Source organism: Alligator mississippiensis, chromosome 2, assembly GCF_030867095.1.
Source record: "Alligator mississippiensis isolate rAllMis1 chromosome 2, rAllMis1, whole genome shotgun sequence".
Lineage (NCBI taxonomy): Eukaryota > Metazoa > Chordata > Crocodylia > Alligatoridae > Alligator > Alligator mississippiensis.
In genome coordinates, this window is record NC_081825.1 from 86,298,601 (window position 1) to 86,442,779 (window position 144,179).

Genomic DNA, 144,179 nt, shown 5'->3' on the forward strand with positions numbered 1-144,179 from the left:
ATTTGCTTCTGTCTGTATTAGCATGGTCTCAGAAAACACACAGCCTGGTTTGGAGGGTTTCCCAACAGGACTTGGAAAAGAGGTAGGCCAGAGACTTCCAGCCTAGGTCCCACCCCTATATTTGCTCCTATCGGATCAGCATCATTCTGGGGGGAGGTCTAATGCCCTGGAAGCCCTCTTCTCCTACCAATTGATCGAGGGGGGCAGGGCAAGTTGTTAGAGGGGTCACAACCCCTCACTACCTGATAGCCCATGCCTGTGTCTCGCAGCCTAGGAGGCTGAACTTCTGCAGCTTGAGGAGGTGGTGTTTCCCAGTCAAGAAGCGGACCTTCTGATGTCACAGGGGCATGTGATGGGGCAGCAGGGGTTTCTGGGACCAAGATGGTGTCCAACATGGTAGCCAGGAGGGTCGGACTTCTGATGTCATGGGCATGTGATGAGGCAGTGGATTTGAGGGCCAACATGGGGGGCTGGGACTTCTGATGTCACGGGGCTCAACATGGTGATTTTTGATGTCACTAGGATCAGCATGGTGGCCAACACAGCAGCCAACATCGTGGCCTGGAAGTGGGACTTCTGATGTCACAGACCATGTCATGCGGTGGCAGGAAATTATGGGACCATCCTGGCAGCCAACATGGTAGCCCGGAGGTGGGGCTTAGTAAGTCTAATTCTGCAGTTTGTCCACAAAATGGGGGAAAAAAATCCTGAAATTCAACCACCAACAAAAAAAAGATGCAGGCTCTTTATTCCATGTGCCAAAGTCCCAAAAGAATAAATTCATTGTAATAAATGAGGTAATGTAAAAATTAATGTAGTGTGGTAAGTGTTGGAAGACACAGTCCTTACGGCAAAAGAAAGGGAGATGGGCCTAGAAAAGAGTCACACGGTCTCAGCTTCCAGAATGCATGATTTCATGAGATAAGGGCTAGATAAGATGTCGTAGATGAGAATAGGTTGTAACTTGTTATTACATATACACTCTTTTTCTTTCCTTTGTAATCTAAATTTTCTGCTAATTTTGCTAGAATATGAATTTGGTAAACATTCCTTTGTTTTGTATTCATGTGTTTCTTCTACTGTATTGGGTCTTATTGCATCCTTATAAATAATGTAAAATAAATGCAAATATTTTTATTTGATTGTGTTTCAAGGGTGTTCACTTTTGGCACAGTTCTTGAAGGCTTGTTACCAAGCACATTTGATGTAGGCGGGTCTGTTTGTTCTCACTACTTGGAGTAAGCAAGAGATTTTTGAAATGCAGATCCAAGATGAAATCCTGGCCTCTTTAAGGTCACTGAAAAATTCACATGGACAGGCTATCATTTGCCCTTATCATCACCCTGTTAACTAGAATATTTTTCAAATGAAAAACTGAGGTGCAAAGAAATCTAGTGATTTGCTCAAGATCACACAGTACATGTGTGGAAGAGCCAGGAATTTAAGCTAATTTCTTAGTCCCAATTCAATATGTGAAGTATTATTTGCCTCTTAATAATAAACACCATTAATAAGCACATGTACCAGGGCAATGAGTATAGTATAGGAAATTACTATTACCAACTCAATACCAGAATTTCTGGACCCAGCTCTCAAACACTAAAAACTTACATAATGTTGTAACTCTATCATTCTCCTTTAGCCTTAACCTCCTGTAGCAGGCTTGCCTTCTGTAGCTTGGGTTGAGTCCCAGGCTTGATATCTTGCTGTTTTGATTGGTGGAGCTCATTCCCCAGTCAGGAGGCAGCAAGAGGAGTTCAGTCACACCCCTTTCCTGAGGGGAGGGGGAGAGGAGTTCCCCCTCCCCCGCCCGTGGACCTCATTGAAGACTGCAACACCCAGGTCTGGAAGAGTTCAGGGGTGGAGCCCTGAAGCATATAAAAGAATCTGCATGCCCAGCATGAGGGAAGCACATCTGGGAGTGAAAAAAGAGAAGAGCGGGGCTTAGAAGAGCTGCTCAGCAGGGCGAAGCTGTAGTCCAGAAGTGCCCCTGGAGACTTCCATCAGTGAGGAACAGCGGACGGCTCCAGTGGCTAGGCTCTCGGTGTGCAGCACGGCACACGACGTCCAGACCCTGGGAGCTGCGTGAGGTGGCTCAGGTCTGCAACCTCTGGTGTGCAGCCAGAGACATGGTGCACAGGACAGTGCACAGAGTAGGACCTTTGGAGTGCTTGGGCAGCTCAGGTCCTCAACCTCCGGAACAAGGCTGGGAGCTCGGTGCAGGAGGCGCTGCATGGAGGGTCCAGAAGCGGACTGAGCCTGGTGCTACACAAGGCAGCCCAGGCCTCCAACCCATAGCAAAAGATTGAGTCCAGAGAGCCAGATGGTGATCGGGCTGCTGAGCCAGCTGACAGGGCCAAGCCAGAGGCCCCAGAAGCCCTGCATAGTAGAGACCTGTTCCAGGGGACAGCAACTCCCCAAAGCACACTGCAGGTGAGAGAGCAGCCTGGCGCAGAGGACAAGAACCACCCTCCAGGCCTGGGAGCCATGAGTTGCAGGGGAAAGAGGATTCCCACAGGGGAGGGGAGTCCCCACCCTGGTTAGTTAAGGGCTTCTGAAAGGGGAGATCCCACTGAGAGGGCCCCTCTAAAGTTACCAGCTTCTTTGTAGGGCTTGAGAAAAGCCCAAGGGCATTGGGGTTTCCCCTCAGGATTGAGTTTATCTGTTTCAGATCAGATACTTACCTGTATCTGGAGCACTGGTATAAGGTTTTATGTCCTCTACCCAGAAGGTATTGTTTATGTTACTAGTTTAGATATCTTATAAATATATATATATATTGTACATATGGTTTGTATCCATGTTCCTTTCTCTTGTGATAAGTTAATGTAAATAAATGTGCAAATAGTTAAGTCCCCTGACTGTCCTGGCCTGGATCTATAGGGACGGAGGGAAACTGAGCGGTCTGCAGTTCCCCCCACACCACACCTGCCAGCTAACAATCCCCTTCAATTGGAGAAGAAGAGTATATGCCCAAGTTACCTGGGCTACACTCCATTTAAACTTTTTTATTTTAACTTCTAAATGCCCAACTAACTTTGACTGAAAACTATTCATGTGTTTTTTGTTTTCTGTTTTTTTGTTTTTTGATGTGTTTTTTTTTGGGGGGGGAGAGGGGTTACAGTATATTCAAATAATATTTTAACTTCATACTTTTCTGTTGGAATAAAATATCTTTAAAAACACAATAAAAATTTGATGCAACCAGATCACTAGCAAAATATCCATTAAAATATCTTAAAGAAGACAGAAGCTGAGAAACAAGACAGAAGAAACTGGTATTTGAATATTTCTATGAATGACTGTATGACTAGTCCATCACAGTTCATTATTTATAGGTCATTTTCCTGTCAGCTATAGGATTTCTGGCCTTAATCATGTGCGTCAACAACACACACTTCCAAATAAAAACTTCCAACGTGATACAGATAATTCTGAATGAGACAATTTCACCATGCTTTCCCCACCTTTTTTCTTTGATTAGGCCAAGCTATTTCCTGTTATCTCCTTGGCATTAAGAGTACCCCTTGTTAGACTCAAAGTACCCCTCAGAAAATTCCAGCTCCTTGCTTTCATTCATTTACAGAAAAATAATAGAGCAATTCTTCTGTTGCAAAGAACTCAGTAAAACTACAAGATGTTAGATTGATTTTAACACTGTCTACTCCTATTTGAAATTTCTAGGTTTATCTTGTGAATTATGAGTAGGTGTTTCTATACTTAACAGTGCTAATATTGCATAGCATCTTTAAAAGAATTTCAAGGCATCCCTGGGTGCTGTGGCACCCTGGTTGAGAATCACTTAAGTATAGGTAAGGAGAACTGGTAGAATAAAACTATGTGAAAAAGAAGACTAACTCTTCTATCAAAGAAAAGAATGTACATTTTTAACATGAGGTCCAGACTTACAGCCTATGCATTTTCCTCTTCCATCAGTGCTGCAAGAGACAGCAAATGTACAAGAATCACACCAGTATCGCTGGATTATACAAATGCACTCTCAGAGAGAGATCCAGGGGATGTGCAGCAATGCAATTACATCCTTCAACCCTTTGACTGCTCCTCCACAAAGTTTAAAATCAACAGCCTTGGAAGGGCAGTAGTATTTCTACACACTGATGAGAGATTCAATTGACTTCATGGCTCATAATCATTTCCCTGATTCCTGCTAATGTCTCTCCACCCTCTAGGTATCAACAACTCTCTTATCTTTTTTAGTGGTCCTGATGTCCCACTATTCAAACTGTCCTTTATTCTGCAATTGTGCTGTCTGTTAGCCATTCCAGGTAATGTCTCTCTTCCATTTCATAACCCTGCAGACTGTTTCTAGACCTAGCCAAAAACTTTAACTCAGGTTGTAGCAAAACCCCCAGTTTTTCTTTTTGTTTCTTTTTAAATGCATTCCCTCCCCTTCCCCAACAGTTTCTGACTTTTTCTCTCCCTCTCTATTCTCTATAGATAAGTATAAGTGAGCTAAGACATAGGATAAGCCTCAGCATTTTATTTTGGTAGCAAGTTGTATTTGTTTTGTTTTTTCTCCATCTTTATATTGTATAATTATTATGTTTATATATTACTGTTTTACTGGTACTATATGATTTAGGCGTACATATGTAAGTTAGCATAAGTCATGTCAAGTTTCCATTTTGTTTGTCAAGTCTCCATCTTGTTCCCCATACCCTGTTGTATAACCTATGACTCATACCTACCCCTCCAATGTAAATTGGTTCCTGAATGAATGGGGATGAATGAGGGTGCTAGAGAGACAATGGCAGTAGGTCTAACAATAGCTCCCTCTGAATGACCGAACCATCAACACCAATACCTGGACCAATGACCCAGCCCTTGGAACCACCCTCAGCATTCAAGAAAAAAGATGAGGCCAGGCTGCACATGCTCAGTAAGAATACCTGGGACATGACTGACATTGCCTGGACAGGCCCTCCCCATAGGAGATCAGAGGTAGTCTGCCCCATAAAAGGGGTAGTGAAGACTGACTCCTTGGGACACCCTCTCCATCTGGACCAGCACCATGCCACACCACCTATCCACCCAGAGGCCCTGCCGGCGACCCCCCTCTGGACAATACCTACTGACCCCTTTCCAGCCTGGATAGGTAGCTATCACCCCCCACCCCTTCTTCAACCAAGGACTTGGACTCTGCTTCTCTTCCCCACCTCGACTCCAACCCTTCCACTGAGTCCCTCTCTCCTGCTGCCAGTGTGTGTGTGTGTGTGTGTGTGTGTGTGTGTGTGTGTGTGTGTGTGTGTGAACCAATAACCTAATGGGACTGTGTAGTGAGTTTGTTTAATAAAACTGTTATTTGGACCCTTACATTGGGTTTTGCTTTACTATGGTTTGGCCCTGCTCTAAACTCTGCTCCTCACCCCTCTAACTTCTGTCTCATTTCTCCCTCTCCTGCTTCTGGTTCACCGCCACCTCCAACACCTGTCCTGAGCTCCTCTCTGCCTCCAAACCCCCCTGTTTCTTTGCCACTGTCTTATCCCCACTGCCTTTTCCCCTGATCTCTGCCACCATTATTGCCTTTTCCCTGGATCTCTACCACTGCTATTGCTTTGTCCCCACTGCCATTTCCCCATAGCTCCCAGGTTTCTGCTTCAATTTCTTTCCTGGCCATCTCCTCTTCTTTCCTGGCCATCTCCTTCTTGCCACCACTTACCTGTCCCTGCTCCCCCCACCCCCATCTCTCAGCTGTCTGCCTCAGTTTCCAACCCCAATCCCTCAGCTGACTGCCTCAGTTTCCAACCCCAAGCTCCCAGGTTTCTGCCTCTCTCTCTTTCCTGACTGTCTTCTCCTTGCCACTGGGCTTTTCCCCTTGCACCAGTGACCTCAAGTAACCCTGGGGCCACTTGACCTTAAGCAACCCCAACCCTCAGTTCCTCAGCCAGTTTCTCTCTAGTCCACCAGTTCTAATCCTGGTTCTGGCAACTTTCACTCCCTACACTAACTCTTTCTCTCTCACCTGAACCTTCCTCCAAGTATCCCAGGTACCCCAAGCACACACATACATACTGTAGCATCCAAGTTAGGAACTTACCTGTGTGTATGTGTAGGTGGATTGTATGTGTGTGAACTGGTGGTGTGCATGTGTGTGTATATACATATATATGTCATTGTGTACATGATATATGAATTAGTGATCTGTGTATGTGCACTGAGTGTGCGGGTATGGACAATTGATTTTTGTCTAACTTTTGGAGTGTGTAGTGTATGTGCTTGAATTGGTGATAGGTATGCATGTGCCTAGGCTGGTTTAGATGTGTATGTGCCTGAGTGTGGGTGTGTGTGTATGCACCTAATTGATTTGTGTGTTTGTATATGTGCAATTATGTCACACCCTCCTGTCTAAAAGTGCAATATTGAGATCCTGAGAGTTGGCCTGACTCCACAGGATGACAAGGTGTGGTAATATTAACTTAGGTGTAGAAATGACTGACAGTGACATTGGGGGGACTGTCAAGATGCTCAAAAAGACTAGATTTTGTTTTATGAATCTGAATAAGAGATGTACATATAACTGTAATGACTACAGGACTAAGGAAACAATATCTTTTGACTATTTTTGTCTAGTTGGTTGCTTTTTTCAAACTGTATATGCAGTCTAGCAGATTAGTGCCCATTCCAATGCCCACTCCAATAGTTTTTGTCTTTGATCTTAAACTGAATACTATAGTGCTAGCTCCTTGGTATATTGGAAAAGCTTCTAGTTTCTGTTTACCTGGAGAAAATTGTGTTGCATTTGTAATCCTCTCCAATCAAAGTGATGTCAGTGGGTGCAGGTATGCTGTGGGAGTGTGGCTGCCTAGTAGGGGTGTGCAAAATGGTCTCTATTCAATTTGTATTCAGCCTGAATTGGGGACAATGATTTGATTAGTTGATTTGGATCACTGTCCCCAATTTGGCCAAATCCAAATCTGAAGGTTCGATGCTGATTTGGAGAATCAATGATTTGGCCATATAAGCAGCTTTAAATGTTTTTTCTACATACCTCTAGGTACCAGGCATCTCATGAACACTGTGATAGTGGGGTGGATGGAGCATCCCACGGGGGGGGGGGGGAAGGGCCTCGTGCGCTTGGCAGCAAACCCAGAAGTAGACCGGAAGTACTTCTGGTCCACTTCAGGTCTGCTGCCGAGCACACTGGGGGGCACCCCTGTGCCCCCCCAGCTCAGTGATTGGCCATGGGGGGATCCCAGGTGCCCCCTCCAGACCCAGGAAGCACCAGTCACTGAGCCAGGAGGGTACAGGGGGCCCCCCGCATGCTCCCCAGAAGACCCGGAAGTGGACCGGAAGTGCTTCTGGTCCACTTCCAGGTCTTCTGCCAAGCACACTGGGGATCCCTCCCATGCTCGTGTGGGATGCTCTATCTGCCCCAGTATCTCAGCATTCACAAGCTACCTGGTACCTTGAGGTATGCAGAAAAAATATTTTAAGCTATGTCTATGTCCGAATTGTCAAATCTTTCTGAATTCCTCTGAATTGATTTGGAGGGTTCCGATTCAATTTGGAGAGATTAAAGTGTCTCCTGATTAGATTCAGATTTGGAGATTTGACCACCAAATCAGGCCAAATATCTGCCAAATTGAATCAGCGACCGAAGTTTCACACAGCCCTACTGCCTAACTGTAAGCCAGCTCACCTCCTTTCTCAACAGAGCAGAGAGCCAAAACACCCAGTGATAGTTAACTATGTATATTTTTAATGATAAAAAATACTATAAAATTTATAACAATAAACTTGCATACATATATCTATATATCTAGAGATAGATAGATAGATAGATAGATAGATAGATAGATAGATAGATAGATAGATAGATAGATAGATAGATAGATAGATACACACAGGTTATTTACAAATATAGGTTTACACCGGCAACAGCTCTTTCAACCCTGAACTCTGGCACAGGTCTATCCCCTGTGGCCTTCTGATTAGACTGCAGTCACTGCCCCTCAACAGAGCCCTCTAGCAGCAGGCAAAGGAGCACTTAAGGATAAAATACAGGTTAATTAACAATTCAAAAAAAGGAATAGCTAGCAGTGATGGGGCAATAATTGAACATACACATTCAGATGACATCAGTAGAGTCACCAACACATATATAGATAACCAATACAATCAATTCAAATATAAACAGCTTACAATCCTCTCATATAGCAACAACAGGGATACAATACAGCAAAAGCTCTGTTATCCAGCATCCCCTGAGAATGGATGCTGGTTAATCAAATATGGACTATCCGGTGCACTCCCTGGCATCAGTGTGCCAGGGGACAAGGAGGGGGGCCCCATACAGGCTGCTCTGCCCTGGGTTGTGGGCTGAAGAAGTGAAGAAGTGAAGAAAAAGAATTTGGCTCGTGGCAGCGAAACTGGAAGTGGGTCTTCCAGTTTTGCTTTTACCACATCCCTCGGATGCCAGTTAGTGGAGATTTCTGGTTGATAAAGTGCCAGATAACACGGCTTGTGCTGTAGTACAATCAGAACCCCAATGGCATAAATAACCAGACCACAACTATTGGCACAGCAGCTGTGCCCTAAGAAGAAATGGCAACCCAGGGAAAGATCCCATTACCTAATAGACCATCATTACCCTCTCCCAGGTTGCTCAACTAGGAGGGGCCCCTAACCATGACATCACCCTTAAAAACAGGGGCCCTAAACTCCCCTCTGTGCTCAGGTATGGATCATTCCTACTCCTCAGGGGCTTTTCCTTGATCCCCCACAATGAGAAAGGCCCCTCCTCACCTGTGGAAATCCCCTTTCTGGGTAACTGACAACTCCCAGCATCCTCCCTTGTGGAGGTGGTCAACCCATTGAGTCACTGCTTGCGGCAGGAAGACCCGAGCTGCCTGGAGCAGCCACCAGGGCCTATCAGCCTTCTCTTAGCCCGCCGTGCACTGTAATGTGTTCTGGGACCCATGCTGCCTCCTGCAGCTGCTGTGAGCTGTCAGCTTTACAGGCCTGTGCATCGATCCATGGACCAATGGCCCACCTCCTGCCTCATGCAGGGTTGGGGACCCATTCTGCCTCATGCAGCCACAGCAACCTGTCAGCTCTAGGGCCCTGTGCAATGATCTGTGCATTGATGGCCTAGATCCCGCCTTGTGCAGGGTTGTGGACCTGCACTGCCTCATCTAGCCGCAGCAACCCATTAGCTCTAGGGCCCTGTGCACTGATCCGTGCACCAATGGCCTAGGTCCTGCCTTATACAGTGTTGGAGATCTGTGCTCCCTTGTGCAGCTGTAGCAATCCCTTCCAGATCTCCACCAGCCCCGTGCACCACTCTGTGCACCAAGGAGGCTGGGCTCCTGGCTCATGCAGGGTTGGAGACCCACGCTGCCTTGTGCAGGCACTGGGGTCCCATCCATTCCCATTTCCTCTGTGCACCAAGCTGTGCACTGTCGCTCCTGTCTCATGCAGGGTTGGAGACCCACACTGCCTTGTGCAGCCACTGAGGTCCCATCCACTTCTGGACCTGCCATGTACTGAACTGTACACCGTCACCACAGCTCCCTCGATGGTGGGGCAGGGATGCAGCTGCTTGCTGCTCCCCATTTGGCAAAGGCATCTTCAGGGCATTTCTGGGGCAACTGCTCCGCCACGCTGGTCAGCTCCACCAGCTCTTCTCAGCCCTTTTTCATTGTCCCTTGTTGAAGCCACACAGGTGCTCAGCACACAGGCTTTTATTTCCTCTGGAGGCTCCACCCCCAAGATTGGGAATGGACCAATCAGGAAGCTTGAGCAGTTAATAGCCTTTCAGGTCCTCTCTCTCACTGTGTCTCTGGGTCAGGACAGGGCTACCTTATTTCTGCCTTTCCCTGATTGGTGGAGAAAGGAAACTGCCTTCATCTATGGGAGCCTGAGTCCTTCAGGCTCAAGGTAACAATCCGGGCTGCTGGTGAGACCAACAGCCAGCCTGCCACACATTATATGTGATGATGTGCCACAAGATCTGTACCACCTTTTTCAAAATCCTGGATCTGCCAATGTGTACATGTGATTAGCACATTTCTGAAAGGGTCTGCAGGATCAAGCTCTTTCTGTGCATGTGAATCTATTGGTTGCCAATATGCATTTACATATATATTTCCCTTTCCTTACAAATGACTAACAGCTTCCATCATTTCATTTAAAACCCCAGCGGTTACAAGAGTATAAACATTGCGAACTGCCTAAGAAACAGGTGTCTGTTTAAACCAAATGCTACCATCAGAAAGAATTACATTTCTTGAATTTAATTTCTATGCGAAAGTTTAGCCAACAAGATATCTAGGCATTATGGCCATTAAAAGCAGGGGCCAAGGGGCCATAGTGAAACTGTTGGCAGGCCTTTAACACCCTATAGACCAGTAACTGTCTATAACAATCTTAGAATAATGCTTAACTTGCTGGTTGTCTAAGAGTGTTGCAACATGCCTTAGAATATGTATCTACAGTACAGACTTTTGCTGACATACAGCTGTGATATCTAACTGAATAGCTTTGCCATCAGAAGCCCCTACTGCAGACACAGTTATACTGGCAAAACTGAACCTTTAACTAGAAAGGCGTTTTTTTGTTTGTTTTTGTTTTGTTTTGTTTTTACTTGTGGGCACCGGTAAAAAAAAAAAAAAGTTTATGTTATACCAGTAGGAGTGCTGTACTGGTATAACATACCAAGATTTCCATCTGCAAAGTGCTCCTAGTGAAGACACCTCCCCAGTCTCTTTGGCTAGGCACAGGCATAATATTTTTACTGAGCTAAGTGATTGAAAACCAGTCTAAACCTGTAACAGAACAGAAGTTCAGTGCACATAGACTGGTCTAAAAATGGCGGAACCCAGTCTATAGACCTGAATGGATGTGCCCTCATTACCAGGTCTTCCCTCAGTTCAAGTTAGGTCACTGTTCGCCAGCATCCTAGGCTCCCTTGTGGCTCCTTGCTAGCCCCCTAACGAATTAGCACTGGTCCCATGCTTAGCTGCTCCTGCCTAGCACGCAGCAGGCTCTGCCCCCAAGCTGTCACAGAACTGAGTCAGCACAGACCCTTTCTGGCTAGCTGTCAGCTACAGGCAGGCAGTGCAGAGACAGGGGTGGGGGGTTAAGGATGCATCTGTGTCCCTGATGAACCCCATCATGAAAAACCCCAGATAGAACTGATATTGAGGCCAAAAGAAACCCTGCAAGTGGGCACAGTACCAAGGAGCCTGACTGGGCTGCCAGGCATAGGCAAACATTCCCCCTTCCTCTGTCACATCAGCTGTCAGCCCAGGGAGCCTATGGGGCCTGCTGGGCAGCCTGCAGGAGTGCCCCTAAACTGCTGGCCTCAGCCCGTGTGGGCAGCCTGCATGCTCCACACAACAGGCAAGCATGTGTTCTGCTTGCTACCAATCTAACCTATGCCACTTATAGAAAACTACATAACCTAGATTGATTCTGCCTTGGGCTTTTGAGTGTCTGTACTTAGCCTTTGTCAGAATGGATAGGTCAGTTTGTGCTGAAAAGAATCTGTTCTGTAAGGCAGGTCTAAAAGCTGCTTGTGATTTTCCTTTTTCAAGCCTTCCCCTCCAAAGAAGCAAATGATTACTTTGTTATACTACCTTGATATTGAACATCAGAAATGCTGATAAGAAACTTGAACTTATGTGCATTTATCTGGCTCCCTGCACACATCAGCTTTATTTGTAAGCACATATATATGTGGTAAGCTTTGAAAGCTTAGTAACTGTTGAACTCCAACAGGCCTGAAGGAAACTTCATAGTCAAATACTCAAACAGAATAGTTTTACATAAATAAAGGACAGAAATTTAAACACAGTTTATTCAGGAGAAGGGTTTGACCACACAAGCACTTAAACATAACAATAGATAAATGTTTATTTTAAAAGATTTATTTGGCTTCAGTAATCATTGAAAGAAATCTTGATAGCCATCAAAGAGCTTTGAGATAAATGATCGTGTAGATGTTGTATTAACCATTTCCGTTGGAAAAAACATATTAGCTATAGAAAGTCTTTAAGTGAAAAGGAAGACTTGTACAATGTTGATTTCAGCTTTATTAATTTATTAAGTTGCAATTTAAGACCAGGCTTTTTTCCTTTATCCTTTTATCAAATTGTAAATGGTTTAAAGATAGGAAGTGGTGATTCAGAATAACAGCAGATTTACCTGCCAAGTATAGGACTGAACTGATGCAGCTCTGTAACTGCTTACAAACACACTACAAAATTCAAACATGGATACGTGTTAAGAAAAAGCAATAAATCATAATCAAGAAAAGTAGTTTAAATGATTAAACAGTTTTCCCTTTGGAGCTGTATGATTAGAACTCATTCTAAACCCTGATCAACTTGGTGAATAATGCCAATTACTTTTCACTCTAAGATAATAAATTGTTTCCAATTGATGTCAAATTAAGGTCTTAAAGTTAGAGAGGACATCTCCAGTTCCTGAATACAGTGTTAATCCTCAAAGCAAGCAAGAAAGAATAACAGGATGTAGTATGCTGCTCATAAAGTGAGCTTTCCATCTAATTCTTCTGCTGTATTTCCCCACTATTCTGGAGTGCTGGCAGAGGAAAGCACTGTTTATTCACTGACTTCCATACTAAGGCCCTGCTTCAGGAAAGTATTCACATTCTGAAATTCACTTAAAAGCATGCGCTTAACTCTAAGCATATGATCAAATCCCATTTGGTTTAAGTGTATATTTAAATGCTTACTTGAATCAGACCTAAGAGAATAAAACTTGTCCAACCTGCCCTTCTCTAGTCACAAATGAGAACCCTCCCCTTTGTCTACCAGAATAGTCAATACCAACAGTGCTAATGTTCCATTTCTATGTTCCCTACTATCTGCCCTAGTGTGGGCATTAAAAACTAAAACTATGGACTTGTGAGGACACATACACACCAGTGGTTATCGTTACAAGAATGTAGTTCTGGGATTCATAAAACTAAAGAGGAATAACTCTAGAGAAATACTCACATTTTTATGGAGTTCTCTACTACATTTAACAAAATAAATATTTGCACTCATAGGTTGTTTAATACTAAATTTTAGGTTTAAACTAAGTTGATAATTTTCCTTTAAATATGAAGGAAACAGAAAATAAAAACGTTCACAGGATCTCATGGAATAGAACTGTTACTGATTCTTAATTTGGGTATTTAAAAAAATATTAATTTAGAAGAGATAAACCTAATTTATAATATTTAACTCACATTTAGAAAGGTTTAAAACTCCAGCTCAAGCCAAGTGCTAATGTTTTGATCTAGTCACAATTGAAAGGTTTACAGCCTACTTGGATTTACTAATGGTGATAGTGAGTCTGTTATATTCTGGATCAAAGCCAGATTATATATTTTTTTTAACTGACTTGTTCATAACAAAGATTTTCTCCATCTGGGGGGAGAAAAAGTATTGTATACATTAGTGTCACTTTCAAGGACATATATACAAGGTTATATTGTTGTAGAGAAAAGTAATAACATAAGTAAAGCCATCAAAGTTAAACAGTAGTAGAGATCCAGTAATGAATGACTTCATACAATTTCCTGAAGTCCTTGCTACCACACATAAAGCAAACTACAAATATGGACCATGGCTATAACATAGACAAACACTTCCAGTGGGCAAGTCTACATGAGACTTTCACTGTGAAGCTGCCTAATTAGCTCTGCAGTAAAGTCTCTATGTCTACATGTGCAGCTCTATTAGACTGTAGTAAACTGATTAGATCCACTTTAGGTTAGTACTTGAAAATACAAATACTATCCTGCAGTGGAGTTCTTTGCTGTGCATAGGGCTGATGGGACTGCCTGTTAGCCCTGCACTGAAACACCTTTGTGCCCCAGCCAGCCCCTCTTAAGCTGAAGTTTATTGTTTTACATTAATTTCACATATAGACATGCCTAGTTATACTAATTGGACTTAACTGGCCTCATTAAAGTTTATGAGCAAAACTCAACCCTAACGTAAGTGGTAAGTTGCATGAATTTCAAATGGAAATGCATCTTTTCACACCAAAATGGAGTTATACAGATGCAAAAAAAGATTTGTGCCTATAAATCAAAATGGTCACAATGGGACTTTGGCTAAGGTAGGCAGAAAGGGACTTGGACCTATGAATGGCCCTGAGCTGAGAGCATTTTCCAAAAATATTAACACTGCTACATTCTTCAGTGATAATCCTGATATAAATAAAAAAGACAAGGCTGCTTCTTACTTCAGTGTTTCCCCAGTTTTTCACAATGAAAATTTGCTACTTGGTAGCTGCTGACTACATTTTATTTTGTTAAACAATAATTTTCTTCTAATAAAATACATACCATATTTTAAAATTAAATTCAGGGTCCTGGTCTGTGTCAAATTGTATTTTGTAACAGAAGCACCATCACAATTCCTGGCAATTTCTAGAAACAGCAATAAGATTTCTTCTTCTTGAAGAAGGATAGGAAACACATCCTATCACTACTGAAAAACTGACATTTTAAGTCCTTCATTCAGTACTTAAGGTAGGCAAGGAGAGTTAAATCGGGCATTTGGGTTGTGAGCTACATGCAGATAAATAATTCACTCTCATATAATAATTCAAGGATGCTATAGGGAGAATAAGATGGTACCGATACTGCCTGGGAGCAGGCAGGAGCCGGGAAAGGGAAAAAGAGCTTCCTGGGAGCCACATTTCCAGAGTTACTACTCCGTGAAGTTAGAGTGGCTCTGGAAGGAGGAAGAGACAGTGAAGGACCTGGATTAAGAAAAGAAGAGTGACACCACATGGCAAGGAACCGAGGAAGATGGGTGGGATAGCTGCAGCGGCGGTGAGCCTGCATCCAGCTGGTTAAGGGTCTCAGAAGAATTATTCTTAGAGAAGAAGCTGAAGATGCGCCGCTGAAAACGTGGTGCCAGATCAGGGACAACTTCAAAGAGAGTGGAGGCTAGTTGGGAGAAGTCAGCTGAGCCCCTTCAGAAACAAGTAAACACGTTTCCTTTTAATTACTATGGTTTAAAGGTTGAGCCAAGCTGATGACTACAGGGAACTACAGGTTCTAGACAGTGAAACTCCGACGCAGTTAGTCAGGTTAAAAGTGGAAGAATTTCCTTTGCATGATTTGTATATCCCTAAGAGAGGGTTGGATTAAGCAACCACAGCCCAGAAGAGGCTTCTACTCATTTTGTTGGGTATACTTATTTATTTTTCCTATTTTATTCCTATTTATTTATTTCATTTTCCTATTTTTGATAAAGACTGGACATTGTACTTACCTGAGGCTGATCAAGCTGTCTGTTAGTATTTGGAGATATACGTCCATCGCTCTAAGCAGGGAGAGATCCAAGGTACCTAGAGAGCAAAAGAAAAATTATTTAATCAATAAAAGAGAATTAATAAAGACAGCGAGCACTGTGAGTTTTAATAATAAGAGCTGCAGAATTTTCAGTGTCATTGAGTTGTTACAAGAGAGTTTGAAGCTAGAAGAGAAAACAACCTTGGTCCTGTTGTCTAGTGGTGTTTAAAATTCAACCTTTCCAATATAAATCCTTTTACATCAAGACGTGGCAGGAAGAGTCAGTATCACCACTAAAATAACCCTGTAATTGAATGTTTTTTGTTACTTGAAACCTAATCTTGAAGGCTGTGGCTAGCTATACCTTTGAAAAATTAGTCTGACAACCTCATAGATGCTTTATTGAGTTGGTCTAATAAAAGATATCAGATTTACCCAAAGAACCTTGTCTGCCTGTGTCCTTAGACCAACATGACTACAACTTATACCCCTGTCACTCTCATATAAGTAGTTCTATCCATTTCAGGAGATTATTTTAATAGAGATGGCATAATCAGACTTAAAGACATCAAACCTGCAGGCACAATGGGATTGCTTTCCTGTGTAAAACATGTTGGCAGTATTGGAGTCTATGACTGTAAATATTCATTCTAACTTCCTTATCACTCTTGCCTTGCTTTTCTCCAATTATGCGTCCCTCTGATCTTCTATATGCTGGAATGCAGGGAGCAAGGTATCAAGGGATATCAAGGTTGCATGGGATAAATACAGGCAAAATTGATACAGAAATTAAAAGACTGAAATATAAGCAAAGCCATAAACTCGATGAAGCAAGCTATGGCAACATTCTGTTCTACCCTATATCCATTGTCGAGCTGATAGCTGGAATCAAAGAAAAAGAAAAATGTCTGATTTTCTACATTAGTTCCAGTGTAGGTCTCTGCCTAACTTTCCAACAAATAAATTTATATAGGTTTACTAGCTACAGATTCACATTTGAACATTTATATAAAACTGGCTTTCTCTTTTCCTCAGAGGAAATAGCGTTTGAGCCATCAGTCAAACTCATATGAAAATGGTATTTCAATAACACTTCTATTAATGAGCTTTGATCCTACAAGTTGTAGTATGGCATAGCACAAAAACACAAATACCGCCTTGGTCCAGAGCAGGTCAATACAATGATAATCATGCAATTTTTTAATCACCTACTGTGTAAAGTAGATTTTTTATTAAATTATGATACATAAAATTGGTGACCTTAGCACATTTTTATTGCTCCCTTCCAACATCACCTTTCATGGAAGAAATTAATACAATTTGTGTAAAATATTAACTCTAATATACAAGAAAGGGTACTTACAGGGTTGCAATCCAATAAAAATACATTACTGTCTAAGCAGTGGTATATTTGGGCAGCAGCACAATGCATTAGGGTGTGTTTGATCATGGACTTTTACAATGCTAATGGCAAAACATCAGTGAAGAAAAGTGACTTCATCCCACCCTCTGCCAATATATCACTTCCACACCTTTTTAAAGAGGATATTTGTGAATTTACATCTGCTAACTACAGTAGTTACAATACCGCAGCCAAGGTAACTCAATGTCATTGCCCTAAAATTGTATGCAGAAAACTCTTCAATCCTTCATCATGAAGGATTAAACAGAGAACACCTAGGACAAACAAAAATCATCAAAAAAATAGTAATTTGACAAACGCTTAGGAAAAATAATACGCTAATTATAAGGAAGAACTCAGGAAACTGATACAATCAAACTCTCAGTATCTTAATGGATAGACATATCATTAAACAACTGAAAATGTGTTTTACAGCTTGGTCTACCATATCCCCAATGTACTTTTTCCTAGATAAAAAATGAGTAGGCAGATTTAATGAAAAGACTAAAATAAAAACTGTATAAAGCTACTCATTCCCCCCAGCAGACATGGTATTCACTGCTAAGTTTTTAAAAGTCTGCTGGTAAGCAATTCAATTGCCAGCTTGCAGTTTTGTAAAAGGTATAAAAATGAATTCTTCTACCTGGCTGTGTCTACATGTTCATTAATGCACCTTAGATACTGCACATTTAGTTTAATACTTCCTTAATAAAGTACTAACTAAACGTGTAGTACCTAGAGTTACTGCACAGTAGTGCCGATGCATAGTTATTTAGTGACACTTACTGAGTATTAGCCTAATAAAACTGTGCAGTAAGCTATTAATATGGTTTTTGCTGTGACATGCTACTGCACAGTGTTATTAAGCCAATGTGCAGTAAGTGTCTCATGTAGATGCACCACCTAATACCTAGTTGTTGATCTCAGTCCTCTTGGGACTGATATTCATATTGTGGAACAATATTTGGCAATTGCTTTGTACTCTTTTTGGCCTAATTATCAGTGTCCAAGGATGAAATGGGTAAGTCAAAGAGACTGAAACATTTTCCGACAATTAGGATTGTCATCCTTCATATCAGCTTTTGTGTAGGTGATCAAGTGTGTGGGGTCACAAATGCCCTGATGGAAAATACATAGGAGAGACCAAACAACAACTGTGCACCAGAATGAATGCACACCAGAAATCTATCAAATACAAGAATACCCAACTACCTGTAGGGGCACATTTCTCACAAGAAAACCAGTACTCCAATCTCTCAGATCTAATCCTCAAAGGAAACTTATAAAACACTTCCCAGAGACGAGCCTATGAACTTCACTTCATCAACCTCCTGGATACTTAAAATCACAGACTAAATATAGACATTGGATTTTTGACACATTATAACCTGTCTAACATCTGACTCCCCAGGTACCTCTCCACTATTTAACTGCTACATTCATCCCTCTTCTCCCCCTCTACGCAGCCTGTCTCTCACCCACTGACTCCTCAATTTACATCTTCACTGACTTCCTAAGTTGAATGCATACCAGCCCAGCTTCTGGCTTCTTTACTTTTCATTCCATCCAGGAAGAGCACACACCAACTGCAGAAAGTTCCGAAGCCTGATGAAGGGTTTTTAAACCCAAAAGCTTGCTTAAATATATATATTTTTCCAAGTATTTATGTTGGTCTAAAAAAAGATATTGGATTCACTCAAAGAACCTTGTCTGCCTGGGGTCACAAACAGTGCCACAGTCAATATATGCAACTAAGACAACAAAATCATGAATGTCTTGCAATTTTAAAGCACTTTTCATCAAACCACCTAAAAGCAGTTCATCAAACCACCTAAAAGCAGTTTATAAACATTAATGAATTTGAAGCATCATAACAGTACTGAGAGAAAAGCCAATACTTATTATATATACACTAACATTATTTATTGTAAAAGCCTATAGCAGAGCTGAGGTTAGAACACAGATCTCAGTAGCATGTCTTTCCCATAAAAATCCCCTTAATAATAACACAATAATAATATTTCACTCTTCAAGGTTATCATTCTGGTACGTTCAGTAAATTAGCTCTAACCATGATAATGCCTTTTCTTCCTAAATATTAACAATATATATACCAGGAGCCTCTCTTGTTTTCAGTTGAAATTTGGTGGTTTATAATTAATACCCATCCTTCGGAAGCAGAATAATGCAAATCTGCAGAAAGTTACAATAGCTGGTGACTCTCAATCCACCTCTGTTGCTAAGGCAAAACTGTCACTTTAAAGCAAAGTCCCCAAAATTTCATTCTACAAATTCAGAAACTCTTATTTTAATATCCTCATGGTTTGGAGCTCAACAATTCATTGACTGGGCTTTAAGCCAGCCACTAAACAAGGTTAAGGAAAGTATCTTATCCATAAAATGTGCAAAGATATATGTGTATTATACAAACTGGGGAACAGCTGGCAATGCTATAGAAGTGCAGAAAAGAAGCTGGTGACTGTAGTGTACTGAAAGCTGAATATGAGTCAACAGTGTACTCTCTTAAAGCAAAAAACACCAATAGCATACTGGGATATATTAACAGCAGTGTTGCCCATAAGTCAAAGAAAGTGATTCTTCCACTCTATTCAGCAGTCATAAGGACTCACCTGGGGTACTATGTCCACTTTGAGCATCACACTTCAAGAAACATATGGACAAATTGGGGGAAAAATAGAATCTAGTGGAGAGCAACAAAAATGATCAGAGGTTTAGACAACATCTAATAAGGAAAGCTTGGAAAAACTGTCATGGTGTCATAGAGAAGTAGGTCTGGAAGGGACTTCTAGTCCAACCCCCTGCCTGAGGCAGGATCATCCCTATCCAAACCATCACATACAACCATAATCTAAACTCTACATAAGACTACCCTCAACTCTGACACAAAATAGACCTAACACTGTAACATGCCACAGGTAAAGCAGGGGAACCACAGCAGCCAATAGCCTGACCCTATGAAATGTTGTCAATATATGCTTACGAAGTCCTGGGTAGAGGTCCATGCCCCCTGCTACAGAGGAAGGTAACTCCCCTCCCCACCCACCCACCCACCCACACATTCCATACCAATCTGACCATGGGGTAAAATTCCTTCCTGACCCCAAAATGGGCAAACAGTCTGACCTGGAGCAGAGGGGCAAGACCCTCTAGCCAGGAACCTCTAGTTTTGTTCCTAGCAGAAGAATCAGCAGACATCAGTCGAAGTCCCCAGCCTTATCTGCAGGTAGCACCCAATACCTCTGGGAAGGCTTAGAAACACCCTGACACCCTGGCAGAAAAAAAGGAAGGGGCCAAGGGTGAGCAAACAAAGAAGTCCAGAAGCATGGGAAATACAAATAGTATGATATAGGCATAGCTACTCCTAGATCATCCCTGACCAGTGGCTGCCCAACTTCTTCTTGAATACCTCCAGTGTTGGAGACTCTACAACTTCCCTAGGCAGTTTATTACAGTAAAGTGAAGTTTTTCCAGATATCCAGTCTAAACTGGCTTTGCTCCAACTTCAAGCCAACTGGGATTGTTTAACTTTGACAAGGAAAGATGGAGGAGGGATTTGATAGCGGTCTTCAAATGCACTGTTCTCCTTGTACGGAAGGACCCAGACCAGAAGCAATTGTCTTAAATTGCAGCCAATTGTCTTAAATTGCATCAAGTAAAATTTAGTTTGGCTATTAGGAAGAACTTTCTCCCTATGAGAACGGTTAAGCACTGGGGTAGACTATCCACAGAAATTATGGCATCTCCATTGAAGGGAGTAATTAAGTGAAAATTAGATAAACCTTTGGCTGGGAGGTTTAGACAGGAATGATCCTGAGAAATAGGGAAAGACTGTCTTCTAAGCTCCCTTCCAGCCCTATTTTTCTACAGTTGGTTTATCTACCAATATTTCAATCTCAGCCCTTCAGGTTCTATACTGTGTTTCAATCCGTAACCAGATGGCATTCTACTACACTGATCATTGGGAGGCACCCTTCAGTTACAGATAATGGAGTTCTAAGTAACTCGGTGAAAGTGCATTTGGAATGCCATTCTCTGCATGGACAAACTAGAACCTAATTATATAAATATTGGAGGAAATGACAATGTATTTCATATTTTTGGGGTATCCTAAGTAGGATAACTAAAGTGAATCCAAATTAGTTTTGGTATATCCTTTGAAGGAGGCAAATTATTGCCATGTTAATGTATTTCATATTTAGGTCATGTCTCCATGTGCATTTAAGTGTGACTAAATTTAATGTGCGTTAATTAATTTAATGCGACTAAATTTAAAGTGCCTCCAGCCCTGCCATGTATCCCTATGGCCATGATGGGGAGTCCAGCCTCTGGCCACATGGCTGCCAGAAAAAAAAACTATTACCCTCACCACACCCACACCCCATCTCTCCCCCTTGCCTCCTCAAAAAACAGCACCCCCTTGCTCTTTCCCCCCTCAGTGATGCACCAACAATAAAAAAACCTCACAAATGGAAAACTATTTACAATATTTTGGGCCTGCAAGCCCTGAGTGAGGGGCCATTGGGGGAAGCTAGGGAGCAGAGCCCTGAGCAGGTGCCCAGTACCCCAGGTTTGGAATGTTCTCCCATGGGCCCAGGGACCGCAGTGACTCCATCAGGTGGCAGCCTCATGCATGGCCATGTTTTCAAGCATATGGTGCGGGGGGTAGTGGCAGGACTGGGGCCAGGTGGGTAGTGGCAGGTCTGGAGCAGGGGCTGGACCAAGGGTTCATAGATTCATAGATGTTAGGGTCGGAAGGGACCTCAATAGATCATCGAGTCCGACCTCCTGCACAGGCAGGAAAGAGTGCTGGGTTTAGATGACTCCAGCTAGATGCCTATCTAACCTCCTCTTGAAGACCCCCAGGGTAGGGGAGAGCCCCACCTCCCTTGGGAGCCCATTCCAGACTTTGGCCACTGTAACTGTGAAGAAGTTCTTCCTAATGTCCAGTCTAAATCTGCTCTCTGCTAGCTTATGGCCATTATTTCTTGTACCCCCAGGGGCGCCTTGGTGAATAAAACCTCACCAATTCCCTTCTGTGCCCCCATGATGAACTTATAGGCAGCCACAAGGTCACCTCTCAACCTTCTCTTGCAGAGGCTGAAGAGGTCCAGGTGCCCTAGTCTCTCCTCATAGGGCTTGGCCTGCAAGCCCTTAACCATATGAGTGGCCCTTCTCTGGACCCTCTCCAGGTTATCCACATCCCTCTTGAAGTGTGGTGCCCAAAATTGCATCAGTATTCCAACTGCGGTCTGGCCAGTGCCCGACAGAGGGGAAGTATCACTTCCTTCGTTCTGTTCGTCATGCATCTGCTGATGCACAATAAAGTGCTATTAGCTCTTCTGATGGCTTCGTCACACTGCCGACTCATGTTCATCTTGGAGTCCGCTAGGACTCCAAGATCCCTTTCCGCTTCCATGCCTCCAAGCAGGTCGTTTCCTAGGCAGTAAGTATGCTGTACATTTTTCCTTCATAGGTGCAGCACTTTGCATTTCTCCTTGTTGAATTGCATTCTGTTGTTTTCCGCCCATATGTCCAACCTGTCCAGGTCTGCTTGTAGTTGTTCCCTGCCCTCCGGTGTGTCCACTTCTCCCCACAGTTTTGTGTCATCCACAAACTTGGACAAAGTACACTTCATTCCCTCATCCAAGTCACTGATGAAGACATTGAAAAGTATCGGTCGAAGGACCGAGCCCTGTGGGACCCCACTGCCCACACCCTTCCAGGTCGATACTGACCCATCCACTACGACTCTCTGGGTACGACCCTCTTCCAATTCGCCACCCACCGGACTGTGTAGTCATCCAAGTCACAGCCTCTTAACTTTTTCACCAGTATGGGGTGGGATACCATATCGAAGGCCTTTCTGAAGTCTAAGTAAACAACGTCAACCCCTACTCCTGCATCCAGGTGTTTTGTAACTTCATAAAAAGAGACTAGATTAGTCAGACATGATCTACCTGCTACAAACCCATGCTGGTTTCCCCTCAGCATAATTTTTCCTGCCAGGCTCTCGCAAATGTGAGCCTTGATAATTTTTTCAAAGACTTTGCCTAGGATGGAGGTGAGATTGACTGGCCTATAGTTCCCTGGGTCCTCCTTCCTCCCCTTCTTGAAAATGGGGACCACATTGGCCCTTTTCCAGTCCTCCAGGACCTGGCCCATGCGCCATGAGTGTTCAAATATTCTGGAGGACAGGAGGCTCCTGAGGACCTCCTCCCAGGCCCAGGTGGGGACTTGTTCTGGGGTGGCAGGCAGGATCCCGTCTGAGCTACAATGGCACAGGGGGCAAGCCCAGCCTGCCCTGCAACCTCCACCACTTCCTAGACAGCTACCTGTGGCAGCACTACACATCTCTACCTCTTGCTGTTAAGAAGCACATTGCCACTGGCACTGACACCTTTCCTTGGGGTGTGAGAAGCATTGACACTTTTCCTTGGGGTTTGAGAGGCCCATGCCCACCCAGCTCTGGGGACATGGGCAGCTGAATAAAGTTCTGAACTGTGTCCCACCTCCCTGCATGCTATAGATGGGTAACTCATGGCCAGGGGAATGTGGACAGGCCAGAGGCAGGCAGCAGGGGTAGGGGTCAGGGACAGGGACAGTGTCAGGAGCAGGGGCAGGAACTGGGAGGGCCCTCCTCCAGTGTGGGACTTACCATGTGTCCAGGGCTGGTGAGGCTGGCAGCTCAGCACAGGTCTCTCCATCAGTGATGGCATCCGGCTGCACCCAGTGTCCATGGCCCATGATGTGTGGTGGGCCAGCAGAAGACCTGACACTGCTGGCAGCTGGTGGTTATGTTGCAGGCCACTCCTCTTGGCAGGGTCTGGAGCTGAGCTGAGGTTGAGGCAGCCACTAGCCAGGGCTCCCTGAGCAGCCAGTGGATGCAGCAGTCAGAAAGGAGGATGGGGCAGGGTACTGAAGGCCTAAGGGCCCCTCCTCTCAGGACATATCACCAGAGGGGTCAGGGTGGGGCAAGGGCTTGGCCAGGCTCCCCCTGCTGGTGACACTTTCAGGGGTGCAGCCTGGGTCCTGGGGCATCACAATATGGGTCAGCATCTGCATAAAGCCCATGATCTTACAGGCACAATCAAACTGATGATTGTAGTCAGTCACAGCTGTCCACTGTGCCCACAAGGCTTTGACTTTAATGCAGCACTACCGCACTGACCAGAAGTGCTCTCACTCATGCACACCACCCAACAAGGCCTCATAAATGTGGTTGTTTAAGTGCACACCCCATGCAAACTGCTTCTGCACATCAGCAGATGTGTGGTGGGCCCTGAACAGCACTCAGGAGTGCTCAGCAGAGAGGCATGGCTGCAGACTGGAAGCCGCATGGCAGAGACACTTCACCAAAGCACCTTCAAGGAGACTACTGAAGGTGAGCAGCAACAGGGAGACAGATAGTTAGCAGCCCTGAGGGGATCTCAGGGCTGGGGTAGGGGTGCAGCAAACTTCAGCCCTTTGCAACACTCACCTGTGGCCCAGCAGCCCTGCAGAGGAAACAGGTCAGGAAGAGGCAGCGTATGGCCTGTCCAAGGGAACACACGAGGTCTGCTGGGCGCCTGGATACCGAACAGGCTCCCTGCTATGTGTGCCCCAAGGTGCAAAATGGCTGCAGGATTTTATACCCAGCAGCTAGGGGCTTCCAGAGAGCACCCTAGCACCAGAGCAGAAAGAGGTGGCCAGCCAGGAGCCCTGGGGCTGGGCTCAGGCTGGCCCCCTACTGGCAGGGAAGACCCAGCACTAAAGTAAGTGCTGGATCACATCTACATGTGCATTACTGTGCATTAACTAATTGTGCCTAAATGTGATACTGGCATTTGCAGGTATCAAATTTAGGCATGATTAGCCATTTTTACTGTGCAGTAAAGTCATACATGTGTAGATGTGTGCCCATACTGTGCAGTAAACTTCAAAGCTTAGCAGAATGACATCAGCTCCAAAGAGAAGCAAGACCCTTACCATCACATTAAAGCCAAGACCCAGAGGAAAATTTGAGAGCAAAAGAACACATAGGGAGAGAACAAAACAAAGACTGAAAAGTTTGCCAACAGCCACAATATGTATGGTTTCTTCAGCACAACCAAAGCTGTCTATAGGTCATGCACACAAGGAGCCATCCCTCTGTTCCAAGGAAGGAACAACAGTCTTTAATGACATCTCTACCATCAACATGCAGCATCAGGAATATTTTCAAAGCTAATATCATCAAAGGCATTCCACAACACTCCATTAAGGATTTTCTTGCAGATCCACCAACTTAGAGAGGCCTTGAAAGCCATTAAGCAGATGAAGAACATCAAAGTATGTGGTCCTGATGGAATACTAGCTGAAATTTACAAGCAAGGTGGGAAAAAGCTCTCCCATCAACTACACATCATTATTATGAAATTCTAGGAACATGAGCAGGTTCCTAGAATGCCAGAATCATTGCCATATTCAAGAAAGGAAATAGGCTGGATTGCAGCTGTTATCATGGTATTGTGCTTCTGTCCATATCTGGGAGAGTGTCACCTGGATTCTCCTCAATAAATTCACTTTTGTTGCTGAGGAGATTCTACCTGACTCCCAGTGTGGTTTCAGACTACTCACAGGTACAATAGACATGACCTTTGTTACTAGACAGCTATAAGAGAAGTATACAAGCAACAACGCAATCTTTACATAGATTTCATTTACCTGACTAAGGCCTTTGATTTAATCAAGACAGAGGCTGTGTGGAAGAGCATGATGATATCTGGATGTCTGGCCAAAATTCATTGGTATTATCAGACTTCTTCATGATGACATGACAGCAATGCCCCCATCACCATTAGAGCAGGAGTCAAGGAAGGATGCTTGATTACACCACTCTTTTTCATCTATATCCCAGCTATTCATCATCTTACTGCTGATAGACTTTCATCTGGAGTCAGCATCCAGTATCACATGAATGGGAATCTCTTCAATATCAACTGGTTACGTTCCAAATCCAAAATAACCAACACCTCCATTACTCATCTTCAGTACATTGATGATTGTGTCATGCATATTTACTCATTTGAAGACCTCCAGCTCACTCTCAACCGCTTCTGGGAATCATATGAAATGCTTGGACTCACTGTCAACTTCACAAAAATCAAGATACTTTAACAAACCAACAAGTTCTCCCTCATATTTTACAAGTAGAGGGCAGTTCTTTGAGGGTTTTCCCCACCTGGGTAGTCACCATTCCCAAAATATAAGTATAAATTTAAATATTGATATTCAACACCAAATAAAATCTGTCAGTGCTTCCTTTTGACATCTCTGAAATCATGTCCTAGATGATCATGACATCAGGTCCCAAACCAGACTTCTTGTCTACCAGACTGTTGTTGTCCCTACCCTACTATATGGGTGTGAAACCTGGACAACATACTGGAAACACCTGAAAGCTTTGGAATATTATATGACCAATGTCTTTAGAAAATCATCCATATCAATTGGAAGGATAGAAGAACAAATGCCAGCTTTCTGGCTCAAGCAAGCACTACCAGAATTGAAACCATGTTTATATGGCACCAACTCCATTTGACAGGACATGTCGCAAGGATGCCTGACAACCAGCTCCCAAAATGGATTCTATACTCCCAACTCACCGATGGTCACTACTCTAGAGTTGGGCAAAAAGAGATTCAAGACACCTTGAAGGCCAGTCTGAAGAAATGCAATATTAGAATCAATACCTTGGAGACTCAAGCACCAAATCATTCCCAATCATGTCATGATGTATGTCAAGGTGTCATGGGTAGGTGCAGTAAGGTCTAGGCCCTCTCGAGCCTAGAATCTTCTGGTGTTATTCTTTTCTCACCCACCACAACTTTGATCTTTCTTTTTAGATAGGGGCCTGGTTCTGCTGAGTGATCGGTCTTGGCCTGTTGGAAGAATCTCTTCATGGGGCTCCACCTCCCCTACACCCCACTCTTACCACTTCCCAGATGTTAACTTGATTCAGACGTTGTCTTGATTTTCGCCTTTTGGAGACTAACCCCCTATGCCCAATTGTGGGCCTTCCCTAGGTAGCCAGGGTCTGAGTCAGGCCACCCAATAGATCCCCGGGGGGGGTCAATCAGTGCTCCAGGTTTATCCCATACCGCCGTTCACATACAACTCACCCATTTTCTTTAACAGACTAGCAACCTCCAGGCAAAGCGACCCAAGTCAATCTACCTGACTTGTCCATAGTGTATCACTGAGGTACAATGGCTGCTGTCCCTTTTCCCATTCAGGGTTTGCCACCCATATCAATTCCTCAGCCAATTCAAACAGGTAAATTCATTCCAGTCTACCCCTTTATCCCTGGGATGAATCCCCACTCTCCCCATCCCCCTATAGCCAGGGCACTTTGGCAGTCCAAAACTGAACCAGAAAGGAAAGAAATAAAAAATGAACTTAACTTTTGTCTTTGATCTGGGATAAATCTTTTTCCCCCTTTTAAATATTCCTTCATGGATTTTCACCACACCCAAGGCAAAAAACAACTCAAGCCTTTTCCCATTTTTTAGTCAGGGATGATTCCTCCTCATCAGTTTACAGCATCAGTCCCTTCCCTGGCTGAATCAATTGCCATGGGAAGAAGTTGGCTCGGGCTGCTACATTCCCAGAAGGCTGGGATCCCAAACTGCACATCCTCCCCCAGGCCTCAGCTCCAGCTGTGCTCCTTTTCCTGCCTGGGGTAAGTGAAGGGTGATTACCACCCTCAGGTTTCCCCTCATCCCAAAGTCTTTCCTCTCACACAAAGCATTGTACGTTTTGAACAAACTTTCCTCACTATGGAGGCAGATAGAGAAGAGAGGCAAATGGCAAAAGCTGTGACTAGACATCACCCTCATCTGCTGCTTCATCCTGGAACTATTTGCTATGTCTAATACTAAATTGCATATCTCAGACCTCCAGCCTCCTCAAACAGAACAAGGGTTCCAACAGGGTTCTGAATATGAAAATAACTGTGTGCACACGTGTGCATGCACATTATAGGGCTGCTTTGGCTATTTCATCCATTTTTCTTTTAAAAGTTTCAGAGAAATTGTACAATTGTAAATTGTAATTGTAAAAGTTTCAGAGAAATTGTAATTGGTTCTGGCCAAAGGGCATGATCTAATGAGAGACCTGAAGACTGAAGGGAAGCTAAGTGACAATGATCACAAGTTGATTGCTTTATCTAACACAAAGCTAGCAAATCGGTCAATCAGGCAATGCAGAAATCCTTGACCTTAGGAAATCTGACTTTCACATGCTCAGGAGACTTGTTGTTAAGGCCCTGAGAAATCACAATCTGGAAGGGAGGGAAGTCCATGATGAGTAGTCATTCCTTAAGGATGTGATCCTAAAAGCACAAGGGAAGTCCATTATGGCCTGTAGGAAAGGTAGCAAAAGGGCTGGGAGACCCCCTTGGCTCAATAGGGAACTCATGAACCTCCTGAATGTGAAAAGAGAAGCTCATAAGGAATGGAAGTTGGAAAATATCACTAAGGAGGATTATGCAACACTGGCCTGCACCTCCTCAATGATTACTTTGTGTTGGTTTTCCACCAGCCTGACAGGACGCAGGAATACCAGGGTAAGGCCGATCATACATCTATAGTTGGCAAAGAACTTGTGAGGGAACATCTTGAGAGGCTGAACATCTGCAAGTCAGCTGCTGCAGACAGAATACACCCAAAAGTACTAAAATAGTTGGCTCACATCACAGCACAACCAGTGGTGAGTGTTGAGTAGCCACCGGATATTGGCGTGTGCCCTTACTTCCGACAGACATTTGCTGGCCCGCTCCGGGGTTATCTCAACCTTTGGTCAGTCTAGTGGGGGTTCCTATGCTCTCTCTCTTCCCGCCTGCCACAACTTTGATCTTTCTTTTAATTATTGGAGATGTTAATGAAAGGGAGGTAGTGATTACTCACCTTCACTGTGACCAACCACCAATTCTCGGCCCGGTTCCCAAGACCATGAACAGGAAAAGTAGCTCGATAACTAGGCTGGAGAGGTTCCTTCCTTTCTTTTTCTTTTATTTTTAGCATTAAAACATTTTGGGGATCTTGGCTCCCCAGGAAGCAGGTCCTGATCATCCCTGGGGCTTGTTACCAGGCTTTTCCTCTCTGGGCTGACTGAAACCAAGCCATGCTTGATTGGCAGCATGAGGCCACTTAACAAGCAGAAAAGAAAATTAAACGAAATTGTAAAGGTCAACCATGAGAGGACACTGCCTTCACTGTCCTCTTTCTTCAACCAACCCTGGCTTCTTTTTCCCCTCAGGTCTAGGCTCCAGACCCCTTGGAGTGGCTGGGTTCCATTTCCTTCCCCCTGGGTCTCTCACCCTTCACTTAACAATTTTATTTCCTGCAGCTGTTGTGCCTGGGATACTCGGCAGCCAGCAGCACTTAATTACTGCCTCTAAACAAACAAAACAACCGGCATCCCCAGCTCTGGAGCATCTCCCCTCCTTGGCTTCCTTCCCTTTCTTCTCTCTGCCCTTTTCTTCCCTGTCTTCAATGGGGTTCTTCCACACCCCAGAGCCAATCATGTGCTTACCCATCTCCCAGACATCAATCTACCATCGGGTGCTCCCAGCCTCCAGCCTCTTGAGGGTTCCTCCTTCTTTGCCACCTTTCCCTAGCTCTGCCCCCGGCCCCTGGATATTGCCCCAGCCACAGATTTGCCTTAATCTGCCTCACCTGCTGAGGTGATAAGACTGGGCTGGGGCATGCCATGAGCTCCCGCCATGGCGCGGAGGTCCCGTTCTGATTAGGTTGGTGCTGGCCTCCTAGCCAGGGAGGCATTCCTGGTAAGTACCCCTCAGCGCCTCACAGTGAGGATATTTGAGAACTCATGGCAGGCAGGAGACGTTCCAGAAGATTGAAAGAGGGTCAACATGGTACTTATATTCAAGAAAGGACAGAAGGAAGATCCAGGGAACCACAGGCCAGCCAGTTTGACCTGAATCCCTGGAAAGATCTTGGAAAAAAATTATCAAAGAATCCATCAATGACAGGCTAATGAAAGGCAACATTCTGAGAGATGGCCAATATGGCTTCATTGTGGGTAGGTCTTGCCTGACCAGCCTCATTTCCTTCTGTGACTAGGTGACGCATCACCTGGACAAGGGAGTAGAGGTAGAGGGAACTGCAACCTTGACAACCTTGTGGTCCAATGGCTGGGGGACTGGCTCCATGGTCAGACCCAGAGAGTGATAGCTGATGGAACTGAGTCAACATGGTGCATGGTGACCAGTGGCATCCCCCAGGGTTCAGTACTTGGACCAGTACTTTTTAATATATTAATAAATTCTCTGGATTCAGGTGTCAGAAGTGGACTGGCTGTCTTCACAGATGACACCAAATTAAGGGGAACTGCAATCATGCTAGAGGATAGGCTGGGGATTCAGGCTGACCTGGACAGGCTCACAAGGTGGGTAGATCAAAACCTGATGACATTCAACACAGAGAAATGCAAGGTGCTCCACCTCGGGAGAAAGAACACACATCATACTTACAGGCTTAGCAGTGACACTCACTTGCACCACAACTGAAAGAGACTGGGGGGTCATGATTGATCACAGAACAAACATGAGCCACCAATGCAATGCCACAGCTCACAAAGAAAATAAAACTCTGGCTCGTATCTACTGATGCATCTCAAGCAAGACCCAAGAAGTGATCCATCCACTTTACTTGCCCCTGGTGAGGCCACAGCTGTAGTACTGCATCCAATTCTGGGCTCCACACTTAGAAAGGATGTGGAGAAGCTTGACAGAATCTGGAGGAGAGCCATGCACATGATTAGAGGTCAAGAGAGCTGGCCTTATGAGAAGAGGCTGAGAGGCATGGGACTGTTCAGCCTGGAGAAGAAAAGGGTCAGGGGGGACTTGGTGGCTGCCTATATGTATATAAGGGGCATGTATCAGGAACTAGGAGAACATCTGTTCACCAGGGCACCCCAAGGGAATACAAGGTCTAATAGTCAAAAACTGCTTGAAGACCATTTTAGATTGGACATAAGGAAAAACTCCTTTACCATCCGAGTCTCCAGAGTGTGGAATAGACTTCCCACAGAAGTGGTTCAAGAACCCAGGGCCATCCCTGGGGAGGGTGGCAAATTAGGGCAACTGCCCTGGGCCCTGCACACTGCTCGGATTGCCTCTGCAAGCACCTATTCTGGATTCATTCAAGAAATGCCTGGATGCACACCTTGCTGGGGTCATCTGACCCCAGCTGACTTTCCTGCTCTTTGGGCAGGGGACTGGACCCGATAATCTCACAAGGTCCCTTCCAGCCCTAATGTCTATGAAATCTATAAAATTTATCAATAAAATGTTTATATGTTGATCTTGAATGCTAACTCTTTAAATACATACCATATTTTCTTACGTACAAAACATACCTACTCCCCAAAAATCAGTCCCACCAAAGTTGAGGTGCATGTATTTAACAGGGAAACTGATATTCTGCTCAGGGTAGAAGCATCCTAATAATTCCTGGCCCAGAGTTCAGCAGTGGCCACATTAGTATTCAGACATCTGAAGGAATCAATTGACTTAATGGCCCATTATTCTTAACCCCAAATGTGTTAATGGCCATTTCTCCTTTTTTATTGGTTTTAGTGTTCCACTGATTAAGCTTTCTTAGGGTTATTTTGCTGATTGCTAATAGCTCTGGTTTACAACCTATTTCACAGACAAGGAGACTGTTTAGTTCTTTTCAAAATCCTAGATCCAGCCATGGAGACCAATCTTCAACAGCAGCTAGAGTTTCAGGGAGGGTGAATGAGTTTAAGATTAGACTCTTAAATTATTATGAAACCATAACTCTGCAAAAATCTTTTTTCCCCTTCATTCTGCCTCTCAAAAGCAGTGCTATTATATTCTGGGGTGTGTTATATGCAAGAAAATATGGTATCTAGGCACCCTTATAAGCATCTCATTTTTAGTGGTGAGCATCCACAGTAACCATTTAATTTGATAAGATAAGAAGAAAGAAGAAAGAATAGAATGTATCATCATAACCTCACATTCAACAGGCTGTTAGAATGAAAAAATGATAGCAAGAGAAGAAAAGACTCTAAAATAATGTTTTAGTATCTTCTTTGTGCTCTTTTCTAGGAAAACAGGGCTTTGCTTTAAGAGGCTGTCTGGCAGCAAGAGAGTTGAAACTTTCTGTTCACATCCTTACAGCTCTGTAAACCAGACAGCATTTATTTAATTACATTATTTAAACCAGGAAGTTTCCAGTCAAATAAGTCATTTAACTTCTTGGGATTTTCTGCTATATTACAGTTAAACAAATACATTTTTTTTTACTCCTAAATGATAACAAGTATGAAAATTGTTTTAACTATTAATTGCAAGTTACAACATTGGATTGGACTGGCTCTTGTAAATTAGGATAGCTTGACTGAAACCACTGGAACTACATTATTATTACAGGATTGGGTACTTTGGCTAAACACAGGTTTTATGATCTGAAACTCATCAATGCTTAAACCAAAATTCTTCAAAACACTTTCTTAACACAGATCTGAACTTAAAGGCAAGCCTCAAAATTAGTGAAGTAATTGAATTAGGTTTATTCAAAACAATGCACAGAAATTGAGAAGCTGTCTCCTGAAAATATATACTATTATATACCATTCTGAAAATATATACCAATATATACCATTCCAATTTCATTATTAATTAGTAAACCAGTGGTGTCCAACCTTTTTGCCCAGGTGGCAGTGCCCAGTCCATCTGTGGGCTGGATCTGGCTAGTGGTCCCGAGCCTACTCCTGGGATGGGTGTGACAGGTACTATCCTGCTATGTGGAGAAGTTTGGGGGGCAAGCCAGGCCCAATGTGGCCCCATAGGGGAAAGCAGATTGACCTGATCCCATGTGGGAAAAGGGGCATGGCCCAGCCCCAACCCGGTCCCACAGGGGAAACTGGGCATGGCCTGGCCCCAGCCTAGACCTCCAGGGAGGCATGGCCCAGCCCCAACCTGGCTTCATGCGGGGGAAAGGTGGCATGGTTCAGCCCCAATCCAGAAGCAGGAGGACAGAAAGTAGGCCAACCTTATGGGGGAAGGGGGAACATGCAGGGCTTGGGGCTCAGAAAGCATGGTCGTATTAATAGCCACTGCTCCCCTACCATATTTCAGGACCCATAGGAATCCCCACACTCCAGATAAGATGGCACCATGGGCCACAGGCTGGAAGTTAAGCACCCCTGTAGCATTACTATTTGGGTGCATGACATTCTGCAGACAGAATATATATATTTGACCTGAGATATTTTTATTGAAATACATTTTGATATAAGGTAGATCTGTCAAACTTATAAGCAGGAAGGGGGCTGCATACTGTAGGCTGCACCAGTGGAGACCACACTAGTATGAGCCACAAGCCCCCAGGCTGTAGCCTCCCTCGTGGCACGTGGGAAGCTACACCATGAATGCTGCATGTAGGTAGGGGTTGTACTGCAGCATAGATGACCCCCACCCTCAGCTCCCCCACTGCACATGCACCATGCCATGGGCTGTACCACCCTTTCCTCGTGTCAGGAAGCAAAAGCTGAGGGAAGAAGGGAGGGAGAGAGAGGAACCCTAGAGACCATGGCTGTGGCAGCAGCTATAGCAATAAAGCAAGCAACAGCTGTGTTGGAGCACAAAGGCCATATATTAATGTCTCAGGGGCCGCATGTGGCCCACAGGAGTCCAGTTGGGCAGCCCTGATACTTGCTTGCCACAAATAACTTAAACTACATATAGAAAAGTAAGTTGGGAGGGTTGCTAATATTTGTATTCACTAATTATTTTGAAAAGAGAATATCATGCAAAAAAAAAATGGTCACAGTAGCCTACCATTCTTAGAGTGAATTCAAACAATACTGATCTCATACCCTTTCCAGTCAGAACTTAATAGTTAAAAGCAGGAACTATCCACAGACAGGACATACAGGGTGCCTGTACATAAGTGGGGAGGCTGCTCTGACATACTGTAATTAGATTCATAGACATTAGGGGCTTGAAGGGACCTCACAAGATCATCAAGTCCAACCCCCCTGCCATAAGCAGGAAGTCTGCTGGGGTCAAATGACCCCTGCAACATAAGCATCCAAACACCATTTGAATGAGTCCAGAGTAGGTGCTTGCACCACCTCTAGGGGAGTCTGTTCCAGACCCTGGACATTTGGATCATAAAGAAGTTTTTCCTTTAAAAAAAAAAAAAGCCAAGAAAATTACAGCACGTTGGAACAGACTCAATCAAGTCTGCTGGAGCATGGTAATTACCATGCTCCAGCAGATTCCTGAATCTCTTGTATCAGCATCCCTGAACTTAAAAACAGCAGCAGTGGCACTTAGAGCTCATTGAATGAGTTTTAGCTCAAGCTACCCCACCACCATTTTTAAGCATGGGGATGCTAATACACAAGATGCTAAGGCACTTTAATTAGAGTGGCTCTCAGAGAAGCTCTAACTAAAGTGCTGCCCTCCCCCCCCCCCCCCCGAGCATGTGTAAAAGTGCCTAAAAAGCCTATTTTTTGCAGACTTTCTGCTGAATTGTCAGATTCAGACTGACAATTCAGCAGAAACAATTCAGCAGAAAGTCCCACTGCAATAGGGGCACAAACCTATAATCAAGCTGGGAAAAGTACCAATGTCTTCCTGGACGCGTCTACATGACAACAATCATATAGTGACATGCTAGGTCACTGTACAGTACACTACAGTGACATAGAGATAACATGTGTCTACAGGTGATCGCAAGCTATGTCACTGTAGTAGCACACTTCCTGGTTATAACGCACCTCTACAGCAACGTAGCAGCCAAATCTAGCCATGCACTGCATGCACGGCACAGTAACCACCCGTATTGCATCATGCTAAAGCACAGTGCAGAAGCAACATCACTGTATGGTGACATGTAGACACACCCCTCAAAAGTATAATAGCATACTTAGCTGCTTAATCTCATGTCACAGTAGTAGATTTTGTTTTAAGGAGCTTTCTACTAATGTGACTGAGTGCATTTATGGACATATGTGAGGGAAATTTGCCTTCCTGAGCATATTTATTTATCATATAGTGAAACTGAGTTTACCCTTCTGTATTCCAATTACATAGAAAAGGGGATAAGAGAGAGAAAAGGCCAACCTCTCCTCTCTCCATAACTCCCTAGAGGGTGAGAAAACCATGAATATCATACTTGATTTCCCTCAACTAGATACAGGAGAATTCTGTGACTATTCTCCAATCATATGTACACCTGACTGCCTCAAAATGCAACTGAAGTGAAGTGATTTGTTACAATATTGTTTGAATGAGACCTACAACAGGAAACGACAACATTATCTGCATAATAATACTTAAATCCTTGTATGATAATTGCCAATCATTTACAACGATAATATAGTTGGAGTGTTGTTGTAGCTGTGGTAATCCAGGAAATACGTAAGGCAAAAGTTTCTTTAGGGGTGATACATATTTTTGGGGCTAACTGTATAGTGGGAAGAAATGTTCAACAAGCTTCTGGGGACAAGTGTCCTTTTTTTGGTCTGAGAAAGTATTCAGGTTGCACTTGCTTCTTTCCATGTATAAAGACAGAAGACAGATCACAGCATTAAAGACATTAAACCTTTTCTAACAGAATGCTTTTCCAATGGAAAATGCCAGTTCACAGAAAATAAACTTTTCCTCAGAAAACAATCGATTCCAACACAATTCCAGAACCTGCCAGATTTTCTGCGTTTCCTACTACTCAGCAGTCTACCCATTGTAGACTTGGGAGCCTGGAGGTCAAAAAAGTCACAGGGTAAAGTTACACATTACACTTATATCACATTCAATTTGTAGAAAGTTAATCAACGTTAAAGTTAGAATGTGCTGTGAGCAGTTGCACGTTAAAGGCTAATACCATTTCTTGCCTGCACACCTCTGACTTGCCACTGAAAACCTGGTAAGCATGGATATGGCTAGGAGCTGGGACGCCAGGTCTCTCTCTCTGTTCTGGGTGGAAGGAAGGGGGGAGGTTGGAATAGTGCATCCTGGGATGCTGGAGGACTGCAAATTGTTCAGTTTATCTCCATAGAGCAGACTGAACACAAGCTAGGTAGCACGGCCCTGAGTTAACCCTTAACTAAAGTGTCATGACTTTGAGATGCTCAGAGGGCACTTAGCAAGAGTTAACAGACTTTAATGTTCAGAGGATTGCATTTGGTCTAAGCATAACATGCAACTTCACCCACAGTTTCTCAGTAGCCAGGAGTCCCAGCTTGGGGAGAACCCTTCGAGTACAATCCCTATAGCTGGAGCTCTATGAGAAATTAAAAAGCTAACAAACAAACAAACAAAAAATCCCAGCCTGTTTTGTTCCATTTCAGACTAGATTCTTATCTTGGAATTTTCCATGGAATAGGAATTCCAGTTTCTGGTGAACAGTACAAACATAGGACTATATAGATAAGGATGGATTTAGTCCTCTAAGAAATCTATAGGCCTGGAAGACAATTTTGTGAGGTTTCAAAAACAGTATCAAAGTCCGTAGAGAAAGATAAAACTTATATCCAAAATTTATTCATGGTTCACTGCATTATAAACATTTCCCATTATTCAAAATGACAATATAACAGAGCCCCGTGGCCTAAATCCAGATTGAAGCTGCAATAAAAAGTCAATGTTTATATCAGTTCTTGATAAGCACATTACTCAAGGATTCTTGACAATGTGTAGGAACACAGAAATAGGAAGCTAATTCAATGCAGATTTTATTTTTAATCACTGTCCATCTGCTGTATATCATAGCAGTTTTCCATATACATAATACTGTCCCCTTTTGCTTCAAGAAAAAAAATTTACATAATGCACTCAGTGTATCTAAATTGAACATTCAGTTAGACAAAAATAAAAGGATCAATATTATCATTTCCCACATATTTATATGGATCTAAAAGTAATAGTTCTTTCAAAACTGGAATAGACTTCAATATCTTAAATCTTAAATGTCTACAAGTTATTATAAACCTCACTGGCTTGGGAGATATTGATTCAATGTCATTTTGTGTGTGTTTTCATGAATAATGTATAAACGTCTTGAACCGTAACTGGGTATCTCTGAAAAATATAAATAAATACAAGAAATAAATACATATAAAAGACACAGAATCTTGAAGTGCAAATTTGGCACTAAGTGCATTTTGGAGGTTAGAGATGCTGATGCAAAATAATCGCAAAAGTATATCTTTTATGCAATATGTGTCTTTAATTAACATATTATTAGCCTTTAGTTAAAAAAAAAAAAAAAAAAGCCCAAAACCTAGTGCTATCAGGAAGTTTTTGTGCTATAGACAATACTAATATATACTCATGGAGGTCCCTTCCAACCCCAATTTTTCTATGAACCAATTATAATAGTAATGGTTTTTATAATATCTGTGCGAAAAAACATCCTCTATGGGAATTAAATGTTTCAGTCAGCCTAAGTAGATTCACACTACTTTGAGCACTAATGCATTTAATAAAATACAATGCAGTTACTTTATCTGCAGCAAATATGACTCCACATTAATTACTTAAATATTAGAGCTTTGAATGCCTGTCCTACCTACCACAGGATGTATATCTATACATACAGTACAATGCAGTTTGAGTATATTTACTTGACACTATCTCAGACAGAAGAACAAATAAGGTCAATGTAGCAAGACATTCCAAACAGGCTAATATAACCTGTTTTTATTTAGGTTTAAAGCAGATCTACTTCAGCTAGCTCTGCATGGCATTGCATCGTGCCACACAGGGTGCATCTACACGTGCAATTAGCACATAGCAATAAACTCCAGTGCTGTTTTCTTTGTACCACTGACCAGCAAATAGTGCTTAGGGATTGTTAAAGCACAATTAACCCTTAAATGGACTATGAAATACAAACACAGACAACTCAAGTGTCCTAAAATCAAAGTCTAACTTTATTAATATAACAAGTATTATCTTAGCAGTTTCTATATTCAGAGAGAGAAAAACACTTAATACAATGATCTCACCCAATCCCAGATGTTACTTGGCTTCACAGAAAAGACGGTCACACAGTTCCTGAAGCAAAGGCTGCATCGTTGGCTGGGATAATCCAGACAGGTGTTGAAAGCTGGATTCATGATGAAAATGATAATGACAAGGACGACACACTTAACTTTCTTACTTCCCCCTTTTATGCTTTTCTTTAACTTGACTCCTTTGATGACTCCTAACTACCAGCAGAGTTAATTAATTTACTGTGCCCTAATACAGGTGCACATGTAGATAGTGAAACTTTACTGTGGAACTAATTAGGTAGCTTGCAGTAAAGAGCACATGTAGATGCACCCATAAACATACCTTTTTATCCCATTCTGCTGCTGCAGTTCTTATTCCAAGTCTAAAAGGCACTGAAATGGCCAATAAAGTTTCATCTTTGCAACCTCATTATCACACTTCTCCTACTAAAGGCCATATCAAAAGAAAATTAAGCAACTAAATGTGGGACTTCAGTGGACTCTAGGTGCAAAACTGCAATCCTGAAAACCCCTGCTCAGGTCCTACCTAGTCATGGAGTTATCTGAACTCTTCAGAAGTTGCAGTTTTCAATATTAAAGTTCCCTGGGATCCTAAGTTTTGTTTCTACACATGTGCAGAAACAAACACTTGTGTTTCAGTCTTGCCAGGGTTGGGCAGCATTATAACAGTTTTTGTTGGAGTCCTTCCATGGATAAGGAGTTTGAAATGTTAAATCATTTTGCATCTTTTTTTCCCGGTACATATTCCATCATCCTGTTGTCACTTACTGAAGATACAGATTGAAAGCTGAATTCTGTGCCAGTGAAGTCAGATCCAGCTGAACATAAATGTAGCTTTGTGAGCCATGGAAGCTATAGTAAGCTGCAGATCTTGGCTCTGAGACAAGATGACCTACAAGATGAAATAACTCAGTTGTGCAATAAAGGGCGGGAACACTGGGCTTGACAGCAAGTCCTCTCTTAGATTTGTGTTTCAAATACGTCTCTCCTATGGGAGAGCTTCCTGTCCCTACTCCCACAACAAGATTGTTCGTCTCATAAAAGTCCTGTATGAAAATTGACTCATTTTCAGAACATGTATGTCCTTTTTCCTTGTTTTGAACTAACCTACAACTAGGAGCTGTAAACCAGGGAATGGTGCAATGACCTTGTCTTGTACCCTCTAATATAACTTTTCCCAGTGGATTCATATTCAAATTAGAAAAGAAAACATCACTTCTACAGTTTTATGAATCTTACAGAAGAGTAGAGCAAGGAAGTTAACCTTAGATTGATGCCATGCAGTCAAAGGGAAAAAGCATTCTTCAAAAAAGCTCATTTCAAAACCCTTTTTCAGAAAAATGGGGATTATCCTTGGTTTCTTGCTTCAGTAGTTTCCTCACAAGACTATAGGTTGCTTAGAGCACAGGCAAAGAGTATGTTCACCTTTTGAGGAGCCTAAAGATTACCCTATGTGGTTAATAGCAATGATTGTCTCATGAACAAAGGAAGAGCAAGATCCAAAAGTCCTAGGGGTGTGTGTAGACGAAACAAGGGGCATGTGTGCACAACACTTTAAAGCAGGTTAAATGCTTTTGCACCACTTTAATGGTGTTGGTATGTGCACACGTTGGCCATGTATTCCAGCTGCTTTAGCACATTCAGTGGTGTAATATGCTTTAAATGACTTTGGGGCACAGCAAACTAAAACACCTCCAAGGAGTTTTAGTTTTCTGCCCTACAGCTGCACAGCAAAGCACTGGCCTCCATGCAGCTCAGGGGCTGTGCAGGTAGCCCATGTGGCAGCAGCCTGGGAAGGCAGGCTCCACAGAAGAAGAAAAAAAAAAGCAGCAAGCTTGATCTTTTTATTTCGCCCCGTAAAGCAGAGGTCGGTAACCTATAGCATGCGTGCTGAAGGTGGCATGCAGCACGGGCTTGATTGGCACACAGACCGCTTCCCGCCCCAAGGGGCAGGAAGAGCCATGCCCAGATCGAGTAGCACATGGCTGCCTGGGAACAGCCTTGCACTGCCACCAACCCCAGCAGAAGAGACTTGCCACCACTGGACCCCAGCCCAGGAACAATCTTGCCATGCTGCCAACCCCAGCTGGGTAAGAACCCCTGGCCCCAACCCTGCTTGGGCCCCAGACCTGGCCTGGCATCACCACCAGCCCTGGCCCTGGCCCCGGCCCCAGCCCCAGCCCCATGCTGCCAGCCATGTGCTGCCGACAGGCCCGAGCTGGCAACACCGCCATGGCTGGCCTCAGCCCCAGGCCTAGCCATGTGCTGCCAGCAGGTCAGGCCCCAGCTGGCACCACCACTGCCGTGGGCCCCAGCCCAGTGCCACTACCGGGCCGGAGCCATTGGCAGTGCCAGCATGGGGCCAGGGCCATGGACCTGTGCAGGCCCTGGCTTTGGCCCCATCCCAGTACTACCGATGGCCCCAGCCCCAGCCATGTTCTGTTGGTGGGCCCAGCCCTGGCCAGCACCACTGCTGCTGTGGACCCCAGTCCAGTGCCAGTGCTGGGCCAGGGCTGTTGGCAGCGCTGGGATGGGGCCAGGGCCCAGGCCCCTTCCTGGCACTGCAGATGGTCCTGGCCACAGCCACATGCTGCCGGCAGGCCCGACCCTGCCCTCACCACTGCCGCTGCTGGTGGCTCCAGCCCAGTGCTGCTGCTGGTCTGGGGCCATTGGTAGCATCGGAATGGAGCCAGGACTGTGAACCTGCACAGGCCCCAGCCCCATCCCGGCACTGCCAACGGACCTGGCCATGTGCTACCACTGGGCCTGGCCCCAGCCAGCACCACTGCCGCCACTCGCCTCAGCCCAGTGCCACCATTGACCCAGAGCTGTCAGCAGCACCGGGATGAGGCCCGTGGACATGCATGGACCCTGGCCTCATGCCAACACTGCCAACGGCCCCGGCCCGGCACTGCTGGTAGGCCCAGCCATGTGCTGCCAGTGGGTCTGGGCTGCTGCCTCGGCCCCATCCCGGAACCACCACTGTCACCTACCCCAGCCCAGTCCAGTGCTGCTTCTGGGCCAGGGCCATCAGTAGCATCAGTATGGGGTCAGGGCCCACACGAGGTTGGGGCCCTGGACCTGTGTGGGCCCTGGCCCCATCCCAGTGCTGCCAATGGCCCCAGCCCTGTGTGGGACCGGCCCCAGCCAGCATATCACTGCCGCCTGCCTTAGCACAGTGCCGCCACTAGAGCGATTCAAACACAGAGAGATTCAAGGAAGAGGGCCAAGTTCGCTGCTACAAAAGGCAGCAAATACCCCAGCAGTCCATACCATTCTGACCATGAGATAAAATTCCCTCCTGATCCCAGCCCGGCGCCACTGATGGCCGAAGAGCCCAGCACTGCTGTTGTTTATGATTTTTTTCCCCTGAAGTTTAAGGGTACATTTGACAAAATGTCAGCTCCTAAGAAAGCAAAGTTAGATGTACAATCATTTCAGCCTTCTTGGACAGATGAATTTGGATTTATTCAAAAGAAAGATCATGCTGTTTGTGCTTTATGTTGTGAAAGTGTTGTTTGTCACACATCAAGTGTTCAATGACATTTTTAAATGAAGCACAAGCAAACCTTTCTTGACAAAGCAGACAGAATCGAATCAATCAAAAAGGCAGTAGCAGGATACATGAAGCAAATCAGTGTTTTTAAACACTTAAGTGTCATTAAAAATAAAGCCACAGAAGGAAGTTACAAAATTGCATAGTGCATTGCAAAAAATGGAAAGCCATTTACAGATGGGGAATATATAAAAGAAGCTTTCCTCAGCAGTTTGGAGGTTTTGTTCAATGATTTTCCAAATAAAGACACTATCCTATCTAGAATAAAAGAACTGCCTGTCTCTTCCAGAACAGTTGAGAGATGCATGAGTGAAATGGCAGAAAACATAAGCAAAAAACAGACAACTGTATTAAAAGACAGCGGTGTTTAGCATTGCATTTGATGAGGGTGTGGCTATAAATGATGTTCCACGTTTGGCAGTTGTTGCAAGATATTGTGCTTCTGATGAAATCCAAGAGGAACTTTGTTGCCTAAAACCCCTGCATGGCACAACAAAGTGGGAAGATATCACGAAAATGTTTGTAAACCATTTTGAAGAATGAGGAGTTGACATCAGAAAAATAATTTGTGTGACAACAGATGGTGGTCCTGCCATGGCTAGAAAACAGAAGAGATTTGTAAAGTTACTTGAAGATCAAATTGGCCACCCAACAGTCAAATTTCACTGTATCATCCATCAAGAAAACCTGTGCACTAAAGTTTCTAATTCAGAGCTTAGTAATGTGATGAATACAGTGGTGTGAATTGTCAATTTCCTTGTTGCTCGATCTGCTTTGACTCACAGACAGTTTCAAGCACTGTTAGAAGAGATGGACAGTGCATAAAACAGCATTCCACTTCACAGCAACATCCAGTGGCTAAGTTGTGGCAAGGTTTTAATGCACTTTGTAAACTGTTTTGATGCAATCAAGGCCTTTTTGGTCAGAAAAAGGACAAAGTTACCCTGAACAGGATGATGGCAAATGGCTGTGTAAGCTCTTGTTCCTAGCTGACATCACTGCTCACCTAAATGAACTCAACCTCCATCTCCAGGGTGCAGGGCAAACGGTTCTGAATCTTTATGAAATCTGGAAGGCATTTCTTGCAAAACTAGCAATTTTTTCTCAGGATATCCGAACTTCGACTTTCCTCTACTTCCAACATATAAAACAGCTAGCAACACATTGCACTGTCAGTGTCGATGAGATTGGAATGAACATGCAAGAACTAGAATCAGAATTTTCTGACATATTTCAAGATTTCCAGCTATTTGGCCCAATGTTTTCTTTTCTATTTAAACCAGAAGACTTCAACAAAAGCTACTTGGATTTCTCTGTATTTCAGTGGCTGGGTGTTGAAGATCTTGAAATGCAGCTCATTGCGTTAAGAAGCTCAGAATTATGGGCAAAGTTTAGAGATCTGCAAAGTGCACTTGAAGCTAGCAAGAGAGATCATGGGGCCCCAATTCTGACCTGCTGGACATCCCTGCCAGGACATCCCTGCCAGTGAAATTTAAGTTTGAAGAAGATTGTGTTCACAATGCTTTCAGCATTTGGATCCACATACCTATGTGAACAAGTATTTTCACACATGAAGGCAGTCCTCTGTCCCTCTCAGAGCCAGTTAACAACTGATCACTCAGAAGCCCATGTGCAGCTTAAAGTATCCAAATATGAGCTGGACATTAGAAAATTCAGCAAGGAAAAGCAAGGGCAAGGATCACACTAAACTGGTAGGATCTGCATTTTAATTTTAAATGAAGATTCTTAAGCATTTTAAAAACCTTATTTACTTCACATACAACAATAGTTTAATTATATATAGAGAGAGACCTTATAACACTAATATGCAGTGTGTCCTGCTATGTACTCCTCTGCCCTCGTTTTGTTTTTTCTGATATGCCGGCTCTCTGGCACCTTCAAGGTATAGACATTGTGGGTTTTTTTAGCACTCCGGCCAAAAAACGTTGCCTACCCCTGCCCTAGAGCCTGCCTGCCTGCAAGAGCTGCGCGGAGACCCGGTCCCACCCTCCATGGTTGCAGTGCCCCCTGGTATCACCCAAGCTGGGTGCCACCTGGGGGGGGCCGCTGCTGCCGCAGAGGGAAGCACCACCCACCACTGCAGCCCAAGAACCACTCCACCCATCGACAGCTCACCCTCTCCTCCACACCACGAGAGAGGCAAGTAAGAAATGGGTGTACATGAGACAGGGTTTTACTTCACCCTAAATTGAAGTAGTATTTTTAAATACCCACCACTTCAGTATAGGGCCCTGTTTTGTTTTGATACACATGCCCGTATCCTCTTACACTAGAAGGAGGGTCATTGTGGGGCAGAGTTAAAAACAGCTTTTATGGGAAGTGCCATAAAAGAGATCAGAATGCTCTAGAGAAGTGTGGCAGCAAGACTCAAGAATTTCTGATAATCTCTAGATATAGATATACACACACACAGGCAAAATTCCAGTGCCGTGGACCCTATTAATCTCTATTAACACTGTGAGTATTTCACCATATAACTTGTACTTGTGGATTAGGTACTAAATTGCACTGCTATACCTTAAGGCATTGACAGGGTGATGTTTTGTCGTGTGATCAACCCCCTGAAAGCACTCTACAGCCATGCTCGGACAGAAATGCATGGCTGCAGAATGCTTCAAAAGTGCCCGATCACATGACAAATTAACTCTCATTACATGAAAATTCAGATGAAGGTGTTCCAAAGCAGAGCACCTTCATTAATTTCTGTCAGCCCCTGCCCAGGAGCAGGGCTGTGTTGATACAACTTAGTCCCACCCCAGATGCTGTCTTCAGGATGGGAGGAGGGATAAGGGAAGGAAGGGAGCTCAGTCTGAGGCTTGCCCAGCCTTTGTTGGAGGGGGGTAGATTAGAGCCCCCCCCCTCTTGATGAGGGTCTCCAACCCACCCTGCTCCCCAGTGAAGGCTGGGCAAACCCCAAACCAATCTTCCTTTCCTCCCTTTTCCTCCCTCCCATCCTGAAGACAGAAATGGAATTGGGAGGTGGGGAGGCAGGGCTAGGGGAAAGAGGCTGTAGACATTCATCTTGCTCCAAAGTAGAGCTCAATACTCCTTCCCCCCCCCCCCCAGCCCAACAGAGAATACCTGTTGGGTTGGTGGGGGGGGATCACTATAACTCATGGCACTTTATTAGAAGCACCATGAGTTACAGCAAAGAGCTTCACATCTTTCAGCGCCCTTAGTTACATCAGGATAGGAATTATATTTATACATTTTATCCATAGTACTAGAACAGAGGATATAGGTACTCCTTTTTACCCTTTGTATATATGAAAAGAAATAAAATAATATTTAGAAATAAAATAAGAAAACTTGGATTTTCAACATAAAATCTTCTGTAGGAAGCTGAATTTATTATAGTGGCAAACTTGGCATTACTACAGAAATTCCCAAACTCCATAACACCATCAATTACTTGTATTCAAAATTTGAAATTTTCTTCTGAAAAACAAAGGACAATGCAACACCTGTTTGTTTATGTTACAAAACTTTCTTTGGTATTAAAAATAAAAGAAAACATCTGTTTAAAAATTATACATAACAAAAAACTTTAGAAGACAAAAAAACATTCTGAAGCATGGAAAAATGTTCTATTAGATCACTGCTAGATTTGCTTTAATTCATGAATAATCAGCCCATATTCTTTTGGATATGTTCAGCCAAAAGGAGTATGAAGACAATCTTATATACTACTTACAAAAGTATGTTGTAATGAAAATGCCGACAAACCTTGAATTAGTTGATACTCTTCCTGTAACAGGGACTCAGGCAGGAGCCCTGTTACTTGGGCAAGGTTGGGCCAGATTGACCCGACAATGAACCCTGCCAGGTGGGGAGAATTACACACCTAAGAAAAGATCGGGTGATTAGCCTGCTAAAACCAGTGGGACATGGACTGATTGTCTTCAGGCACCAGAAGATGAAGGAGGAGGGATGGAGATACCCAAGAAGAAAGAAGAAGCCATACCTGCATATAGAAGAACGCCAGGGGAGCAAAACTTCAAGATACACAGCAGGTCAGCTGTGATGGGGATTACCTTCCTGTGAATCCCCACAGCACTGGTGAGTGCGGGGAGATACGGAGATGCCAGGAGGTGGATCCATCGGTGGCTCAAAGGAAGAGGGATTGTACCCCTCAGATAAGGGAGAAAGTTGGAGCTCACTCCAAGCCTGGACTCTGTTGGGACTGTTTTTTTAGAGGGTGGGAAGGCAGACCGAGAGAGAAAGCAGCAGGAGGCTGGTCTCAGTAGCATGCACCCACAGAGAATGAGAGACATGGAGAGCACGCACCACTAACGAGGCAATTAGTGGTGATAACCTTTGTACCAAAATATTTGCAAAATATCAAGCATGGGGATTTCCTCACTGTAACACAGACTACCCTCACCAATGAAGTAATTGGCAAGGATACTGTATCTATACCACTGTTAAGTAGAAAATAAACTAACAATGTGAGCAATTGACATCAGGGTGGCATTTCTCTGTCTCACAAGCACAGACAGCACTGATCTCCTTTCTTTTCTTTACAAACCAAGTTGTGGCAGGTGAGTAAAAAGGAGGGACAAAGATTAGATCATCCATCCCACTTACACTTCCAGCTAATGAACACCTTCCTGCATTTTTGTGGTTACACCCATTGGCTAGATTAATTATTGGCCACATTCTAACTCAGGGATGAGCAAAGTATAGCCTGCAGGCTATACATGGCCCATTGAAAGATTTTATCTGGCCTGCAGTGGGCCTTTTGGTCCCATCCAGCCCAGGCACAGGGGGCAGCCTGGGCTGTGGTGAATGCAGCCAGTCCCACCACCTCCACATGCATAGCACGGCTGAGGTGGCACAGCAGCTGGACTCCATTGCCTAGTCCTGTCAGTGGTGGCTTCTTTTGGCTGCCACAGCTGCTGGACCCAAACCCACTGCTGGATATCAGACCCATCTGCCTTGCACCTACTGCCAGGGGTGGGACCCACATACACAGGGTGCTTGTCTAGACAGGTAAAATAAGGTCACAGAGCATCAGGGAGTAGCCTCCAGAAGCAAGATGGGCAGGCAGGGCCAGGGAGACCCTGGGATCTTGCAGCAGTGACCACACAGGACTGGGGCCCAGGGCAGAGCCACAATCTGATGCTCGCATGCCCTTTCTATGGATGTGGGTTCCACAGGCAGGGACATGCTAAAGATGAATATACCTCCTCTGCTCATGCTTGTAGGGAGGCAGTTAGACGGGCCAAAGCTACCATGGAGCTGAGGATGGCAACCCAAGTAAAAGACAACAAGAAATTGTTTTTTAGATATATTGGGAGTAAAAGGAAGGCCCAGGGAGGAATAGAACCCCTGCTAAATGGGCAGAAACAATTGGTGACAGACAGGGGGGACAAGGCTGAACTCCTCAATGAGTTCTTTGCCTCAGTGTTCCTAAGTGAGGGGCACGACAAGTCTCTCACTGGGGTTGTAGAGAGGCAGCAGCAAGGCGCCAGACTTCCATACGTAGATCCTGAGGTGGTGCAGAGTCACTTGGAAGAACTGGATGCCTTTAAGTCGGCAGGCCCGGATGAGCTCCATCCGAGGGTGCTGAAGGCCCTGGCCGACATCATTGCAGAGCCACTGGCGGGAATATTCGAACGCTCGTGGCGCATGGGCCAAGTCCCGGAGGACTGGAAAAGGGCTAACGTGGTCCCCATTTTCAAAAAGGGGAGGAAGGAGGACCCGGGCAACTATAGGCCAGTCAGTCTCACCTCCACCCTTGGTAAAGTGTTTGAAAAAATTATCAAGGCTCACATTTGTGAGAGCCCGGCAGGGCAAATTATGCTGAGGGGAAACCAGCACGGATTTGTGGCGGGCAGATCGTGCCTGACCAATCTAGTCTCTTTCTATGACCAGGTTACGAAACGCCTGGACATAGGAGGAGGGGTGGATGTCATATACTTAGACTTCAGGAAGGCCTTCGATACGATATCCCACCCCATACTGGTGAACAAGTTAAGAGGCTGTGATGTGGATGACTACACAGTCCGGTGGGTGGCCAATTGGCTAGAGGGTCGCACCCAGAGAGTCGTGGTGGATGGGTCGGTCTCGACCTGGAAGGGTGTGGGCAGTGGGGTCCCGCAGGGCTCGGTCCTTGGACCGATACTCTTTAATGTCTTCATCAGTGACTTGGACGAGGGAGTCAAATGTACTCTGTCCAAGTTTGCAGATGACACAAAGCTATGGGGAGAAGTGGACACGCCAGAGGGCAGGGAACAGCTGCAGGCAGACCTGGATAGGTTGGACAAGTGGGCAGAAAACAACAGGATGCAGTTCAACAAGGAGAAATGCAAAGTGCTGCACCTAGGGAGGAAAAATGTCCAGCACACCTACAGCCTAGGGAATGACCTGCTGGGTGGCACAGAGGTGGAAAGGGATCTTGGAGTCCTAGTGGACTCCAAGATGAACATGAGCTGGCAGTGTGACGAAGCCATCAGAAAAGCCAATGGCACTTTATCGTGCATCAGCAGATGCATGACGAATAGGTCCAAGGAGGTGATACTTCCCCTCTATAGGGCGCTGGTCAGACCGCAGTTGGAGTACTGCATTCAATTCTGGGCGCCACACTTCAAGAAGGATGCGGATAACCTGGAGAGGGTCCAGAGAAGGGCCACTCGTATGGTTAAGGGCCTGCAGACCAAGCCCTACGAGGAGAGACTAGAGAAACTGGACCTTTTCAGCCTCCGCAAGAGAAGGTTGAGAGGCGACCTTGTGGCTGCCTTTAAGTTCATCACGGGGGCACAGAAGGGAATTGGTGAGTATTTATTCACCAAGGCGCCCCTGGGGGGTTACAAGAAACAATGTCCACAAGCTAGCAGAGAGCAGATTTAGATTGGACATTAGGAAGAACTTCTTCACAGTTCGAGTGACCAAGGTCTGGAACGGGCTCCCAAGGGAGGTGGTGCTCTCCCCTACCCTGGGGGTCTTCAAGAGGAAGTTAGATGAGTATCTAGCTGGGGTCATCTAGACCCAGCACTCTTTCCTCCTTATGCAGGGGGTCGGACTCGATGATCTATTGAGGTCCCTTCCGACCCTAACATCTATGAATCTATGAATCTATGCAGAGAGCTGATCATGGCTCTGCTCCAGCCCTAGCCCTGTGCCTAGTCCCGTGCTGTCACTGCCCTGAGACCCCGACCTTGCCCACCCATCCCACTCCTAAACACTGCTCCCCAAACACCTGCAATTCCATCTCACATAGGAAGTTTTGGTGCCTTGTTGCATGGGTGGGAGAAAGGGGGGGAGGGGGGTCATGCTGACTTGGCCTGTGACAGCTTGGCAAAATTCCCTATGTGGCCCACAGGCCCAACTAATTGCCCACCCCATTCGAGCTGCTAAAGCTATTCTGGAGTAGAGACAGAATCCAGTAGTAAGCCTTTAATGTCAAACATGCACTTGCCATCATAAGAATGATCAAGTTAGAAACAGTGCCTATATATATATATATATATATATATATATATATATAGCTCTCTGAAGTGCAATACTGCACATAGCTGCTTAACCTCATGTCACATAGGAATAGCTCTTTCTTCAAGGACCTTTCTATTAAGGTGACCAAGTTCTGACTTTTCATTTACGTATGTGTATGGGTTATATGCCTACCCTACCACATTTATTTGCTTAGCCAACAGTGAAATCAAATTTACTTTTCTGTACCCCAGAAGCATTTTTTCTTGGATTTTTTTTCAGCTTTGCCTCCCAACAAGATATATATATAGCACACTGAAATAGCTCAAATTCAAGTTCCCAACTCTAGATATCATATTTTATAATAGGCATGAACATAGCAATTCTGTTCGTGGCATCCATAGCTATCAAATTGCTTTAGTAGTGACATTCATTTTTTTAGCAAATGGAGGAAAAGTTAGGAGTTCTGTTCTATTTTGTATGGATGCTTACACATCCCTCATCACCACTATCTAAGAAACATTCAGATTGGCAGGGAGTAACATGACTAACATCTGTCATAGGTGTGTGTCTCATCTTTTCCCAATAAGGAAAGAGTTTTTTAGAGTGTTTTGTTTTGACTTAGAAGTATGTATTGCATGCACATAAACTCAAACATGAGTTGCTATGTCAAAGGCCAGGTCAAAACAAAGCTTCTTGAACATACAGCAGTCAGTAGTGAAATTTGCAATAATCCTTAGTTCTACTGGAAGTTGTACAGTCTTGAATCAGCATGGGAGAAAGTTATACCACATACAAATGTGGAAAATGTAGAAATTTTGATCGTGTCAAAGGAGCAAAGTTGTCATTCAGGATCTCCATCCAAAGCACCAATTGACCTTTAGGATACTTTAAGCCTCATCCTTTACAGTAAAGTTCAAAACATTAACCTTGATTCAATATTCTGTGAGAAGCCTGTAATAGAGAATTGCATTTATGCATTCATGATAGACTGTTTTGTGAAGAAATTAGCTGCTGACTTCTGTACCAATTGAAGTTTCCAAAGACCTGAAGTCTTTATATTCAGGGCTATTGCTTTGCTGTAGTTCAGTTTAAAGGGTTCCTTTGCATCTCATGTATTCAGCACCCCCACAATTCAAAATGGTGGTGGGGGCACTTTAACTGATCCTCATCCAATGTCTTTTGTTAAAAGTTGCTAACAGTTACAAACTCCTCCAAGACCATTTTAGGCTGGACATAAGAGAAAACTTCTTTTCTCGAGTCCCCAAGGCCTGGAATAGACTCCTTCCAGAAGTGGTACAAGCACCTACTCTGGACTCTTTTAAGAACTGTTCGGACACTTATCTTGCTGGGATCCTTTGACCCTAGTTGACTTCCTGCCCTTGGGGCAAAGGACTGGATTTGATGAACTTCCGAGGTCCCTTCTAGTCCTAATGTCTATGAAATCTATTAAATAAAGCAGCCCCACCACTATTTTGAAGTGTGGGATTCTGAATACATGAGATGCTGCAGAGACTTTAGTTAAAGTGCCTCTCAGAGCTGCTTTAATTAAAGCACCCCTATCCCTGCAGCATATGTAAAGATGCCCATTGATGACAAAGCCATAAAAAAAAAAAGGTCATATTTCTTGGAAGATGGAGACTCCCAGTTAACCAGAGACAATAGAAATCTTTCCTCATAGATATTGCTATATGAGAACTTAGCATCAGTGAGGAATCCAGTCCAGAAGTTTTCCCTAACTACAGGCTGCACTAAGCCCTCATGGGTATAGACACTTAACCAAAGCAGAGTGCAGTATTCAGAATGCTTTTCTCTGCCACTGTGTTAATCACTGTCTTGTTTGGATTCAGGTTATACTGTTTGATATCAGCATGAGAATGAAAAAAACAATGGGTCATATGGAGGGCAGTGTTATGATAGTTTTTGGTAAAGAATGTATAATGGAGATACCCAAATCCTGATTATCAGGCCATTTACTTAGAAACTGCCTGTAGACACTGAATAGGATCAGAGATGGAACTAATTCTTGTAGGACTTCACAAGTGAGAAGTCTAGTAGTGGCTGTGTGGTTCCCCATCACAAATTTTCAGGTAAATCACTGCAGAAAGGAAACAAATCATTTTAATGCATTACCCTTAACTCTTATTCTCTCAAGTGAAGTAGACATATCCTATGTTTACTAGGGCCAAATATTGTAGAGATTTCTGCCCTCTCCTTATGAGTAGGCCTGTAACAGTGCACAGAGTGTGCTCTGTTACTCTTAGGGGCGTGGGCAGCAACAAAGCAGCCTGCAGCTGGCTATTCTCCCCAGTCAGGCCTAATTACCTGATTGGGAACAGAGCCCAGCTATTCACTATAAGACCAAGTCCCTGAACAGCTTGGCCAGTGCTAGGGCACAGGGGCTATGAAATCCAGTGAGGAGTGAGAGTCCCATGTGAAACTCTGGAGCTCGAGACCCAGTGTGAGGCACTGGAGGAACATGGATGCCATCTGCAAGGCATGGGACATGGTATAAGGGGAGGTTCAGAGCCATGTACATAGGACCTTGGCATCAGGGCAAGTAAACAGGTAGCGTCCTGCCTGATTGACACCTCTTAATCTTTATCATCAAGGTATGGCAGGTGAGGTAGGCAGGTGGTTCGCCCTGAAGCAAATGGGTGGGTCTACGTTTAGACTGGCCATGGGATGCCCACTTGTTACAAGGTCCATCACCACAGAAACCTACAATTTACAAACCATGCCATCCAAGCACAATAGCTGATCTCTTCAGCTGCACACTGGCTAACCTAACTAGAAAATGAATTGAAACTCAGAGAGGAGTCCTATAGAAAACAGAAACCTGGTCATAGTACTAGGGAAGAGTATAGAAATATCAGATGGGCATGCAGGGAGAAAATTAGGAAGGCCAAGGCACAATTTGAGATGCAGCTAAAAAGGGACATAGAAGACTATTTAAAAAATTCTATAGGTATATAAAAAGTAAGAAAAACAACAGACAAACCATAGGTTCCTTACAGAATGTAGAAGAAAATCTTGTTATATAGATGATGCAGAGAAGGCTGAATATTTAAGCGCTTTAGTTACATCTTCACAAACAGAAGCAGCTACCAGATGATGTGTGCTATTAGCAGAAAAGGTAGGGAAGGAGACAAATAGTACAAGAACAAGTTAGGGATTGTTTAGAGAAACTAGAGAAACTAGAATTGGCTGAGGTAGTTTTGAAGCCATTAGCTATCCTCTTCAAGGAGTCATGGAAATCAGGTGAGGTTCTCGATGATTGGAAAAGGTCAAATACATCTTTAAGAAAGAACAATCCAGAAAAATACAGACCAGTCAGCCTTATCTCAATACCTGAACAAATCATGGAGGAGGTCCTCAAGGAATTCCTTGAGAAGCACCTAGAGGAGAACAAGGTGATCAGGAACAACCAGGATGGATTCACCAAGAGCAAGTCATGCTTGACCAACCTAATTTACTCATATGATAAGGTGACAGGCATTGTGAAAGGGGGAAGAGCAGTCAATGTAATACAGCTTGATTTTGGCAAGGCTTTTTGCAAGGCTCTCTCTCATAACATTCTTATTAACAAGCTAAAGAAATACAGACTTGATAAAAATACAGTAAGGTGGATACGTAACTGGTTGGATCAAAAAATAGTCATCAATGGCTTAAATTCTAGTTGGGAGGAGGCATTGGGTGGGGTTCCCCAGGGGTCTGTCTTAGGTCCAGTATTGTTCAACATGTTTCTTAATGATTTGGATGATGAGATTCAGTGCATACGTACCAAATTTGTGGAGGATGCCAAATTGGGTAGAGTTTCAGACACTCTGGAGGGAAGACTTAGGATCCAGAATTACTTAGTCTGGAAAAATAGTCTGCAGTCTATCAGATGAGAGTCAACAAGTAGGGCAAAATCTTTCACTCTGGAAGGAATAACAGCATGCACAAATACAAACTAGGGAATGACTGGCTAGGTTACAGTACTGCAGAGAAGGACCTGAGCATTACAGTGGACCATAAGCTGAATACAAACCTGCAAAAAGCCTTTGTTGCAAAAAAGCCAACAGCATACTGGGTTGTATCAACAGGAATGTCACTTACAAATGAAGGTCAAGGATCAATGCACTGGTGAAGCCTGGAGTACTACATACAGTTTTGGGCCTTACACTTCAAGATAGATGTGATCAGTTTGGAAGAAGAGCAGCACAGAACAAAAAAAAAATCATTAGGGGTCTGGGAAGAAAGACTTATGAGGAAAGGCTGAAATAATGGGGGTGTGAAGGAGCGAGACAGAATGTATAGCATGGAGGGCCAGCAGGGCTGCAGCTGCAGCCCGGAAAGGAAGGAAAATACCCACCCAATTTCTAGAGCAGCATCTCACTCAGGATTGGTGGAGGGAGGCCACTCAAAGGTATTTCCAGCCCTGGAAAGGGTCAGAGGGGGTTCAGTTCCCTGCAGGCTGCAGGGAGAGAGGAGCAGCTGAGCATCTCAGCAGGCAGAAACTGCTTAGCCTGGCTGAAGAACGCTGTGGGAGTGATCCTGAGGCAGGCAGAGGCCTGCGAACAAGCGGCCAGTGGGAATCTCTGGAGCAGAGGTGCAGCTGAGGAGCCAGAGCAAGGGAGTTCACAAGGCCAGAGTGAATGTCCGGACTGGAGTTTTTCCAGCAGAGGATCCGGAGGAGGGTCCGAAGGGAAAAAATCTACAGTCACAGGTAGAGCCTTCCTGCATGGGGGGGAGATCCCAAAAGACTGTGAATGTTCATAGGGGTGCAGGGCAGGCTCACACAGCAAAGAATGCTAAGGGATTTGTTTTGGGGACATTGCCAGAGTCTGACAAGAAGGCTGAGACGCATTGGGGGGGGGAGGGGGGGGGCTCTGTGATTTCTTTCACTATTTTTTTTTTATATTTATTTTGTTTGAGCACAGGCCAAGACTGGCCCCTGGAAGGGTGTACCCAAAAGAGGCACTAGGACATCCTGGGGTGCAGAGAAAGTTACAACAGGCAGCACTGCAACCTGGCTGTGAAAGAACATTGTAAAACACCATCTGGAGAGGTTAGGCTGGGGTAAAGGGGAGGTTTGGAGCCCCACCAAAGACACAGGGATCAAGACCAGGCAGGATCACCATGGGCATTGCCTCCCAGGAATATAAAGGTCAAAGTCGTGGCAGGTGAGAAAAATGTAAGATCCACTTCCTGGCAGACCTAGTGATCCAGAGCCAAGGTCTACCCTGTTGCCACATGTAGGCAGACAAGCACAGGGCAGTACTAGCTAGCCCTATTATACCTACAGATGTCACAGGGTGTTACTTAGTCTGGAGAAGTGGGGACTGAAGGGCAATTATAGAGAGTATGGAGATGCATTTTTCTCCATGGCTCCAGGGGACAGGACTAAGAGCAACTGCCTCAAGCTTCAGCAGAGAAAATGTAGGTTAGAGATTAGGAGGACCTTTCTGACAATGAGGGTGGGCAGGCATTGGAACACCCTACCTAGAGAAGTTGTGGAATTTCCATTCTTGGAAGTTTTCAAGAGCGGGTTAGACAGACACTTGGACAGGATAGTTGAGTCAGGGATGATACTGCCTTGAGCAGAGCCTGGTCTAGATGACCTCATGAGGTTCTTTTCAGCCCTACTGTCTTATTATTCCATGAAAATTAGTGTTAAAGTAGGTGGCACTTTCCTACATGTTGTCTTTGGTCTCTGGCTCACTTCTTGCTTTTCTGTCTAGGCAGTTCAACATACTGATTCCACATCATCCAGTACTTTTATTAGTCTATTTCTTTATTTGCACATCAAGGAAATAAACTAAGCTATTTACAGAGAGGAAGAAAAGTAAAACAACTTTGTGTCAAACCCAAACAGCATGGTCAGTACTGACAAACTAACCAGTATCACTTTTTTTTTTGTTTGTTTGTTTGTTTGTTTTTTAGAATCTCTCTCAAAATTTTTGCTTATAAAAACTGCACTTTGTGCTTCATGTGTTGGACCATGATCACAACTTTATTTGCACAACTGCTTCCAATAAAATTCTTAAGTCCATATTCACAATAGCAGCCAATAAATTAATAACACACCAAACGTTTTTGTGACTTCTATAGTGCATTAGGGCTATAAACTTAGCTTTAAGCTGCTTATGCCAATGCAGATATGGGAAAGAAAACAACCATAAGACATTATGATCAAACATTGAAAAAGAACTGCCAGCGACTAGCACGTCCCAGTGTGTCTGCATGTGTGGGTGAGGGTAACAGAAAGAGAGGCACCGTCAAAGCTGGTTTGTCTCATTTAGGCAGAACACACAGTTACTTGCTAAAAGTCAGTCCAGATGGGATTCCATAATGGGAAAACCTGGATTGACACAATACTTAGATACTCAAATGAAATGGATTTGCAGTCAAAAAAAGGAAAAGCTTCTCAAAGGGAGGAGTTCAATATACTGATGCACTTGAGGTTAAAAGTAACATTGAAACTGAACTCTTAAGAGTTCAGTCTTCATAATACATCCTGTTGGTTTCCCACTTCTGATCATACAATGCAATGTGGGAAGTGGGATTGAATTGGATGATGGGCTACACATTTTTTCCATTTTTTGTGACTTCAGTAAAATATGGCAGGAATCATGTAATAAGGTTTCTTCTCAGACAAGTGTTGTTAGTATACTAGGATTAAGAATCACACATCAAACGCTCCTGGTATTTCTGAAGAAAAAAGTATACTGAAGTAGTACCATAAAGTGTTATATGGGATAACCTAATAGTCTGGCCAAGCTTCTGAATGGTTTTTGGTCTGGGTCTCTTTCCCCCACCTAATCTGCATCACTAATATTAACTTAAAACACACTCATAAGTACTTACCATGTAAAAAAGGAACACATGCAAGATACTTCAAAAATCTCCACTCAGCAATCCAATATTTATTTTAATTGGTTCAACATTGATACATAGAGATTGTCGCAGGGCACCTCGGTGCCCCTGCTGCTGGAAAGGAGAAACTGCCAGGGAGCGAGTGAGCGCGCCCTGGCCCAACATAACGAGCCCAGCTGAGGCTTGCTCAGGTAATGAGCGCAGCTGAGGGTTGCCGGAGCAACTAAGGGGAGCCAGCTGCCTGTAGGGGGCAGGGCCTGGCCCTTATAAAGCCCAGGGCCGAAGCCAGGTTGGCAGTTCTCTGCCAGCAGCCAGAGAGGCAGGAGCTCCCTCAGCCGAGATATGGGAAGGAGCCTGAGTTGCAAGTACAGCTCATGATAGCCCTGGAGGCTCGAGCTATGATACTGAGTTATGGCCATGCAGCTTGTGGTTACGTTACAGCCTAGGGGCTTGTGGTTTGCGTTGTGTTTGTGTTATTACACCCAGAGGCTTGGGTGAGGCTGTAGGGGTTGGAGGAGGCCTCAATTATAGGGACCCCAGAGAGTGTGGGGTGCCCTAGCGCGAAGAGGGCGCATTATTGTCATAGTGCCAGGGAAGGCGCAGCTCGCACGCCAGTGTGTGAGCAACTGGCAGCGAGGAGCGCGGCCAGTGGGTCGTGGGCACAACCGGTAGGTTGCAGACGGGGGACCAAGACCCCAGATTGCGTGCGGGGTACATAGACCCCAGCCCCAGGGAGAGGGGTGATCTGATTGAGAAACCCCGTGCGGGCACGGCGAGCCCCAAAGAGGGGGAGCGCCAGTGTATATGATTGAGAAGCCCCGTGGGGGTGCGGCGAGCCCCAAAGAGGGGGAGCGCCATACTGAGGAGCCCTAGAGAGAGGGGCAATTACTGAGGAGCCCGAGACGGGCATAGCGAGCCCGGCCGCAGGCTAATGCGGTAACACCCCTCAGACTGAGGCAGGGCGCTGCGGTTGACCCGAGAAGATAGGGAGTAGCAGCGCGGTGAGCCAGGGTCAGAGAAGGTGCCTGTGCGGTTGGCCCATAGGACCAGAGGCCCGCTAGAGAGTCCTTGAGCGGAACCACACCGGCAGGGGAGGCCCAGAGTGGGCTAGACGAGAGTTCCAGCAAGAGGCTGGGCATGAGAGAGGGAGCCCAGAGTGGGCCATATTAGAGAGGAGGCCCGGGAAGCGGGTGTACAGACCGGACAACGTCTATTACATCTGCGAGGCTTGAGGCATGGTATTAGGGGCTGGTAGGAGCCACACATAGCCCATAAGGCTAGGGTGTCTGAGGAACACCCACCGTATCGGGAGACCCCCAGGGGGTCCGGAAGAACCGTGGGGACAGAGGTCCCGAGTAGCCGTGCCCAAGGAGTCATAGGCAGCCTCCCTAATATATTTCCAACAAGACGTGGCGGGCGAGAATTAGAGGGTGCCTTGGGCCGGCCTGTACACGGAGCGAGGGACCTCAAGGAGCTCACGGCCCTCCGCGAGGACCCCGCCGTGACAGAGATCAATGGCAAGTTATGGAAGTTGTTGAAGGAATACCAAAGTGTTCTTTTTTGCTACAGTCTGAATCCCCATTAGTAAACATTAATTGCAATGAACCTTACCTTCTTCCCCCATCTTTCTCCCTATGGAGCAATACACATTTTTTTAAAAGCTCTCATATAAAGAGTAATATGTTGATAACATGTTCTTCACAGAAGGCTATTAGAATAATATAATTAGCTTAAGTCATCCAAGATTGGAACATGCTACAAATATTTATATTGATAACAGCTGGCATATATAGAAATATATTACAGAGAGTGAGTCTGTGTATTTGTACTCTCTCCCTCTGCCTCAAAATTTCTAAATGCCAAATTCTTCAATCCCATCACCTCAGTGGAATTGTAAGGCTGTTACTGACATTGTACAAGAAACAGGAAAGGGGTCAGGACACAGGTAGGATTGAGACAGAAAGAGGACTTGCCAGCTCACAGATATTCTATTTTCTCTGCAAGAAGATCTACGTCAGCCACAGGGTTATGGTAAGCCTGGAAAAGCTTCTGCAAAGCTGTGGGGCTACTCAGTAGCCCATCAGAAACAATTCCTTCCTCCTTCTACATTTGGATGTTCAAGTTAAATGCATAGCAATTGACTTTATCCGTAACACTTAAATTCTTAGAATGGTAAATTTTGAAGAATTCCTGGACAAATTCCTATATTTTCAAATGGCAAATTAGTTCTATTCATACACATAAGTTTACTCAAAAAGAACAAAAAAGAGGGGAAAAAACAAAGAGGAAAAAAGTTTTTTTTTACACAACTGCAACAAGTTGTGTAAAAAGGCTTGACCTACAGATAAAAAACTAACTGTCAGAAACCAAATGCTAAACGTAAAATCTGTTAGATGGGAGATTATTATTTTCTCTTTTAGTTTCATTTACTTTTTTTGGTTTCTTTCCTTTGAGAACATGGGAGCTCCATTGCTCTCATGCCCCTTGTGAGTTTACTATCCAATTACCTATCATCACATACCAGTGATTCACACCCTGAAGTTAGATTTAGTGGTTTAAAAATTCACTTCCAGCATAGTTCAAATAAAATAGGTCAAAGGGACACATCACTGGTAATTCTGAGTGCACAGATGTTTGAGAGAGACAAGTTTAGATCTCAGTTTGGCAATACTGTAGCATTTATACTCACAACAGAATTTAGCCTGTTGAGCAACAAGTATCCATGACACATTCAATTTCAGCATTTTGTTCTGGATTGAAACACTTACATCAATGTAACTGTTATTTTAAACCCCCTCAGAATTTAGTTTGGAGGGGAAAAAAATACAGAACATTAGCTTATTAGTCCCTGCAGACTATTACTTGAGACATATTTGAAAGGTGGAATAATACAAAGCACTTAGAATGTTTTTCCACGTCAAAGTGTTTAACAAAGTTTAATTAAGACTACATAGGACCCCCGTAGTATTGTCAGAGTTAAGTGTGCTATTTCCATTTTTATAAGCAGAACTAAGACAGAAAAGTTAAGTGATTTACCTAACGTCAACGAAGGAGTTGTGTCAGGCTCAGGATCCAAAGTGAAAAACTTTAACTGTTAGAAACAGAAATTACTCCCAGTGTGATGGCACCCAATTTCCTCATATAGAGACGTAAGGAAGGGGCCATATTGTGTTGACTGAGGGGTACAGTACAGGCATATAAACCTTATAGTTATCTCCCAGCCCTTTATTTATGAGAATACCTAGCATTAAGAAAATCTGCGCATTGAGGCACAGACTTAGGACTCTAAGGACTGAGCCTTAGCTCCAAACTTTACCAAATATTTATTCCATGACTGTGAGTTAGTCCTTGTTCCTCAGATTGTTCACTTATAAAACTGGGCCAGGTACAAAGATTACATTTTTACTCATATAAGTGATTGAAAACTGGTCTATACCCATAACAGAATAGCAGCTTGGCGCACAGACTGGTTCAAAAATGGCAGAACTCATTTTAAGATTTCCCTCCACCACCACCAATGGGTGAATGCGAGTTATCCAGTCTAAACCATGCTGCTTACAGAAAAATCACATAATTTAAAGCAATTCCACCTTGGACTTTTAGAATGTTTATACCTAGCCTGGGATGCAATATGTGCCTATGTCAGAGAGGTGTTTCAAGAATAAGTTAATTAGTGCTTGTGAAGAAGTTTGAGATCTTTTTTTCTGAAATGTTATAAGTTAAAAACATTTAGGAAGCAATTTAATAAAACTTAGAAAACTTAGTCAAAGAGAGGGAGCCAAGTATCTACAACTGAAAGTAATGGAAAATGGCCCTGCCAAAAGAGCATGTAGACACTATAATAAATAGTCTTTCTGAAACCTGACATTTTCATCAAGAATGAAAGATTCTTAAATTTAAAAAAATCAAAGTTGCTATTTATTCTGCATATTAAAATGACCTGGGTTGATATACTATAGAAGATCTGCTATTACCTTGGCTTTCTCTAATTAAAAACATGTTACTATGCCATTCACATGACAGGTTAAAAGACTGCAACTTTGTTTCACAAAATTTATTCCAAACAGCTTTAAAAAAGGACTTGGCCATACATTGATGACAAATGGAAAGCCCTGTAACTTGCTACAAAAATTACTTCTGAATGTTCTGGTTTTTGATCCATTCTGCTTCCCAGAGGCTGTGTCTACGCAATACGCTGGCTGTGCAGTCATTACTGTTCAGTTATTTAGTACTTGTATAAACAAGCATGAACAACTACTAAATGACAGCACACTAACCAGAGTTACTGTGCAGTCAGTGTCATAAAAAGCTGTTCCTCATCATGACTACACAGTAGCTTTGTGTCATACTTCCTGCCATGTGATGCTACTGCATAGTAGTCACAGGCTACTGTGCAGTTAGCGTATTGTGTAGAATGCTTAAAATTTGACCATCCATTCCAATAGAAAAAATACACACACAGCTAGGAGTATAAATGAGAAAAATAGGCCATTACATCTCTCTCTTTTTAGTTCCCTTCCAATGAAACTTAAAGCTGCAGACTCTAGACACACCCCACTGTCTTGATGTTTCACTTCTAAAATGATCCTTTCTTTGCAATTTTGCTGCCTGTTAGCCATTCCTGGTAATGCCTCTCTCCTATTTCACAGCTGTACAGACTGTTTTTAGTTCTAGTTAAAAACCTTAACTCAAGTAAGGTAACATTAATTTAGGTGTAGAAATGACTGACAGTTGGGGTGTTGGCCAAATCTAGGATTTAAGCAAATAAAGTCATCAGCCAACTAGTAGTTCAGTGAGTGAGGGCTAATGTGTGCAGTCTAAACTGCAGCATTTATCAACTGGATGCTCAGACCACTCTGGAAAGGAGCCAGGTATCATTCAACAACACACTTCTCCAACATGAATTTTAAACTGGAACTAACTATGACAGTTTATTAACCACAACAAATGCTAACTGGCAAATACAAAATCTATTATAGTATTTGAAAACAGCTTAGTATACTAAACATCCACTGATTCCTATTCTTTACATTATTATACACTGGGGTACATACAAGACTCACAGACATACAACAGCAAAAGGAAAGGCGAGGCTATACTTGCCTCAGGATGCAGTAGTGTTAACTGAACTCCTGTCAGTGTTAGGTAAGTTCAGTCACAAGCTGCCCTTCAGGTACACTTCCTGTCACCACCTCTCGCACAGGCTCTCACGAACAAGTTGACGCCCTCACAAGCCGCGCACACTCTCCCAGGCACCCACAGATGCACACACACACCTTCGAGGTGAAGGATCCTTTTCTATCTAGACTGCACACCTCCCTCAGGTGATAACGGACCTTTTGTGCATGGCACCCTATTTTCTACCCGTGGCCCTCTGCCTTTCACTACCGCAGGCTGCAGGGCCACCGAAAGGTCAAACTATGTATACAGGCTTACAGGAGCACCTACATGAGATGCTGCTGTGCAGTCATTACTGTGCATTTATTTAGTTCTTGTATCAACAAAAACAAATACTTGTATAAACAGGTACTAAATAAATGCGCAGTAATGTGAGTTACTGCTCAGTAGCACCAGCGAACACCTTGTTTGTGACATGACTGCGCAGTACCCTAACAGTACCGCACCGTAACATCCCATCACACAATGCTACCGCACAGCAGTGTCGGGCTACTGCGCAGTCAGTGTCTCATGTAAACGCACCTCATATTGGAGGCACTATCCAGACAATCAGGTTTTGGTTCATGAATCTGATTAAGAGACATACATTTAACAATAATGACTCTAGTGCTAATGACGTACAATCTTTTAACTACGTTGGCTATATTTTGTCTAGTTTGTAGTGTGTTTTTAACTTGAAATACGAACTAGCAAATTAGTGCACATTCCAGTAGTTATATTTGTGATTGCTTTCATCTTGAACTGAATAATATAGCACTTGCCCCTAACATATTAGCAATGCTTTTAGTTCCTCTTTAACAGGAGAAAAAACTCTGTGAGGATGTGCTACACTATCTGCACCCCCCTTTTCAAAATCATGCATCGGCCCAGGCTGCTGTGATAAAGCCACTGACTTCAGCAGGCAAGAGCCTACCCTTATACAAGAGGTAATGGAAAGGGCCAAATTCTGTGGCTAGATAATTATACATGGAGTGCCCCATATGTGCCACAGGTGCCTTGCATATGCAACAAAGAATGGCATTTGGTCTGAAAACATGTACCAAAGGTAATGCAGCTCACTTGAACTAAGGAATATCTTCTCCTTTTTTACCACTTACACTTTGCTCCAGAAGAGAGAGGGAGAAAAGGGACTTTTGCTTTTTGTAAAACTTTATTATATCATTAGTAAAAACAAGTGGTGAATGTGCAAAGGTATGTGGCCCTCTCATGGGCTAAGCATGAATAGGGTGCAATACGTCCTGCTTTGGCTGGGATGGTCCCATATTTTGTAGGCCGGTTCCGGCTGGTTGGTCAAAATTTAAATGGAAGGCCCGGAACTGCAAGGGCACGGGCCCAGTGTGGCAGGGAGGCAGAGGAGCACGGTGGAAGAGGAAGCTTGAAGCCGGAATAAGGGGAAGAGAGAGCAGTGTGCACGTGGAACCTGGTGTGCCTACGTAGAGGAGTGCAGAGTGGAACTGGAGAAAGTGCACATTCCATAATGTTTAATCCAATGCTCAAGTTGTTTTTATCAGTGATGACATTTCCTCTTACTTCCTTCAGTGGAGCTTTTTTCTTCCTGACTGGATCAACTGCTCATTTGATGCTTTCATATATTCTGTGGTTATCACCTGCATCAGCTGTTTTATGACTATCATAGAGTTTTGCTCAACTTCTATTGAACCAACTACTCCCTCTTTCTGACTCGCCTTCTTTTGGAGGTTGCAACATAGTGGTCTTTTATACGAACTACTCCAACAACAACTACTAGCCCCACCACATTTCCACCAGCTTCTCCAGTCAGATGCAGTTGATGGTCATTTGCTAATCACCATCTAGACGAGACTAGAACTCCTGTGCTATTGGTGCCACCCCTTCCAGGATGCTGAGGGGCAGGGGTGGAACGTGCTTCACAGTCAGATCACTGTTGATTGTTGATACTTTTGTCCCATTTTGTATCAGGTCATTCAGTTGTGAAACGTTTTTGGGAAGTGTTGGGACAAATGCGTGCACGCTCCCTTCTCTGTTTTCTTGTCCCAATGCCTGGGGCAGCAGGAGTCTCTTTGGTTTCAGCAAAATGTGGTTGTGAGCAGTGGTGCCCATATCAGTTTTGTTGCCTTGACCATGCACTCCAGCCTCTTGGGTGCCAACTCTTAGGGCCAGACAGTTTGGCGCTCAATAACTCCCACTCACAGGGCACACCCTCCAACACACCCGCCACATGTTATCTTTTAAGAAAGATGGAGGGTCCTTGGTCATTTGTGGTTGCCCCTACAAGTAGGTCAAGTTGCCGGTCCTCAGGGCTCCTCCTCCCTTTATACTCCTTCCACATGCCAACCGCTTCTTACAGAGTAACCAGGCTACAGTCCTTCTCCTGGGAGCCCTGGGAAAAATCTGAGTTGCTGCTTCAGTGCTCCTCTGAATGAAGCAATGCTCTCTGGGGCTTCGCCTCATTGAGCCACTCTTGTTCTCATGCGAGGTTAGGGCCCCTCCGGCTGGAGACTCCTCATAGCCTCCAGTCTGGTGAGCAGGCTTCTGCCCAACTCGTTTCACCGCTGCCAGGGCTTGGCTGCAGCTGGGCTCTGCGCTACATCCTCCAGGCTCCCCAGGCTCACCCTTTCTTTTGGCATGGGGCGCGCTCCAATCCGTACCCAGCACAAAGTGATGAATCAGGGTGGCCGCAGTGCTTGTGGTTCTGCTGCCTGCACCACCGCCAATCCTGCAGGTAAGTATTCAGGTGTGTAGGTCCTTACCACACATATGCCTGATCTCTGACTGCTGGCAGGACTGCCCCCAGGAATCTCGCTATTCTGGCTGCACTCACCAAAGTGCACCCGCTGCAACAGTCGTGCACTTCCTTCAGTCTGAACATAATTTACACTTTGCGCTGTTGGCTGTAATGAAGAGAAAAATAAACAAGTTAGAGAAAAGTGGGCTAAACAAATACCACAAGGTGGAGAGTCAGTGGCTTAATAGCTGAAAGCAAGAAACAATTATAAATGTATCCATGTGAGAATGGCAGAAGTCCTGCAGGAGCCTGTCTTGGGCCTGGAGTGGCTCAACACGTTTATTTCTGACTTGGATGCTGCAATAAATTGCTTCCTGAGAAAATCTAAAGAAGATATGAAGCTAGGAGGGATTGAAATCGTGAGGAAGGACAGGGGCACAATGCAGAAGGACCCTGGTAGCCTGAACAGCTAGGTTAGAGCCAACACGGTGAAGATCAGTGCTGATAAATGCAAGGTGCTGCCCCTTGGGCAGAAGAATCAGAAACAGAACAAAGCAGGTGAGACATAGCTGGATGGCGGATGCACTGAGAAAGATCTGGGAATCTTGGTAGACGACGGACTCAATTGGAGTCTGCAGCGTGATGCAGCTGCACAAAAGGCAGATAGAGTTTTGGGCTGTATCAACAAAAGCACTAGATGAAACAGATGGGAGGTGAAAGTGCCTGTCCACTCCGGCACTGATTACATCTCATCTAGACTGTAGCATGCAGTTTTGGGCTCCAGTGTTTGAAAAGGATGTAGAGAAGTTAGAGAGGGTCAAGAGCCAAAGGAAAAAATGATCAAGTCCTTGAAAGGCAACTCGTACAAGGAGAGGCTGGGGGTCTGTGTGAAGGCCCTTTGAAAAGGGATGGGTGCAGGGCCCATTACACTGGGAAGCCTATGCATAGTGCCCCACAGACGAGACCTAGCCCTTAGTAGCAAAGCTCCCTTAGTCCGCCATTAAGGGGAGGAGAAAACAAAGTGATGCTTCCCTTTTCAAACCTCCTGTAAAGAAAATGTCCATTTTCAACCAAAGAGGGGTGTTGTTGTAATCTCCCCAGTTTGCTGTATGCCACACACAAAGGCTCCGTCTGCCACTTGTGGCACCCACACCTGAGGTTGGGCATCCCTGTTCTAATCTGTCTCCATCCCCACATCCCCGAGCTGCTACCTCTCCATCACTTCAGAACCCTGCTGATATTTCTCTATTGCCTTGTCCCCGTTTCTCCCCACTGCTGCCTCATACCCATGCTCATCGTACTCCGTAGGCTCATCTCCTTGCTCCTCATACTCCAGAGGCTTCTCTCCTGGCACTCCATAGGCTCATCTCCTTGCTCCTCACACTCCATACACTCATCTCATTGCTCCTTGCACTCCATATACTCAAAACCTTGCTCCTCACACTCCATACGTTCATCCACACTCATTTTCACACCAACTGAAAATTTCTGGCATGCTACCAATGCTCTTCTGAGGGCAGAGGAAAGCAGAAGTAAAACAGGTAGGGGAAGGTGAAGAGGAGCCAACATTTATCATGTCAAAGACTTTGTGATGTCACTGTCCCACTGCCCAATAGCTTGAGGCCCTCTCCAAGGCCCTGATGATGTCACAATGGGACACAGCTTGCAGGACTGATGTCCTGACCTTCACCAGCCCAGCAAAGCTTGCAGTCATTTCCCCCTGAATGCGCTGGATCACCCTATTCACGCACTCATGATTCTGGGCACCAATCAGGTGATGCATTAATATAGCACAGGCTTTTGCCTAGGTGACCCTGATTTGTCCAGCTTTGTATACTAGGAGATCAGAAGGGGCCTGAGGATGAAAGCCAAAGTTCACCCCAACTCATTTAGCAACTAGGTGCAGGTTTTAAATATTGAGGGTAATTGACCACTGGAAGCAGCAACCATTGGAAGCAGCAGTGATGAATTCTTCATTGCTTACTATCTTCTTACAAAGACCAATGATTTTCTGGAAGATGTGTCTTAGGCAAGCACAAGTAACTGAACCCATGACCAGAACAATAGTTGGAAGTGTAGTCCCCATGGGAGGTCAGACTGGATGATCTCACAGACCCTTCAGGCCATAAACTCGATAGGATAGGTCTGTTGTCCAAGCCCTGTGATTTCCTAGTGCTGCTCTGTCAAAGACGATTCCTTTCAGATCATGGCCCGGGTCCTCCCTTCTCGCTCACTCAGTCCAACACGTTCATTCCCAAGACACAGGGAATATTCTAAATGCCGCCAGCTCATCCTGCCTTGATCATGCAGAGCCAGAGGAAAAACAGGGGCAAATCTTCCTTAGAGGAGCATGCCATGGCACTTTGGTTCTCCACTCACGTACAATAGAAGTAGGGAGTGACCAGGGCTGCAGTTGGGGCCTGGTGCCTAATGGCTTAGCAGCAGTCAGGGCCTGGCACTCTCAGGTCTCAAGAAGAGTCTGGATCTGGTACTTGAAGGCCCAGCAACAGTTTGGGACTGACACCTCAGGCCTTTGCAGTGGTCAGAGCATGGTGCCTTGGTGCTTAGCAACTGCAGGGGTCTGACGCCTGAGGCCTTAGTACAAGTTTAGGCCCGGCCACTTGTTCCTTAGCAACAGCCTGGGGCTGCAGCCTTAGCAACTGTATGGCCTGGTATCTGAGGCCTTGGTAGAGATCAGGGCCTGAAGTCCTCTGCCCTTAACAAGGAGTACTCCGCTTTCCCAGAATTGGAAGTGCTTCTCCATTGACACTAGCCTACAGGGTTGAAGGCTCCTTTCTGTCTCTGTTGTGTCTGGTTCCCATACTTGACTTTGTACAAAGGATATCACTTGATACAGGCTGAGGAGGCATGATCATAGGCTTGCTTCACCTGATCACGGACTGGATGTTACCCTCACTGCTCACAAAAAAAAAAAAAATCACATCACCAGCATATGCTCTCAACCTAACTGGGGGCCAGCAGCTGGGGCTGTGGCCAATGCAGGCCCATCAGGCCCACTGCTGTAGCACCTGTAGCTCAGTAGTTCGGGCATAGAGCATTGCAGAGAGAGCAGCTCTGTCAGACATCCCTGCATGCTGGGAATGGGGCACATAAGCTCTCTGTTCACTTTCAGGAGCAGAGAGAAGTTCCAGTACAGGAGCCAGATGGTTGATGTGAAAGCGGGCCCAAAGTATGAAATAAAAGTTGTGGCTGACCTTTTGAGATGGTTGGTCAGGGCATTGGTCCTGTACACAGGAGCCATAGCAGTTGCCAGTTCTTAATGTTACCATGATCCCCTTTGTTGGGCAGCAGTGCGATGGCTGCTCACCAGCAGCTGGCCAGGAGGATCCTATGTTTGAAGCTGTCCTGGAAGATGGGCAGGGGGTCTGGGCTGAGGGGGGGCCAAAACATCTTGGAGAATTTGACAGGGAATTGGTCAAGGCCTGGCACCTGCCCCATGGCAAGGTCCTGAAATAGCAGCAGTCAGTTTTGCCCAGGGACAGCTCTGAGCTGCTCAGCCTCAGACATGGAGAGTTTGGGGAGGCCCTCATGCAACTGTTGTATGGCCTCTGGGCAGGTAACCTCACCTCTAAACAGCTCCTTGTTGAAGCTAACAGCACGCTCTCAGATCTTGATAAGATCTGTGAGCACCTGCCCCCCCCCCCCCCGGGTTGTACAGTGACCGACGAGTTCTTATTCTGTGCACTTTTTCTTTGTGTTGAAAAACGCCCCGAGTCGTGGCATCAGGCTCTGTGAGTTCTTGGAAGCAGGTTCAAGTTCTTGCACCCTGGGTCAAACCCTCTACCAGTTCTCTCAAGCACATTTCCTGGAGCTTGAGGCTCTCGTACAGACTGTGGTCGTTATCAGCATTCCTCAAGGTAGCCTTAAGCTCCACAATATCTTCCTCAAGTTCTTGCATATGAAGTGGTGGTCTTGGATTGCCTTGCGTATTCTGTTGGCAGAAAAAGACCCAAGTCACGGCATCAGTGTCTGTGACTTCTTGGAAGCAGGTTCAAGTTCTTGCATCCTGGGTCAAACCCTCTACCAGTTGCCTGCCTATGTCCTTAGACCGACACAGCTACAAACAAGAACCCTGTACCAGTACTCTTAAGCACTCTTCCTGGAGTCTGAGACTTTCATACAGCCAGTGTGTTAGCACCACTGTCCACCAGATAATGCTTAGGGAATCATTAAAGCACAGTTAACCCATAAATGGAGCATGAATTACAAATGAAGACAACTCTGTGTCCCAAAATCAAAGTTCTACTTCAATGCAGACAACTCAGTATCTTAAAATCCATCAAGACAATTAAAGGGGAAGGTAGATGTCAGGGAGAGGCTCCCAGTTCCCCACAGCCTGTGTGGGACTTAGCAGGCTGTGGTGACTGGCAGTCACCGTGGCCAAGTGACTTCGGTTCCTGGGCCCTGGTTTGGGTGGGAGGAGCCAGAGCCAGACGTGACCTCAGATGGGGCTGAGGTCTGACAGTGAGGCTACCAGGGTGATGCCTTCACCAACATGCGTGATACCCCAGCCCCCGTTTCTCGGGCTCCTCCCCACTCCCACTGGTGTCACTCAGGAGCCAATGGGCCAGACACTCCAGCATCACCTCAGGCCTGGCTGTGGCATGAGTCTCTTCTTGCCGTTGCTCCTGATAGCAATCCCAGTAGCAAATTTTGACCCTGCACTCCAAATTAACAGCACACCAAACATTTTAACATTCAATGTGTGCAGTTTGTGACAGCACAATGAGGTGTGCCACCACAAACCACATGCACCTGCATTTGTAGATGCAGCCCCATAGTAACATGTGATGGATGTTGTATAATTTCCCCAAGAGACACTGGGGGAATGTCTATAGTGGTTGTCTCTTGGGGCTGGCCTTTTCCAGAAAACATATGGAGAGTTAGTCACATGAGTGTTTCCTTCCATATATAACAGAAAGGTAAAGGTAACCAGTCATGTTTTTAACTATTTGTTAAAATCATCTTATGGTTTGCTTGGCAATTTCAAATATATATATATATATATATATGATTAATAATAATAATATTTGGAGTAAACTCAAAACTGGTAAGTCTGGGGTTTGGGGCAATTGCAAAAATCAATTTTAGGTTTCAACTAAAGAAGGAAAATGCAAAGTGCACTTTGAAACAAAATTCAGATGGGGACTTACGCACCATTCACAAAAACAAAGCAGAGGAGCAGACAGTGGTGCTGGTGGCAGCATTCTTCTTCTTCCCAGTTGCTAGGGCACTAACTTCAAAATGCAGATATGTGGGCTGAAGTACCCCCTTGACCTGACTTGGAGAACAGACATGAACTTGCCCACCTTTCCAGTAAATTCCCTAAGCATCTGGTTATAAGGTGTTTTGGTTGGGTCATTGTCTCCTATTGAAGCTGACTGATTTTGTCTAAATAACCATTCTTTAAGCCAGAGAGAAAATTACTGTGTAGCCTAGTGTTTATGACATTTCCCTAGGAAGAGGGAGAATTGAATCCTGGTCCCAGCACCAATGAATATTTAGCTGTTTATATAGAGCAGAACAACTCTAAGAATGACAGAGCCCCTAGAATATCACATGGGTAGGGTGTTTGCCTCTGATTCTGGAGTAAATTTCCTGTTTTAAATCAGGCAGATATGGCATTTGACATCAGGCCTCCTCTATCCTGATTTAATTCCCTAACCACTGGACTCTCATGCAAGAGAGTTACTGGTTTTGTGAAGTTCGTCTGCAACTCCAGCCTAAAAACGCTTTATTTAAAAAATATCAAAACAAACATTTCCAAGTTTTCTGGCCCTTCCCTGTCCCTACCCTATTTTTATATTTTGAGTAAAACTATTCACCAAAAATTACCCAAGTACTTAGAGTGGTTTGGTTGTCTTGGAACTGCAGTTTTTGGCAAACACATTTTACTCAGTTTTAGCAAGTGGCATGATTTAGACATGGGCATACAGTCAAATATAAATACAGCTTGCGAGTGAAATGTGTCCTTGTTTTACAGAAGCAAGTTCATGTTAGTAGTGAAAGGGTGGTTCTGTACATGAGGCTTCAAAATTCTAAGCTTCCACTGTGGATATTAGAGCTTCAGTATGATTACAAGTTTTTGTCCCTCTCAGAGGAAGGAATTAGAAGTAGTTTTATTCTTTAAAGATGCAAATATTTAATTTTTGCCCTGCCGTGAAGTTTCGTCAGATTTGTTTCCAGAGCTGAAAATGTATATTGCTTAGAAGAAACATAAGTTAGAAATATATCTGAGCATCATCCTTCACCAATTTTTGTGGGTTGATGTGGAGCCTGCGCCTCGCTCCGCCTGGCCTATCGGGGTGTGGCCCCTCCCCTCAACTCGCCTGCCACGACTTGGATGTACTCGATTACGTTCAGAGGGGTCTCCAGTGGAGATCTTTATCCTGGGTGGGACCTCCTGATAGACGGTGTTACTCACAGTTACCGGACACGGTGATCCACGGGGCTCCGCCTCCCCTACACCTCGTCCACACGCCAACCGCTGGGCGATGTCTTCCAGATGTTGCCAGGCCCAGTATGATGGCCTCTGACCGGTCCCCCGGTTCCCGGTCGTCCTCCCTCCGGCTGGAAGGGGTTTCTCCTTTCTCCTCCCTTAGAGATAATACTCCTCCGAACCAGGGGGAGCTGGTGGGTACTTCCCCTGGTTCCAGCTCCCTCCTGGGGCCTCCGCTGTCTCCCCTTTCCTCCCATCCACAGGGCGCTCCCCTGCCTCCTGGGCGTCTGCCGCTTCAGGACGCAGGGAGAGTGCCTCGGCGTGCACTCTCTGACTGCCTCTCGCTCGGCTGCTTGCGAAAGGCTTCCAGCTCTTGCCTACACTGCCTGCTTGAGACCTGCAGGCGGGGTCCTCTCCGCTCCGTGCGAGAGCCTGCAGCACGGGCAGCACCCCCGTACTCTCTCTCCCTGGCTCTCGCCCCTTCCCTGTTCTGCCAGCATTCTTAAATCCTCCCGCCGCGGTCGCTCCGGCCGCTGGGATTGGCTCAGCTGTTCGCAGCGCGAGGAACAGCTGTTGCCAGAGCCGGCGTAATGGCGGGTCGCGCGGCCACGGACGCGGCTCTTCCTCCCGCAGCCCCTCTGACGATGCATATGCCCTTCTGGGGGCTTGCTCTCGGGGTCTGGGGTCTGTGGGTCCCCTTTGCTCCCACTCGCTCGCCTGTGGGGGCGCTTCGCCGCCACAGTTGACATTTAAACATTCCAAACTTTTCTGGAAATTAATTTCTAAAAGGTATTAATTAGCATGTATCTTATTTCCCAGAAGGTTAATATAAGCAGAAAATTGCAAATATATTCTTTTAAATATTGTTCTTAAAAATAATAATATTTCCAAACACAGCAAAAGAATATTAAGAAACACAGTATCAAGCCAAAGAGGGTCTCATCCAGTCAAAACTCGGTTGTGGCCTGTAACCAATAAAAACTTCTTGAGATGTGCTTCTATAATGGCTACTTTGTATTCTAAAGAACAAATCTCTCCTAGAGCTCAGAAATTAACTATCCCACATTATTCTTCCCTCAGCATGAATGTTATGATCAACCAAGTATGGACATCAAACTCTTGGAAACAAACGCTTGTATAAAGTTAAACTGAAATACAAACTATCTGTGGTTTGGTATCCCACAAGAGAAAAGGCAAGATTACAAATATGAAACTGCAATGACAAAATATTTTTCTTCTTTCAATTTCCAATCTTGAGAAATAATGAAAAAAAATGAGCTGCCGTTGATTTAAAGGAAACTTAAACCACTCATAACCTTGCAAGATTGCTCTCCACTGCTGTTCACACAGTGCTCATTTATATGAAATATAAATGTTAAGCTACATAAACAGCTTACAACATCACTTAAAGCACAAATATACAAAAGGAGAAAAAAATAAGATAAATGCTCTTAAAATATTTATATTTATGTTAATATATTCACCTACTTAGGTGAGTGTAACAGGGGGCCTGCTCGGGGCCGATCTACCAATGCCCCTCCCACTTGTTTCTGGGCCAACTGCCCTCCTTCTCTCCCACCATGCCTTGATGTTAATTAATTAATTGTTGCTAATTAAGCGGAAGGCTGCCCATTTCCTTGCCCTGACGTGTGGGGGCGCTATCTGCTGCTCCGTACCTTCCCTACACCATAGCCCATGCCTCACAAATGGCATCCACTGATGTTACTCTCACCAGCCCCACACTGGGCCCCAGAATTGTCCAGTTTGGACCCCAACTGGATCCCTCTACTCAGGCGGCCTACCTCGCTCTCATTCAGGGCTGCTTAGCTTCCTGAACCATTTCCCCTCTCAGGTGTGGTCCTCCTCTGGGACCTTTGGCCACACAGGCCCTGGCCTTGCCTCCAAGGTCAGTTGGAAACCCCAGGTCCTTCCTAGCTCCAGGCATCCCTTGCCATGGGTCCCTGGCCCTTTTGACCATTCTGGTCCTGGCCCCAGCCCAGGCCAGTCAAGGACACTCTACAATCAGGCCTCCGAGCCTCTAGCCCCACTCTCTCTTGTGGGTCCACCTTCTGGCCCCTACTAGGGGTTAACCCACCCAGTTGTGGGGGCTGGGGTTAAGGCACCCTGACCCACCTTTCACTGGGGTGATCACTGGTCTGGCATTTCCTGGGGGCTCCTGCACCACTGAGAGCCCCACCAGGCCACCCACTCCTGGCAGGGTACAGTTTTAGGTCATGCCCAGGACCAGGAGCCTCCTGACCATCCCCTACAGCTCCTCCCTTACCTCCAGGATGTTCCAAGAAGCCTCACAGCCAGGCGATGTTGCTGCCTCCCTGCCAGCAGCAAAATGCCCTGCTTATATAGGCAGCCCTGAATCTAAAATGGCTGCCTTAATCAGGCACTCACTGGCTGCTTGACTTCAGTCCTTAAAGTGGCAGGCACAAACAGTGCCCTGCCACAGTGAGCTAACTTAGATCAGGCCTGCCACTTTTGGCTCAATTTAAACCCCTCAAATGTCTACATGGATCAGCATTTAGATCGACCTAACCTGATCCAAAAGTAATATCTGTACATATCCTTAGACTTGTCTCCCAGGCTTATATTATGGTGTGATATATACCAAAGTCAGATGTGTAACAGATTAGGAAGGTAAGCTAGCAGCAATGGTATGACCATTTAATATAACAGCAGCAAAGTAATCCAATAGGATGCCATTCACAAAAAGAAACATAGGGGTAAAAAGCATAGCCCCTTGCAGCTGATGGCAAAAATTCCCATTGACTTCAGTAGAATTTCACCCTTAAGACCATGACAAATAACGTCTATTTGCCAACACTGTTCAAAAAAACCCAGGTTCTATTCTTTCTTCCAGTGACTGTGGGTAAAACTTATTCCACCTGCATAAAGCCCAAGTATTCTGGTTGTATTCTGATGGAATGAATAGGAGCCAGAAGGCACATCTGAACAAGATGCTACATTGTCATAACAATGTACTACAATGATGTAGTGTCAGCAGGGAAAAACTGTAATGTTCCAGCTACACTGCTGTAGTGATGCGCTCCCTCACTATAGTGTGTGGCTATAGTGATGTAGTGGCTAAAAATACTAAATGACAGCACAGTAGCAATGGCACCATAGGGGTATATGTAGATGTGCCCAGAGATATTTAAAACTAAGGCACTGCAGCATCTAAGTCTGAGTTGCCCAAGTGCCTAGTAGAATCCACAGCCAAAGGTTAGGTGACAGTCTTTTTCTACAAGGCATGGAAAATCAGTGTAAAGAAAAAGATCCACAAAAGCAAGTAAGTAAGGTCAGTGAAGAGCTACCAAAGAAACAAAGGAAAGGGGTTCAAATCAAATGCCATCCCTTACTCTAAAGGTTCCCCCAGATTGGGATTGAGCCCAGGACTTTTCTTCATAGAATTAGGTACCTATAGTACCTGGTTTTTTTTCCCTTAAATTCAGCCCTAAAACAAGGTCTCACTGTTCCTCTCCCATTTATCCAATAGCTGCATTGTTCACCTCCTGGATGAATTTGGGCAGACTAATTAGCACTGCCTGAATTAACCCACCTAAAGCACCACACAAATAGGACCACAATCCTTCTTATATGCGGGGATGGTATATGTGAAGCTGAATGGAGTTTTTGAAAGTGCAGCTGGTTGGCAAACATTGTTTGACCTGAAACAAAATATTTGGTTTAATTTCAGGAGATATTGTCCATGCCTTTTCAATTTAAGTCAATTTTCCATTTCAATTTAGGTCAATTTTTAAGGGGGAAAATGCCATTTTGAAAATAAAAGTTTTGGTTTCAAACATTTCAGCATTTCTTAAATGATCTCAAAATTGAATGTTTTGACATTTTGTCCATTTTGGCTGAAAATATTTGCAAAATACAATCACATTCATGAACAATTTCAGTTCTTCTGAAATTATAGTTTTGACAAATGTCCTATTCATTGAAAAAAGTTTTCCTATCTCCAGTCAAGATGTTAGAATCTATGCCTACAAATTTCACAGGTCCAAATTGTTTTATTTCGCAAACTGGACAAGGAGTCAACAATGTTCAAATGGTCAACAACAAAAAATCAGTAACTAACATGGCCACATCTATGATAATATTCTGTCAATTTCACAAAATATAATGAAATAGCTTAATTTTAATTGAAGCATGTAAACCCCTATGGGTTTTTATATAAAAATTATTTTAATCAAATGTATTAGTCATTCAATTAAACTGATTTTTTTAAATGCTATCTGCAGCATATATGAAAGCTCCAAAATCCTCCTGGATTTCCTTCTTTACTTTCTCAGACACCAAGAATAAATTGGAACATACAGTAACTGGAGGGAGACCATTTTTTGTGGCTAGCCTGCTATTCATCAGGATGATACATCGCTACAGCTACTGCAGTCTCACAGCATGGATAATTCTAGAAATTCCCCAAATGACTAGTCAAAAGAGGGACCCTATCATAGTAGGAGACGGCCACTGCCCCAACTACATATGAGTTATCTCACTAAAGTGAAATCAAAGATTCCAGAAAGCTTTCATTTGGAGAACAGCATGGATACAGCAGCTGATGAGAATATGAAAAATAAAGAATATTAGAAATAAAATTCACAGAAAAGGAACTAAATTAAAAATGCAAATACATTTTACTGAAATGTTCACCAACACTTACAGTTTGAAAAAAGGAGCTATCTATAGAAGGGGGTAGAATTCTGCCCTTTTCTAAAGTCCGTAGCAAAACTTCAGTTGACTTCACAAGAGCCACAATATCACTCAAGGTCCTTAGTGCAACCTCCACTATTCTGCATATACTATAATGTGCAATTGTCATTTCCATGTTGGAAACCTTTTTGTAATGATTCACGGTACACCAAAACTAAAGTTTCATGCGACTTCACTACTGACAGTAAATGATTTGAACTTTTCCCAAACAAGAACTTTATCCTGAAAACAAACATTAACTTCTGACCTTTATAATTAATCACACTTTTAAACTCTGGTAGCCGAGACATGCTTAAGAAAATATATTCCTTTCATCTCTGTGTGGCAGTGTAACATAGCTTTTCCTGCCGATGTTGGCAAGTTCTGACTCTCTTATATTTATGAGAAAGACTCTGAGTAGGCAACTTCTAGCATTGGTTCTCAGCATTATATTTCCTTCTCTACTGAAAATAAGGAAGTACATTACGCAAGAAAACAACAAAAGATGAATAACTTATTGCCCTTTTGAGTAGCCCAATGTATTTACAAATCGACATCCTTGCTGATGCAGTAAAAAACACAAACTTTTCAAGACTGGTAACTTAGCTTGGCTTGTTGGTCCAAAGCATTCTTTCTTTTAGATATTTGACTTATCTACAACTGGTAAAACTGCAAATATGAACACCTTTTCTCCATTAATCCGTCTCTCATTCATAGGCAGAGAGGTAAAATTCACAATTAGACTTCCGATATTCAGTCTTTAGTTCATGGAAGCCAATCAATTGTGACATATCTAGTGTTATAACTGAAAAGTTTCAGGTGTTATTTTATAAAGGGATACTGTCCAAAAATATGTGCAGAAATCTTAACATTATTCCTTTCCTTCAAAGATAATTTTGTTTCTGTGTATGTTGAGAATATAGACATTTAAGGAAACTCTATTCTCTGCCTTTCTATGCTCTTTACATTTGTTCTTTAGATTCCATTTTTTCAGCAATGCTGCCTCCTGTTACTTGCTGTTTGATGCTTTTTTGTAGCCTCAGCTTCTGGGAGCATGGAACTTGTGTGACAATCTGGGCTTTTATATTAAAAAAGTGTTTCTATCATTTGTGAGTAAAGAAAAAGTCTCCAAAATGTAAATATGAAAGGCTCAGATAACAAAAGTATCTAAATTCTTACTTTACCAAGATCCTAAAATAAAATAAGTCTGTTTCATGATTTTTTGGCAATTCTATTCTCTTTAATATACGATGGAGCAAAATATACATGGCAGCTGATTTTTCTTCATGAAGAATATAACAAATCAAAAATGCATCTTTATTCTAAAGTGAAGGGAGTGTCCAAGGGGAGTAATATAGGGCATTGGGGGTGCATCTACACATGTGTTTTACTGCTCAGTAGACCAATTAGCTCTGCAGTAATGTTACCATCTACACATGTACCAGTATTAGGGTGCAGTAAATTAATTAACTCTATCAGAAAATAGTACTGTTGGGGACACAGTACTATCATATGGCTGAGTAATTTACTGCACTGAAACACATGTGAAGATGGTGACAGCCGCGTGTAAATTCCACCCAGTCATCCCAGGCAGCCTACCAGCTAGCCACATGGTTCCTGGTAGGCTAGTGCATTTTGGGCACTCTCATGCCCCAGCCAGCTTTTCCACTGCCCTCTGATGCTACCCAGAGCCCAGGCTTAAGCCCCCCCCACTACCTCCTGCCCTCCATGAGCCTACTGCCAGGCCAGGTCTGCTCCACCGTGGCTCAAAGTGCTGCTGTCCCACACATGTGGAGGCACTGCACCTGGAAGCAGCATAATTAAAGGGCTCTGGAGTTTATCACATTACATTAATTTCACATGTAGAAAATGGATGTCCCCTGAAGTCCATTCCCAGTCCTGTCACTGACCCTATAATACTAAAGACATCATTTTTTTCCCCCCTGAGTTTGCTCATCTGTGCATTGGATATCATGGTTTCCCACTAAAATTTATAGGGTTGCTGTGAGTTTTAAATAACATTGTGTTTTAGAAACAGATCTTTAAATAAAACATGCTTCATAAATGTAAAGTATTATTCTTATGGGAATAGCTAGAAAAAGACAAAAACAGTAATAAAGATTTCACAGGAATCATTTCAGCTTCATTTATTTCAACAATATATTTTCTGTTTAAGGAACTGAAACTCCCAGGTGTGTTCATTTTATAGACTCTAATTTAGAGTGTAGCTTTCAAATTGTAGACCTGTGAACAACACTAACTTTCACTAAAATGAAATTATAGAGAGTTTTGGATAAAGGAAAATAGGCGCTTTCCTTTTAGAATCAGGTTTTTCAATTACTTTTGAGCAAAAATAAATCAAAAGCAAAATCCTCTTCTAAATAACCAAGTTTTTCTAACTAAATTCATGCTAACGAAACTATGGAATCATTTCATATTTGGAGCACAATCACAATCTGGAATTCCTTGAAGTACCTATAATCCTTGAGAACTCATATAACAACATGAACAGGACCAAAACAAAGAGGTTACCAACAATAAGTGTGTACATATATAATAGCATGGCCTTGGTAATTACTGGTGAAGGTTATGTTGTTTTTTACTGTTTCAGAAGCGAGCAAGAAAGTAGCACAAGAGCATTTGCTTAGTTTACAGGCCTTATTAAATCCTAAAACTTGCTCTAATTAAGGAGAGGAAAAAGGGTGAAGGCAAAAAAATTCTGATTAATTTTTCTATGTATGCCAAAGTCCTACATATTCAGACAATAAAAGGAATAATAGCTAATTACAAAACTGACATACAGGTTTGGATTTAAAACAAATATTCCTTGCCCTCTTAATATGATGGGGTGCTCAGACCCAAGGTTATGTTTTAGGTCTACACCCAATAATAACGTATATTATTCATACAATTAACATTCATACTTCATTTAAGGACTGATCCAACTTTCACTAAAATAAAAGTAAAGGCTCCCATTATCATCAATGGGGAACAGCATGGGACAGATAGAGCAATATTGGCTCAGTTCTATAGTCTTTATCACCAAAATACTCATATTTGCATCTTTAAAAGATGTAATCTAACAATAGCCTATAGTTCACTTAGGAAATCTTTTGTTCCCTATCCAGTATATACCAGCCAATGCACACTAGGATGTGTGTATGTTTGAATAAAATCTTCTTTTTATTCATGTATTCAAAAAGAAAATGAAAGGTTGCATTTACAGTTCTGATGCAAGTACCTACCACAAAGTTTCTGCTGTCTAACTCGCTGAAACGGTGCCCTAGAAACATTAACAAAAGTGTTTCAAGAGACTCTTAGAAATGAAGAAAGAAACATGCCAACACTGAGTATTTCTTGTACAGATTGTTTTAGTATTAAAATGTAGAACAAATCCTTCTATAACAAAATTTCCATTAGTGGTAGTTACCATTAAGCATACAAATAGGAGAGAGAATATTTTAATAGAAAAGTATCTTAGTGACTTTGAGGCTTATTTGCATGAACGTAACTGTTTCAGTGGAGTTGTTTCTATTTACACTAACAGAAGTTAATCAGAATGTCAGAGTTAGTATTCCAGAAGAAATAATTCAATTTAAATGATGAATTAAAAATTATGAACACAACCAAAATATGGTCACAGTAATAATGCTGAGACTCTCTTACAAAGGATTATGCATATTTTTTTCTTCAAAGATAGTTATGAATTCTAATTGTACATGTCATATTTTATTATGATCCCCAGCAGGATGAATGGAAAAAGCTACATATCTTCAACAGAATCACAGGATAACCTATGCAGTCTCCACTGGTTTGCAAGTATGATTAGCTCTTAAATATTTCTTTTAGCAGGTTCATGCATCTTTTTCACTAATTTATATTTACCCAGGTTGGATCATATTGGGTTTCTTTTGCTTTGCTTTGCTAACAAAAGCAACCCCATGTTACTCTTCTATGTTCCATAATTGTTTGCCAATAGAAACATATGATTTTCTTCCTATTATGGTAAGCTAAAATATTATTAAAATTCCTGACATAAGAGGCCTAGGAAACTGGAGACAATAGGCTTCCATTAGTGTGGTAGACTTACAAGTAGTGTGGACTTCTAGGTGTACCAGTGTAGGACAGCTACTAGAGGCTCTAACTTCCTGGCTAGGGAAAGAAGTTACACATAAACTGGTTTATTTAATCAGAAATTGGTTTAAACTTGTAACAGAACAGAAATTCAGTGCACATAAACCAGTTCCAAAATGGCTGAAACTGGTTTAAGATAAACCTGACTGAATACAGTATCATACTTAACTGATTTGGGTCAAACCAGTTTATGAAACTTCTGTCCCAGACCCCTTCCTGCTTCAAGTTAAATCTGAGCCCCACAGCATACTTTGCATCCCTGGGCTAGGCTCTCTGCCCCATTAGAGAAGGGTTAGGGGGGCGGGGGTGGGAAGAGAGGCAGAAACTGCCCCACCCAGGAAAACCTTGGCTGGGGTCTAAGCCCAGGGAGGGAGGTTAAATCCCCTTTCCCTTGAATACAGAGCTGCCCTGCTAAACTTACTGAAAGTTACTGCTGGCTGCAATTGTGCGCTACAAATCCCAGAGCCACCTGGAAGCAAGAAGAGGAAGTGATGAGCAACCCTGCAGAATTCTGCTGCTGTAATTCTGTACTGCAAATCCCAGAGTTTTTCAGGGCAGCAGGAAGAGGAAATGCCAGAAAGCGATGTTCTAGCACTTCCCAGCTTCTGGCCTGAGCCACTGCAAGCATGTGACTGTATTTCTTAAATCAAAGGTGAATGTGTCCAGTTGTTTCTCAGTCTAATCTTTACAGCTTAGACTAACCTGCAAAGACTGAATTGATTCAGCCTCAGGCTTTTTGATTTGATTTATGGACTTGGGGCCAATATGCTAAACACTGATGACCCACAATCCTAATGCATTCAAATCCCCTTTAGGAAAGAGCTGCATTTCTGAGGTGTATTGTTTCACTGTTTGACACACTTATCAGGCAGCATGATAGGGTGGTCAGTTAATAGTGCCAGACAGACCCAGAGGGACTGATGCTCGATGAATATATGGTATTAAATTCATTTAAGCTGTAAGGAAAGTAGTAAGTAGAAACTAATTATAGGCATGGTTTGCTTCTCTCCTCTGAATTAATAAGTTTACCTGAGGTAGGCTGTACAGGTGCATTATCCAGGCAGTAACAAACACTGCAAGTAGTCTGAGTTCCAGATGAACTTCATTTTGAATAAGATAGTGGAGGCTGAATGGCCAGAACTTACTGTGGAAGGAGCAAAGACTCCACAAAGCCTCTTCTAAACTTGAAAGATTAATCCAGCTTGATTGTCAGGTTTAGAGATCTGCTCCAGCCAGTTTAGCTTGGCAAAGGCCCAAGTTATCAGGGGCAAAGGGAAGGGAAATTTTATTCCATCTGGATGGAGGATTGTTCTAACTCTGGTGTTATTTCTCTTCAGCTGGCAACTATATGGTTGTGAATTTGCTATGGGGATTTTTTAAATTACATGCATTTCAGTTGCCATTTGCACATATATACATTCCTCTACATTTTATTATTCCAGAATCTGCCACAGTGTGAATGTTGGGTGGCACTTAGGCCCCCTTTACATGTTACAGGTATTTTATAATTAACTAGTTAATTGCACAATTACCTAGAGACCAACTATATGTGCAAAGTAGCTGTCAAATGATAAAAATGTTCCAACCAGCTTGAAACTTAGACCTTAAAATGTATACTAACTTTATAACTGGTTGCTATTGAGTTTTAATTTGCATGTGTAACAGGTTCCCCCTGTGTTTGAGAGGCCAGTCAGCTAATGGGACTCCCAGGCTCCCAGCCAAAGGGGTATACTATATCCAGCATAAAACTCCCCAAGCCCTAGGGATATCAGATCCTGCAATCCCCAGGGTTTGGAGATTTCTGACACCCCTGAACCCTGGGGATCGTACCATGAGATTGTGTGAATCGCACATTAGATCCCATCACGCCTTTAGCTTCATGTGTACAGGGGGCCTCAGACATCAACCTTTCCCATTTTTATTTCTTGTTTGAATTTGGGTTTTCTATGGGGTTTGATAGTGGTTGTTTATAGCATAGATGCAAATGATTCCCTACCCTGAAGGAGTCACTAAGTGTAGGTATAAGGCCTGTGGTAAGTAGGAGTCAAGACTAGGTGATTCTAATGGCTTCTTAAAATTCATTATTATTCTTTTATGGCCTGTTTCATTCTGATCCAGTCATTCAAGATTCAAATGGGTAACATTGCTGAAGAACCATTTTCATAGCTTTAGCTTTAGGTTTGATTGTTTGGGAATGAATTAAACTAGTTTCCTCCCTCAGTTACTCTGACAAGCTAAATTGCTACTAATGTAGCCTAGCAATCAGTAGTGTTAACTGAATTCTAGCTTTGGTCACACAAAAAAAAAGGGTACAAACAACTAAATTTCTCTTCTCAGATGTAAACAATGAGGTTAAATGTATATGGAGAACTTTCTTTAATCATAATGAAGCAAAGGGTCAAAATCAAAGCAGCATTTCTGAAACTAAACCACATGAGTGAAGCAACTTCTAGGCCACAGAAACTGAAATAATACCAAGCAAAAAGAAACCAGTGTCACAAGAAAGGCAGAAGTCATTTGACATTTTTTTCATTATTCATAATTTTCTATAATTTATAACTGATAGACATGTGAATGATTGCATTCCTCCTTGAAAGCAATGATCAGTAGAGTAGTAAATTTGATGTATTAATTATACAAGAAATGATGCTCCCCCACCTTTAAAAAGTATTTGAGATCTTTGAAAACCACTATGGAAATGCAGAGCATTAGTAATTTGGTGATGTGAAGCAAAGAGCAATGCTGTGTCAGGAACATGATCTGCTATGATAAAGTCCGTATGTTGAAAAAGTGACATAAAAAGGCAGAATATGGAGTAATGTGAACAAAGAAAGTAGGAACTGTATTAGATTCACTGGATTGTGTAAAGATACCAAGACACATGTTTTTCTTGTCATTTTGTTTTCTATCCTTGCTGGCCATTTCTGCAAAACATGTAATAGAATAAAAGAGTCACAGTCAGATTGCATATCTACTCAATGTTTTAAAAGTCTTTTATCTAGAGTTGTATGAATACTATAAATATAACTTGAACAAAAGCCATGAGCTCGTGTTTGGTTGATTTCACCTTTCCTTTGTGTATAAATTCAATAATTTTGATTACAAGACTGTTCAAAGAAACCTAAAGTCTTGCAAACTCATTCATACGCTGCAGTTATTTATTCAGCCAACTTGAAATTTCCTATTTTCCTCTTGCTTATGAAAATTTATTTTTGTTTCCTCAATTAGATAAACAAATGTCACGTGGCATAACGTTAAGAAACTTATGATAACTTTTTTATGCATATGTACTTGCATCTGAGATCAAACAATGTGCCAACAATGCATATGAATTACTTTTGTTTTCTGTAAAAAAAAGATTTTGTCTTGTGTGTCTAGTTTTTAGTTTGAGATTAGTAATGAAAATATAGCATTAATTTTAAGTTTAATTAATTTCTTGGCTTTTATGTGCTTACATTATGTGAGTATGAGCAAAAAAACTCTTTGCTTTAACTTGCTTTTGTAATGGCAGACTTTTACATTTTTTCTCATTATTTTTTTCTGCGGTGATGGCAAAGCTTTTCTTTTCCTTTTTTCTTTCACTTATTTTCAAGTCACATATGTTAGGCCAGGGAGTTAAAATCAGGGTTTCTGGTGTGCCTAATCACTGGAACACCGTCTCTGTCTCCCTCTCTATTGTTCTCTCTCTTGAATGTTGTAAGAAGGACTAAATTTGAGGGAGAAAGATGGAAAAAAAGTCTGGCTGTATGTACCAGAGAGGGGTCATCAGGCACCAATTCCCATCTATGAAATACAGCTCCTGTCTGAATGAGAGAACAAATGACATTTTAATTATGCTGTTCTTTCTTTAGTAATTGATTTATTTTATAATTTAATGCATTTGTTCTACACATATTTATCCAGTGGCGTGAGAATTCTTATCCAATTTCAAGAGTCCTGAATTTGTAGTTCAAGTACACAGTTGGCTGCCTGCTTCACATTTAAGGTTCTGAACAGTTTGAGATTCACCTCTGGCAACTATACTCACTGATATTTTAAATTTCTTTTATGACCTTAAGAGCCATTAACACATTTTTAAAATTCCATTTCAAGGATATAGGCAGACAAGGTTCCTTGGGTGAATTTGATATCTTTTATTAGACCAACCCAAATGGTTGCAGAATAGTTATTAAGCAAGCTTTCGGGTTCAAAAACCCTTCGTGAGGCTAAGGAAGCTTCAGCAGTTGGGGTGTGCTCTTCCTGGATGGACTTTTCATTCCATCCAGGAAGAGCACACACCAACTGCTGAAGCTTCCTTAGCCTCACGAAGGGTTTTTGAACCCGAAAGCTTGCTTAATAACTATTCTCCAACCACTTGGGTTGGTCTAATAAAAGATATCAAATTCACCCAAGGAACCTTGTCTGCCTATGTCCTTAGACCAACGGCTACAACCCAAACCCCATTTCCAGGATATGGCATTCTAAATATTTTGCTCAGTTGTTAACCTTATTCTAATGTTCACTGCTTAGAAATCTAAGATTATGTAAGACTTGCAATATTTGGTTTACAGTAAATCCGTTCTTGTGCTAGTAAATTAAAATGACTCATTGTCCACAGTAATTGTATTCCTGGGGAAATTTGATACTTGATTAACCAACTTGTTCTAACTGTATGATATCATGCTCAATCATGAGATTTATGAGGCTTGCCAGCATACAAAAAAACTGGCATGTGGCAGTCTGATAGGTGAAGGGCTTATGCTGAGCCTCAGGCAACCAAAACAGTAAGAGAAACCAGTCAGTCCAAGATTTATTCAAGTGTTCATGGTAACAAATCAGAACTACATGCATCTCTTGGCAGGTAATTAAGGTGGGAAAAGTTAGCTAGTGGGCAAAGCCAAGGATCCAGTTTTAAAAGGCTAAACGTCATTTTTGCCAAATAAGAACATGGTATTTAAGCTTTCCCTGTTTGGTTTGGTTTGTACCTAAACAATATGAATATGAGATGTTGTAGATATCCCTTTTAATTTTTTAGGTACTTAACAATAGCATCCAAAATGTCTAGTTGTCCCTTTCACCACTTACAGCAACTAAGAACGGAGTAAGGCAGTAAAAGGAATAAAAGCAAAGACAGCCCAGTTACATCCTGGTCTCTTGCCCAATGACATGGGTGGAAAGGTTCCCATGAATTTAATGGGCATTAAACAAAGTGTTTCAGGAAAACATCATACCTGCTGTTGGCCATATTTAGGCACATCTAATGACTGCTAGAGATCATTATGAAACAGAATACTTCAATGAAAGGAAGTTGGCTTATAGAACAACTGATTTATGATCAAAAGAATCTCTTCGATAAATAAATAGCTCAATCTAAATGTTCAGCATTTGTTTTTAAATCACTAAATTAACAGGCTAATCATCTACACTGTAGGAAGCTAGGAGCAAGTGTTTGAAGTCTTGTTGGAATGGTACTACTATCCAACCTGTTAATAACTGTACTCGCCTATAAAGGTGACAAGTCATTCAGCATCTTTCTTGGGTTTTTTCAACTTTACATGTCTGAATTTTGCAAGAAACAAACATGCAGATAATAGTAGTTTGCTTGCATTATGATATACTTCCCAATATTGTCTTGGGGACCATACCTTGAAAAATAATGTCATAGCTAATCAGATATCACAGTGGTTTAGGTGTATTGTGGGTAAACAAAGATCTAGTAGCAGCGTGAAAACGCAACTATAGGCACATCTACACTTGAATTTAAGCAGGCTTAAATTTAATGTGCATTAAATTAATGAGGATTAAGTAGGTTTTGGCAGGTGTCTCCACATGGTGGAATTTGGGACTAACCTTAGTAACATGTAGACATGGACCCCTAATGCAGCTTAAAATTGGGCTAATCCATATTAAATGATCATGTGTAGACATACCCAGTATCTCTACATTCAATCTTCAGGTTAAATTATCCTCTAGCACTGATGCCAATTATTATAATCACCCCATTATAAAAAAAAGTATGAAAGAAAGAAAGTTTGGGTGATAAGGAAGCCCAAATATACACATGAACTAATAGAGCTCAATATTAACATCAACTTAGCACAACAGAGAACATAAGTGTTGCAGTTCAAATGCTATTTGCACTAAAGTTCACTGACTCCTTTTCTCAGGTGCAATTTCAGTCTCAAATATTCCATTAATGAGGTTTACAGAAAAGTGAGACCCACTATGTTCGAAGTAATAGATATATCATATCACTGTGACATTCAGAGACCAAGTAGATGACTATGAGAAGCATCCATTCTGCAATGATTGTGTTCAATGCGATATATATCTATATAGACACAATAATTGCAGAATATATAGAGAGAGACAGAGAGAAGTGTATGTGTATGAGTGGCATTCCATTTTAGTCATGGAAAAATGTGGATTTTTGGGTTACTTTTTTAAAATCAGAACATGTCAGATTTTTTTTTTGATTGGAGAAAACCAGGATCTCTGTTAATAAGGTTACCCGTGTATTAAAAGTTAAATCTTTTTGGATCCAGGCTATAGAATCTGTCCAATGGAACTGTTCAGTAACTACACTACTGGAAATAAAATTTTCTGTAAAATTGTGAATGAGCTTTCAATGCAGAATGACACCTACAGGAAGTATTCTGACTGATCTAACTAAAAAGGGACAGGAGAACACATCAAGCAAATTTTCATGAGTGTTTTATGATTATTCACTGTACCCACCTGAAAATAAAACTCCAGAAGCAGTGTGAGATTGAGAACCTCTTAGGTAATGTCTGCACTACAGGCATTGAAATGATTGCAGTGTAATCTAGAATTAGGTGTCAACTAGCTAGTTTGCTTTTTGGCAAGATAAACTAGTCCACATTTTTTTCTGTGTTCTCATAACCTGCTACCTACCTAATTTAGGTTTCTATACATACACTGAAGTCACTGACTGCTAGGATTCAATGTATACGTATTCTTAGTGTCATAACCGTATTTTAGTATCAATCATTTAGCGTGAAAGGGCTAGTTGGCCCATTCCAAAAGCATCACAGGTGAGCCTCTTTATTAAATTATAATATGTACTCGATAATAGTTCCCTCTCATGTCTTTTGCAATTAACTTTTTCGGAATTGTTTTATTTTGTGCCAAAAGACCATTCAGATCAGATTCAATAAAAGGGCCTTCTTTCAAAGCTTAAGTTCAATAACGTCAAAACTTGTTATCTTCAATTTTCACAGATATGATAACAACATCTTACATATAAGCAAGAACCTTCTGTGTCAAATAATTTGGTGTATTAGACAAAACTGTATACTTTAAGATACTCAAAACAGATGAGTTTTAGTTGAATCCCATTGAATCCATGCCATGAATAAAATCAGTTAATAGATGTATTAAGCTATCTAGATGTCATTTAATTCAATTTCAGATGGTAGCATAAATAGGGAAGGACTGTCATCCCCCAGCATTGACTCAGGGAGGAAGGGGCTCGGAGAAGGGGGAAGAAAAATATCAGCTACCTCTGCAGCTACATGATCACATCAGTGGCAGCTGGAAGTCACCGTTGCCTCCCCCCTCCCCCCCCAATGCATCCCACTGCGCATGACACCCAGCTGCTTTATGTCTCTGGTTTTAGAAGCATTAGGCAGAGCTGTGTAACTCAGGAACTTGCATTCAAAACCTTCTTCTGGACCATGCCTTTTTTTCCTGTTTAATATTATCACTCATTCCCTACAAGCAAGGGAGAGAATTATAATAGCTCCAGTGGAGAGAGTTCAAAGATATAAAGTAGTATCTTCATCTACCACCCTACCATCAGGGTGGTGCATGACAACCCAACAATTTTAGGGCAGATAGTGCAAAATACCTGTTCAATTCATACTGCAGAAGAATTTTAAGTAAGCAGAATTTAGTTACCCACACAGGAATTTTCCCAGCAGCTTTTATAAAAAGTGCTAAAGCTCCACAAGAAGTTTGACAACTGTTCCAACAAAAAGGCATGCTTCTAGTACCATACTGAGTGTAATGCTGATTTCAAAGAGTGTTTTTAATGAATCCATGCCATCATTTCCTATAGGGCCTAGACATTTTTAGGATTTCCCATCCAGTACTGACCTAGCTCAAGCCTATTTAGCATATGACATCCTATAAATTAAACCAACTTGGAACCTCAACCCACTTTCAACCTTGACTAGGTAATGGAAACCACACAGAGGGCAGATACAGGTTCTTTTAGTCTTCTTTGACTCAGATTAGACAGCTACTTGGAATCTGATATCTACCTTTGTTCTACTACAGTCTTTATGTAGGACAAAAAGAGCAAATAGAATTGCCAGTGCCTCAGATAACATTAGACAGCAACATTAAAAAGTTAAAACAGATTCATCACTTTAGATTTCCTATTACTTTCAGGAAGAAAGAAGTGAGCTTAAACTGGATCAAGGAGGTGACTGAAGAGCACAGTTTTTTAGTCTACAATCAGCTTTTTTAGTCTACAATTATATTTGCTCACCAATTACTTTTTGCTTAAGCCAGAGAAAATAAGCAGGGTCATTAAACACTACTTATTTTCTCAATACATTCTTCAACGCCAAGCCTATTAAGTTTTTAGCAAGTACAGAACATCGAGAAAGTAACTAGCTCAAATTTATCAGGCAAAACATGGTAACATCTCAGGCTTCTTTCCTGAATAAATTATTTTCTAATCTATTCTTTCTAAGAATGTCTTATAATAAAAAGAAGGACGCCTTTACCATAGGGAGCTTGCAATCTGACCTAAGGGTTTGTAAACAATAAGAAGAGAGTGTTGCCACTAAGTGCTTATTCTGAAGTTGTGTTAATTCAAAATACAGACCCTGAAGATAAATAGCTCAAATTTAGAAACCAAACTGCTAGGCAATAAGAATCAAACATCAAATATGCTTTGGTACAGTCACCACATCTGTTTTCCTTTTAGTGATGGTACCAGTTCATTGTCATGATAATTTGGGCACAAATGAATTTCTTTACATCAAAACCTTTCCCACATGAACTAAAGTGGTGTCTGAAAGGTCTGATATACAAGTACATGCCCTAAAACAACAGCATGAAAACTAGAGAAGGCTGTGGAATTCTCACTGACACGCTTCAGATGATAAAATAACTTATTGTCACAGATTTATATTAAGTTCACAGACTTCTGCCACCAGTATTATACTTATTTATAATGCTGCTGTAATATAACCAGAACTAGTGCAGTCATAAATGACAACTGAAATGAAACGATGTTTGGCTCAGTTAAATAAGTACATTTCTTCCTGGTGAGAAATACATCTTAACTTTTTAATGTACAGTTTCCCATGTAAAGCAAAACCATTTTTCACTCGTACTTGGAACCTGCTAGGTTCCTTTGTATGTGGCAGGCAGTCAAAAGACAGTGTGAGGGGAATCATGGTCTACTCCTATTTGTTAAATAAAATTACTCCTATTTGTTAAATAAAATAGTAAAGAAACACTTTGCTTTGTGTGAATGAAATTGAACAGCCATCAAAAGCCAGGTTAAAAGGCAAGCCATCAACTAGATGCTGCTTCACTACATGGAATACAGGGGAGGTTTGTTGACCATAGTACTTCTTATCTCTGTTTAAATGAATGGAACAAAGAAACAAAACCATTAAGAAAATGGCACATAGATCCATTAGCAAAGAGAAGGCATTTCTATCCTAAACACTACCTGAATGGAATGCTAAAACAGAAAATCTCAGAAGAGTCAGGAAATCCAGAGATAAAAGTTGCTTCATGCTAATTCCTCTTATATTTCCCTCCCGTTCATTAGCTCTCCATTCATCTCAGTCCTTTTCAAAAAGTAAGAGGAGAGAAAAGGTAGAGCAGAGACTCTTAAGTTTTACACAAAATTATACAGAGTTCTATCTGTTTATGTAGGTTAAACACTACTCTCCATATGATAACAACTCTGAATGTGCATGTTTGCACTTTGACACCTGTTTGTGAAAAGCTCCTAGCCAAAATAAAGAGTGAGTGAATGTGTCCATCCCAAGAAAAAGAAATAAAATGATTCTGAAGAGTGGAATTTTTTGCAGAGCAGAAAAGAAGGGCAGTAACCAAGCAAACATTGGGTGATGGATTTTTCTACACTTGGCTTATTATCATACTGTAAAAGACCATGCAAGCAGTGGGCAAGAGGAAAAGCTGAGGGGATGGGAGTTCAGAAACCAAATAAAAATATCACCTTGATTTTTTTAAACTGAAAAAAACCCCAAAGTAACATTTGTATATAAATATTTTTTCATTTCAATATTTCTCATAGAAAAACCAAAACAGATACAACCTCTCACTCCCCTCCTTTCAAGAAAGCAAACACAAAAAAAAATCAGTCACCTCTAATATGAGGCAAGACGTTGAGGCAATAAAAAAAATGGAGAGAATAAGGAAGGTAAGCATTTATTGACTTCAGTGACAAGGCACTTCATTACTGGAGCACAGCTTTTTGTGACCTAAAAAAATTGAATTGTGGCTTTTCTGAATACAAAGTTTAAAACATAGGATTGAAAAATACTGTAACTGGTTAAAACAAAACCCTTGCCCTAAATACTCTCAACTTTCAGTGTTCAAAATCTAGATCTGTAGAATGACCCACTATAGAGAATTTTTCCATCTTTGTGATCTCCATTTATTTGTATTTACCAGTCTCTTGCTTCTGAGACTTTAGTTGCAGCTTTCTTTGTAGGAGGTACAACCATTTTGTCTGTTTGCACAGGTTGTAGCACAATGGACTCCTGGTCCATAATTAATAGCATGTCTACATTAACAAAAGACTATGCTAATGAGGACCACAGTGAAGCACAGCATACCTACTCCCTACACTGTATCCCAAAAAGCAGCCCTGCATTCACAGAAATAAGCAGGCCCAACACAATGCACACTCAGGACCACTGAAAGGTGGCTATATTATATCTGTTACATGGTGCAGTATGTGTGGAGTAACATCACACCCTAACACGTTCTGGAAGCAGTTTAGCCATGCCCTAAGATGTACCTGGTGCCACAACACTATAAATTAATACAGTATCATTACAACCCAGACAAGTTTCAGAACCAAGATTTTGATTCTGTCCATAAAGTATTAATATCTAAGTAAAGAGCTTCACTGCACATGTTAAAATACCAATAACTCTAAAGGCTTCTTTCCTCCCCTCAAGAAAACTTCTACTTAATGCACTTGGATCACATTCAGTACTAATTACTTTCAAAGTCTGGATTTTAAAAGCAAAGCTTTCTTGTGCTGCATATGTGCCAAGAATGTCTGAATGTCTCAAGACTGTCTACGACATTGTACCCTAACTATTACAATATTACCAAGCAATTTGATGGTAGGAGAGAGTCAATCTCTACTCTGCCCTGAAGCTTTAAATTGTCCAAATTGAGCAAAATATGGCAGAATGGCACAAAACAATAAAGTAGAGCTGTCTGGACTGCAAACCAATGGTATGAGATTTATTTTGGGGGCATTTATACAACTACTAAAGGAACAAAGTAGAATCTTCTTCAAATGAAGCTGTGCTTCAGGACCTTGCTTTGACAAGGTAAATTTACCGCTGCTTTTGACCATTTCTATTCTTAATAGCATTTGGCAAACTTGTCAAATACAGTGATGAGTTTGGAAATTCAGAGGTCATTACAATCATCACCTCAGTGGGGACTACCAATGTGCAAATCACTGCACACTGGGATTTACCATTGCTGTTTAGCAGTTGCTTTTTTTACCCCTGGAAAATACGCAGTCCTGGCAGCCAAAGCAAAAAGATGGCATCAACATTTCCATATCTATTTCCCAAAATCTAAATCTAAGTCTCCTGTATGTTCCCAATACCTGAAATATTAATGCACTTCTATGATATACCTTCTATTTTCCTTTTTGTTTTGTCCAGTAAACCTCTGATTTAATCAGCCAGTCCAAATTTATGCTTGTAAAACTTGCTTGTAACCACTTTAGCAAGCTAAAAGACATACCAGACAGCCCAATCCACAGCGAAAAGCTTGCTTCCCACCAACCGGCAAAGAGACAATCTAGCTCAACATTTAGTAAGGTGAGGGTCTCAGAGTGGTTAATTTGGTAACAGGTACCTTTGTCCGGTCCTTCAACTATCTGAACAAAACCCCAGGAACAAAAAGAACTTTAACAGCAAAATCTAAAAGCTAATGGCTACCACCTAAAATGGCCTTTTCTACACCTGTTCCCCCCGCCCCCGCCCCCACCATGGCATTTGATACTCTAGGAGAGATCATCAAGCAAGCTGTTTCCTTCTAAAAACTACAAATACAGTGGGTGCATCTACATGAGACACTAAGCAGTAGCCTAATAACACTGCACAGTAGTGAGCCAGTCAAAAAACATGCTAATACAATACTGTGCAGTGTTATTAGGCTACTGCACAGTAAGCATCACAAAAACACCATACACTGGCACTACTGCACAGTAAATGTAATTACTGTCCATTGAGTTAGTACTTCATTAAGAAAGTTCTATATTAAATACTATACTAAATGCGCAGAAACTACGCCGCAATAATGAACGTGTAGACAGGCCCAGTTAGTATGAAATTAAGACATTGTTAGTCTGAATATTTACTTGGTCTTTTGAGTTTAACTATTGTATTTTATCCTCACATTATATGTATTTAATAACTTTATTGCTTGATGATGACACACAACTGGCAGACGTAGGACCCTAGCAACATCCCTCTCTAACAATAGAGATCTTATATAATCCTCAGCAGAGAAGGGACCTATTTCAGCCTCAAAACTGAACTGAAAAATTAGACTTGTCATGAAAGCTCTAGCATTCATATCCATAAGCAATATCATGAACATAATGCTATGACAAGAATACTACTGTGTACATTCATGGTAACCTACTACATAATGGCAAATCCTTTGTCCAGACAGAGAAGTTACTTACCAGTAAGCATAGTTTGTCAGAGTCATCTCTATATTCAGCTGTCTATACACCTTTTGTGGGCTTTCTGGTTAGGAGAAGGAACAGATATCCTGAAAGGTGTTTCCTTTATAGAGAGTATGATGATGTTGTGACCCTTTTGTGAGATGTCTAATGCATTCCATACAAATATTACTCTTCAAGTCAGCTCTGAAGCTTTATACCAGGTGCACAATATCAAAGGCAAATTAAACAAAAGCCCTCAAAATGGAAACAAGTCTTCCATAAAGAGCTCACATCCCAAGTGTTTACTGGCACATGATTAATATAAACAGGTTTTAAACAAGCAAGCTCCAGCAGGCTCCAGATTTTATATCCTGGAGTCTCAAAATTAAGTCATTTTTTAAAAAATCTTTCATGATCATCAGAAGAAGTAACTTTATGATTTTGGGTCATTATTAATGTGCGGGCCACGCCCCAATCCCACCTTTGTCGCCATGTGCGGCAGCGATTCCGATCTCATTCCCGTCGCCATGTGCGAGCTGGAGGCGAGCTGGGCCCGTCTTCGTTGCACACGGGCTGTGGCCAGCAGCTCGGGCATGCGGGGCTGAAGAGAACCATGGGGCAGTTTAGCGCACGCGAATTAGAATTAGTTATGGAGGCGTAATGGTTGATTAAAAAGATTGTTTACTTACACCCAAAGATAGTATTGGTGTAGGCTGGACAGGTTTCCAGGCACAGCTCCCGCGTAGATCCTCGCTAGAGAAACACGACAAATCGATTGCTCCCACGGAGTTGTTCAGGCTCCGCGGGTCCAGTTCGGTTAGGTTCGAAAAGTTTCCCCAGAGTTACTTCGGCTCCACGGGTCCAAAGTTACAGGAAAGGGATACATCTAGGATTGCGCTCGGCGACGGGGAGAGGCTAGAAGAGAAAGCTCCGTAGGCTCGGTTCCATTGCCTCTATTGCCTGCTTAGGGGAGGTGCGTTGGGTCCGCGAGGGTCCGCAGAGCTTGGAGATCTTCATACAGAATCTCTCTCGTCCTCCCTCCTCCGGCTTGGGCGGAAACTACCCAAGCCTTTTGTACAGCTAGCAAGCCAATCACTAGCCGCCATGTGTGCCTACATTTGGAATTGGCCAATAATGTGGCGCAAATCCTAATACAAATGGCGGGAACTCCTTTGCAGCGTGTATCACTATGATGCAAAAGAAATGCACCCTGCAAAGAAGCTGTAATTTGGTGGGAAATCCCCCATTGCACCAGAGTTCTCTCTCGCAGCAGAGAACTCTACCGTGCAAAGAAAGCAACAAATAGCGGGAAATAATTTAGCGGTGCCGAAGCACACACACAAACAAAAATCACACCTTTGGGTTGTGACAATTAATAATGGTTTCCATATCTCTTTGTTTAAATGGAAGAGAAGTCAGGCTGCTTTCAAGTACAATGGCTACAGTTTCCTCTAAGGAATTGACAATTGGAAGTAAAGCGGTGTTTGTTTCCAGTAGGGTTGAAACAGAGTTTTGCCCACTTACAATGGCAATCCCATTATGGATGGCCATCATAACTATACAGGGAAGGACACTGAGAGATGCACTAGGCAAAATATCTAGGATACGTGGAAAGGAAAGGAAGAAGGTAAAATATGTGATACGAGGAGACGAAAGGAAATGGAAAGGTTGGAATAAGAGACTGAGGAAACTGGTTGGATGGACATAATAGTTAAAGAGGAAGAGGACTGAGAGGAAAGGAGGGCAGGATAACAGGATTTTCCCTTTTAGAACAGTAATATCTTACCTAATAGTATAAAGGTTGCTAGTTGTAAATGCATAAATAACCCTGATGTGAATGAGTTAAGTCATAAACTTTAAGTTAGACACATGCTTAATTGCCCTCTTGAAACAGGACCATAGTTAATCACCTCACTGGCTAGAAAGTATGACATAGGCTAGGGATAGACATTACACATAAACAAGTTTAAGTTACTGGAAACTGATTAAAACCTATAACAGAACAGATTTTCAGTGTGCATAAGCTAGTTTCAAAATGGCCCAAACTGGTTAAAGACAGACCTGGATGGGTGTAGTATCAGTCTCAACTGATTTAAGTTAAACCAGTCTATCAAACTTCTGACCCCACTCCCCCCCACCCCGACTCAAGTCATCTCACTGTCTTCCAGCATCCCATGATCCTTTGCATGCCCACGCTGTCTGCTCCATGGAACCAGGGCTGTCACATTGTTGAGGCCACAAAGCCTCTGCTCCCCAGCCCTGTATCCTGCCTGCACCTGCCAGTGATGCGGAGACAGGCAGGGGAGTGGAGGCCCCCCCACCCAGCTGCACTTGCTTGGGTCTGGGGGGCGGGTAAGGCCAGACCTTGGGATGGTGGCTTCTGCTCCCCAGCCCCTGATGCTGCCTGGCTCAGCTGACAGCCTGCATGGATCTCAGCCCTTCCTGAAGAGCAGGGGTAAGGGTGGGAGACTGAAGGCTCCCCACAGCTGTGCTTGCTCAGATCTGTTCACCCCGCAAGGGTGAGCATGCACTCTGTTCACTCCCATTTCAGTCTACACAGTGAAACCTGGGTAGATTGAATTGGTTCCACCTCGGGCTTTTTGAATGTCTGGACTTAGCCATAATGCTTCACTCTTGCTTCTCCTTAAACCTGTTTACCGAACTAATTGCATAAGCATTTTTAAACCATTTTATTGTTCCTCAAAGAATCAGTACTTTGACACTGCTGTAAAAACATTGCAGTTCTTGCTTTGATTAAGGCTTTTCTTAGAAAATGTAAGAGACTTAAACACACATCAGAAGGTTTTCAATAGTACAAGTTAAATTCCTCCATTATCCCTTTCTTAAACTATAATGTATTATTAAACACTTAAGATACTGCTGAGAGAATGTATTGTATTAATGGCATTACTGGGGAAAAGTTCTACAGGTTTCTTCAGGATAATTTATTCTATGCTGGGCCAATTGGAAAGCTTTTCAAAGACCATCAATATCATTAGCTCTTTTCTTTTGAAGCAAAGGCAAGAACATTGGATGCATATTGATCTAGTGTTATTCCAAGATTGGACAAGATTTAGAATTTATTGGATGCTTTTGTGCACCCAAAAAATACTCATAAGTTTCTTATCCAAACTTTGATGGCAATTCAACTATGGACTTCTCATCAGCTAAATCTATTACTTTCATGGTACTATCAAGTTATCTGGGTGCAAACAGGGCAAGAAAAAATACAAAGAGGAGAATGTAATATTAACATAATTGTATTCATAATTATGTATAGAACCCTCATGCATATTCATATACACAGATTTTTAATTGCCCCCCATTACATTCTTGAAATAATTAGAATTACAATTTGCATGTGAAAACACTACACTTGCCTTCCATTCTAAACATGCAATTATATTCGGTCCACTCATTCAAATTCCCATGAATAGAAATTATCCATATGCATGTTAGCAGCAGTGAATAAAGAGACATTATTAATTGCTCATCAGCATGATTATTAAACTTAAGCACCTAGATGACATATATGGAGGTGTCCAATTGCAGTTTTGGCACTTATAAAGTTTTGGATTCTGACTCACCATGGGGTGAAACAAAATAGCTCTGCACACATATGTGACCACAGGAAGAAAAAGGGAATTTCCCATGATATAGCCTAAGGCCAGGAACAGACATTACATTTTTACCGGTATAACCAGTCTATACTCAGAACAGAAGTTCAACACACAAAACTGGTCTACACCCATAACAGAACAAAAGTTCAGCACACACAGACTGGTTTAAAAATGGAAAAAAATGATCAAAGATTTGTCCCCCACCACCAAAGGGTGAATGTGTATTCTGTTCACTACCGATCTAAACTATATTGCTTACAGGAAACCGCTTAGCTTAGATTGATTCTGCCTCAGGATTTTTGAATATCTGTACCTAGTCTAACACTACAGTCTTGGGCAGGAGACCCAGCACGCTTTGAACCTGCATGTGCTGCTTCCTGGTAAGATGTTCTAATCGCCAGGCCACAGGTTTGTCACTGTCTAAGACCTTGTTTAGCCCTTCTCCAGATGCTTAGCCACTGTGTCTTATCCTTGCATAGAACACTTTGAAAGCAATGTGGAAATTTCTGCCCCACTGGGAGCAAGCACCCAGGACCCATTCTCATCTAGGCACTATCCATCTCACCTAGCCACACACTTTCACACTTTCCTACCTCCACATATTATACTCTCTCAGCTGCCCAGTGGGACATTCAAAAGGATGGCTGAACAGGGATGCCTGCCACACTGTTAACACGCTTTGCAGAGATGCAGATTCAAACTCCCCCTGAGGGACAGGTGCCTAGAACTTGGATCTCCCATTCTCTAGTCATGTGTGCTAACCACTAGGATGTTGGATTAAAACATAAATCATTTATCTTCACTGTACCCCTGGTATCTAACACTCAGTAGCTGTGGCTTTTGGCTCAGGTAAAATTTCAGAACTTGCCTTGCTTTACATTCGCTCCTTACATTGCATACTTGACCAGCCAGATTGCAGCCCTACTGCATGCATGCAGTACTTGCACAACTGCTCACTCAGTATATGAAATAGTATTTAGCTTTTTGCATTTGAAATTCTCAAATTACTTTATCAATTTAAGTTGGCATCATCATTTCCCTTTTGTAGAAGGAGGGAAATGAATGGGCAAAGAAGTCACACATCCAAAGTACTAGTTCCACAATATGAGTGAGAGCAGTGCAGAATCAGGGCCCTGGTTCACATAAGAAAATATGATATTAGCATAGCCAATTAGATGGGCTCATGAGTGACTAAGTTTTGTAAGGTGCTGTGCCTGCTTTCCCTCATTTAGCAGTGTTTAATGAAATGATAAGTTTGATTTTAAGTACATACATAGTCCCAGTGATATCATCTGAACCATACTTATCTTTCAAGTTAAGCATGAAATGTCAAAGCTTTGCAGGATCCAGACCATGCACACAGCAGCATTGGGCCCAGACAGCAGACACAAGAGGCACATTGAAAATTTGATCTAGAACATGGATGTGACTCTGAGCCACGCAAGTGTGCATATAAAAAAGGTTGCAGTTCAGTTATATATTGTGAAAATTGGTCAACCTTTATCTGCTCACACTTAGATAATCATGCCCATTCTTAATATTGTTACCTGTCAGATGTGCTGCTGAGTATGGCTGCAGCATTAATTTATCCTTTCAGTTATCCCACCGGTGAGCTTTTCTGCAGGCTTTTCTCCCCTTTCTTAAATCTGCTATCCATCAGAAATTCAGAAGTTGTGATTGGTGTCATATACAGCAAAAAACTCATGTGTAAGATTTTGGAGGACCTTCAGAACTGGCAAGCAACTTAGTACAGCTTTAACTGATTTAAGCATTTTGTTGAACATGTCAAAACAACGAAGGTCTGAATCCTTCAGGCCATTTCAAGGAGAGCATTAGGGAAATACATGGAGACTGTTATTCTATGGAATCTGTGGCTAAGTAAGACTTTAATAACTAGATCATAACTTCCCTTGGGCCAAACTCTTTCCAAATTGTCAGCTTAGTAACCCTACAGATTCATCCATTTTGCATGCATAAAGCCCCTGTAGGCATAGAGAAAAGGTGTGATCTGAAGCCCACTGACTTCACTGCACTTTGGATAAGGCAGCTGAAAATGTAGCAAACCCAATTAAGGTTACCAAGCTACAAAAGTTAGCTCAAAGCGGTTATAGTTTAAATTTCTCAAATTAGTTAGGACAATGGTCAATTAGGTCCCTATATGACACATTACACTTGCTCTACTGTGGTTCAGTAACTGTATAGAGCCTCAATAACTCTTAAATATTAATAAAAATGTATGATATGTTTATATGTTACCACCCATATGAATAGCACATGCAAGGAAAATATGAAAAAAGTGGTGAAAACATGGCTCCACTTAAGTCTTGGGCATCTTTCATTTCAACAGGCCCAAATTTTACCTAAGGTCCCTGAGTTTTTTCCTCACAACAAAAGGATTGCAGACACAATGTTGTGGAAGATCAAGTGAAAGGAGTGAAGTCCTCTTGTTTGGGGTGAGAGGTTCTGTTCCTCAGACAGAAACAGGGGCAAAAGCTGGTAGTAGATATTAGTCATGATTTACATCCCAATAAAAATGTTCAAAACTGTTGATCCTGGATCAGGGGTGGGCAAAATATTGCCCACAGGCCGAATCCAGCCCGCCAGGCACTTTCATCCAGCCCACAGCACCCACCAACAAATTGTACCCCTCCCAGCCCTTACACCCAGGGTGGGAACAAGGCACCCGTGTATATACACCCTACCAACATACCCCATTGTGCCTTGTTCCCAGCCTCATGGGCAGAAGGGCCTGGCCCAGCCAGTCCAACAGCAGCTTTCAGGTGGGGCTGCTGCTACCACTGCTACAGCTGCCCCTGGGGACTTACTCTGCTTCCCCAATATCCCACTCGCTCTGGACACCAGGTAGGGAAACAGCAGGGGTGGGGGAGGGGCCGCAGCTGGGCAGGAGTGCGGAGCATGGGGCTGGCAGCAGTGCAAAGTCTGTGTCCAGTGGGGCAGCGGCAGCACAGAGTTCAGGTGGGCAGGGTGTGAGTGTGAGAGAGGGTGGGGGAGGTTTGGGGACCCGCCCCCCCCCCCCCCCCACAGACTACAAACAGCCCAAGTAGGCAGTGGCGGCAGCAGCAGCACCAGCAGGCAGGGGCACTCAGGGTGCTCATGCCTATCACAGGTGCTGGTGGTCAGCGATGCGCAGCTCTGGCCAGCACTACACATCGGGTGAGGAGTGCAGCCCTCACCAGGCTGCCCCTATTGCTGGCACTCCCTGCCACGCATGCACAACCCCTGCACTCTTGTGGCATGGGAGGGAAGCCCCACACGCTGAAGCTGTCTGCCTTCCCTGCCCTCTGCATTGCAGGTCCCCGGACTCTGCCAGAATTGGGAGGGGGCCCAGCCCCTGCTTCCCTGTTGGAGTCCTGGGACCTCCACAGTATGCAGCAGCAAAGGCAGCCGGCTCCAGTGCGTGGGGTTTCCCGCCCATAGCATGCACAAGTGCTGGGGCTGCACATGCACGGTGAGGATTGCCAGTGATAGAGATGGCCTGGCCAGACTATGCTCCTCACCATGATGTGCAGAGCTGGCTGGAGCTGTGCACTGCCAGATGCCAATACCTACGCCAGGCATGAGCACCCTGAGCAACCCCACCTGCTACTTCTGCGCCATGCAAGCAGTGTGGGGGGGTCCCCACAGCCACTCCCCACCCTCCCTCACACCCCACAAATGTCACACACCCAGCCCTTACCCCCACAAACCCCCACATATACACCCCCCAGTATGTCCCCCACATACAACCACACCCCTTCACAAACCCACCACACCTCCCCCACACTCCACTATACACACACACCCACACACATATATCCACACCACATACAACCCCACACCCCACCATACACACACACCCCCACACACACCCATACCCCCTGAACTCCACCATACACATACACCCACAACCCCCCCACATAATATACAAGACTAAGAATTTATTTTGAGCTATTATGCAATCACCTCTATGTACAGCACACAAACACAAATCATGACAAAAATATTTTTTTTAACAAAGTAGGTGTTTGACTTTTAGTGTATGATTTGGCTGTTTCTGGTTCTAAGATGGCAAGCCCACCCCTAGAGGAGTATTTCCAGGAGTCAAGAGGAGTGGGGGAAAACTTCCAGTGGCAAAGGTCAAGGGTTAGGGGAAGGACTTCTAGTCCCATGGTGACCAGGGGGTAGGGCAACTGTCAAGGGGAAGGGCTACCCATGCAGCCCTTGAAAGCACACCGAACCTCATTAAATGGCCCTCCACCCAAAATAATTACTCCCCATCCTAAATTAAATTCATGAATTCCAAAAGTTATATATTAAATGCCATTTGAGTATCAGAAACAACTGAACTGAGTTTTTATGTGTGTGTGATTAGATATGAATACATATAGCATTACATATTGGGAATTTAATATTCTTACTAAGAAAGAGATTTAAAAATATATAAACCCAGTTCAGTATGCATAACAGATACTTATTGCCTCCCAGCTGCAAATGCAAAGCCCTTTAAAGGTAATAGGAACCTTTTGGCTAGGTACAGACATGCAAAAAGCCCAAGGCAGAATTGATGTAAGCTACACGGTTTTCTTTAAGCAGCGTAGTTTAGATTTGTAAACATACATTCACCCTTTGGTCGGAGGGCAGGAAGGGGAAGGAATCTTAGACAAGATTCCACCATTTTTAAACCAGTCTGTGTGTGCTGAACTTCTGTGCTGTTATGGGTATAGACTGGTTTCCAATCACTTATGCCGGTAAAAGTATAATGTCTGTACCTGTCCTTTATTAGTTCAGCAGGCTTTGGATTATAGGATTTTGTGCCCTTGGACATACTATGTCTGAATATCTCCTTATCCAAGAACAAAACAAAGTAGATTAACTAGATTACATAAACTGGGTCAAAATAGCTCCTGATGTTGTGGAACTAAAGTGACATGACAAATGTGGTCTTATAAATGACTATTCCCTGAACCATGGTACATGTAATTAGTAAAATCATTCACTTCAGTATGCTGTCTGGGGATAAAAAGTATTTCATAAACAGTAATGCACTACAACAGATATGTTGTCAATTAATTAATGCTATCTTTCTTGCTGACCATGTGACTTTATGAGGACTATTCAACAGATAAGCAGAAAATGTATTATGAATACAGTCTTGATTAACTTAGAGCAAATACATGAATTGTCAGATAGGCATTATTTAGGGCTAGTGAATAGAAAAGAAAATAGAAAAAAGCAGAAAGAAAAATAGATGACAAAATGTTTGCATGGATTGTTAGGCTTTTGGATATGCCAATATGCTGTTGCTTCCTTATTCAGCACGATGTGCTTGAGTGGTCTGCTAGTAGTTCTGTTAAAAAAAACCCACAATAAGTAACAATTAAGAATATAGTTTTGAAGAACAATCACAGGATATTTCCTAGGGTTTAAGATTAAATGAATGAATTGATGGCTATGTGCCTGAGACCATTAAAGCCCAGCAGGACTGAACCACAGCAAATGCTCTGGGACAAGATTGCTGTATTTTATTATGTTGCCAACATATTATTGTTAACTAAAATGTTTTTAAATGCCTTGATGGGTTTTGCCATTTTTCTGACTTCTGATGCAAAAGAAAGGTCACTGTGACACATGCACTGCCACATGTTTGCTCTTCAAGGCATGACTAGAGTATAAATGCTCATTTGATTCCCCTATCGCAGTCTATTATTTGTTTGGCAGTACAGACTTCTGCTTATATTTAATAATAAATAAATAAACAAAACTGCCTGTGAAAGCCTCACAGCTGGCCCTTCACACATCCAAAACGCCAACAACCATTTTGCATTTCATTTACACTTAAGTGAGAAAAATCCAGATGTTTGGTTCACTCTGTAATTTTTAATTTTAGAAATATGGTTTTAATTGGACTTTATTAAAGAAAGACTCAAATTACTAGTATAAACACAAACTTTAAATTTCAAAACATATCCGGGAAAAGGGTAAAAATGGCTTTGCTAAAGTTTTCCATAGAACTGACACCCCTGAAAACATTTCTATTACCAACCCAAGCAGTTTGCAAAGCAAAAACCAGTACACTGCTGATCTATTTCAGCCAAAAGTTTGCACCTTGAGCATTTTTTTCCAGAAACAATGCTTTGCAGACCCATAAGCTGAACAATGTAATCATGCTTTGAAATGCAAAGTCAACCTAATTACTTACTCCAAAAAAAAAAAGTTATACAGGTCCTATTAAGGTTACTAGGACCTGGCTTGAAAGTTTCTACTCTTACACGTCTTTCATCAAACACGTTTATAAGCCTTCACATTTGCTTATTTTCAAAACCTTCTTCACAGTCCTTCAGTTCCCTCTCCATGGGATCTGAAATCTAAGTTAATTAGAAGCTTGACAGGTACAACAATTGTGTTTGATCTTCACCCTTCTAACGTAATATCCAATATCCCTTTGCAAACGTATTGTCCTAAAGACCTCTTCACTCCCCACTTCTAATTCATTCATAATCACCACTAAATGTTCTGCTACACAAATGATCCTAGTCATGACAGATCATGTCAAGAACATGGAATAATATTCGATGAGACACCCACTATGTTGGCAGTTGGTATAAGACTATGCAATTGTGTATATGGTGATACTTCTGGTTAGGTTTTGGGAGGTTTTGCATAACCCCCACCACGTGGACACACGCATAGAGAGGAAGCAGGCACACAGAGGAACAAAAGAAAGAAAAGCAGGGACCCTTCTGAAATCAAGGCATAAACAGGAAGGAAATAGTAAAGTGAGACAAGATACAAGAGTAAATGGAGACAACAAAAAGGAGGAGAAGAGAAGAAAGAAGACAGGTAATCAGAAACCATTAAGGCAGGCAGAGAAACCATGTACCAGCTTTGGAAGAGCTGATTCAAGCAGAAGTGGCCTGGATCATTTGATGGTATGATGAAAATGAACGTAAAAGACAAATTAGGGGAAGGGGAACAAAAGGATATGAATCATAATATTTGGATTTAAATTGGGTTTAGAGTTCTGGGACAGAGCAACTTTTCAAACTGGTTTCAAGAGCATCTGAGGAACTTTGAAAAATACAACTTATCACAACAATACAGAGGTCTACACACTGTTCAAGCTGCATTCAGATGGAGAAGTGAAATTAGGACATAAGTGTGGACACAGTGGTCCTAATTTAGGGGTCAGCAACATGTGGCCTGCAGGCCAGATCTTGCCCTTGGAGTCATTGGATCCAGTCTGCAAAGTCAGGGGGCTTTGTCTCCACTGTGGCCAGGTAGCAGAGAGAAGCAACAGCAGCAGTGGCTGGGTCAGAGGCACCAGCCTGCCACAGACATGAGCTGGGTTGATTTGTCCCACTACTGTGAAACCTTGCTGGCTGCTGCTTATGGAAGATCAAACACAGTGGGATATGTTCATTCTCTGATCCCTCATATGCCATACCTTGGTATGCCTCTTATTTCTCTTACCATGATGCAGGAAGCATGGATTTTCCAGTCTTCTTTTCTAGCCAGCTGAAGGCCAATATGTCACTTAAACGGCCCTTACCTGACTGAACCACCATAATGGATATTGAAGGAATGCATTCAGAAGGAAAGAAGATGAAAACAAATGAGGTGACCATTCAAAATGTTGAAAAACAAAGGAAACATGCAAGTCAGTGCACAACAGAGCATGGCATGCATGTGTATACAACAAAAGATGCAAAAAAAGCCCCAATTTGTCCGTTCACATCAGGGGTTGAGCTAGTCACAGATTGGGTGTGCACTTAAAGTCTTCACACTTCTAGAAGGTCACACTTAATTCATACTGCATACAATGGATCCACAAATCACTTCCTTAAAGCGCTCATAACCTTGAATATCCTTTAGTATTTTTTCACTTGTTTCTCATGTGCCATGGAAGCTTCCAGCAGTTCTGAGACTGTCTTTAGCACAGTCACCCAATCACTGTAGTTTGCAAAATGTTTAATTGATATTGGCCTTAGTGCTTTGAAGGTCATCCAACCACTTATGCAGAGTATCTGCATTCTGATTAATCAGATAAGAGAGCCACAGTAGCAAGATAGGAGCAGCAGGAAGAAGTACTGTATGGGTGGCACTGTACCAACCCTAACTCCTGACACAGCAGCAGCACCAGACCAAGCTAAGTCTTTTGCAGGACTGCTTTTCTTTTCTTTTTCTTTTTTTTCATGACACAATAAAAGTTTAAAAATAAAGGGAGGTGGGTAGGAAGGGAGAATGGAGAACAAGGAAGAAGGAACGTATGGGCAGCATTTGCAAGCAGATGGGAAAAATCAAGTCAGGATCAATATTCAGAAGACAGAGAACAGCAAAATAAACTGGAGCTCTCCTTGCTCCTGTGTGCTGACAAGATTTTCCCACGTGGCTCCCTTCCAGGCACCCACCATTGTAAACCTGCTCTTTGCAGAGTACAAGTTCCCCAGCTGAACTATGCAAACTGACCAGCAAGAGCCTGGTGAATTTCAGACCAAAACCCAAATTTCCAAGAAAGCAGTAAATAAGGGAGAAGATTAAGTGGCTGGAGGTGAGCTTCTCCGTGCCCAGCCTTGAAAAACATTAAGACAGATAACAATAGAAATGTTTGTGGGGTGCAGAGCTTTTGCAAGTATTAGAAAAGTTGCAGACATGCCTCGTGAGACATCTGTTTTAGTCCAATTTACAAATTGGGGAAATTAAATCACAGTCAAGTGAAGTGAGTTAGGAATCCGAACCCAGAGCCCTTTTGTCCAAGTCCACACCCTGTAAATTATGCAATACTTATTTTAGCAACATAGACAAAAAAATAACTATTTACATAACCAGGGGAATAAAGGGGAAATAAAAGTTATAAAAAGTTATTTATAAAAGTCATAAATAAAAGTTATAAATAAGTTATTACCCCTTTACATAAAGGGGAAATAAAACTGATAAAGACTTTCAGTCTTCTTACTTCACAGGATAAAATGATCACCAGTTATGGGCACCCTAAGGTTTTCCATTGACTGCTGTCACAGAAAAATTCTTTATAGGCACTACTGATCTATTCATTAAACTGACTTTCACCTTTTCTTGTTTTTATCCTACCCACATTCACATTGCGCCAGTTTCCATTGCTTAGATTTGGTTTTCAGCTCTCAGGAAAAACATGGTCAAGGCTGCTTGCATCAGCTTTTCTTAGTCAGACACTCACCCATGAGATTGTTGTAGAAGATATTACTTGCACAAAATGCTTTCAAGGTAGTCGGGACTAAATGCAACAGCAGAATCATCACAATTCTTCCACTCTAAAAAAGAATCTATTTCATATAAACAGAAAGCAATCTAGATGGTAACTTTTTCTTTGTCTTCTTTTTTTCTTTAAAAAATGTATCCCGAGACTCTGATGATGCTTACTTGCTTAACATATATATTAAGGGCATATATATACATATAGGACAGCTCTAGTACTGGTCATCATAGAATCAGTTTCCACAGCAACCGTAACCATGCCATTTGAATTACAGACTGTCTGAAGTACTCTTGAAGTACTCACCATATGCTATATATTATCAAAGTTAGCATGTCAAAAGGCATGTCAAATTGAATGTTCCCAGTGCCCTCTAGGATATGGGCACCTGCTTATAGGAATGATGTCAAAAAGTCATCCTGAGGAAATGTGAAACGCCACCTCACCACAAGCATGCTCTATTGCAGTGGTTCTTAACCAGGGATCTGTAATCCCCTGGGCAGGGGCCACCTTGGCCCCCCAGAACTGAGGCAAGTCCTGAGGAAGGGGCAGGCTCACCCTGCCCAGCCCCACAGCCTGCATCTTGCAGTCAGCACTGTGGGCGAGTGGGCAGGCAGGCAGGTGAGGCCCTGCAGTGCTGCTGCTCAGGTGAGTAGGGCCCTGAGACCCACCTGCTGCACCTGGGGCAATGCAGGCAAGGTTGGTGAGCTGGGCAGTTGTGGTACAGGTGGGTGATGAAGTTTTATAGCATGCTAGGGGGCCCTCAGGAAGAAAAAGTTGAGAACCCCTGCTCTACTGCATGGTCAAATGGTTTGAAGAGCACAACGACTCATGTTGAGGTAAAAAGTCAACTTGCACTGAATGAATTTGAAATATATCATTTAGCAATGCACTGAAAACCTTACAGAGGAATCCAAAAACTATGAACAGGGGCCACAATTACAAAGAGATGTAAGGAAATAAAAATAACTGTGGTGGATCTATGGGGGTAAGATTATTGAGGCAAATAAATACTTAGGGATTACCAGATGCAACGTCTACTATAATTCTCCCATTTCAGGCTCTGTTGCACATCAGTTAGGTACCCAGGGGACAATTCATTTTGCTGCTACATACCTTTGGTGAAATTTGTCCGGTTATCTAGTGAATTAATTATTAGGATATACTATCTGCACTTAGATATTATCTTAAGAGAATTATTCATGTTCCTGAGTCTTCAAACACTTCTGTTACTGCCCCAGTCACTCCCACAGACTTGCATGGAAAACAAAAGGATCAATGAATATTCACTATACTTTAATTATAAAGTATTAAGCTGAAGGTGTTTTGTTTTAACTGGCACCAGATACAATTTGTTAGTTTTAAGATATCATATTTCTATAAGAATAAACAGTTGGCAGTATTAGACACCACTAGCATTAGACACCATTTTCTTTTTTTCTAATTAAAAAGGCAGTCCTATGATGGGTAGGGATTATCCAGTGAATTAATTACTAGGATATACTATCTTCACTTAAATATCTTCTTAAGGGAATTATTCATGTTCCTGAGTCATGTTCTTCATGATGAAAGAATTGCCTCCAGAAGCACAAGTCCAAGACCTGCTCTGCATTCATGACAAAAGCTGCCCCAGTTGGTCCCAACTATAAATGGGCACCTGGTCACTCATGTCAAAGGTAGCAGGATGTGATGCTAGCCATATCACTACCTCATGTGTCATTAGTTAAGGAACTGGTATGCCATAACCATGCTATCCCAATCTGCCATTATGTTCAGATGTACCTTCTTTCCTATGAGGAGATAAGCGCTCTGATATCTACTATGCAGTCAGCATCTTGCAAGAAAAGTATATCAAGGACTGGACCCTTACAGTCACATGCAGAGACTATCAAAGTAGCAACTGCCTGGTGGATACCTCCAGGAGAATATTTCCACTAAGTTTTTCAGAGCTCTGATGGTTTTCTATGGAGTTTACTTCATATCCGTGACACCAGTTACAATGTCTATGACCGGTGTCAAGGAGGTTCTCCACATGCTCCTGCCACACAACCAATCAGAGAGACCTGTGGAGATGGATCATGCATGTGTAAACCATTATATGACACTCACAAATCTAATTTCCTGACCGCCTTCCCATACACAGTGAAAACAAACCAATTCAGTTTCTGTGGTACTTCCACAGCCGATGAAATGGAGTTTAGATTTTCCGTGGGGGAGAGAGCATTTAAATGGAAATTTAACACCCCTCAAAATACCCACTCAAATATATCAAATACATTGATAAAACTGGCCTGCTGATTACATTTTAACAGTTTTATTTTATATTTGTGCTTGGACTTCAGTACTCCCTGTAAAAAAGAAGAACAAGTGTGGCAATCAGTTTTCCTATGTGACAAGGCAAAGCAGACAAAATGGAAAAGCATATAACAAAAATGCAGTGTTTCCAATAATTGCTAGGAAACTAAGTGTCAATATTGAGTCTAATAGCATCTTTGAGAAGCTCCTTTGGGAAGTAGCACTCTATCATTAAAGGAGCCAGAGCATCTGCTTACAGAAAAAAAAACTTTACAAACTCTCATCTGAGGGAAAAATGTCATATTGACTTCTTCAAAGGTCATCCCTACAGAGCTTGTTATTAACCAACAGCTTTCTAAAAATAATACAACAGCTAGTATCGCTATCAGACATTTCATCTTTCTGAGACTGATAGAAAATAATCCTGATGTTAGTCTATCCTACTCCAAAATCATTCCCAAATTGACAATGTAGGTAGAGTTTCAAAACAAAAACAAAAAAAGGAAAGAAAGAAAGGAAAATAAAAACAAACATGAATCTGGCAGGCAATTTATATTCGTCTACTAGCCAATTGCCCATCAGGAATGACGGGGGTGGGAGCATGGGGATGGAGCCCCATGCCCCTTCACCCCCATCCAGGCCCACTCCCCCTTTACCTCCTGCGGCTTGGGGTCCGGGCCCACTCCCCTCCTCCTTGCCTCAGTAGTGGGGGAAGGGGAGGAGTGGGCCCAGGCCTGATGCAGGGGAGAGCCGGGCCTGAGGGTGGGGAGAAGCCAGCCCACTGTGGCAGGGGAAGCAGCGGGCCCGGGCCAACCCGGCAGCGGCAGGGGAACAGAAGGAGTGGGCTCAGAGCTGATGGGGGGGAGGGGGGAAGGAGGTAGGCTGCATTGGGCCAGGAGTGCTGTTCCCTCCCCCCCCCCATTGCTGCAGCTTCTCCCCCAGCTCAGGGTTGGCCCTTCTCCCCCCACCGCATTGGGCCCGGGCCCACTCCTCCCCTCCCACCACCACTACCACTACAGCATGCCCACTATTCCCCCAACCTGCATCAGGCCCACTCCTCCCCCCCACCACCTCCCCGTCGTCCCATGTTGGGCCCTGCAGCGGTGATGACAGAAGGGGAAGGGGCGGGTTGGGGCCAGAGCTAGTGGCCTCGCCCCCCTCACAGCATCCTGATGCCACTCCCCACCCCCATGCCACTGCTGCCATCACCTGCAAGGAGTATGGGGGTGGCAAGGCCAGTTCCGGTGGGCTCGCCCCCCCTGCTCCATCATTGCCACCTGCAGGGAGTAGGGCCTCGCCCCCCTGGTCCATCCGCTCTGTTGCCCCCACCTCCAGGGAGCAGGGCGGGGGCTGTGAGGCCAGCTGTGCCACCAGCTCCACCACACTGCCAGCTCCTGTTCAAATGCTTGTTCGCACTCTGATTGGCTGTTTGTCAGCCAATCAGAGTGCAAATAAAGTGTTACGGACAGACACACAGACAGACTTAGGTTTTTATAATATTAGAATATGTTTATTCTGCACAGGTACAGACCATTGCACTAGGTCACCTTCCTTCTAACTACAATACTGGATATTTGTGAGTATTAACAAAGTTGATTTCAGCTGAGCTGCTAAGTTTCTCTTCTTTTTTGATTGCACTGATTATCTAAATGTAACCAAATTCAAAACATAAAATATTAAGGAAATAGTAATGGTCTTTGATGCCATATGTTTTCTCTCTTCTACCTGCAGTATATTTAATGCTAGTTCTAGTTTAGCCTATGCAAGGAGCATTCCTTGTATGCTTTCCTCCCAAGCTATTTGAGAGTTGAGAATATTCACATTATGAAATCTATGAGATAGGAATAATTTTCTATAAAGTGTGCACACACAGGAGGAGTTTCCAAAAGCTGTCCCACAGGAAAACTGCATTAATCAGCTCCCCAAACACAGATTCAATAATCATCATCATCCCTCCTCAGACTATCTCTTGAATAATCCAGCACCAACATCTCCTTTTTAGACACTATGATAAATAGAATGGTAAAATACAAACCACCATATACAAAGAAATGAGAGATCTTTCCATAACCACCTATCCTAGCCTTTAAACAAGCACTGAACCTTGCTAACCTCATCACCAGAACCAAACTTCCTATAGCCCAAACCACATCAAATTGATCCAGACCATGCCAGGATAAGAAATGTAAGAACTGCCAACAGAACCATCACCACTCCTGGATCTTACACCTTCACCTCCAAAAATGTAATATATCTCATTCAGTGCATCAAATGCCATGATGAAAAATATGTAGGAGAACCCAAACAACAACTACGTACCAATGAATGAATGCACACCAGAAATCTATCAAAGACAAGAATACCCAACTACCTGTGGGTGCACACTTTTCACAAGATAGCCACTCTTTGCAATCTCTCAGTTCTAATCCTGAAAGGGAATTTACAAAACACCCTTCATACATAAGCATATGAAATTCACTTCACAGATCTACTGGATACAAAAAATCATGGACTAAATATAGACATTGGAAGTGTGGCACTTTAAAACTGTCTGCTATCTGAGAACCTCAGGTATCCTCTCTACAGTTGACTAGCTACATTCTTTCACCAGATCAACATCCCCTCTTCCCCCCACCCCCAACTATCATCTACCATGCATTTGCATTTCACAGATGTGCATTTTTTAATATTGGTTTCTAATCTACCCAGGAGGGCACCCAAACTAACAACAGACTCTCTCTAATGCTTGAAGAAAGTTTTTGCCCATTACAAGAAAGCTTGCAAAGAACAATTTTTCCAATTATTTAGTTGGTCTAATAAAAGATATCACATTTACCCAAAGAATCTTGTCAAGCTTTAAAAACAACATTTTAGGTTTCCTCTTTTGATCTTGTAGGCCCTATACATAGGAAGATGGCTATATTACACAAGGCAGCTATTTCACTGAAAATAAGCTCTTTTATATCAGTGCTCAGAGGATTAGACATGGATTCATTAAAAGGCCTTTTCTTAAACATGCACTTGCTAGAAATAAAGTTGGAAAAATAATTCTAATGACAAAAGGCACACTGCTTACAGCCTCACATAGAAAACAAATGGGATCCTAAACGTAGTTTCCACGGAATCAGTGAAACCTACTGATGTAGGAAATAAAACTAAGTTCCAAAAAATAAAGTCATCTCACCCAAGATCATCATAAGCTTAACAAATGCCAAAGAATATGAAGAGGTGATGAACATACGATTCTAAGAAGTCCTGAGTAAGGATGTTGTATCAAGTGATAAGACTGCTAGTGAGATTGAAATGAAATATTTAAGATTGCACAGGCTCTTCATTCCCATGAATCGCAGAAGAGTTTATTTGTTATCGGTGATAACAGCTTTTCTCTTGGAGAGAAGAGAGAGATACAGGAAGCATATGCTCCAGGCTGTTTCTGAGGATGTTGCCAGAAAATGGTGTAACATTTTGAACATGGTGACCTGAACCTCCAGGCCATAACTGCATGTGAAAGGAAAATTAAACAAATGGGACTATATTGCAAGAGAAAAAAAAGAAAATATAATCAATATAATGTCAATATAGAGTAGCTTTTTGTTTGCTGCCAAATTCAGCATTTTCTTCCCCTGACCTCCACGAACATGAATTTTGGCAGCAGAAAAATGAAATGAAAGTCCTTGTGCCCCCAACCTCAAACCAGCAGCAGTAAACTCCACTGTTGCCAGCTATGATTCCCAGAACACTTTGCAATCCATGGCATTGTGAGAGAGGAGTGGAGGGAAGGGTGAGATATGGATGCATTTTTTCCACACTATGACTTGGATCTTTAAGGTAGTATGTACATTGTTCCCAGTTAAATGAGACACAATAAATTTACTTGCAACATGGTATTTACCAAATGTCCCCTTTTTCCTTGCTCTGTGTTCTAGGAATCTTTTTGGTTTTGGCTGAAGTCAAGAGCTAAGGGTTCTCCTACCACTTGTAGAGAATATCTATGTTTATTTTACTGTTTAAACTTTGGCCTCTCACCTCCATTCTGCCCAAACAGTGAATGAGAACTTTTTTTAAGTTACGCTTCCTAAAAACGGATGAATTTTGATTTCCAAATGTTAAGCATTTTCTTTCTTGCTCAAATATTTCATAGATTTCATAGTCACTAGGGCTGGAAGGGACCTCAGAAGATCATCGAGTCCAGCCCCCCGCCCGAAAGGCAGGAAGTCAGCTGGGGTCATAGGATCCCAGCAAGATAAGCATCCAATTTCATCTTGAAGGTGTTCAATGTAGGTGCTTGAACCACCTCCAATGGCAGGCTGTTCCAGACCTTGGGAGCTCAGAAAGTAAAGAAATTCTTCCTTATGTCCAGCCTGAAACAGTCTCGCAGTAGTTTATAACCATTCGACCTCGTCATCCCTTGGAGCGCTCTGGTGAACAAACGTTCCCCCAGACACTGGTGGTCACCCCTAATAAACTTATAGGTGACCATCAGATCACCCCTGAGCCTGTGGTTTTCCAGTCTAAAAAGCCCTATAGCTCTCAGCCTGTTGTCGTAAAGTCTGTTTTCCTGACCTCTGATCATGCACGTGGCTCTTCTCTGGACTCTCTCAAGCTTCTCCACATCCTTTTTGACTTGTGGGGCCCAAAACTGGATGCAGTACTCCAGCTGTGGCCTCACCAAGGCCGAGTTCAAGGGGAGAATGACGTCCTGGGATTTGCTTGAGAAGCATCTATGGATGCAAGCCAGTGTTTTGGTTGCTTTACTAGCTGCAGCATCACATTGAAGGCTCATGTTCATCTTGTGGTCAATGATGACCCCCAAGTCTCTTTCTCCCATAGTACTAGCCAGCGTAGCACTGCCAAGCATATAAGGACACTGCAGATTTTTCCTCCCAAGGTGGAGAACCTCGCATTTTTCAGTGTTAAACACCTTCAGGTTCTTGTCCGCCCATTTGCTGAGCCTGTCCAAGTCAGCCTGGATTGCCCTCCTGACATCAGGTGTGGATGCTTTGCCCCAAAGTTTGGTGTCATCGGCGAACTTGGCCAGTCCGCTTCTGACTCCAATGTCCACATCATTAATGAAGATGTTGAACAATATGGATCCAAGGACAGAGCCTTTGAGGACCCCACTGGTCACAGGGCACCATGATGATTGACTTCCATCAATTACCACCCTCTGGGTCTGACCATGGAGCCAATTTCCCAGCCAGCAGATCATGGTGGACCCAAGGCCACAATTGACCAGTTTTGCCAAGAAGTGATCATGGGATACCAGATCAAAGGCTTTTTTAAAATCAAGATATATGACATCAATCTCTTCTCCCTTGTCCAGGTAATAGGTCACCTGGTCATAAAAAGAAATGAGATTGGTCAAGCAAGACCTACCCGCTACAAACCCATGCTGGCTATCCCTCAGGATGTTGGCGTCGGCCAGTCCATTAAGGATGGCTTCTTTAATAAACTTTTCTAAGATCTTCCCTGGGATAGAAGTCAGGCTGATGGGCCTATAGTTTGCTGGATCCACTTTCCTCCCTTTCTTGGAGATAGGCACCACATTGGCCTTCTTCCAGTCTTTGGGCACTAAATCATATAAATGATTTTTCTTTTTCTCCATATCAACTATGAGCAAAATTTTAAAAAATACATATGAAAGAGCTTGAAAGATTCTAAATCGTAAAAGAACAAGAACTTTTTTAACAAGTTATGCAAGTTATCAAGTATACTTATTTCATTTGATGCACTCTGTGCAGAACTGCAACCAACATTCTCATTCATCTGTTGTTTTCATACAACTTACCTTGATTACCAGTCAAAACTCATATCCTGTGCAAATCAAATAAAAAATGGCTTTGTTTATTCCCAGCCAGGGTGATTAGTTGACATTTCTGTTTGGTCACGCAGAGCAGGTACAGACATAATACTTTTATCGGTATAAGTGATCGGAAATCAATCTATACCTGTAACAGAACAGAAATGCAGCACATAAAACCAGACTATACCTATAACAGAACACAAGTTTGGCCCACATAGACTGGTTTAAAAATGGCAGAACCTGGTTTAAGTTTTGCTCCCCAACCAAAGGCGGGGGGGAGAAATGTATGTTCTCTTCACTACCAATTTAAAAAACACCGCTTACAGAAAACTGCATAACTTATATCAATTCCACCTCCAGCTTTTTGAATGTCTGCATCCAGCCACAGTCTTCTTCATGGAAAGGAAGGTTTTCTATACACAAATACATCAAGCACGAATATCTGAATAAAACCATAAATAGTACTGATACGGTAGTTTGTGATAAGAAACTTTATGCTGGGCATTTCTATACAAGATGTTTACTATGGAGCTATTAATTAGCTCCATGATAAAGTCTCCACATCTACACGTGAGGCCCTATTAGGTCACAGGAAACTAATAAACAACCCTGTAAGTTAGTACTTGTAAATACAAGTACTATCCTGTGGCAATGTTATTTACAGCACAGGAATGCATGTGCAGACACTGACAGGGCTGGCTGAGGCACAAGGATGCTTCAGTGCTGGGGCTGCCAGTTGGCTAGCCCCATACTGAAGTACCTTCGTGCCCCTCCACAGTACATTGAGCCTGATCAGAGCAGCCCTGGGCTGGCAAGCTGACCCCTGGGGCCCCCTGCCAGCCAGGTCTACTCTGAGCTGGCTCAATGTGCTGCTGTCCTGGGCACATGTGTAAACATGGCACCCTAGAGGAATAAATTCCAGTGCAATATGCACTGGAGTTTATTTCTTTGCATTAACTGCACGTGTAGATGCACCCACTGAGTCCTTAATTTACTTAGTATGGCAGAAAAAAATGGAATTAAATTTTTCCTTAACTACTCTGAGCCATGAATAACTTTTCAATCAGTACTAAGAGTGTAGAAGGATACAACAACAAAAGAGTCTGGAGACTGAAATATAAAACACGATTAAACATACATAACTGCAATGTCCATATGATTTATTATAGAATCATAATATCATAGAAAATTAGGCTTGGAAAAGAACTCAGGAGATCATCTAGTCCAACCCCCTGTTCAAAGCAGAACCATCCCCAACTAGATCATTCTAGCCAGGGCTTTGTCGAGCCAGGCCTTAAAAACCGCCAAAGATGAAGATTCCACCATCTATCTAGGTAACCCATTCCAGTGCTTCACCAACTTCCTAGTGAGAAAGTTTTTTCCTAATATCCAAGCTAAACTTCCTTTGCTGCAACTTGAGACCATTTCTCCATGTTCTATCATTTGCCATCACTAAGACCAGTCTAGCTCCATCCTCCAACCCCACTTCAGGTAGTTAAAGGCTGCTATCAAATCCACCTTAGTCTTCTCTTCTGAAGACTAAATAAGCCCATTTCCCTCAGCCTCTCCTCATAAGTCATGTGCTCCAGCCCCCTAACCCTAATCATTTTTGTTGCCCTTCACTGGACTCTGACCAATTTGTCCACATCCTTTCTGTAGTGGAGGGCCCAAAACTGGACACAGTACTCCAGATATGGCCTCACCAGCACAGAATAGAAGGGAATAATTACTTCCCTCAATCTGCTGGCAATGCTCCTAACAGCCCAGTATGCTGTTAGTCTTCTTGGCAACAGGGGCACACTGTTAGCTCATATTCAGCTTATTGTCCACTGTAACCCCCAGGTCCTTTCCTGAAGAGGTGCTGCTTAACCAGTTGGTAGGATTCTTCCATCCTAAATGCAAGACTTCGCATTTGTCCTTATTGAACCTTGTGAGATTTCTTATGGTCCAACCCTCCAATTTCTCTAAGTCACTCTGAACCCTAGTCCTACTCTCAAGCATTTCTACTACTCCCCCCAAGCTTGGTGTCATCCGCAAACTCATCTTCTAGACTGTTAATTAAAATATTGAACAAAACCTGCCCCATGACTGATTTCTGGGTCACTCCACTTTTTAAAATTTCATTTTCCCGTCTTCATGTATAATAAGCCAACAACTAGTAAAAACTGTTGGCATATTTTTTTTAATTAGCTGTTTTATATTTTCAAAATTGAAAGTCCTGACCCAAAATTCCATTAAATTCAATAGAGGCTTTGCCATTGATTGACGTGGATTTTGGATCAGCTCTTAAGCAAATTGGTTTTCTGTCATCAGACTTCATTGTGTTGCAATTTCAGTTTCAAAACTCTCCTGTTGCCTATAGCCCCTTTTGCTCTGACTTCATGCCTTTCTCCAACCTTGTTTTTCTCCAACTCCCTTTTCTAATAGAGGTTAGACCTTTCTCTTCATGGCTGCCTAAACTCATTTTCCAGGACAGTTCTGCTTCTCTAGTGAAAGGTCCCTATACCACCTAAGAAATTATCCTGGAATTTCTGTTTAAACTACTTTTCCATATAATAAATATAAGTTATACTTTAAATCCTCTTTATGCTGCCAGCACATAAAGAAACAAATAACAGTCTGCTATTATGGCTACAGTGGCTGGCCTAGAACTATAAGTACTATTCCTGATTGTACACAGTGGCCTGATAGGTGATCTAAATGTGGCTTGACCTCTCTGCACATCAGTTTGTCCATTTATAAAATGTGGAAGATGAGACGTACTTCAAAGGTTAAGTGCAAAGTACAAATGAACAGTTATGCATGCATTTTTAGACTGACTATCTCTGATCTCTCAATGGTGGATAACCTTTGCTACAAAAGCAAGTAAGTTTTGTTAATTTTTTTTAATGATTGTTTTTCTCCCCTTAGGGAAATTCATCTGATACCTTCTTATGGGTAACTGAATACAGTCTATACTATGACATCACTAATAGTAATGGAACCTCTCATATTCATGATGTTACTTTCTGATTAACAGGTCCCCTTTGAAGAAGGGGGAAAAACAATGCATAAAATGGGATTATCTGAAACATTTTGGTGTTGAATGCTGTAACAGGATCCACTGGCACTTACCTGTTCTGCCCATAGGGAGGTTACCCTTGCAGGCTGCTTACTCAGATCCCAGATTGCAGCAGGTGAGAGCTGGATGAGAAGAAACACCTAGGTGAGAACGATGATACCTGGTCACATGTTGCATGTGTTTATGTGTCAGGACTTCACTGGTCCAGGAAAATTCTGGGAGGGAAAAAAACATGCAAGGCAAGATAGAGAGAGAGAGAGAGAGAGAGAGAGTGTGTGTGTGTGTGTGTATTGCGGGGGGTAGGGGTGTCAAGAACAAGGGGAACAGGCAGGTCTGAGTAAGGGAAGACTGCAAAGAGTTACGTGGAGTCAGGGAAGAAAGCCTCTGAGAAGCACAGAACCAGGACACATGGCAGAGGGTGTAGACAGAGGCAAACCCAGAGCTTCCATGCAGTACTGAGGAGAGTGGAAACAGGGAAGACACACAAAGTAGTGTACCAGGGCAAGTGGTAAGCCAAAAGCCACAGTATATTTTTACCTATTTTTTTCTTTTCTTCCTCATGTTTCTTGCAGTTTATTAAGCATCTTAATTGATGAGTAGCCCAGATCAACTGTTTTCACATCCATACAGAGGAGTGGACTTTAGTTTTCAACTGAAGTTCATGAGTTAATGGATTTTGGTTATTTGATTTAGATCAGACTTCGCTCTTCTCAGTAAATATTCATAGATTAGTAATTGATTTTTCTTGGACAAAGATGCTGAGCCCCACAAATCCCTAGTTTCTAAACTGAGGAATAATAAATGACTGTTAGTGATGCCCTTCGAGGAGTGGTAGTTAGCTGATGGTTAATGGATCTTGCTGAGTGTCCACAAAACCTTATGTGGTGGGATGAGGTAATGGGTTCTCCACTGTGAATAAGCCACCATATTGACTGAGCTTAACTGATAAACTGAGAATTGCAGGTCTCTACCAGGGATAAGACGCTAATGTTGATAATTGACTGAATGTCAAAGTGGGAAAGCAAGGTGATACCACTAGACAACATAACAAGTTCAGCCATTGATGCTTTGGGAGGAAAGGGACAGGGTATAGGGATGGAAGTGCCCTGTGAAATCACCTGTCTAGGTTAAAGATAGTCCACCATCTTCTGCATGATTTTCACCCTCCCTTTTCTACATGTATATCAAGATGTGGCAAGTTAGACTGGGGGAGAGTGCAAAAAGTAAACCCTTACACCAGACAAGTTGATATGAGTGAACAGGGCCCTCTCACAAATGCCAACAAATCCTGATGACTCAGCACAGAAATATCAAGTTCAATTTCATTTTTTGATATTCAATTCATCTGTAAGTTTTAGCTTCACCAAATGTGTTTTATATTTTCACTAATAAAAAAGGATAGAGTTTATATTCAGACCGCAGTTTCTTTGTGCTGAACTCTGCTCCTGCTGAAGCCAACTGGAGTTTCGCCACTGACTGAAACAGGAGATTAATGGTGCCGTAAATCAACCTTGTCTGAAACATAACCCAGCATTTTCAAAAATATCCCCTTGATTTTTTTTCAGCCTTTTCTGTAACATTTTTACTAGAATGTAAATCAAAAGAGTTTCTTTTTGTTGTTTTTCAATTGTATGTTTTCCTGGGAAAAAAATACCAGTAATTTAACATGAGCGTTCATAAGAACATCACTGACATAAAAAAGACGTATAGACACGTTTTTCTTTGGAACACAAGACTAAGGTGGTCTTCAGTATTCTCTGATTTTCCCACTGTATGTGGAGTGACTCATTCAGACTTTGGCAGTGTTCACTATTTTCCTGCTGTTTGAAAAAAAAAAAAAAAGTGAGTCTAGAGGGGCCAATACAGACTGGCTCCATCTGTGCTTCCTCACTGACTCCTAAGCTGTCAGAATGTCAAGGACAGCCAACACTCCTGATGTTCCAATATCACCCTTTATGGCCCATTGTTTCCCTAAACTTTATTATTGTTTTAGGCTGTCATATAAAGTAGGCATTATATGTATGGTTCTACTTTAGGCCACAGTAATGCCATAGTAGTAGAATGTCTATTAAATGTACTGCAAGGTGTGTTTTGTTAATACAGGTATAAACTGCATTTAAAAGATTTTTTCAAAAGACATCCTTTCACCTTGCTAGCAGTAGGCTTTAAATATCACCTTACTGTTACACCCTAAATAAGTAACGCTCAGGCTGTCACCTTTACCACAGTCAAAGAATATCTTTGAAAATAAATCACATTTAATATCTGAAGTTCAAAGGAATTCAAGGCTGCTGCCATACTTTTGTAGGATTCTGCTTGAGTAATTCCATGTACAGGAGCCAAACAAAGCAAAGAAATCTGTAGAATTATTTAATGCTTCATTGTCTAATTACAATTCTCACAGACAGGCCATGGACAGACAGACATTACACATAACCATTACACATAAACCAGTTTAAACCTGTAACAGAACAAAAGTTCAGTGCACATAAACTGGTTTCAAAATGACCAAAACTGGTTTAAGATAGACCTGGATAAATGTAGTATCAGACTTAACTGATTTAGGTTAAATCAGTCTATTGAACATCTGTCCCAGATCCCCTCCTAACTCAAGTTAACTTACAGGTCCCCAGCATCCCAAGATGCTTTGCACCTCCCATTCAAGCCGCACCTCACAGGGCTAGCATTGGTCAAACTGTCTGCTCTGGCCAAGCTCTCCTGCCTGTGCCTGTCAGCCCAACTTGCCTCAGTGAGGGCTCCCCAACTCTAGGCATGGTTCCCTGATCCCTGCTGCTGGTACAGAGGGAAAATTCCCCCTTTCATCCCACTGCATGATCCAGTGATGCCTTAGCCCTGCCCAAGCAGATGTGGAAAGAAACAGTCCCTCCATCCTGGGATGAGCTGGAGTGGTGGGAAGGAGGCATTCCCCTTCTGCATTGACAGTAGGGCTTGAGGAACACTCTTGGGGGTGAGGAATCACATAGGCTGATGTGGGGCACCAGCTCAGCCCAGGGCTAGAGGCACTGTCCCCCCTCCCCCTCCTCCTGTGAGGGTCACAACAAGTGGTTGAGGGGTATGTGCTGGGCAGCCCATCAGAGATGAGCCCTACTTGGCTGCATTTGGATGCTTTCAACAGGATGGGAAGGTGTGCTCTAGTGCCCCCTGGCTTCCAGCCTAGACCAGTGCAGTCATCTAGCCAGATTCAAAAGTGAATGTCAGTTCACTTCATTATCAGTTCAATCTACGTAGCTTAGAGATACCTGCAAAGATTGAATCGATTCAGCCTCAGGCTTTTTCATTGTCTGTACTTAGACACAGTTCTCAGTAATTTGTATATTATATGGTTAGTAAAAAAAGCCATACTTTCATTAGGGAACACAGATCCACTTATCCAGTGTAAAGAATTGCATAGCCTAAAAAAACAATTGTATAGATATGAGTCAGTAATTATACATGCATCCCTTTGATTTTCTTGACTCAATTTGACTTGAGTATCACTGAGGGTATTGATGTTCTTTGAATGAATCAGTTCCAGATAACATATCATTTATAATGTCTATGGAGGAAATAAAATGCAGTTATTAATAAAGTTTAAGGATTTTTTAATAAATACAGAGAACATTATAAAGGAAGATAAAAAAGACCACTATCTATAGCCTGGCATAATATAAATTATTGGCAGGACGCCAGACTACCAAGCGTAGACCCTGAGATGGTGCAGGGTCACTTGGAGGAACTGGATGCCTTTAAGTCAGCAGGCCTGGATGAGCTCCATCCGAGGGTACTGAAGGCACTGGCTGACATCATTGCGCAACCACTGGCGATAATATTTGAGCGGTCGTGGTGCACGGGCCAGGTCCCGGAGGACTGGAAAAGGGCCAATGTGGTCCCCATTTTCAAGAAGGGGAGGAAGGAGGACCCAGGCAACTATAGGCCAGTCAGCTCACCTCCATCCTAGGCAAAGTCTTTGAAAAAATTATCAAGGTTCACATTTGCTAGAGCCCGGCAGGACAAATTATGCTGAGGGGAAACCAGCACGGGTTCTTAGCAGGTAGATCATGCCTGACTAATCTAGTCTCTTTTTATGACCAGGTTACAAAATGCCTGGACGCAGGAGTAGGGGTTGATGTCGTATACTTAGACTTCAGGAAGGCCTTCGATACAGTATCCCACACCATACTGGTGAACAAGTTAGGAGGCTGTGACTTGGATGACTACACGGTCCGGTGGGTGGCGAATTGGCTAGAGGGTCACACCCAGAGAGTTGTAGTGGATGGGTCGGTATCGACCTGGAAGGGTGTGGGCAGTGGGGTCCCGCAGGGCTCAGTCCTTTGACCGATACTCTTCAATATCTTCATCAGCGACTTGGACAAGGGAGTGAAGTGTACTCTGTCCAAGTTTGCAGATGACACAAAACTGTGGGGAGAAGTGGACACACCGGAGGGCAGGGAACAACTACAAGCAGACCTGGACAGGTTGGACATATGGTTGGGAAACAACAGAATGCAATTCAACAAGGAGAAATGCAAAGTGCTGCACCTAGGGAGAAAAAATGTCCAGCATACCTACTGCCTAGGAAATGACCTGCTTGGTGGAACGGAAGCAGAAAGGGATCTTGGAGTCCTAGTGGACTCCAAGATGAACATGAGTTGGCAGTGTGACGAAGCCATCAGAAAATCTAATGGCACTTTATCGTGCATCAGCAGATGCATGATGAACAGATCCAAGGAGGTGATACTTCCCCTCTATCGGGCGCTGGTCAGACTGCAGCTGGAATACTGCGTGGTTTTGGGCACCACAGTTCAAGAGGGATGCAGATAACCTAGAGAGGGTCCAGAGAAGGGCCACTCGTATGGTTAAGGGCTTACAGGCCAAGCCCTATGAGGAGAGACTGGGGCACCTGGACCTCTTCAGCCTCCGCAAGAGAAGGTTGAGAGGCGACCTTGTGGCTGCCTATAAGTTCATCACGGGGGCACAGAAGGGAACTGGTGAGGTTTTATTCACCAAGGCACCCCCGGGGGTTACAAGAAATAATGGCCACAAGCTAGCAGAGAGCAGATTTAGATTGGACATTAGGAAGAACTTCTTCACAGTTCGAGTGACCAAGGTCTGGAATGGGCTCCCAAGGGAGGTGGTGCTCTCCCCTACCCTGGGAGTCTTCAAGAGGAGGTTAGATAAGCATCTAGCTGGGGTCATCTGAACCCAGCACTCTTTCCTGCCTATGCAGGGGGTCGGACTCGATGATCTATTGAGGTCCCTGCCGACCCTAACATCTATGAATCTATGAATCAACTATGAAATGGTGAACAGATGTTTTTTAAGAACATAATTGTGCATTTCCAAAATTACAGTTTTGTGAATTGTTCTTCAGACTTTGCAATTATCCAACTTTGAAAAAATTATCAAGGCTCACGTATGCGAGAGCCCAGCAGGACAAATTATGCTGAGGGGAAACCAGCACGGGTTCGTAACAGGTAGATCATGCCTGACTAATCTAGTTTCTTCTTATGACCAGGTTACAAAACACCTGGACGCAGGAGTAGGGGTTGATGTCGTATACTTAGACTTCAGGAAGGCCTTATACTAGGTTCTTACTGAGATATCTGTGCAAGTTACTAGGGCACAGAACAAGACAGTAATCCAAGTTCATTACCCAAGGTTCTCTGCAGCTGTGGAGCACTTGGTATGCCTATTTCATTTTTTTTCCCTTGAATATATGTCCAATAAAAAGATATACATGAATTCATAAAACATTACATTCAAAATCAACATAATAATATTAAAATCTTTGTTTTAGATACTCACATCTCATTAACCATCAATAATAGCACTGTACGCTCATTTTGTAGAACTATTAAAGGAGGCCACAGTTTGACTGAGGGTGAAAAAAACTATTCACTGCACCTGGTCTAGGTATAGGCGGTTTACTTTAAGGTAGAGCAGGTGCATGCAGCAGTTTGCTGCTTTGAGAAGCAGCATTAGCCACTTCTGGTCCATACAGGGAAACCGGTGCAAGTAACTCAGGGTAGGGTGTCTGCATGGGGGAGTTGTCCTGTTGGGGGATCAAAAATAGCACAAGGGAGTTAGGATTAGCACACACCTGGGGCTGGGATGAACAACTGAGCTCTCCCAGCCCCTTAGCTGCACTGCAAATGTGTGCAAACATGTATGAGATCAGGTTAATCCTTTCTTATATTGGATTAACCCAATCTCAATCTAAGTTAGTGATCCCACTCAGGTGAAATAACTTAAATTAGGTGCACCATTTTTTGCCTGATTCAACTTCTCTGAGCACCTGCACTTTGCATTTAGATCAGTCTAATGCAGTTATGTGCCATGAAAGTCTGTCATTGACTTCAGAAAGTTTAGGAATAGGCCTGATCTAAATCAGATTAAACCATTTCTGTAGAGAGCTCAAAACGCAATTGGTTGGCAACCGGTTCACATGGGGAAGCAACATTGCTTTTCTATGGATTTTTTTTTGTTTCTATTTGTCTCTTGCAAACACCTCAGTCCCTTCTGTCCACAATCATTTCTTGCCCAATTGTATGAAAAAGAGATACGAGTATAACTTTCAACACTGTGCCAAAGAGCTAGATTACTTTCACAGGAGACTCTTTTGCCATTAGATATAAAGTGTCAAGATAAAAATCACCAGCAGTGTTCTCATTAGGGCTGTGCGAAATTTCACCAGCTGTTTCAATTTGACACTGTTTTGACTCATTTCAAGCTCGAAATAGCGAAATCAAATTCACTCAAAACAGCCTCAAAACAAAACGAGGCAGCTGGCAGCCAGGTGGTGGGAGACAGGGGAGAACCAGGGCTGGACTCCCAGCAGCAGCCAGGAGTGCTTACCCATCCCAGCGACTGAAAGACTGCAGCTGCTGGTGCTGTTGCTGCCACAATGTGGATTCCTTGGAGAAGGAAACTTTGATGGTCCACATTGGTACCTGGGGCTAGTTCCCCCTTTACCCACCCTTAGCTACACTATTATTTTTGTGTCTAAAATGAGAGAGACAAAAATTATGCTGGTAAATTAAACTGTTGTGCACTTCATTCCCTTACTATAAGCACCTTTCCAACACCTTTTTTCATATTCTATGTAAGTGTCCAATCACATTATCCAGATCAGGCACTATGGGCTGGATGAGAGGCATAGGCCTGGTCCATGAGCTACATCAGACCTGCACACTGGCACACAGGATCAAGTGTGTGGGGCTGGCCCAGTGAGGGTGACACATGCAGCAAGTGCTCTAGACAGCCATGCACGCCACATACAGTACACTCCAGACTAGCTCCATACACCACATGCAGCATGCAAAGCCTGTGGCAGAGCCAGGGCATGTCATGTTCAGTACACAAGTCAGCCCAGAGCATGCAGTCTGAGCATCCAAACCAAGACCTGTGGGCAATACATGATAGGTCTGGGGCCACATGATAGGTCTGCAGTCTGGATCTAGCCCATGGGCCATATCTAGATCAGGGGTATCAAAGATAATACACTAGAATTAAAGTTAACACAATGTTGTTCATCTCTGAATATCAACCACAATGCAGGAATTCAGAGAGGAAATACTTAATGACCACATGAAAAGGAAGCCTGTGAAGCAATAAGACACAGATGGCCAGAATTCAAGTCTGAAACACCACAGGAGTCAAACAGTACTCAGGCTGAGATGGGTTTTATCTGCATACTAGTCTGCTCTGCAAAGGACAAAGGGCAATTGTGCCTATGACAGAGAAAAAGGAAATGTTAGAACGGCTAAGTACAGCAGTTTTAGGAATGGAAATATGCCAGGAGAAGGTTCAAAATGTGTTTCTGTTGCCAATAAGGAGCAAAAAGATTGAAATCTATGGATTAAAACATGCAATCTATCAGGAGTTAAAAATAAAAATCAACAAAGTATGGCAGTCAAAGTAGATCGGGGTCCAAGAGAAATCAATATGATATTTGGTGTTTTATGCACACCATTGGTACTATTTTAATATTCTTTCTAAGTTGCCAAACTCAATACAATTCACCTTTTGCATGTTCTGTTCAATCCACCATATTTTCAAAGTAGAATGAGGGTTTTGTGAAGAAGGCACTGCACTGGGCCTTACAAGCGCTTGGTTTTTTTCCAAGCTCTGCTACAGAAATGCTGTGTGATACTCAGCTAGTCACTGAAGCTCTCTATGGTCAGTGCCCCTCATGTACAACACAAAACAATATTTCTAATTTCCTGCCCTCTACTGTGTCATTCATGTCTTCAATACAGATAATGTTAGTGTTTATATGTAAGTACAGCATCAACCTGTACTCAGTTGAGACTTTTCAGGGTAAGTTTATTCCACTCCTGAGGAGGCCACCTAAACTTTTGGCCATGCCTACCAGCTCCCAGTCCACATGCCAAACCCAGAAATGAATAAGAGTGCCCTGAGGAGACAAACACATCCCTATCACTCACAAGCATCCTAGCAACAGAGACCTTGAAGCAACAGGTAGGAAGCACCTTGGGCAATGTGTTGCCTATTTTCTGTGTCTGGGGCATTCAGGGCAGGGGGGCAGGGGTCATGCTTCTTGGGAGTGCTGCAAAAACAGCAAAGACATACAAAATGATACACAATTCAAATAATATGAAATATTATTGTAGGCACATCCTTGCTGGTTCTTTAAAGAGGCAGAAAGAAATTAGTTTAAATAGTAAAACAATGCAACAATAATGATGTTAGGAGTCTACAGAATTGGCTCATATTGAGGTACACCCATTTTTTTCCACACTATTCCTACCACAACACTTTTAAAGAGTATTGTGAATTCTGGTGCAACATATTTGATCTTGTGGTACAGAGGAACTATTCATCTTCAATGAGACTCTACAGAATATAGAAGTCAAAACCAATTCTGTCTTATGAACACTATTCTGAAAGGTCATGTCATTAAAAGATCTCTTGAAATCAATGCTGAGTGAGTTTTCCCAGCCCTAAAACTTGAACACTATGGTTTATTAAAGTACAATTTCTGCTGCTTTAGAAGAAAAGATATTGTCCTTTAATGTCATTCTGTGTTATTGTACTCTGCTTTTAAACTATGATCAGCGAAATAAAGTCTGAAGCAGGCACAGCAGAACTGGTGTATTTACTTAGAAACAGAGAAGTAGAGACAATACGAAGTGTATGAACAAGCACTTTCGAGTTGTGGTCTGTTACAACTACCATCAGCACATTTTTCAAATGTATTCCTGAACAATGGAAGATATTACATTGTCACAAGTTATCTACACAGGATATGGCAAGAAGTACCTATATCAAATAAACACTGGCCTGACATTTATTTAAAAATTATCTTTTCTTCCTCTACTAGACAGAGGAGAAAACTATCATAGTGCCAAATAGATAGGCATCTACAGCCAAGACATCTATAAAAAGAGGGTGCCATTGTAAAGAATTTTAATTACAGTGCTGGTCTCTTTGTTAAATGAGACAAAAGCCTTAAAAAAAAAGTCTTGTCATTTCTGTCTAGAAATTATCCAATAGACAAAGAAAGATCTACAACAAGTAATTCAAAATTACAACTGCATGTGTAGGTCTCTGAAATTCATTGCTTTCTCTATTGCAGTCAAGCAGTTTTTACCATTTCAATTCAAATTTAGGTCCAGTGTAATGTAGAAATTGAAGATTATTAAGATTTCACAATGGAATCTTTTAAGTTAAGCTCCACTGTTCTCTATAAAAAGAAATTGAACACAAGCAGTAATGAAACATGAAGTCAATCCTCTAATCCATATTTGATTAGAGAAAATGTCTTGTAATACTTTTATTCATCAAGTTGAGCCTTCCAAAGCCAACCTATCCAATGCAGGGAAGGTTGGGGGGAATTATAATTGCATTTAAATATCAAAATACTTCTGCCTAAATCAATGGGAAGTGAATATATTTTAGGATCTAACACAAGGTTTAAGTCAAAGCACAGTGAAATCTGTAACTAGAATCAGGCCTATCCTGGTCAAGCCACCAAACCAGACAGTTCATTCTTATGGCCAATAAATAATAAGCAGCCTGAAACCTTTCTTCTCAGCTTTTTATCCTGTCAACAGACCAATATTCCCCAAACCATTTCTTTCTGATGCTCCAAAAGAGTGGTCTATCACAGCTTAGTGATCTCCCAGGAAGGTGGAAGCTGGAACCTTATGACTTCTGGTAGCAAGCAGAAATCTTCATTTCCACCTGCCACAGTTCATCTGGAGAATAGATACAGAGCCTTAGCAAAAGAGGAAGAGGATCACTTTCCATTGGTGCTATGATGTGACTGGAATAACAGAGACTTGGTGGGATAGCTTGCAGGAATGGAGCATGTGATGGATGCGTATAAACTGTTCAGGAAGGACAGGCAGGGGAGAAGAGGAAGAGGAGTTCCACTTTATGTAAAAGAGCCATACGATTGCTTGGAGCTGTAGTATGAAGCTGGATAGGCCTGTTGAAAGTATCTGGGTCAGAGGAGAGAGCGATGAGGGCAATGTCATGGTGGGGGTCTGCTGTAGACCACCAGACCAGGAGGAAGTGGTGGATGAAGCTTTCTTCAAACAGCTCGCAGAAGTTTTCCCAATCACAGGCCTCTCTTTTGAATATATATAACACTGTGAAAAATGACATATCTGTATTAATAACAACCTGCTGAGATGTTTACTAACAGGTTAACTACTGTGCAGGCTTCCTTCCACATCCCCTCAGGAAGAAGCGTCAGGTAACCAGCAGGCCAATGACTGAACTTTCTCTTTGGTCTGTTTTCAGCCTCAGGTGCACTCATCAGATGAGTTTGACAAGTGAAAGATGTCTCAGCATGTGGACTGAGAAACAAAAGGGCCTACCTAAATTTAAAACCACAGACTCCCTGAAGTTCAGGGGAGAAAAGAGTCTCTTAAAAGAAACAGACTCTGTTTGTCTCCAATGTTGGGATGCATGTGATAAGAGAGACCTACCAAGGCTGTTAAGTCCAAGGGTCTTGTTACACTTTGCACTTGGAGCTGTTCATGTTGATTGGTGTTAGTGCTAGCTTGTGTTTGAAGCAGTCATACCGTAAGGCTAAAAACCTTCTCCGACTGTCCCCCGCTTGCACAGCTGTGACTTGCCATTAGAGGGCTGGCGAACAGGGGCCTGACTGGAAGCTACATCTGTGAGTTGCCGCTATACAGCTAGTAAGCCAGGACAGGCTTCTACCCTGTTCTAGGTCGGGATGTAAGAGATATGGGTTAAGGGGTTGGGAACATGAAGCTGGGAGGCAGACAGTTCATGGGATGAGGATGGGTAATGAAATGGGAAGTGGAAAGTAAATAGTGGTGGGGGAAGGGTGGTAAAACGAAGGAAGTCATCTACTGAAGGATAAAATGAAAAAAAAGTTAAGAAATAAAAGAGGAAGCAAATTAAGACAGGTCTCATGTTTTAACAAATTGGGATTTGAGGTATGGGGGGTGCTGGTTGTGCTTCCTGGGGTGGCTGGAAGGTGGGAACTGCGAAGTAAGGTGCTTTTGGCGGAAGTACTTCCTTCCTCAAAAAGGAAGCCCCAGCTCATGGGGACCTGATCTGGTTGCCTACCTTGTTTCCCTCCCACCTCCTTTAGACCCCACTCCTGAACCCAACCATACCCTGTAACCTGGCTAGCTTGCATGTGCTCTGCAGGCTTTGTGTGCAGGGTTGCAGCCCTTGGGTAGGAAATTCAGATCCCTGGGAGTGGGAAGGGGGTTTGGCTTGGTACCACAACCATTCCCAAGGCAGTAGAGTTCAGGGGGTGGGAAGTTTGTCCACACAGAACAGGAGGGTAGAGGAGGGGACACTATATCCTCGGATGCTGGAGGACTGCAGCTTGGGTGGATCACCTGTGTGGAGTGGCCACACATTAACAGAACATGAGCTGGGTAACACAGATCAGAAATAAAACTGCCTTGTACTGCTGTAACTTTAAACTACCTAATATGTACTTAAAACTAGTTTCAGGTGTTAATGTGTGAACAATCCAGGGGTTAAGAGTTCCAAGAATGAACTAAAATTAAAGTGTAACAAGGCCCTCATACATTTAGTGCTTCTGTGCCATAGGCTTATCTAAGTATCTCCCTGTCAGCTGCATGGTTAGGACATAATTAGATTTTTGAGTGCCATGCAGTTGGTCCAATAAAAGATATCACCCAAAAAATCCTTGTCTCTCATATATTTCCTGGATACCATCATGGCTGCAACATAACCCTTTAGTCTGTCTATTTTTTTAACCTGTTCCTCCCCTTTTCCTGTGGAGGATATAGATAGCTATATATCTAGATATAGATATAGATATAGATTAAAACTCAAGGGACAAAGACCAAGGCATTCGTTAATCCAGGATACAGTCAACAGGGTTTGCTTGCACGTTATTACTTTGATAAAACACTGTATTTGGATACTAGAAATCTGACCTATCCTTGGGATTCTCTGTTAGCATCTCCTCAGCAAACATAGCCAGCTCAAACTCTGACACCCGTTATATTTAGACTAAGATATTGTTATTATTATTTTTCTCTTCTACTATATTTCTTGTCCTGGAGCAAGATCCTAGTCATCACCACCCACTAAAAACAACTATTTTGAAATCCGTACCTGATGTTCAGCAGAGTGACAAAAAGAGGAATCCAGCCAAGATGAGATAAGAAGTTTATATCAGGAAGTTTTTATCAGTGGGTGGTTACTTCCTACAAAAATCAGGCATCAGGCATTACATGGACTATCATTTTGATTTGAAATGAAAATATAATCATCCAAAAATGTTTTGATTCAGGCTTATGACTAGTCATATGTCATGCTGTCATTTCTAGGCTTGCACTCTCAGCATTTTTTTTTTTAAAAAGGAAATGTCACTAAATTTGTGATTATATCTGAGATTTTGATAAGAAAAATACATTGGCACATCTTGAAAAACCTCAGAAAGTTCATTGTTTTAGTGGCTTCAGCTCTTGAACAAAACATTAGATATTTTGCTCCAAACTCCACTGATCAAATTATGATGTTTACTCTGCCAAGCCTTTCCATGAAAATCAATTAATACTTGTTAGTGTACAGATCAAGCTTTAGTATACTCTTTAAACACTGGCATCCATATTTTGTTATTATGGTGGAGTTTTGCCATGAGAAAAGAAAGCAGAGATAGGTTTGGGTGTGACAAAGGGTTTTGAGTGTTTTGGCAAAGGGCAGGGTGTTTTGATGACCTTTTAGCCTGCAAACTAAGTGGTTAGCAAAAGGAATTACCACATCTTCTGCAAAAACAGAGTGGAGGATGGCCATCCATTAGTTACCATGGATACCTGAAGTGGAAATGAATGATGTGTGAATGAATGCTGACCTTTCAGATGCATCTACCCAAAGTGGCCAAACAGGTCTAGGCCTGTCATTTATACAGAAATTGCATTAGGGTAACAAGTTACCTCAACACGTTAACATGGGCTTGGGGTAAGTTGTTACTCCATATGGAAAAACACATTCACACCTGGGGTAACATGTTAGCCTGGGCAGTTTTTCATCCACAGAGAGCAAACCATTCATGTAAGCTGGCTGTTCTTTGGAGATGTTGTGCATTGCAGTGCCAGTGACAATGTCCTAAAAATAAAAAAAATTTAGAATGAATTAACTTTAAGATACTACACAAAATATGCATCTGGGGTAGGAAATTACCCCATGGGAATGTATGAAGGTTAAAAGGTGCAGAGGCACAAAACTGAATTCAACAGAACAAATTATAGTAGAAATCATAGTAATATATTTAGGCTGAAAAATCAAGGAATAGTTTATAGCGAACATCAAAATATACAACAGCAAAAATATCCATTAATTCGATCACTGAACAATGTATCACTGCTAATAGAGTGAAGGTCACAGTAAGCCAAATAAAGGATGCTCTTTCAGCTATTAAGTGCCCTACAGTGCATTTAGAGATAAGGTAGCAGATTACATTTGCACAACAAATGAAAGACGTGAACAAATGACAGAATGGACAAAAGAAACAGAGCAGCAAGTTTTGATTCAATGACCAATTAATGGCTGCTTCATGTTTAATCAATATTTTATATTCTCAACAAAGATTTTTCAAAACAGTTGTCTTCACATTCACTATGCTTGGTGACTATTCCACATCTGGAACTACCCATTTTTCTAAGATTGTTTCAATTACTTCCGTGCTTAAATAGCTGCTTCTAGTAGAGACAATATTAATTAAAATTGTGAAGATTGGAAATCCATGATAAGATTTGGCACAGGGAATAAAGAACTGCTAGTGTTTTTATATGGAAACGTTTTGGCAGAAATAACAATGTAAAATTGTTATGTTCACTGAGAATGGGAAAGCCTGACTTTAACAAATAGCAAAGATTTAACCCTCAGGTTGAGCGCCTTTAGAAAAAAAATTTACCAAGTGATAATTTTCCAAGTGCAACTTAAAGTTAAATTCAGATCAAGAGGCATGGAGAAGAACTGTATGCCATTTTGGGCTTCTATTCTGTGATTCAGTGACATAATTTTGACAGCATGGAAAGTAACAGTTCTACAAAGTAAGTTCACACTCTCCTGCTAATTCCAGCCATAGAACTGGAACCACATCACTGGTGAAGACAGACAGATAGAATAGTTTGAATAGAAAGTGGATGGAGTAACAGACAGAGAAAACATGAGTAAAAAGGAATGGGGGGATGGCTAGAAAGAAAAAGAAGCAAAAGTTATTGTGTCTTACTTAGATTCATAGCAGTGGGTTTGATCCTGGGTTCAGTGAAGTCAATAACAAAACTCCCAGTAACTTCAAACAGTTACAATCAGAGATGTAATTACCAGGCAACCCAGGAAAGAAAGATAAAAAAAGAGTACAGAGTATGAGGGGGCAAAATATTCAGTTGGAGGGGAGGAACTTGGAAAGCAATAATGCTGGAACAGTTTAGGCTTGTTAAAAGTAGGAAATTGAAGATAACTTATTATTAAAAAAAACTTATAGCCCGACTAATCAGATTTATTTTTGTCTATAAAGCTTTAAACCAGGGCTGTCTACCTCTAAGCTACCATAGGCTATGGCACTCTGGGTTGCTTCCCCCTCTGCTGCACCATATGCCTGTGTGCACCCTCCCCACTGAATCCCATATGGGTAACTGTTTGCTGCCCCATAAGTGGTGTCAACAGATCCATGTCTACAGGCTTCCCTGCTGCACTGTAATGTATGGATGCCCTGGACCATGGGCTCCCCTATCGCTGCAGGCTTTGTTGCACCACACTGCCCCACTCCCTTGGATGGATGTAGGAAATGGAAGCTTGGGAGACAGAGGGGGAACCCAGAGACCCTGGCTGCTGCTGCAGCTGGAGAAATGGCAGGAGGGGCAGCTATGTCATAGCCCGAGTGCTGCAAATTAACCCCTTGTTAACATTATTTGGAAGACCCGCCTCTTCTCTGAATATTTGTCAGCATATTTTCTTTCTTTAAATACTTTTTAAGAAGAGGCTGAAAGCTGTCTGGAAGGAAATAACAGGTTTTGATAGATCTTGCATAATTATTTGCTTTGCAATGCTAATACTTCTACAGCTGAGTGAAACCTTGTTGATTTGCCACAATTCCTGCTGCGTATCCAGAGTTTATTCAAGGACATAACTTCTTTGTGTCTCATTGCCTCCAGGAACTTGCTTGCCCTAACCGTACTACATCTATGAGCCATGAGGGTTGAGAGGGTTTTGACTTTTGATTCAAAGTGGGTTCATCTGCAAAAAATGCTTACTGTGCATTAGCCTAATAATGCTGTGCAGTAGGGTGGTGCTTAAAAACCATGCTGATAGTCTGCGCAGTGTTATTAGGCTAATGCTCAGTAAACATCACAAAATAAGTGTGCGTGGATGCTACTACGGAGTAACTCTAGTTACTGGGCATTTAGTTAGTACTTTATTAAGCACGTACTAAACTAAATGCGCAGTATTTAGGGAGCATTAATGAACATGTAGATCTACCCAATTTGTAGTTTGGAATAACTTGTCTAGAAGTGTTACTGCATGTTAGTGAATCTGCCTTCAGGACATTTTCAGCATCTGAGCCATACCTCAGAGAATAATATTCTGCCTTCCACTGGCGGGGCAGAATTGCTTCTGTGACAGCATAGATGGACAGGCTTGTCTTTGATTGTTATTTATATGCATTCAGCAGTAATCAATTTTTTTTTTTTTTCTGCAGTCCAGGATGAGAAGGCAGCGCATATTCAGTGCTGAAGCCTGTCTTGCACAGGTAACTAGGAATGACAGCAGCGCATCCACTGATGAAATCTTCTCAAGACAGTGAGGATGCTGACTTTGTTCCAGACATGGGAGATTGTTCAGAGCAAGAAGACCATGTGTCTCTGGACACTTCATCTAGCTCAGATGAGGAGGAGTTGGTGCCACAAGCAGAAGTGATGCCAACACTTGCAGTGGGAAAGGGAAGAGGACCAGCCTGGGGCCACCATGGAAGACCAAGGAGAGCTACAGCAGGACATGGAGCAGAACCACTGCCACCACCCTCAAAAAACATTGCAGATGATGACACCTTTAGAGGAAGGAATGGCCAAGTGTGGGGAAAAAAGTCCACAGCTAATACATCAGAGAACATCCAAGGACATAGTACATGAAAGTCCTGGGCCAACAAGAGAAAGTAATAAAGACAGTGGTGGAAATGTTCTACCTGTTTCTCTCACAAGATATCCTGACTGTTATCATAAGAGAAACAAACAGAGAGGCAGAAAGAAGATTCATGGAGTGGAATGATAGCCATCCTGAAAAAAGAAAGGAGTTGAAAAAACTGGACAAAACTGAGCTGAAAGCCTACATTGGCCTCCTAGTGCTGAGTGGTCTATACCATGGTGGTCACGAATCACTGGAGGCAGAGGCGACCTGAGCAAGGTGCAGGTCTTGGGGCAAATCAGCCCATGTGGGGCCCCACCCCCACAGGCCCTGGACCTGAAGAAGCTGCTACTGCCATCAGCGGTGACAGCAGGTGGGGGTGTAGCAAGCAGCTGGGCATAGAGCCGCCGCTCCACCCAGCTCTACGCCACAAGGCCTGGGGCAGTCACCCTGATTCACCTCCCACCCACCAGGGACAGCCCTGACTGGAGTAGTTGTGGGAGCACATCCGGGGTGTCCTTGCTTCCATGCCACCATGAGTTTAAATGATTCTGTCAAATCATCAACTACCTGAGATCTGACAACAAGCTGACACGTGAAGAAAGGAGAGCTGTGGACAAGCTTGCTGCCTTCAGAGATATTTAGACACAATTTGTGAAGCAGTTCAGGAAATGGTATATTCCAGGAATACACCTAACGGTTGATGAGCAGCTGATTGCATTCAGGGGTTGCTGTCTCTTCAGACAGTATATACCCAGCAAGCCTGCCAAATATGGCTTGAAAATTTGGTGGTGCTGTGATTCAGCAACATCATTCCCCCTGTCTGGAGACATCTACCTGCACAAGCAACCAGAAGCTCCATGCTGAGGTAATCTTGGTACCCAGGTCATTGAAAAACTGGTTCATCCCTGGTACAAGACAGGAAGGAATATTGTGGATGATAATTTCTTCACAAATAGTGACCTATCAGAAAGACTGCTACAGCATGACTTGACCGGTGTGGGTACAATTCAGAAAAATAAGTCTGATATCCCAAACAAAATGCAAGCAAATCAAAGAAGGGAAACTTTTTCATCCATTTTTGCTTTTGATTCGGGAACTCATCCTAGTTTCCTACGTTCCAAAGAAATTCAAAGTTGTGCTGTTGCTGTCAAGCATGCACCATGACCTTGTCAGTGGGTGGAGAGCAAAGAAATCCAAATATCATCCATGACTACAATAAAAACAAGGGTGGGGTGGATAACCTTGACCACTTAGTCCATATGACCACCTAAAGATGGAAAATCAACAGGTAGCCAATGACATTATTTTTCAATATGCTGGATGTGGACCATTACCAGCCTCATCATTTGGCTAGGCCACAACGCAAACTGGAAGCAATTATCACATTTAAGAAGATGGCAGGGATTTTTTCAGGAGCTTGAAGAAGAGTTGATCAATGGACAAATAAAATGAAGAATGATGGATACATGTAATCTGTCTAAGTCCATCAAGTCTGGTATGACTGCACTAATTTACAAATTGCCACACTGCACCCCAGTAGAACCTTCTGCAAGCATGAGTGGATGTTGTGCTTTTTGTCCATGGACAGATGACCGCAAAATCCAGAAATGACAAGAAGATTGTAAGTGATTTGCTTGTGTGCACCACAGTACATCACTGCTGCTTTGGGAGGAATGCAATATTTACTTAAAACGCTTAGGAAATGTATTTGGAGGTAACTGTTTGCTTGCTAAGTCTGCAGTTCACGCTGTTTTTAAATTGTTCATTCACATTTTGAAACTCTAAAAAAAGTTTAAATTTTGTTCATAGATCTAGTTAAATAATATTTTGGGTTGAAATCATCATAAATACTCTTTTAAGCAATCTGTATGTTTAATAAATAGTGTTTGGTACATTTATACTGTTATCACTGGTTCCATTTTGTTCATGTGGTGGGTTAACAAGTTACCCCATGAGGCCAACAATGTCAAATCAGGATAACAAGTTACCCCATAAGAACAATGCTGGTTATGGTTTCATGAGAATGGATGAGGGTTAAGATGCAAGATTCTTTTTTTTACTTTTCCTGAGTTTTCTCTTGGGTAACAAATCTAAAGTAGTATATGTAGAGTTGGATATACATATAGAAAAAATCAGGCAGCATTTTATCCAAAGATAAGTGGTTATTTAAGAGGTAGTATAGAGTAGGATATTTCCCTATAATACCTTTGAAACTGGGCACTTATTCTTTTGCTACATTCTCCTAGATATAAAACTCAGACTTAATGAACAAAGCTATAAGGGAAAAACAAAGCAGACACTGTAGGAAAATGGTAATCAAGTCCAGTCTCCTGTGGTTGCACCAGCAACCACATCATGCAATTGTTTTTCATAAAATGTTCAAGCACCATCTTAAAACTAGCTAGGGTTTTTTGCCCTCCCCGCTTCTATTGAAAAGCTGTTCCAGAACATCACTTCTCTGATAGTTATGAGACTTCTTTTAATTTCTAGCCTTAATGCATGTATGGATAGTTGATATCCATTTGCTCTTGAAATAGCTCCTCACCTTCCCAGCTGTTTACCCCACAATGTATTTGTAAAGAAGAATCATATCCTTTGTTTTGTTACGTGAAGCAAGCCAATCTCTTTTAGGATAGATTCTCTACTCCTTGATCAACCTAGTAGCCTTGGGCACTATTGTTCTCCCTTTTTAAAATATTGGCACTACTGCTGTTTTCCAGCTATAGGTCTCAATTGCATAGATTTATTAAAAATCCCTCTGACCAGACTTGTGATGCTAGGTGCCAGCTTTTTCAAAATTTTGGTAAGAACATTAAATGGTTCCCCACGTGAAGGTTTGGCTAGGGCGTGGGAGGCCGGGCCTGTGGGTAGGTCCCTGGGGAGCAACTCGGGGGGTCAGCAAGGCAGGTTACTGGAGTGTCAGGTCAGTGTCTGGATCAGAGAGGCTGAGGACATGGGGACCCAGTTCCAAGAGAGCAGAGAAGGGAAATCTGAGAGACATATTCTGAGAAGCAAGGAAAGATCAGGAACTAGGGGCCAGAGAGCCCCCTAGTTCCAGGGGAGATTCAAAGCCAGGGTTAAGAAAAGCCAAAGCTGAGCCAGGAGAACCAGACAGAACAGTGGACATGAGGCTTGCTGGAACAGACTGAGACTGTTTGGTGAGGCTGCAGGCGTTCTTCAAAGGGGTGAGCTGTATCTCCAGCAGCCAATCTGGTTGCAGGGAACTGGGGCAGTCACATAAGCCAGAAATCAAGGGCAGCTGTGATAACTGAAGTGCTTGGCCCAGCTGAGCATGCTTCATCAGAAGCCTTGACACCCCATATCTGAAATCCTTGAGCAATATTGAGTTTTTCTTACACTTCAAATATGATCATTTCCATTTCCATAATACCATTCTCCTTAGCTGTCCTGTACATGCCTCTAATAGGACTACTCATTTTATTAAAGATATGCACCTACTCAAGTACCATGCTGAATTGATATATTATTATATGTAGAACAGAAGATTCTTTTGCAAATGCTCAGATTTGGATTCTGACACTACACCATGTAGAAAGCAGGGTAGAGATGCAATTTAGAGATTAACTGAATCAGAGATGCATACACTTTCATCCAATGCTATGAAAAGATAAGACAATCCCTACTTGAAAGAATGAGGAGACACAGATCTGAAACACAGTGCAAAGGCCTGTGTCAGAACACTTGAACCTTTGTGGACGGTCCATTGCTGACCTCAAAGTAGCTGTTCTTAAACACCAAAACTTTGAAAGCCAGCTTAAACCCAAAATAATGAAACAAGAAAGCATCCACAGACTGGATTGTGTTAAGTATGGTCTGAACAGGGGCTACAGTTTCTTATCCTGTTACCTAGATTAGCTTTTTGTGGCCCCTTTGTCCCTATGGACCTATTGCTTGTTTGTTTCTCTCAGCACTGCCTCCCTTCTCCATTCCCCCTCTCACCCATGTCTCCCGCTTGTCTTCCTCCCTTACTTCTCTGCCTTGTGTGTTCAAATCTCCCTCTATTTGATAGTCTACTCTGTGCATGTCCTTTCATAGCATCTTATAAAGTGAGTTCTTGCTCACAAACACTTATGCACCTCTGATAAAGTCTATAAGGTCAACATCACTCTACCTCACCTTTCACCTAACACACCTAACTCTCTATTCTGAATGTAATTTTTGTCCTGTTGATCTTCTAATATTTCATAAAATAGTAATTTATTAGTATATAATACCCTAAGCATTTATTTACTTGACACTATTTTTGTTATTGACTATGACAGTCTGTTTATGCCATGGAGTTGCTGCTTTTATAGCGATGTTGGCAGAACCCCCTAGAGAAGATAGAGAAGATGCTGACAGAAAGGACTTTACTGCCAGTTCTTACACCACCTCCTCAAACTACACAAGCCAAGCCAACAACAACTGTCTCCTTCAGTATAACTGCATACACACCATGGGTTTTATCACCATATATTAGATAACAAATGTGATCTTTTCACATTTCAATTCAACGTAGATATCCAGACTACACTTTGAGGTGTAGAACTGGCCTGATGCTCAGTTTTGAATGATGCCAAGTGACAGACACTTTAGATGTAACAGAATGACCAGGCAGATCTTTGCTGCATCAGCTGCAAGTCTATTCCATCCATTCAGCACTCTGTAAAATTGTACCTATTTAAAATGTTCTTGCAGATGTTCACTCTTAAAATTAAGGTCCCAACTATTGTAATGGAATTCACTGTAGAAACAGTAGACTGGGGCAAACTAATAGTCAAGCAGTAAAATAAGACAAAAGCCAGGGTTACAGTAATGCCATTTACTTTAGTATAAACTGCAGCTGCATAAGACCCATGTTGCACACTGATGTAATTACAAAAGTGTGAATTGGTTTTGTGTAGACAGGGCATAAATACCCTAATAAATTAATGAGTATGATTATGTAAACAGTTCCACAGTAAATGTGCATAGATAAGGCAATAAATTTGAATGACTGGTAGTGCAAATGCTTCAGTAAGATCAAAAGCCTGAGAATGCTACAAGTTTGCTAATCACCAGTCCTGGCAATGCAATTAACCACCCTCTGTAAATGCTCTGTCAGCCTTCTTTGTTGGATATTTTCCACTTCTTTATGTTCTAAATCATTTTGAGTTCAATGCAGCCTAATCAGATACAGGGCCCCGAAGCACAAGTATCAGTCTGGTAAACAACAATGCACTCTCTTAGATACAGGCAATTTTGCCCAAGGGCTCGGTGAGAGTTTCTAATCCCAGCTTCACACTGCTACACATTTTCATGTCTCTTACTGTGGTGCTGGCAAGGTGTTTCAAGCAACTCTATGAAGAACTGCTTTTGACCACAATTCCTTGATGCTATAGCATTCCTTATGTTCTTAATGACGTAAACAGTAATGTTCTATGGGACACAGAATTTCACAATGGCATGTGCCTCTTCTCACCCAGCTCAGCTCTTTCCTTCCAAAACCCTCATCGCTCTTATCCTCATCTGTCATTCCTCCCTAACTCCTTTTTCCATGTTTCCAATTTCTCCTCTCTTTTATCAGACACTCTGAGGAAGGGTACCTGATGCCCAAAAGCTTGTCCAACCTTTCACCCAACTATACAGTTGGTCCAATGGAAGACATCACAAAAAGCCATGCCTTTTGATATTTCTTCGACCATCACAAGTACAACAGTACTTCAACCCTACTATCAAACAATCCTCATTCTTTCCTCCCTCTCCCCACTCCTCCTCTCTCTCTACTCCAAAAATCCCTTTATTAAAAGAATTAAGCTACCTGCTTGGTCTGCCTGTACCTTTCATGCAGCAACTATCTTTAGCTTCACTTTGCTACTTTACAAAAACTTTACCTATTTTCTTCTTTTACCAGCCCAGATATCCTACCCTTTAGGTGAAACCACCTCTATTTAGACCCATTTTAACTTCTCCTCCTACAGAGGCCTTCCAGTGGAGCAATCATTTGAATACAATATTACTTATGAGTCATAGTGTACTTTACAATAATTTACAGCTTCTTTCTAAATCAAATGACTACAAAAATGTCTAATGGTCAGCTAAGGGTCAGATTTTCAGGTCTGAAGATGCACATGGGCAGCTTAAGGGATTTTGTAAAGTGCTTGTCTCCATAGAAAAGCTGCCCCTAAAGCCATGGCCAGAAAGCTTGAAAAATGAAACAATTAAAACAAATACCCAATCAGAAACAATCTTTTAAATTTCATTTTTTCCATACTCATTGTTCCAAAACAGCTGATTTTAATGAGTGATAAGATACACCAATGATGCTTCACTGTAGCCTACCACATATTCTATGGTGTCAGTGATGTCATTCTAATAGACAAATACTTCAACCTTTAATAACCATTATTCTCAAGGGTCCTATTAGCTTGTGACGTGAAGCCAAAAGGTAAGAATTACTCACAGGCAGAAGGCTGAAAGATTTCCAGATACTCCTTTTAATTTACAAATCAAATTTCTCAGGATTTTTGAGAGAGAAAATGGTTATTATTACCAAATAAAAAAGGCAGAGAGGGACTGAAGCGGGGGTGGGAAGTGGGGGTTAAGAGAGAGAGAGAGAGAGAAAGAGAAGCAGTTGTATACTAATGCCCTAAATAAAAATGTTCAGGGTTTTTGAGAGAGAATGGTTATTTCACTCCTAAATCACATTATTACCCTAAAAAAAATAAAGTATCAGTATACAACTGGTTCGCTCTCACTTTCTCTCCCATTACCCCTTTTTTTTTTTGCTCCCTCTCTGTCTCTTTTTCTTTGGCAATATTTTAAATGGCTTTTTTGGTTTTTAAAGTTTTAGGAGGGCCTTTGCAGATCCCTTTTCCACCAAGATGTCTGTTGTTAGGTTGGCCAAGGTTTGCACAAATACCACAATTGGCACACTCTTCTCTAGGAAACAATAAAAGCAGATGGACAAAGGGGTTGAAGTGGAGATTTTAACTTTTTGAAAGGAGAAATCTGAAATAATTTGGCCAGATACAATGTGATTTTAACCAGGATTAGTTTACATAAATATTTAGGTTTTTATCACTTTCCACATATAGTTTAGCCTTTAAAGGAAAAGGAAAATCTTTTAACACACAAACCCACCTTTTGAAGAAAAATAAACACTCTACCTAACCCAGAACATTACAGGCTAGTAAAATCCAAACTGACTCCTTTGGTTCCAAAGAAGTTACTTCAAATATACACCAATGTGCCCAGTATCCTATTCCACTATGTGTCTAATTTAAAGAAGAACAGAAAAAAGAAAGCCACAAGAGACATGTTGCTGTGTTTCACATAATGATTTGGAATAGCAGAGTAACGAGAACAAAATTTCAGACAGAAATCATAGGGGAGTAACAGGATGAGATTTCTGCAGAGGCTTGTAACTGTAGCATAGCCCCAAGCTGTCTTGAATTCCACTGCAAAACAACCAGATATTCTCTAATTCCAACCCTCCAGAACTAAATAGAAGTTTCTGGATGTGTCTACACATGCAATAAACTCCAGAGCTGTTTGAGCTGGAGTAAACAACTACCAGGTGCAGCATCTACACATGCGGCCAAGACAGCAGCAAATTTTATGGCAGGGCCACTCCTGCCTTGCTCTGTCCCAGGCTCTGGGTGGCAGTGTCAGGCAGCAGAGGGGCTGGCTGGAGCACAAGGGTGCTGAAAGTGTGCAGCCATGTGGCTAGAAGTCTCCTACCCATGTGACTAAGAGTCTGGCCCCTACTGGCTGGGCTAACCAGGAGCAATATATGCCTGTGTTCACCATCTACACATGCATTTAATTGCAGTTAATTATTCCACCATAGGATAGTACTATCCCTGAGTACCATCTCCCTGCAGTGTTAATTAGTTTACCATGGTCTAATACTGTTGCATGTGTAGATGGCGACACTTTACTGTGCAGGTAATTAGTCTGCTCTTCAGTAAAGTGCACATGTAGATACAGCCACTATTTCAGATTTGTGTTGGTGTAATTGTAGTCAAAGAGGAACATATGCATTCATGTTTTGGTTCTGCCCTGCAAGTCAACCCTTTTTTTTGGAGGAAAATCAATGCAGCACAAGAACAAATTTTTCCATCCCCGTGCAGTTATGCATGGAATCTCCTTTGGAAAGTTTCTCAATAAAAACCAATGAAAATTATTTACATTAAATTGCAGCCCCTATGCTGAAGCTGAACCTAGTTCTTTTCTCTCCTTATATAACCTTTGTTAACACAAAATGATAAACAAAAGATCCTCTACCTTTTTGTCAACACTTGTAATTACAAATCTCTCTTAAATGCACAATCTTCATATTTTATATGATGTCTATTCTTGTCACTACATCATACTTTGTGCCATCAAGCCAACAAGGCTGCACACACTTTATTTTTCTGACTGAAGACAAAGTTTTATTTTTTAACATTAAAAAAAATATTTTAAAGGTCAGTAGCACCAAAGTGAAAATGAAACCAAGTTATGCCCAGAATTGTGTGAAAAAAATACCTCTCTGACCAGGCTGAAAAAGGCAAACACATTTTAATAAACCTTTAAAAAAATCCTCTTTTTTCCATCAACTTTTTTGGTTTGTTGACACCAATACACAAGAAAAACATCACAAATACCAAAAATCTCATTACACTCAATCTTTGGTATTTAAGGTATTGCAAATGGTTGTGTTCTAGGATGCTTTCAGTAAATCAGAAAATTCTAAAGTGATTTCAGTGAGCTTCACCTGAGACCACACTCTGTAGTTAGTGGGAGCATTTAGCATATTTTACCAGCTTAATTCAATTTGCATTTTGTCTTTTTGTTTTAAAAAAATTAAGTTAACCATATTGCAATGCACTGCACAGGAAGATACAGCATGGTATCTTTGCAAGATATTAACATGACAGATACATAGGCAAGCTTCTAGGAAAATTGGAGAAGTATCAATAATATTTAACAGCATTTAAGTTAGGTCCTGCCAAAAGATGCAAGGAATTAGGAAATAAATACCAGATTTTGAACAATACTAATAATAGGTTGGTAGCAAAGCTGAGACATTGGAGTCTGGGAGAGCAGCATGTCAGCAGTAGCCTGTGTATATAGTAGGGGTATGCGAAACCACAAGTATTCAATTTGGATTTGGCCAGAATTGGGGACAGTGATTTGATTTGTTGATTGAGATCACGGTCCTGGTTTGATTTGGCTGAATCCAATTCTGAAGATTCAATGCTGATTTGAAGAATCAGTGATTAGATCACAGACACAGCTTTAAATGTTTTTTCTACATACCTTGAGGTACCAGGCGTAGCTCATGAATGCTGCGATGGTGGGGCAGATGGACCATCCCACAGGAGCACAGGGGGCGGGGGGACTGCGTGCTTGGCAGTGGACCCAGAATTGGACTGGAAGTACTTCCGGTCCACTTCCGGGTCTGCCACCGAGGACATGCCTCTGATCGGTATTATGTCAACTGCTGATTAGATACCTGAATATGTGTCCTGGTGCAAATATGGCACTTTGGTGTGTGTGGGATAATTGACAATGTTTATACAGGTAGGAAGAGATATCTATGATTCTGTGAACCACTGAATGGAATGGGTATATTGCAGAGCCAACAGGATAAGGCTGTGTAAATCCTGTAGAATCCATGTTTGTGTGTGCTGGCTGAACCAAAGCCTGTGGACCTTTGTACATACTCACTGGTAAATTAATTAAATTGACCATGCCAGTTTGTAATAGGGGTTCATGTTCCTATAGAATTTAGCTGCTACAATCAACAGCAAGAGCATGGCCTTAGCTTGAGTTGAAATTAGTAAAGTATGGGTCAGTAAGTTTTCATTATACTAGGAATCAACAAGCAATAACAGTGACAGATAGTCTGTCAGCAGATTTAGTTATTGGGATCCAAAGCTAAGCAAGATATTATAAACAACTTCCATCTGTTCAGGTACATTCTTGAAGAAACCAATGTCCTGTTGATCCCACATGTCAGACAAACTACAGAAATAAGGAGTCATCCCATTTCCTCCCACAGCCACACCAGGACTTGAAAGAAGAAAATAAGTCTAAATTCTTTTCTAGGCTCCTATAAGTCAACTGATATATAAGCTCCAGGTCCCTGTGAATAAATTACATACAGAAGCCAATAGGGAGGAAGGAAGAAGTAGCTAAAATAAGCAGATGGATGGGCAGGACGGAAATAATAAACAGTGAAAGAGACTTCTCTGGTGAGAAAGTACTGGAAGAATTAATCTGAGACAGAAAAAGTGAACACTTGGAAAGTAAAGCTAAAGTTGTAAAGTGGAATACGATACATAAGGGTGCACTTTTTAAAGTTTGGGGGGGATTAGTGCCTGCCTCATGTTACACTATTACTTTATACCTACAGCAAAATAAAACAGTGACTTTTCTTTTTCCTTTACTGAAAGTGAGTTCAAAATTCAAAGTACTATTTCTCTGAGTAAAGAGAGATTTATATATAGATCATGGAGTAAAAATGTTCCACCTGGAAATAATATGCACTGAAACAAAAGAAAATGAGAAGTCCAGAGTCTGTGTATACATCTTATGATTTTAAAATGTATATTTTTTAAGCTTGTAATATAAGATCTGCCTTGACTGATACATTTTAATTTGACAAAACTCTTTTCAATACTGAAGCAATAACCAATGACTCAGCTGTAAACAGATTTTTTTTATGTCACTTACAGCGAATATTGTTAAAACCAGAAAAAACAGGCATCGAAGAACTTCTAAATATATTATAAAGTCATCTTTTTTTCTCTCAAATACTTGTTATAACATTCAGTCAATTGAGCATCACAGTTATCTGAACAATGTAATAGGCAAGGCATGAATTGTGCTTCATATCAGCTTTTTTGCTGAGATCAGGGCCAAATCCTCAAAACTACCACAAAGCCTGAGAAAAAGAGAGGTAGACCTAAAGTATCCAGGACACATAACAGCTTTCTGTGCCCAAATGTACTATGCTATTAAGAAGGCTTGAACTCATTGGTAAAGAGGAAATGAAAAGGGAACATCTGTGATGTATAAAAGATTCTAAAGGGAATACACAGGAAGGATGTTACAAAACGATTTGAGTTAGTGTCAAATAGCAATAAGGGAATAAAAGCTAAAGGACTTGAAGCTGGAATTCTGCCTGCTAATATAATTGAATATATGGAATGAGCTTTTGAAAGCTACAGTAGGAATTATTAGAATGGAAACAGATCTAGAAGAGGATCCCCCTGGATCAACCAGCTTGTTAGATAGTTCTGAAAAGAATCAATCAAATAGGACCACATTAACGATTGCATAAAAAACTGGAATTGTATTGGTATGGATTTATCCTATACTATAGAGTACATAGCTAGTACTCTGAAAGTACTAGCTAGAATCTACCTGAAAGAGAATCCATGGCCATTGTCGAAGTCAGTAGTAATTTCTTTGTGTAGGTATGATATTGCCATCTAGTGAATGCAATGTGTATTGTTAAGTTTAGGATTTACATGTGTATTTGTGTATGTATACATAAGAGCTGAATGCCCAATAACCTGCGGACTTCAGTGCACTTTTATCTTAACAGCCACGTTGATTGAGACATTATTTCTTCCAGCTGTTCAGTTCCACTTATCTCAAACTCTTCTGAGATATGGACATGCAATGTAATACGTGGCATTTTAGGACTAAGTTTCATGCTGACCAAAAGAGAAGCTAACCTTAGAATTTTATGGCACCCAGATAGATATATCTATATATCTATCTATATAGATATAATGCTTGGTCACCTTTTTTAGGAACTGAAATTCCTTCTTATAAGATGCAATACAA